At 38.8% G+C, this 144,179-nt stretch overlaps 1 protein-coding gene and 1 non-coding gene across 4 annotated transcripts; both read left to right on the top strand.

Moving 5' to 3' along the window:
- The first annotated feature begins 2,322 nt into the window (after positions 1 to 2,322).
- Positions 2,323 to 2,395, top strand: Trnat-ggu (transfer RNA threonine (anticodon GGU)). Its single transcript has one exon. It is a non-coding gene; the product is annotated as a tRNA-Thr (tRNA).
- Positions 2,396 to 47,273: 44,878 nt separating this feature from the next.
- On the top strand, positions 47,274 to 142,979 carry LOC139740467 (cyclin-dependent kinase 17-like). Of its 3 annotated transcripts, XM_071651059.1 has the most exons (15): positions 47,274 to 47,433; positions 75,314 to 75,471; positions 101,766 to 102,258; positions 110,725 to 110,858; positions 113,477 to 113,596; positions 118,622 to 118,793; positions 121,466 to 121,560; positions 122,502 to 122,564; positions 125,972 to 126,095; positions 128,563 to 128,683; positions 129,208 to 129,454; positions 130,018 to 130,108; positions 131,004 to 131,081; positions 135,019 to 135,064; positions 141,563 to 142,979. In XM_071651059.1, the coding sequence occupies exons 3-15, from the start codon at positions 102,114 to 102,116 to the stop codon at positions 141,603 to 141,605; spliced, it is 1,479 nt and encodes a 492-aa protein (XP_071507160.1). In that variant the 5' UTR covers positions 47,274 to 47,433; positions 75,314 to 75,471; positions 101,766 to 102,113; the 3' UTR covers positions 141,606 to 142,979. The 3 variants fall into 3 exon arrangements, with proteins under 3 accessions (XP_071507160.1, XP_071507163.1, XP_071507162.1); XM_071651062.1 differs by lacking the exon at positions 135,019 to 135,064 and having other exon boundaries at positions 47,275 to 47,433; XM_071651061.1 differs by lacking the exons at positions 47,274 to 47,433; positions 75,314 to 75,471 and adding an exon at positions 101,320 to 101,436.
- Positions 142,980 to 144,179: the final 1,200 nt, after the last annotated feature.

Genomic DNA, 144,179 nt, shown 5'->3' with positions numbered 1-144,179 from the left:
ATTCAGTGATGTCATTCAGAGATTTTGTTACCCATTGTCTATGATGGATGTGCGGTGTTGATATTGTGAGTGTATCACGATCTTACTATGTTCTCAATGTAGAGTATATACATTGTATGTGAATCCTCACCACATTACCTTAATAAAGTTGCAGATACCTGAAGGACAATTGTGGGGTCACAGATATTTGATTTTAAAAAGACTACAGTTTACAAGCACAAAGAAAAATTTTATCAAAATCGGATTGAAAAAATAAGAAAGATATGAAATGTAAAAGACAAGTGTATTTTTGCTCAACAGTTATTTCAACAGTTGATATGAATGTGCAAATGAGTGTGCTAAATATGTCATCACCTTGCTATTTTCCATTGATAAAATAAAAAAAAAAACCCCAAAAAACTGATGGCTGAATACCTCTTTAAGATAATGAGCAGCCAGATATCTTCACTTATTATTTATATTTGAACAAAAACAACCCCCTCAAAAAAAAAAAAAAAAAAAAAAAAAGAGATTTTTGTGTATAGATTTTATGGCAAGTTGTGAGGCAATGACATCACCAACTCATTTGCATATTCACATCATATTGAATGTTAAAAATTTGTTTTCTGAAAGTTGGTGACATTTTACAATTTCGTAACGTTTTTCATATATAAAATTTTGATTTTTTTTTTTCTCTGTTGTGCTTACACAACTTTCTTTTAAGACTAATCTTAACTGATCTTGAAGTGTCCTTTATGCTGGAAATACAGGAAGATATAGTGAATTCCCCCCCCCCCTTCCCCCCCCCCCCCCAAAAAAAAAAAAAAAAACACAAAAAACACAACAACAACTATTTGTTAAAAATCTAATATTTATTCAATCAAAGTACATATTGTCTTAACTTAAATACATTTGACATGACAAAACTTTTTTTTTTTTTTGCTTAATTAAAATTCTCATTTATTCAAGTCCATAATATGTGGCAACAATGAAGGATCATTTCAACTTTTCCGAAGTGTGGTTTAGGGTCTTTCTTTCTGTTGGCTATTGTACAGCATGCAATGTGATGTTTTGAATCAATCTGTTCTAAATCCATAATCTCTGTACATCTGAAGTTCAAAAGCTAAGTTTTCTAAAAACTTAATTTATCTGATTGGATTGGCTTCCTTACCCTGTATTTTGTAGGTTTGGGAGATAAGGTGGTGTAAATCATATATTGCCAGAAAAATTTGAATCTCGAGAATTCTAAAAAGCACCCTAATTCAGTCTTTCATTGTGACTGGTCACATGTAAATATACCATGTACAACTTTGAAGAATGTTACTGATAATAGGAGTACAGTCAACCTTGCCTAAGTCAAATCCATTTGGACTACAGATATAGTTTTGGCTTAGAGAAAATTATACGTATAAGGGATTAAAATCAGTAGAAATGAAAGAGAACTTGAAAAGACCTTTGACTTTATTCTAAGCCATTATTTGACTTGTGTGATGGTGACTTTAGCAAGATTGACTGTTTTTGACATTATGTACACTCATTGATATGATACTATTTGGTGACACAACTTTAGCTCCCGCGACAATTGCTTCGGTCTTATTTTCTCCAAGGACTTAGGGTTAGGGTTAGAGTTGTGCTGTTTTAGGTTTAGTTTGATGTGAGGATTACTATTAGGGTTAGGGTTATGTTTGGGGGTAGAATTTATGTTTGGCTTAGCGTGCAGATATTTCATGGGAGCAATTGTCACAGGAGCAAATGTCATGGAACCCATTATCTAAATGATAATGTGAGAACTTCCATGTATTTTGTGTACATGTATTAACACATGTACCAAGTATTTGCCTGGAGATATATAACATGCCTTGTCTTGCTCTTACTCCTATTAAACACAACTACAAAATTTGTCTTCCTAACAAGCATAGTGCATTCTTGTCTGTAGATTCCACTTGCTACAGTATTCTAAAGAAACAAAACAGGTTTTTAGTGTATCAAAACATGAGAAAAATTGATCTCACTTAGAGGGGGAAAAGTACTGTCCAAATTTAGCCCATCTCTGCTCAACACAATTGGTTTTTTTTTTCAAAAACTTTATTGCACTTGTCATCTTTATCATGGATTACCCAAATTATTGCAACTGATTGACAAATTGCCCTACATCAACATAAATAAGCACTGAATTGATCAGTGTTTTAGTATTAGCCATGATAAAAAATCATGGTCATACATACTTGAGCAGGATTCGAACCTACAACCTCCTGATCACCGGACAGGTGTCATTTCCACTAGACCACCGAGCTTTCGCCCGACAGCAAGTGTTGGTTCTAATCCTTCTTGCTGTCGGGCACAAGCTCGGTAGTCTAGTGGAAATGACGCCTGTCTGGTGATCAGGAGGTCGTAGGTTCGAATCCTGCTCGAGTATGTACGCCCATGATTTTTTATCATGGCTAACACTAAAACACTGATCAATTCAGTGCTTATTCACGTTGATGTAGGGTAATTTGTCAATCAGTTGCAATGAAAACATCTCGACGGAAGAATTTCATGAATTTGAATACCCAAATTATGTATACATGTAATAAGAAAGCTTTCTGGCTGGATAATTGAAACATTATGCTGCTGTCAGTAAATTAATACTGGCTAGTTCATCAAGCATCTGCAGTACTGAGTGACAGTTATATCAGCTTAGTGAAGCTGCTTTCATCAATTTCTCCTTATTAAGATGGTTCTTGCCCATAGTTTCCGATGCTGAATACCTGACTCACATTGCACTAACACTTATGTACAAATTGATACTATGTACATATTGTAAGTACTTCCATATCTGTTGTAATGATGTATCAGTGTTTGCCTTAAATATCTGTGGATGTTAGCTGTATTTCTTGTTGAAAGTTTTCTTGAACGGCTTTTATCTCATAAAAGGCCTTAGTGTATGTGCAATTTATTTTGAATATATATCTAGTTTTCAATGCTGTATTTGGTTCGTACTTATGTTGGATATCAAATGATGTATTCTATTTTGCAGAATAAGCCAAAGTTACTACCATTGTTAATGTATTATTCATTTACGAACATTGTTTACCATGAGCCTTGATGAAGACTGCAGTTTCCATAATCATCCAAAATCTGTGTGTTTATGGAAGAAAATGCATCAAGATGTGTACAGAGCCTAGCTAGTCAATACCTGATTATACATAAGATATACATAACAAATTTCAATGACTACTGGAATTGTATGTACATTGGAGGTATGAAGGACTTAATTTACCAAAGAAATCACCTTATCACCAACATGGCTGTACGGCCAATAATATCTATGACTAAAAGTACAGAAATACAGGTAAAGTACTGAAAATAGGAATGATACTACTCGAATCATTGACAGAGCAATTTTCTTGTAACTAACACATATTGAGTAATTCTAAAAGAAATAAATATGATTTAGTACTGTATTTTGTTTGTCTATGGAAATCATTTACATGTACATTGTATGTGATGTTTCAACTTTACAACTGGAACAATGCTGGGAATTAAAAATGATACACACATAAATAACATTTTCTTTTGTATTGTCATTTATTATTCATTTTTTCACCCTTTTCAACAAACAACACGGGATATGAGTGGCAAAAACATTCATTTACGATTACAACTGTACTCCATAAATACACACAGAAGTATGCATATAAAAATATTTGCTGTTTTTATTTTCACACATTTCACGACTCAACTCATATTCATGAAATTGACAACTTGCAAAAATATTGCCTCCTGCTACAAAAGAAAAAAAATATCTTCACCAAGTTGAGAATTAGTAACTTTTCTCCTAAAAAGAGAAAATACTTAATTTGCCATTCTTTCACTATAGTTTATTGCAAATTCAGCCACTCATGATATTTTCTTACACGTCCCAATTAGCAAAGTATACTTAGGGTATAAAAGGTGAACAATAGTACTAACTGTACCTTAATTAACATTCGCACATGAAAATGAAGTTACTACATTGTAATTGGGAGGAGTGTCAGTGCCATAATTTTAAACAGCTGCGAAAACAAGCTAATACATGTATAACTCCAAATAAGAATTGTCAAGGAATTGAAGTACCAGTAAATTTATGTCATTTTGTCACACTGGTAAAAAGTATACATGAATAAAACATTTATTATTTCAGACTACATGTATGTCTAATCTAGATAGATTTTGTGATAGCCTTTTACTTTCTTGGCACATTTCTAAACATCTTTATGTTGCCTGCTGTTTAAAAAAAGAAGAAGAAGAAGATAGACCCTTCCATACCATAGTTGGCAAAACTGACAATGATATTCAATAAATATCGTGCATTTTGCATTGTAGTGATGATTAATTTCTGGTGCATGTACTGAACACTCAGAAAGTGCATAAGATGCATCATTCTATGTCTGACTAAGGTTTTACAAATGTAGGTGCAGAAAGGCAACTACACAAACTTCAAGATTGATTTGCAGATCAACAGGTAAACAGTTATTTCAGGGCCCTGTTTTATGAAGAGTTAAGATTGATTATAAAGTTGATTTTTGTCATAAGTCTATGGCGGCCTGTGTGTTAAGGAAATTTAAAATTGATTATATCTTTTGATAAAACAGGGTACAGGGGGGTGTTTCATAAAGCTGTTCGTAAAGTCACGATCGACTTACGAGCGACTGGTGATCAGTTCTTGTGCTGCATTATGGAAATTCTGATAAGTATAGCACATCAGAACTGATCACCAGTGGCTTGTAAGTTGTTTGTAACTTTACGAACAGCTTTATGAAACACCCCCCTGGAGTGGTAAAGTCATTTGTGTAATGGTCTTACAATTCAGAGTGAACAATGCAAGAACCTCTTCCCACATTCTGTGCTCAATATTTACAAATCAAATAAACCCAAATACAGCTTCCCACCTTTATGCCATCTCACTTTAAGGTTGGAAGAGATGACTAAGATTGTTTCCCTTTGTCGACTCTTGGGATCGAATTTTATTATTGGAAGTCTGAAGAACAATGTCTTCATGCACCAATACCACTTCCCTGTATTAACAAGGAACAGATGAACCAACCATTGTGGGTTGTGGTTTTTTTGTCTTTGTTTTTATAAGACTTGAACACCACACAACACTTCAAACAGATCTGACACAATAGTGAAACATTCCCCGACTGGAGACACTAGGCATGCTTCATTCATTATGGTCACTCTCAAACTACAGCAGTAAAGGAAGTCATGTAACAATTCCTTTCCTCCTTTTAACAATGACACTGTTTTCACAGTCAGCAAAGTACGCATGCATCAATAGCGGGGTTGGTTGTCCATGCCCTGCTTGTGGCTTGATGACCTTACAGCCACAAATCTACAAAATGATAGCTTATAATATCTTCATACATGTTCATGTGTTATACCGGGTGTCCCAAAAAAAGCGGAACGGTGGATTTTGAGTACCTTGCGTTCTAAAAGTGATATATTTTTTGACATCATTAGAAAGAGCATCTTCCGCAGAAGACAATGATACCAAAATCATTAAATTTGGTTCAGTATTTTTCATTCTACGCCAATTTCTGTATATGCAGTCATTTTCAATTTTTGGCGACTTATGAGATAATAATTTGAGCGCGAAACGCGTTCCATATGGTGAATTGTGTGAGGTCGTTGATCCATGTCAACAAAAGATAACGCTTTGATATTGGGCGCGCACACACACACACACACACACACACTTGTTTTTTTCCTGGCCCGTGCCCAGTGTGAAAGCTGTATCTTTTGTTGACATGGATCACCGAGCTTACACAATGTTCACCGTATGGATCGCGAGTCGCACTCAAATTATTATCTCATAAGTCGCAAAAATCCGGCGAAATTTGACAATTACTGCATTTTCAGAAATTGGCGTAGAATAAAAAGTACTGAACCAAATTTAATGATTTTGATATCATTGTCTTCTGCGGAAGATGTTCTTCCTAATGATGTCAAAAAATATATCACTTTTAGAACACAAAGTACTGAAAATCCACCGTTCCGCTTTTTTTGGGACACCCGGTATAACTACCTGAGTGTTCAGACGTGAAAAATTTATACCAAAACGGTAAAGCTATATGATGAATTAATACATCTGAATGCTGACTAACGAAACATCGTTTAATGAAATGACATATAATGGAACGAAGATCAGAGATCATTTTGAACTAGAACTCGATAACGAATCACCACTCCATGTGAATATTTACGTCTACACGGTGACCATAGAATGGTGTAACTGGGCAGGGTTTAATGTGAGCGCATGCCAAAGGGGTCCCTACCTCTCACTTCCATTTCAGTTCCTTAAACCTGCCAACTGTTTAAAATCTATGAATAAGTTCTCAATGCACATGCATTGCTTTCAACATTGTAATAATTTGTGGTGACAGTATACATAATACTGTAAAAGTGGAAATTTCGCGCATTTTGCACAATCAGAAACTAGCGCAAAAATAAAAGCACGCGAATATTTTTGCTTGACATATGTTCCAGTGGTTGATATCATGATACCGCGGAATTAAAAACACGCAAAACTCTTCTTATCCAGCTGAGCACAAAAAAAATTAGTCACGCGAAAATATCCACTTTTACAGTAGTGAGGACAAGGTGTAAATAACTGTGACTTGTGTGCAACCGGTACCAGTCTGATCACCAAAAATGTCCAACTCTTCATCGTATTCAAAAGAGCGAGGCAATACTTGGAGCAAATAAGCACTTTAGAAATAAACTGCTTGTTGGACGTGTGAGGGAGCGACCGCGTCCGATGCGTGTTCGCGGGAACCCACCGCAACAAAGAAGTCTACGAGAGGGTAAGCAGCAATCTCAGCGAACTTGGATTTGAGCAAAGATCAAGGGAGAAAGTTTGGGATAAAGTCCACAGGTTGAGGATGGAGTAGAGAAAAAATCAAAGATAGACTGAGTAAGTCTGGTGAGGGCAGGACTGGGGTCCCTTTTCTAAAATGGTTGAAAACTATGGATACAGTGCTGAAGCAAACAAAACAGCAAAAATTAGAGCTGCAACTGATGGATGAGAATAACAAGGACCGACAACTGCATTGCTTCCATTGTCACAAAGAAAGAAGATAACTTACACAGATAAAAACTGACAATAAAATGAACTAGATGAAACTGAAACCGTGGCTGGAAGGAACAACTAATATTAGCTTAGTATAATTAACTGATTTTGACCCAAGTCTGTGATTTCAGGCAAAGTCAATATGACACAGAATAAATGGCAGATTTGTTTGAAATACACTGCACCATTAAAATAATTTCCAGACAATTTCTATGAAAAATGACGAAAGTCAGCAAACTAGATCTGGCACGCTTCCCTCATTGGGAATTGAATGCAAAAATATATTAAACATTATTCCACTGCTCATTACAAATAAACAACAGGTGCCAGTTTCTTTCATTTTTTATGATTAATGAAATTTGTGATTGAAAAACTTTTATTTTAGAACAGTGAATATCAATTATTAGTTCTGAAGTCTTCTAATGTAACCTTACTTACAGTGGAATCATCCACTTGTGTTGGCAGACACAATACAACATATGCACAAACATAACACATTGCACGAGCAGATGGCCGGTTTACGACTGTATCACTGTATGTGTTACTGTGAAAATATCTATATCTTTAATGTCTAGATGTAAATTGCATAATTCAAATCATGCTGTGTCTAGATCTAATTGATATTAAGTGTCTAGATGCCCAGGCAAGTCATATTATGTAACTGCATACAGCCACATGCTATTGGCTTGTTCCATATATGTCATTATGCAAATAACTTCAGCATGTGTCTCAGCATGCATCCCAACATTACCACCTATTGACAATGTTGGTCATAAGTATTGGTACATGACTGGAGACATTGAGTCTGCAATGAACACTGGAGTCTGCCACATTTCTTCTGTTCCTTATTTGAAGTCACTAGTTATGTTCTTGTTACCCATGATGCAAGATAATTTCTCGCGACGAGGCCTGAAGCTGTTTCACTTTTATGACTGTTGAATTTCGTTCCTGACTTAAGTCCAGTTCCAAACAAAATGTCAATGCCCCCACCCTCATTTTTCGTACAACATCCTGGTCAACCACCAACTACATGGCCAATATGGAAGCATCAGTTTGAAAACTTCTTATTGGCATCAGGGAACGAAAGGCGTTTCTGTTACATTGCTTAGGAGCAGAAGGACAGAGAATCTTCAACTCCTTGAACACTGGTACAGTAGCTGCATCAGAGTCATGCCCTAGCTACTGGGAATGTGAATCAGACGGCATTATCAGTAATTAAAGCTTACTTTGTTCCTCGCATTAATGTGGTTGCTGAGAGATACAGGTTCAGATGATGCAGGCAGAGGGCTGATGAGACTGTTGCATAATATGTTTCCACCTTACAGGAATTAGTTAAACATTGCGCTTTTGGGGACCTGAAAGATGAAACGATTCATGACCAGGTTGTTGATGAAGCATGTCTTACCCCTGTATACGTGAGAGATTATTGCCTGAACCTGATATGACACTTCAGAAAGTGCTCAACTGCAGCAGACGCATCGAAGACGCACAGTGAGACTACAAAGCCATGACTCAAGGACAGCAGGAAAGTCAAAGTCAAAATATTCACAAGCTATTCAAGCATAAATCGAAGATAAAACAGAGCAGGAACTAAAAGGAACAGAAAACATCGGTGATTGCAGAAACTGTGGAAGTAAGGACCATGCGACATATGACTGCATGGGTAGAACAAACGGTGCCAGACGTCTCAAGTGTCACAAAACGAAGGTACAACACATGTATCAGTACATATACAAAGAGTTCTGTACTTTGTTTGCTGAAAACAAAAGTGTAGGGGACAGTTGAGTATTACCTCTCCTACAGTGCAGGTCTATGCCTGACATGTGCTATCATCTTTGCATATTGTGAAATTCTTTCTTTCTACATGTATTATTGAAGTATAAGTGGCAAGTTTATGATTGTATCACTGTACGTGCTCTTACGAAGATATCTACAAATTCATGTATCAGTACATGTACGAAGAGTTCTGTACTTTGTTTACTGAAAACAATAGTGTAGGGACAGTCGAGTATCACCTCTTCTATAGTGCAGGTATATGCCTAGCATGTGCTATCATATTTGCCCATTTTGAAATTCTTCCCTTCTACATGAGTAAAATTTTAATGCTGAACATGAGAAAAAAGGAGAAAGTAGGTACGTTGCTATCCACGAGGAAGACAACTATGACAGATTGATGCATTGTTAACAAAACATACATCTGTAAATTAGAAGAATGGAGAGATGATGTCCTTCAAAAATGGACACAGTATGGGAAGATGATGTCAAGCAGGAGTTTTGTACACATAATGACCTTTCCTGTGGAAGACATCCTATTTGAACCTCCCAAGACTATTTTGAATCTCCTAAGACTATTCTGCTTACAAATGCACTTCAAACATGGGAGGAAATTCAGGCAAATGATAATAAGCTGGGGTGGAATAGAAAAGTGTTACTGAACAAGAGCAAAACAGAATCAGCATCACCCTTAGCTGTGAGGTCATTCTGCAACCTGCTGGGGCCGAATTGCAATGAACAGTCTGGTATGGTTCAGGAATTCAATTCGATTGTATCAAAGTCTTTTCTTGTGGCAAACCTGGGAAATTGCTTCAATGGTCCTTTCTCTAACTCCGCAGCTGTATTCCAATACATGCAATATTTCCATTACACTATGTGGATAGTTGGATAAGCGACCAGAAGAAAATATATTACATAAATATACACATTATATCTACCACTTTTATACATTCATGGTCAACCCATTGCTGTTACTGCACAATGTGAAACAATGTTACTTTTGCAGCTGTAGCTATGTCAACCGGTCCCTTTTTTCTTTCAGGTAATATGCTTCAAAGCTGGCTAGAAGCACCTCATCAGTGGCCAGCTGAAACAAATGTATGTTTCAAAAGGGGGTAGCACTTTCTCTTTAGAAGGTTATCCAGATGATGATTTGGAGATTGTGCTGGTGAAGGTGACTTCTGTGTTCTTCCCATCAGGGAAAAATGGGGACCTGCACTTAGATCTTAAATGCTCACTAGGGAATTATGTCTAGGGATCGTATAGCTAACGACCTTGTAGACAGTAATTGGAAGAATGCACCCTTCTCCTTCGAGGCGTAAGCAAAGTTAACCATTTGACAGAAGGTGCGCCTCTACCTGATAACAGAACCATTAACAAGGAGCAAGAGGAAGAAACTTGGGCTGTACACGAGTACAGCGGTAAGTTTATTGGGCATTCCTATGGTGAACCTGGAGGGACATTGTAAATCATTAATATCTTCTCTAATATTCATGTTTCACTGCACTATCATGTTGTTCATGACTTATTTACAAATGAAGACAGTGCTGGTGAAATTTCAGACACTTCCAAGCCATTTAGTCAGCATTACATCAGATAAAATTAAGCAAATGACATCATATGTAAAAGCTGCATAGGTAGAGAGTCACGAAACTTCTGGCATCTGCCAGGTGTTTCCGCCGGCGACAGGCAGTTTTGACCAAGATATGGCTATGGTTCTGTAGTAGGAACACCCCTGTGGGGAATAGCGGGGCGTTCCATGCACCCACTATAGCTTCCAATAGACCCCATCCCATATATAAGGGGGCACGTTTCCCGACGCCATCAGTTGGTGCTTGGGTTTTCAGGAAAGTCAGTTGATACAGTTACATTGCTACGGATTAATTCCAGTGCCAACTCAACCAGATATTGAACATTGAAGGACAATTCATCACGGAAGTATGGTGAGTTTCTATTTACATTGTGGATGTGCTCCGGGACATCACGTCCACAACAGTTCTTGGGGAAATCGGCGCATGTAGTAGATGTGCTGCCAGATCGCTACTTCGCTTGAAGCCAGTATGATTACATTTTTATCAATTTTCTCATCCCAATGCAGAACTACTTGTAGTGGGGAGTGACTTCGGACTGACTCGGACTTACTCGGACCGACTCGATGACCGACGGACTGCCCTCTTTGGGCCGTGGGCGATTACATTTCTACCCAAGCTTGGAGTTGTCAATGCTCCTGTTCAGGTAAGTAATATTCCCGGAGGTTTTCTCCACCATTTGAGTGAGTTGGCCACCACTACAAATGACGTAGTTGGCAATTTTTTCATTTTTCCCGACTTTAGTTTTCCCGCGTTGGGGACCCACATTTTTTTCCTTCGCTTCCCTGCATTGCGTGCGTTGCATGCGTGGACACACTGAGCGAGCTGCCATGACTGCCGCTGCACGTTGCACACAGGGAAGCGGAGAATTGACCGTATAACGAATAGTGTTAGTTTAGCGTACTGTAAGTTACTGCTGCATCGGTGACACTTACAGTTTGTTTAAGTTAGGGTCGTTTGTTAGAGTAGTTAGGTACCAATCATTATTTTGTGATTCTTTTGTGTTTGGTGCATCGCGGACTGATTGTCCGATTGCTTCGGCGTACTGCTCGAATCATTTGTGAATGAATAAAGCGATCTTCGGATCGTGTAATTTGTGTCTTAATTTCCGTCATCCCGGTGCTTTCAATCCGACAGGCGTGGTGACGTGCAGCCAAGTGTTCTGCCCACTGCGGAGCTGAGGTTGAGCTGCCCCGGGGTAAATTGCATGGCAGAAATCATTGGGTTTTCGAATCATTTATCGAATCGGGTGATTTCTCTGCAGTTGTTTTTTCTGTAGTTTATTCCCTCCACATTTATTTTTGGCGGTTTCTTGCTAGGTTTGCCTTGTCATATTTTACTTTTACGATCTTTTCTCAGGTGATTTTTTTTCCAATTTCTTTCCACCGCACTCAGCTGTGTGCTTGTTACTGCTCACTCAGCTGCGGCGTCTAAATAAACTTTTAGTAAGTTAGTGTAGTATTAGTTAGTGTTAGGGTTAGGTTATAACTAAAATCACATTTTATATTTCATTGGTCCCGATATCATTCCTTTTTCTTATTACATTTCTGTGTTTTCGGTCAGTTGCATTGACATCCTAGCACCGATTGCAGTGTAAACTGTAACACATATGTTAGGCACCTTTCGCTGTCCGCGTGTTCCGTGTGTGAGTTGGTCGTGAGTTGCGTTACATTGTAAATGCAAAAAAAAAAAAAAATCAAGTTAGTGAAAAATGCTTTCACTATATTTTGGGAAATAAGTAAAGTTTTCTATGAATGTGAAAATTTTCTTGCAAGAGTAATTGAATTCAAAGATGTTTATCCTTAATGTAAATGTGGATGAATAAAGACAGTATTTAACAATGATAACTTTCAATATTCTCGTCCTTTTCATTGGCAGGGAGAATGAAGGCCTCTACATCATCCACAGCATGCTGCGGCGATGATCCTGGACCATTCTCAAAGTCGGAGGGATTGTCCTTCGTCCACTTCACCAACCTAAAGTTAGCCAAGGGCAAGATTCGTTGTTTCAAGACAGGACTGGTTCTAGAGTTGTATGATTTTTTTCAATAATGATAAAGATGTAAGTGATGTAATGTTCATTATAGCTCATGCAGACAATGCCATACACTTCTCAAAGCCAGATAGTGTGCGACTGAAAGTGGGGAATGTGGTGAAGAAAAGGGAGATGCTTCGGAAGAATAAGAAATCTGCGTTGCCTGCATTTCTTGCATCTGATTTTGTCCCACCTTTACCAGCGACAAGGCCGCCTAATTTGGATGCTCCAGCAAGTATGGAAACTCCAACTGAAGCAAAGAGGAGCTTTGATGATGTAGAGAAAGAAAACTCTGCAATCAAGGAGGAAATAGGAAATTTGGAGACAAAACTGAAAAGTGAAACAAAGAAGGCAGCTCAGTTGGGAATCGAGTTGAAGAGGCTTGTGAAACAGCAGTTACAAAGTATTGCCACCCATGCCAAAGACATGAACAGTCTTCAACAAGACATGACTCTTGTGTCTAAAGAGTATGACAGTCGAAGGAACTTGACAAAGTGAATGGTGTGATTCAACAACTGAAACACAAACTGACCCAGAAATCTGCAGCTGTGAAAAATCTTTCAAAGCGACTTCGAAGGAGCACTGAAAAGAGAAAGCAGGAAGAACAGGAGATGGAGGAACTTAAAAAAGCAAAGAAACGGTTAGAATTGGAAACTGAAGAAATGTCAAAGAGTCTGGATGACACAACAGAACTTTTTCATTCTGCAAAGAAAGAGAAGAAAACTGCACTGAAAACACCCAGTCAAGTCAAACGAAGAGGAGAGAGGAGGAAAACTGACACAGTCTTGCACAACGAGGATGAAATCAAAAAACTGAAAGAAACAGTTACAAAGAGCAATATTCGGATAGCAGAGCTAGAGCACTCGAACACAATCTTGGAAGTGGAGGTAATTCACACGTTTGAAGGAAGTAGATTCGTCAATGAACTCAGACAAACCATCATGTTATTACTCACCGAGTGTAATTTTAGCAGGAGCAAAGTGAAGCGTGTCATCAACACTGTCTGCAAGAACCTCATTGGAAAATTACCGGAACGATAACCTTCCCTTGGTACACTAGACAGGATTCTCTCTGAGGTCAAGTTCGTAGCCCAATCACAAATTTACAAGTGCATGGAAGAAAGGGGGGGGGGGGGGACCCAACTGAACTTACTGGGAACACAGTACACAATGATGCGACGACAAAATTTCACCACCATTACCAAGGATTTCAGGTCACTCTCCCAATGGTAAACAGATTACAATAGGACTTAGGGAAGTCAGGGCAGCTGACACAGAGACACTTCTAGATGCATTTAAGTCTACGGTAGATAAAATAGCTTCAACGGTATCCAGTAATGCAGAAGACAAGCAAGAAAAAATAGCAACGTTAATAACTTCACTGAAAAACACAATGGGAGACCAAGGACCCACGAACCCACAATTCAATGCCCAACTACAGTTATTCCGGGAAACGCTCCTTCCTAAAGTCATCGAAAACTGGGAAACTCTGGACGAAGAAAGCAAAAAGGAAATCACAGACATGGGAAACTTTTTCTGCAAAATGCACCTCTTGGTAAATTTTGCCACGGAAGCTGACAAAGTCCTAAAAATCAACGAAGCAGACATTGTTGCAGAGGGAAAAAACCCATATTCCTTTGGAACTGATAGTGGTGGTGCCAGACTTGTCCGGACAGCTGCAAAAGCCTTCACTTCCCATGGAAGTGACAAGTCTGGAATGGCAGCAGACTGGGGACACTACTTAGAGGACTTGGAAAGAAAAATCATCTCATCACATTCAGAGGGAATCCTTTCAACATTTTGTTTTATGATGCAGGAGCCACATACTTTCACCGCAATGACATTCTTATATAACTTCATTTCCACAATACCTGATCCCAACAATCTAATTAAGGCAGTCAATTTTGACATTCAACAGAAGATATACCTCGCTCAGCTCCGTGCACTGGGTCTCGTAGACAAATTGATAACGGGACCATTCTGGCGCCTCGTGGAACAGACAGGCTTAATCCTTGAGCTGAATGACCCTCTAAATAAAATGCTCGAGAAAATGAAGGGGTGGTCTGAAGATGCTTCACCACTCTTCGCAGGAGATACCCCATTTGAAGGGGCAACCATCCACGATGACGACATATTTGAAGAGCTCATTCAGGAAACAGAGGATGCAGATTTCACTACTTATACCCAGGCAGCCCTAGAAATGGTCCTGACAGCGATGGTTCTCATACTAGAAAGACAGGCCAAAGACCAACTGGAAGGGGAGAAATTCTTTGCACCATCGGATCAACTCAAGAAATCAACCCAAAATGTGCCAACAACAAACACAGTGTCGGAGCGAGACTTTGCCATCCTCGACATTCTCACAAGAATCAAACCAGCAGCAACAAGCCATGCATATGAGACATACATGTATGTCATGTGGCTCAACAACAAGCCCAGTGAGTGGTTGGAAACACTTGACCTCGAAGAGAGAGAAAACCTCTTGAACATGGCCCGACACAGGTACCCGGAAATTCGCCAGCAGTACACACAATGAAAAGACCAGCTCAAAGCACAGCGCTTAAAGTCACTGAGGGCCGGAGTCCGCAGGAGCAAAAAGGAAAGAAAAGCAACCTGCCCCACAGTTTTACGACCTAGCGCGGCAGATGAAGGAAAGGTTTGACGGGCAACTGCAACCTGAATTCGCACGTGTGGAGTTCACTGGTGCACGTCAAGGCTCAACCGAGTCATTGTTGGAGTGGGCTGACCGCCTTACCCAGCTAGCTTCTGACGCATTTCTGGGTATCCCCACAGAGCAACTGGAGCGACAGATCATCACTCGCTTCTGTCAAGGCTGCTCTGATCGGAAGGTGGGTAAACAAGTATTGAACCAACGGTTTGCTACCATAAAGGATGCCACCCTCCATGCTCAATGGTTACAGCAGACCACCCGCGCATTCGGAAAGCACCGAAAAGAAGTGCGCTTTGTAGCCCCAGTGAACGAGCCAACTCATCTAGTACAGGGAGTAGAGGTACGTCCCTCAGACTACAGGTCTCCTGAGACACAGGTCGATCGGTTATCCCGCGTTGAACAGGATTTAGCCACAATCAAGACAAGGTTAGATCAGTCTCAGGCAGACTTGCGACGAGAGGTCCAGTTGCAGATTGCTCCATTGACCAATCAGGTAGAGCAGCTTACGACCATGGTGAAGCAGCTATGCCAACAGGCACGGCCTCCTTTGCGTGCTGTATCTCCTGGACCATCTCATACTCCACCACGTTCCCCTCCCATTCCTCCTCGTGCTGCTCCACATACAAGTACCCCTTCACAGCGTGCAACTACACCAAGTGCAAATTTTAATTATGGGGGTCAAGGGCATTTCCAGATGTTGCTTTTAATTTTGGAAATGAATAATGGAAATATTCGACTCGGTATGATACTATACTGAATGTTTGATGTTTGCTTCTACTTTTGAAAATGAATAACGGTAAGATTCAGCTACGTACGGTGCTAAAATTAATGTCAGGTATTTGATTATGACAACAACAAACAATTGCGCATGCGCATTAACAAAAATACACAGAAATAAGCAGTAGTAAAGGGGGCATACGTGCTGAAATATTTTGTATCATCAAATATATATATATATATATCTCCTTCCCCTGCCTGTATGCTGTTTGTGTTGTGTATGTTTAAATTAATGTATACATGCATTTACACCGAACACACACACACACACATACACACTGCAAACACTGGCTGGAAACCACTAACCCTGGCCTGGATGACCATACTAACCATTAGTTAGCACAGTCATGGCTGCCAAGTAGCAAAACAGTGAGATCAATTACCTCCTACAGCAAATCAGTGACCATCGGGTTGCTGTTTGCAACAAAGAGTCGATCAACCAGAGGGCAAACGACGCAAAGAAAAAAGCATGGGAGAAAATCCACGACAAATTTGCAAGGAAATTCGGGACAATTACGCAAATGAAAGACCTCTGGAAGAGGCAACGCATTACAGCAAAAAAGGAGTTTGCTGATTTTCGCATGAAGTCGAGAACAACAGGAGGTCCTCCACCGTCCCCGCTCAAGGCAACCACCCTGCTAATACAGGAAATGCTGCCGGGGGATTTCGCCCAACTAAGAAATCCCTTCGATGATGATGCTGACATAAGTTCAGAGAATACAATCTCCATTATAGAATTTCTGGCTGGCACTTACAAAGCCCTCTGATCGGGAGGTGGGTAAACAAGTGTTGAACCAACGGTTTGCTACCATAAAGGATGCCACCCTCCATGCTCAACGTTTACAGCAGACCATGCGCACATTCGGAAAGCACCGAAAAGAAGTGCGCTTTGTAGCCTCAGTGAACGAGCCAATACAGTACAGGAAATGCTGCCGGGGGATTTCGCCCAACTAAGAAATCCCTTCGATGATGATGCTGACATAAGTTCAGAGAATACAATCTCCATCATAGAATTTCTAAAGCCCTCTGATCGGCAAAGCCCTCCAATTTGCAAGGAAATTCGGGAATAAATGGACAATTACACAAATGAAAGACCTCTGGAAGAGGCAACGCATAACAGCAAAAAAGGAGTTTGCTGATTTTCGCATGAAGTCGAGAACAACAGGAGGAGGTCCTCCACCGTCCCCGCTCAAGGCAACCACCCTGCTAATACAGGAAATGCTGCCGGGGATTTCGCCCAACTAAGAAATCCCTTCGATGATGATGCTGACATAAGTTCAGAGAATACAATCTCCATCATAGAATTTCTGGCTGGCACTTACAAAGCCCTCTGATCGGCAAAGCCCTCCAATTCGCAAGGAAATTCGGGAATGAATGGACAATTACGCAAATGAAAGACCTCTGGAAGAGGCAACGCATAACAGCAAAAAAGGAGTTTGCTGATTTTCGCATGAAGTCGAGAACAACAGGAGGAGGTCCTCCACCGTCCCCGCTCAAGGCAACCACCCTGCTAATACAGGAAATGCTGCCGGGGGATTTCGCCCAACTAAGAAATCCCTTCGATGACGATGCTGACATAAGTTCAGAGAATACAATCTCCATCATAGAATTTCTGGCTGGCACTTACAAAGCCCTCGAAAAGTAAGTTTCTGATGTCAAAAATTGAAAATCATGCATAATTTCCATATAACTTTAATCGTAGAACTACTAGAAGACCTAACTAAATATTCCGTACTCTACACATACACTTCATGTTTTAATCCCCTCGTTCATGAGAAATGATGACAAACTACCGACAAATAATCCTAAAATATAATGTCTACTTCCAACTCGAATTTGGCATATTTTATTATTTGATATCATGATTTCGCGGAATCCGATATCGGCATCGTCTGCGCGATCGCCGCAGCACAGACACTTACTATGGTCCCACATGTATGAAAAAGTGCAGTGCCAACATAGCAAACACTGTGTAAGCATTGTTATGTGGGACAGGGTAACCGAACAGGTCAAACAGTTAAAAATAAACCTAGATGCTGAAATGTCTATTGCGTCCACGGCCTATTTATAGAGAATCTAGTACATTTCACTTACCAAAAATAATCCTATCCCTTCATTGTTAACACTCGATATTCCGTCAAATCATACGAGATGCAACGAAATGCTACGTGAAATAAAGCCGGTCGCGGTCAACAAGTATGTGCGAGACCGACTCTCATGAGCTCCTATGGCCCAATCAGCTGTTTTCTGCACATGCTCATTAAAGACATGACAGCTTTGAGTTAAGAGATGGCACTGTTTGTACACATTATTGTCATCAAAGTCAAAAAATCAAACAAACATTTCCTCTATTCTTTTCCACCCTACAGGCCTACGTTTGACTTATCTTTTTCATGCAGGTCATGTGGGAAATAATTCTCAATTTTACTCTTCTTTCTCTAATATTTTACGAGAGTTATTTCCCATAAAATCTAACCTAGCAGACTTGGAGATTATTCACAAAATACCTTTTAAAATTTTGTACTGTTTTGTACTGAATTCTGGAATTCCTATAGACTTTAATACACAGACCACCAGGTTCCCTTACGGAAGGGGTTAATAAGAAATATTTGAAACTTGTTGGAAGGTCAAGTACTCAATTTTTACCACTGCAAATTTTATCATGGCAAAATCAGCGTGATATAAAGAGAAAAGAAAAGGAGGGGGAAGGGGAGGGTTGAATCAAGACAACATGAGAGAGGGAGATGTAGTTGTGTAATCAACAGAAAGAGAATATTTTTTTCATAATACTTTCATCAATTGAAAGAGACAGTCATTATTCCAATGATTTTTTTTTCTTTCTTGTTGCTTGATTTGTTGTTGTGTGCACTAATATCAATTATTGCAGGTGGAATGTGAAATTTTCACTCAATATTTCAAAAAGAAGTGATTACCGGTACACATAGCTCACATTTTTATGGGTGGGGGGAGGTGGTGGAGGGGAGACATCAGCGGGTTAATAAAAAAAGGGGGGTGGGAAACGGTAATTAAGCAAAACCAAACACTTGCTTCTCCTAATTAAAGCTGAAATTCAGAGTGTTTTTTCATATTCACTGATTTTTTAAACCTAATCTCACACTTTTCTTAAAATTTGTTAAAGAACTGTATCAAATCAAGTTCTCCTTCTTTTTTCAAATGAAAGGAATATTGGAATCAATGTCTACATTAGGTTCCTTAATATATTTCGTAGACAAAACAGCAAAAATTAATCTATTTCATCAAATCACAATCATTAATGACGTCACATTTTTATTTATGTGATGGAATATTATTCTAACCAACTATCTTTACGTGATTTATTTTGCAACAGACCAGGTTCAACTGACATTGATTTTGGGGCAAGGCCAGTACAAGGAGCTGGTGACATCCAAGACACAGGGTGAATACATGTGTTTTTAACATTGTATCACATACAATTTCACAACAATCTAAAGAGATGAAGGGTTTGTTTGCAAAAGCCGATGAGTCCATTTTTAAAGATTTTGAAGTATGATCTCTGTCATACAGTAAAAAATAATACCTTTTGAATGATATATTGGTCACGACATTAAATGTAAATTTTTTAAGTTTTGGTCAAAAGAAGCAAAATTTTACTTATTAATATATTAATTTTTCTTGACCTTTAATCGCAAATATCTCCATTTGGCAAATATGGACTTAATGGTTTTTGCAAACAAAATCTTTAGATGCTGATTCATCCTTATTATTATTATTATTACTATTATTATAATCATCATTATGAATATTATCATCATTATATTTATTATTACTAATGTCATTATCACTACCAATAGAAGTACCAGTAGTAGTTACTATTACCGTAATAACGCTTTATATCATGTTCATTTGTTGTAATATAGAGTAATTGAACTGAGGGATAAATTCAAGAATGTCTACGTATGACAACTTTTAAACTCCAGAAAGTGAAAAATTGAGATATAGTTTGGCACAATCTCGCTTTCAAACAAGGAACACATGTATGCAGTCATTATTTAAATTATTTTGTAATATGTAATTAAATTTGAATATGTACTCTTTTTTGTTCACTATTTTTACAGGAAATTTTACATCAATCAATGTTAACATTATACTTTATTTTGCCATAGAACGAGGTCAGATGCCATTGATGTGGTGGAGCCACACCCAGTGCAAGACGTCCCAGGCACAAGGTAATTAATATGACATTATAGTTCATACACAATTAAAAATTACACTTCCACTTAGATGACTACACTTTTTCAACCACATTTAGGCCACATCTTATCATTTTGTTGTGGATAATTATAAATTCTCATGGTGTCAGAATTTATGTAGCTAAACGTGTTTGTATTGTTCAGAAACAACCCACATATTAACAATTCTGGAGGAAATCCCTTCATATTTGATATAAATACAATGTACGAGAAAAGTCTGCGGGACACACTTGCAGCCCACAACACAGAGCATTGGACATTGCAAGGAACATGGTCACTGAATTACATTTGTACAGTTGTTTCATGTTCTGATATTTGTATTGTGGGTTTATGCCATGCTGAAAAAAATGTTGATATTGAAATAAGTATTAATAACTTGTAAATACGAAGATGTAAAATGTGCAACTTATTATACCTACAAAACCGTGATAGTGTTGTTTTTTTGATTAAAAGTACTGAATAGTGTTACATTAGTATGTATAATTATAGAAAACAAAACAAAACTGGATCGTACAGTGTATGGGTTTGAATTTGTTCCAAATGGGATTGAAACGCATGCACACACACTCACACCCACACACACACACATACCCTTCCAACACTTATCACCGTCTCCAATACCATAGCAGAACATGCATTAAAAGTTCATTCCTTTCTTCATCTGGACCTGGTAAAATCTTGGCACAGTCAATTGACACACAATTTAAATGTTACTGAATATCAAATGACTATTAGAGATGAAGGTCGTGCACAATTTCAATATATTCACTTGTAATATTCATGTTTTGTATCAAAGAATTGTGAAGTACATGTTCACATTTAATGATTTAGTCTTACTATTTCAATCTACAGCGATCAGTCTACAGCCATCGCAAGACCGTTAGAATCAGCTACTTCTGTTTCACGGTAATTATTGCCTTCATATTGCAGTCATTTCTTTTATACATGTATGTACAAATTCTCTGTCAAGATCATGTAAGATTTTACTTGTATTAATGAATAAGACATACTTTCAACCAAAAAAAAAATTAAAAAAAGGTCTCACACAAAAACTTCATGAAGGTGGGCCAGGGAATAATAAAGACATATCAATATGCTTTAAGGTGATTTGAGAGCGGATATTGTATTGTACACAATTACAAGTAATTTCTTAAATGCATTTGCTTAACTTACTATAAACAATGTCATTACTGAGAAGTGTTCACTAGAGTATTGACAGATGATTAGTCAATAACAAACAACCAAAGCATATGTCATATGTCCCTCCCCCCTCCCCCCCCCCCAAAAAAAAAAAAAAAAAATACAACAGGCCCTGCAGCACTGATAGCTTTAAATGTATTTGTTCTTATCTTAATTACCATTAATATCATATTTGTGTTTGTATATACTTTGATGTATTTGATTACTGCCATTTTGCTGACTCTTGTGGTAGGTTATTAAGGGCTCACTGTTTGCTAAGCCCCCCTTCCCCTTGCTTTTCCTTTTTTACTATCTTCCTTTCTTTATCCCTCTGGTGTTGCTTCTCTTCTTTGATGTTGCCTCCCTATTCATCCTTTTCCTTCAATGGTTGCCCAAATGATCCTAATGATCATCTCTGACATCTGCCTTTTGTCTGTACCCCCTCCTCTGCCTTTTGTCCGTCCCCCCTCCTCTGCCTTCTGTCCGTCCACCCTCCTGCTCTAATCCCCCTCCCTTTACCTGTTGGGCTCCTTACCCATGACCTCCCACCCTCTCCTTTGTTTTGTGTGTACCCAGCCTGTCCCTGTCTGTTCTTGTGTGAAGTCCTTGTATGTGATTGATTTCCCTGCTTGTTTTGTAATTTTGCCTCTGACGAAGATTCTGCTAAGATCGAAAGCTCAGGCCCCTTTTGACTCCAGCTTTAAATATAGTGTATCAATCCAAACAAAATTTCAGGGTATGAAACTGTAACTCAACGCCCACATCTTAGAGAAAACCCCATTCGTTTTGCTTTGGTGGTCAAAGACAAAGGATGAATTTTGTAGAGCATGTCAGGAGTCTCTTCCCTCCAAGTTCTATCTATTGTGTCCACACACAAGAGCATCCAAGCGCTAAACTTGGAAGAATCAGACTCATGACATCTTTTACAATCCACATTTCTACATGTATGTGACTGCAAAACCAAATTGAATGGGGTTTCTGCAAAATAGAGCTATGATGTTATTTTTTAAGACCCTGAAGTAGCATTTAGTCAGTTTAATCATATTGAGTGTTATTGATGCAAAAATCAGATTGCATTATCATTATCATTATCATTTTTTTTTATTTATTTATTTTTTTATTTTTTTATTTATTTATTTATTTATTTTTATTTTTATTTATTTATTTATTTATTTATTTATTTTATTTTTTTTTGGGGGGGGGGACATACTATATATGATATGCAATGGAATCAGTGGCAATTAATCTCAGCTTTTCTTTTCAAATCATTTTCTACAGAAATGCAACACCTGCCAAGAGATGTTCTGAAAACCGGAACAGCAACGGAAACAGCCAGGGAAAGAAGGGGCAGATGACATCCTCTGAAGAACTTGTCACTGATCTGGCAAAGGAAGAGCACTCATTGCGAATGCAGTTCCTCAGAGAAGAACATGAGCTAAAGATCCGAATCATGAAGGAGGAATATGATCTGAAAATGCAAATTCTCACAGTTGAAAAACAAACAGCGGAAACAAAGCACCAAGAGGCTCTGCGAAATTCAGAGGACTAAAGGCAGTGCACAGTGTTTGTCAAGTTACTGCTCTATCTTCATTATTCATTAGCCAATCTTTACAAGTATTTCCTTTGAAACCCAGTTACCATGTTACCTCTAAATATTTTTCTTTACATTAATCATTACAATCAGGCGAGTGGCCCTTTTCTTTGACATTGATGGCGCTGTGTGCAACGAAGAACGATAATCCACAGTATGTCTGTTCTGTGACTGATTTGATTGCTTCAGTGGCAATTATCCTCTTCCTATGTTTCTAATGAAGTACATTCCAAAAATCCATGTCACCTCCAAATATTTTCTTTACATTAATCAATACAATCAGGCGAGTGGCCCTTTTCTTTGACATTGATGGCGCTGTGTGCAACGAAGAACGATAATCCACAGTATGTCTGTTCTGTGACTGATTTGATTGCTTCAGTGGCAATTATCCTCTTCCTATGTTTCTAATGAAGTACATTCCAAAAATCCATTAACATTGCAAACACTATGCAATGCCTTATGTAATTACAAATAAAGATACATCAGACATGGTCTCACAAAATGTGCACAGAGTATGTACTGTAAAACAGTTTAGTCATAGATGACGTTTTTAATCACCGGCCATCCAATGGCCTGACAGTGTACTTTACAAGTTTGCGAGTATGTACATGTATGACTCATTTGACAGTAACAGTGTATACCCTTGTATTCATTCATTTCCATTTGCTGAAATGATAGAAACAATGCTACTATTAGGATCATTTTACAGGTACTTATGAATGTACATGAAGTTATCAAACTACAGGAAATATTGTGCAGCTGATGGATTATGATGAGCATTACAAAAAGGTTCCATAATGTTGCAGGAACATTGACATACCTTTCACGCTTAACAATCATCCACATGTAAACTCTGTCTAGAAATAACAAAGTTGTCTGACACAGAAGTACTGCATGTACATGCCTTTATTTATCGCTATACATGTGAGATGTTATTCCCTGAGTCTACTTGAGATGTTGGAAGTTAACTAACTTGTCTCAGCTCCAGCAGCCTGGTTTTGTTCAACCTTCCTGTTAACATCATTATCATATTCTGCCCATCCTCCTCTTGGCCCCCAAAACCAGACATATCAATTACCCCCTTTTCCCTAAAAACATGAGTGAGCCAATAAAATCCTTCAGTATTGGACACATGACATTTTGATACACACGCAGACTGTTCAAAAGTGCCCAACCACCTGTCCTAATGTATAGCCCTGAATAAGGCTACCAACAGTTTATCTGGAGTAGCCATAATTAAGATAGTAAGATTACCACTGTTATAATGTTCCCCTTGTTTAGTGCTCAGTCCAGATGAGCAGGGGGTAACTGTGGGAAAACAGTTTTTCAGCATTATCAAATGACCACAGCTTGCCTTTTTACGCAACCTCCTGTCAAAAATATTTTCTTCTGCCATGTAGGTCTGGACATTTCAAATTAACTTATTTTATCTGAAGTCTCCTATATTGTCCAGACCTGAATAAATATATTGTTCACTACAAATGTCTAACTGTTGGGTTTTTACCTTCTGAGCAGTCACATGTGTACATTGTATTATATGATCTCATAATAATTTACTTTGTCATAATGACATTACAATGTACAGTACGTTAGCCATGTTTGGTAGTTTTATCCCCTACTAGACTAGTAAATTCTTAAATATTTTCAACTAGAAATGTAAGACAGAGAGATAGACAATACATGAGCATGCAAATAGATATCTGCCAACATTTCCTGAACTACACTTGTACTTCAGAAGAAATCCTGGTAAAAAGACATTATTATATATAGAGAGAGACGACTATCAGTGTCCCCGGATTTTATCGACTGCAGCCATCTGAGATATGTCTTATGCCTATGAAAGATGGAGTGACTTTTTGGCTTCTTCAAGTCTGGGAGACACTTTCTGGTATACACTTAAGCATTCTCTTACCGAGGTGGCTTTTGATGAATTGTTTGATTTTAACAATTCACAAAGTCGTATGCTTCTTACATACTATGTATACAGGATTGCTGTCATTTTTCAACATGTCTTGGCAACTGGTCTGGATAGTCAATGAGAGTAAACTTCAGTTTCATCTAACCAATCACCTTCAGCCTGTCCATGGCATTGCAATGTTCCTGTCTATTCATAGTTTACTGTCTGTGACAATTTCACAAAGACTGTGATAAACATAACTGATGTACACCATACAATGTAAGATTCTTTAACTTAGCATTAATCAAGTGGGCTCTATAACCACTGTATATTTTGTATATGTGTCTACATTCATAAATATGTATATTATATATACTTATGGGGGTAAAGTAAACCAGGTGAATAGAAAAGGGTTACTTTCTTTCAGGATAAAACAACATATTTCATTGTTATAAGCCATGATTACATTTCTCGTGATATTTATAATTGTTAAGTGAGACAGAGGACTAACAAAATATTTTTGCTGCCATTTCATACAATAGCGTAGTATCTTACAATGGTCGTAATTGCAAAGAGATTCGGATGATGAGATTCATGACTTTCAATAATTTGCGATTATTGTAATGCAATGGCTTAAAATGAGATGTTATTTTTCTTTACATTTGCATATATCTATTTAATCACATTTACATTCTATAAAACAATGAATGTTAGACATTTTACTATTGATATATGAATTGCTATTCACCAAAAAATGATGAGAAAAAAAAGAGAAGTATATGAGTGTAAGGGAACATAATGTGTAAACGATTGTAACAGAAACGCCGAGAGAGGGCGGAAGAAACAACGAAAGATGGCGACTGTCCACGGAGGACTTACGTTGACGTTTCGGTACCGAAGACCGAATTAAAGTGTTCGAAAGGCAATTCCCTGTCTGGTTCTAGTGTCATTCCCTGTTGTGCAAAGTTGTCCCCTTTCAGTCTGGCAGCTCAGCCAAACACTGAATTCTGTCCTGTTTTGTTCTCACTTCATTAGTGTCAATGTGATTTAACTCACACAAATGCAGTATGTGATCTGCTGTGAATCGATTCAAATATCCAGCTCTGTTTGAAGCATCTGCCATGATTACAGCTGTATAATGCTAACTTTAACTTCAAATCAAACTGTCTAACATCTATCACTAATTTTTACCTGTTATAGTTAGATGAAAATGAACAAGGGCCTTCCTCCCCAGCTCATCAGCACCCCCCCCCCCCCAATTGGATCTGTGGCCACCATTTGCACAATTTCAATTCCCTGACCCATGTAGATATGTAGATGGTAGCAACAACAAAGTTTTGGTGAAATCCAGCCATCCGTTTTGTAAGATGATGATGAAAATGTAAAAAGTTAATGATGGACAACGGACAACAGACAGTGAACGATCACTATAGCTCACTAGAGCCATTCGACTTGGGTGAGCTAAAAATTGAATTCAAATTTGCCAAAATTCTTATGAATTTAAGAATGTGAATAAAATGTATACCGGTAAACGACTGCATAAAACTCCGTTTGCTGGAAAAGTAACAAATACCTTGACAGCATCAGAATTCGCAGATATTCTCTGCAGGAAATGAAAGAACAGCAGATGCCTGAGCAGGATGCTCCGAGTGGCTACTTGAGCTAGTGGGAGAAATGATCCTCAATGATTTGCTCTCTCCTGAGCCTACCTGCAACAGTGTCACGGAGACCAGGAGGAATGTGGTCCAGTGGCATCTCATTAACTGGGTCCGGTCCTGGAATATCTGCCTCGCGCCGGTCACGGGAGATATTCCAAAGGACCGAACAAGCCACGATAACTAAAAATGTATTGTCCACCTTCAAGCGCAGATCATTGAGGCAAGGGAACCTCCTCTTCCAATGTCCAAAGGTACGCTCAATAACACAACACCCCCTTTTATGGGCATTATTGTAGCGCACCTGTGGGCCGATTCCTGATTACCGATTCCCGAACTTGTAAGTGACCAACACAGGTTTTATCACCAATTTTAACATAAATGGGTTTTTTTAAGTATGCCTAAAAAGTCACTTTTGTATGCACCAAATGGCCCCATTTTAAGATATGACATTAAAAAAACTCCCTACCGTGGGGGAGGGGGACACCCCCTCCCACACCCTCCACCCGCTTGGTCGCTCCGCTCCCTCGGGCTCGGTCGCTTCGCTCCCTCGCAAAGATAGAGGTCCAAAAATTGTGATTACGACCCCCCCAGAAAAAATCCTGGATACATCCCTGCTGTACTCTGTGTAAAAGTGAAAAGATTATTGATGAATTTCATGTCCTTTTTGAATGCAGTTCATTAGAAAATACCAGGTCAGAATTATGTCCAAGTTATTATTATACTAAGCCAAATACTTATACAAATGGAAAAGCTGTTTAATGTTGCAGATAGAAAGATTTTGATCATACTTGCCAAGTTTGCCCATGCTATTATGGTGGAATTCAAGTCCTCTAAGCCACCATTTTAGCTCCTCCCCACCCCATCTCTCCCCTTCCCCTCCCCGTAGAATACATTTTTTTCCCTCCTAATTCCATGACTCTTAATATCATTGTTTTACTTAGAAACTATAATGTCTTATGCACCATTACTATTTATCCGGTTCCGACTTAAAGGGATGGTTCAATAGTGGAACAAGATCGAAGCTTTCAACTGTCTTTAAAAACCCTTTATTATTGTATACTCCGATTAAAATGTAACTTTGTTACTTTAGAACCTATTTGCATTTTTGTCTTAGTCTTTAGAGAACTTACAATTCAAAAGTGATGACAAATTTGTTAATCGATTAATTTATAATCGATCCATTTACCTCAAATATATTCATAAAACACCCAGACATTTGAAAATGCAGCAGTGTTTTCATGTGGCCTCTTACATGTCTGAGACACCATACCTGCATGTCAGGCATCCTGGAAAAGATACTGCCTTTATAATATGTATCTAACAGTTATTTTTTGAATTTGAACAAAATGCAGCGGCCACATACAAAATTTTAAGTTTCACATTTTGGTTATTTATGTTGTATCAGAATTAATTCTATGCAAACAATTGTTGAAAACAACCAAAATTTAATACAAAGTATTAAAAATTGATAATTGTCTTTGTTTGATATCATAAATCATTTTTTTTTAAATTTTAGACCTCCCTCTACCCCACTGCTGAACCTTCCCTTTAAGTAATTAAGTAACTAATTTTGCTTACTGCCAAGTAGACCTTGATTCACAGATTGAGTGACGGCTGACAACTGTATATACACATATATTTTGTATACTATTTGTAAATATGTTCTATATCGTTATAGTATCATATTATGTTTATGTTATGTACGTTTAAGCCTTTATATGCCCCCATGGGGCCAAAGGTGTTATTCTCAATAAAGTTCATAAAGTTCATAAAGTAAAATAAATGGAAGGGACACCATTGCCCTCTGGGACACAGGGGCCCCAAGTCTCAATTCTACCCCATACGTGGTTAAAGCAGTACACAGACCCAAATGCACCCAATAACAAAACTCTTCTCAGATGGCACCCTGCAACTCACAGCCGCTAAGAACACGACAATACCCTACCTGGGATACGCCGAACTGCCTGTTTGGATAAACCAGCCAAGAAAACAAGTGTCATCCTCGGCTACAATGTCGTTTGTGAAGCAGTGCGAGATCCCTCGGTGCAGGCTGATGCTGTTCAAGCAGCAATGCTGGCTGCTCTGCACAACCAATCACAAGAGAGTGTTGCTGCAGTTATCAGTGCAATACACAGTGAGGGAGAGTCATGTCCTCGGCCTGTCAAGTCTGGAAGGAAAACCCACTGCCTGAAGCCTGGTGTTAACAGAATCCATTGCACTGTTCATGCCGGAGCACCAAGAGGGTCAACCGTGCTGATAGAGCCAGCTGATGCTTCCTCCATCCCTGATGGCATTGAAATCCAACCGGCCTTGACCAGGCCACACTGGTCGGCACATCAATATCAGCCCCTCAAAAACCAAAGTCGTCAAGGCAGATGCACAGGGCTAATGCTGCCAGCTCTACATCGAAGGAATACTACATGTGCAATCTGGCAATCCCATTTTTTGTGATCATCTATCTGCTGACTTTTAGCGCAGATTCAACAGCGAGAACAAGAAGGGAGTACAGGTTCTTGCTCTACTCCCGCGTCTATAATAGACACTCAAAACATTCGAACAGTCTCTCACAATTTGCTGCTCTGGGAGGCCGACATGCCACATGTATATGTCTACGATCCGAGATGAAGGAGTGGCAGGGTTACTGGAGGGCAAAGGAATCAACGCAGCTGTCTTCATCACTCAATCTGGTGGACCGTCTTCAGCATGGAGATGAAGACATCTTCCCAAACATCTGGACTTTGCTAAGGATAGGGTGCACTGTTGGAAGTTGTAAAGCAAAGTTGTGAAGCAAAGAGGTCATTTTCATGCTTGTGTCGTGTCAAGACATACTTGCGCAACAACATGTGAGGATCGGCTCTCTGGTCTTGCCCTGATAAATATGAACAAAGCAGGTGAAGATTTCAATTCAAGGAACAAACGCAGAATGTTTGATACCTGCATAGTTTAGCAATTGATTTATTTCAAAATGAAAGTGAAGAAAAAAAGAAGGCTGCTATTAGCAGCCATTCTTTTCTTCAGCCATTTTGATTGCAACATAACAAATTAATTTCTCCCCACCCCCTCATTATTACCTTCTTCTTTTTTTCATGTTACCAGATTTTAGCCATCATTGACAACGATCAATTCCTTGCTCACCATGCCTTGCACTAGTGAACATGTGTCAAGAAAGTTGTGGTGGGATGACATGAAAGCAAAAGACCCAGCACAATATGAAAAGATGTTACCACACAGCAGCATTCATGTACCACTGATATTGCACAATGTGAAACAATGCTACTTTTGCTGCAGTAGATATAACCGGTCCCTTTTTTTCTTTCAGGTAATACGATTCAAAGCAACATGGAGACATCTGATTAGTGGCCAGCTAAAGCAAATATATGTATCAAAAGGGGGCAGCACCTTTTCTTTGGACGGTTATCCGGAGGATGATTTGAGATCATACTGGCGAAGGTGACTATTGTCTTCTTCCCATCAGGGAAAAAAGGGGACTTGCACTTAGATCAACTTCCATCAGAGCATATTGGTTTCATTGATAGGGATGTTTAGAATTTAGAATTTAGAATTTCATAATTTTTAAACCTTGGATGGATTCAGTGAATGCATTGTGAATTTGTGAGCGTTCTGAGCTGAGCTGTGACCGGAAGAACCGAGTGTGATGTGACACTGAGTGATACTGACAATAACATACGCGTCATGAACAAAACCGAAGCCTTCATTCACGACCAAGTGGGACCACCCGTCCAAGTGCTTGTGCCCAGGCCATGGCGGGGACAGAGATCATGGATATTGATATCCAGCATGTTGATGAGCCAGGCCCTGCCTCTAGGATGGCCAAGACGACACAGGGCAATGTGCCAATGTCAGGTAAACGATGTGTGATGTATGGATGCTCTAACACTATTTACACAGGGTTTAGCATACATACCATGATAAAGAAGAGTGGATATGTTCAGCGAGGATGGATCAGATTCATCAAGAACTTCATTGCAAACTTCAAGGCAAGTGAGAGAAAATAGGTTACAGTACTAGTATGCAGTGGATATTTTTGACCAATCCCAATATGACTCATCCCAATTAGAAATGTACAGACTAGAATTTAGGTCATACCCATCCTGCCTTCTGTCAACTGCTGTGCCGCATAAAGCATGTTGCCGAGTTGTGCTATCGACATGAAAAATCGATTCACTGTTGTTTTCTCACACAAGCCCATTGTTGTGAGTACGAAAGTATAGACAAGACAAGTGTAAGAGATGCAGTCAAGTTGAGTCGTCTTGTACACAATCGTACTGGAGATGACACAAAGATTCTTCAACCATGCATGATCGTGACATAACCAGAGGGCTACAGTAAAGCAAAGGCCATGCTTTAGGAGAAGTATAGTAATCCTATCATCACTGCAGATGCCTGGTTGGGAAAGATAACAGAAGGCAAAAGAATTGGTGCAAAGGACAGACGTGGTCTGGGAGAAATAGCCAATGAAATAATTGTATGGGTACAGACATTGGAAGCTATAGGCCAGAGTCAAGAGTTGACCTCCCAACATGTGCTACTACAGATAGCTGAATTGTTGCCTTACCACCTCAGGGCAAGATGGTTAAGAGTCGTTGGAAAGGTTCGAAAGGAAAGTACATAGGCTTCCTTCAATCACAGACTTGGTCAAATTCCTGCAAGAGGTTTCTGAGGAGGAAAATGATCCTGTCTTTGGCAAGCCAATGGAAAAGGATCACACCAGTAAGATCTCATTTTCAACTAAGAAGCAAGTGGTAAGACATACAAGGGGACCTTTAATACTACTAAGAGCACCAACATGGGGAGGAAGAAGAGGATGTGTGTTAAGTGCAATAGTGCTCACTCCTTATTTGGCTATGAGCGATTCAAGCAGCTGTATGTAGAAGAGCGACTGAAGTTGGCACGACAGGACAGATAATGTTTCAATTGTTTATCGAAGGGCCATGTGACAAGTACATGCAAGTTCAACCATGTGTGCTGGAAAGGGATTGAAATATTGCTTTCTTTCACATACACCAATTGATTTCAGTGATGCCCACTGCACGGGACTTTGATTTGGCATTATCTGACCTCATATCACTTTCAGAATCCATCATAAACACACAAATTATCTCAAAACTTCCCAAATTTTTGTGCTCCTACTTCTTTGTATCACCCTTTCTCATCCACCTAAAAATTGTAAAGAAAGATGAATGAAGTTTCCAAAAAATGGTCATATCATTTATCTCATTTTTAAACATTTTTACATACAAACTATGAAAATGTAAACAAAATGCCCTTCACTTGCTCAGTACACAATTTCAGGCTGGTGATTGGCCAATGGCTGTATCATGACGTCATCCACTCAAAGCTAGCTTCTCGAGGACTTTAAAAATGGGGGCTGTCAAGCAGAGCAGTCAGCAAAGAAATTGCATGGGTGTTGATAGATTTCAAGAACTTCGCTGAGATTCCGGAGCTCAGCAAACTAGTGAATGATTACATCACGGCCCATATATGAATGGAAGATGAGAGCTCAAGAGATAGTGAGGAAGCTGATAACAAAATTGGTGAAAAATGAGTGAACCTCACTCTGAGAGTGAGACAGCTGCAGTTGTACTCTGCGTGGGAACCAGCTGGTCTCTTGACTGAGGAAGGACGGCCCTTATTGTGCAGGACACTGGCACTGACACAGCGTTAACAGAGCAACTGAAGAACCCATGCCCACGGAAATTGACGATGATGACAATGACTTCACGCTTGAAAATCATTATGACGAATCTGACACTGACACTGAAGATAGTAATTTGTTGAAGAAAGAGCAACAAATTATTGCTAAATTCAGCTGAAAATGTACACTTTGCCAGGGAGAGAGCATTGCATGAAGCAATTCAGTGAGTCAGAGACTTTAGTAAACTGCCTAGATGTGCTTTCGTTTTCAGGTGGTAGGGAGCATACATTTGTTGTTGGGGTTTTTTTTTATCACAGATTTTTTTTTTTAAATTCATAACTCCCTTTTATCCCATGTTGATTAAAGCAATTAAAGGCCCACTCATATTCTGCTCAAGATATTGCTAGCACTAAAGAATATGCATTTTTGAAATAACATCATGCATCTTGGGTCCATCAAGGAGCAATTAAATCTTCTCCATGTTGTATGCAGTGCATACCATTAAGATTACTTTCACAATCTAAATTGACAACCTGTATCTAATTTATATGCCACTTTACAAACTGCAGCATTATTTTTTTTTTCAAACAGCTAAGATTTCACATTCACAGGATCTACAGTCTATTATATGGTTTGAAAATGATACAACATACATCTGAGCTTCCACAAGACTGGAAAATACAAAAATAGAAATAACATGATATATATGTATGTCTAGTCTCAACAAAAATATTGAATATTCTGTTCTCTATCTTCCACTTCTGCAGGTATTTCTAGGCTGCTGTTTACCTTTTTCTATAGTGACATAGGTATCCTGCTCCCTCTTCCCTTTGATTGGTTGAAAGTGGTGTTACATCAGCTGTCCACCAAGACTCCACGAAAGATCCGTCAGCACAGAATGCTCTGGAAAAAAAAAAAAATGTGAAGGTGGTGCATGTGAAGTTTAGGCAAGTGAACTTGTGGCAAGTTATCATGGATAATTACTAGAAAGAGTTCTGCTAAGTACCTTACTGAAAATGTATTGTAGCAGAAGAAGATGACATAACTTAAATAATATCCGTGATTCTTAGAGAATAAGAATGGAAGAAATGGAGTTTCAAAAATTACTACAAAATTTCTACTGTTTCAAAAATTACTACAGAAACAACTGAAATATGTAATGAAGAATTGAAACTAGATGAAAGATTTGTACATTTGCCATAGCACTCAATTGTTTTATGGTACATTATGTGATAGATCATATGAATTGGTAACAATGCATGTGCTACAAGATTACAATAAAAAAAAAAAGATTGCATGCCATAGTGCACTCTCTACCTGAAAGGCATGCTCACTGTGAAATACATCGTGGTTATGTGGTGTATCAGTAAAGAGCTTGAATATTGGCTTTCAACTTGTCTGGTCAGGTGCGGTGAATATCTGTCTCTGTCTGTCCCTCTGTCTGTCTGTCTGTCTGTCTGTCTCTCTCTCTCTCTCTTGGAGTGTGATTCCTTTGTGAAGCTGGAACGCATGTTTATGCAATAACAAGTTTGTCCAGTTTACACAACCTTCCGAATCACTGCTCTCCAGCATAATCATGTATTGAATGCTAATTCAGATGGTCACTAATGAAAGCAAGGATGGGTCTATATCCAACATGAACATCAGTATTAGACCATCATCATTTCACTAATGATGACTGCTTTTAAGGCAGACAACAATTACAATCTGTTTCACAAACAAAAGGAAATCAAAGGCTCACTATTGTTTTTTTAATTCATTGCCATACAGGAACTTTTCTGATGAAAAATACAATGAAGCTAACTAGGTGCAAACAAATTGGCCTGGAAACTTGTGTTATGAATGAAAAAAAAAGGGTTATTTACTCTCTGGTGAAGTATGTTTGTGCAAATGCCTCCTCCTTAATTCTCACCTTGATTTAATGAGGTGCACTGTCACCCTGAATAAACCATTGGCTCTCAGATGGACTTTCTATATCATGTTGCCATATGCTATAGGATAAAACAAGGAAAGAACAAACCATTGCACATTGCCATGGCTACAGACCAGCAATTACGACACAAACAAATCAATCTTCATTCGGCATCTGTTTAAGCAAATTTCATCCCTCGCCACAGTGACAAATGCTGCACAGCGATTTTAATTTATATTTTCATTGTCCTGGTGGCATTGAAGCTCATCATTTAATGTTCATTGAAATTCTGTGTTGTTGGAAATCATCTTCATTGAAATCATCATTAAACATGTTTGGGATAACAGATAGGCACATGCTAATACACAATGACCTTCAGCACTGTTTTGGGTTGTTTTTTTTTTCTTTTGCACGTTTGTGACGAATAATGTTCTTTGGCATTGTGGGGTGTTTTGCTATGTTATCTGTGCTTTACTGATTGAATCTTTGTGATCAAATTCCAAATATGTCTGCAAAATTCATCAAAATCTATGTTTGTCAACAAGCATCTCTACTTTCTATGGCAACAATAAATTATGGCTCATTGAAGGGTGAAATAGTTAAGTAAACACATAAAACCCTTTGTCCAGGCTTTCATTACCAGAATTTTGTAAAGGGTATGCAGTAAGGTTTTTTTTTGGAGTGGAACATTCATGAACAATACTATGAGTCATCCCCTACTTGTTTTTGGAATACCAATACAGGAAATATCTACAGTCTGGTGCCAGAGTCCATGAGACCAAATTTCATAAGAACAAGCAGGAGGAAATGACTATCATTACCAAATCTTTTAATGTAGTTTCATTGGTACACTTTCAGTGCAAACATAGACCCCTTATTCATATTTCAGAAACTTTGATCTACCAACCACTTCTGCTTTCTAGTCTTTTTTTTCATATAAACTACCGGTAACTACTGCTGTTCAGTCAGTGCTGCTAACTAGAAGTACAGTGTAGATTGTAATGAGCCCAAGTGCGTGTAGCTGTGATCAATGATGTGCAGATATGAACATGAACGATGCGAAACATGAAATGAAACAGGAGCAAAATGACCTCATTCACGTAATACGGAATATATTGTGTGGCTGATTGACCAATCAGACTACAGAATTCCCCATCACTAAAAGATAATTAATGTGAAATACTTTGATGCCTTTGTGTTTCACCATGTATCACACACGAAAGAGGTTTAAATAGCCAGAGTCTACAATAATGACAATAACTGCAGCCGTTAATTAAAGGTCATTTCTCTTCCTTGTTTTCTTGCTGCTTTAATTCATAATTTCTATTGTATGGTATATCTGTGTTGCTATGTTAGCTGCTTCTGACATGAGAGGGCAGCATACATCACATGCATTAAACCGGACTTACTTCACATACCAGCAGTTATTCCAGGATAGTACAAACGTAAATATACAAGCACATTGTAACAAACATTTTTATGCATACATACTGCATGATGTTGTTCAGTATATCCCGAAGTGAGTGACGTATTGCTAGGATACCCACATCCATCACCGTGGAGACTGTATCACCACCATATTCTGCACTGGACGGTAGGAAAAAAAACAATTTGTGATTAATGATGATGATGAAAATGCTTTGAATGAGAGTTGGAAATCACACAGCCCCTATAAAATGAGGGGGGGGGGGGGAAATATGACATAGAAGAGTTAGAGTTAATCTGCAAAACCAACTTAGAAACAGTATACAGTGTTCTCCCCCATTCTAACAAAGTCCCAGGGAAGTTCGTTTCTCTTTTGTTTATCGAAGTTTTGTTATAACTGAACAGTGGGCCTAAAGTGTACAAAGATATATAGGTGATAGTTTTGGGACCTGAATTTTGATTTCGTCATGACAAGAATTTTCTTATAACCATGTTCGTTATTAACAGCAGTGCACTGTATTGTAAACAGTGCACCCTGATAGATAAATGCAAGAACACTCACCGCAAACACAGAGACTCCAACCCAAAGTACCTTCTGATCTGGAGATTCTCCCGCCTGAAACCCCTAGCAAACGGGAGACTCAAAGTTGATGTGTGCGAAGCGCGAAATTCCCAGGGTTCTAGATGCTCTCTGGTGCTATCTAAGGCTTATTTTTCAACATACCATAGAAATATGTAAGAAATCCTTTCCAACGGGAGACAAAGAGCCAGGGCGGGAGAAATTAAATCTCAAACGGGAGAACGGGAGATTTTGAAAAAATGGGTTTTCGGCGGGAGATCTCCCGTCGAAAACGGGAGAGTTGGAGTCTCTGCAAACATTGCAGCGGTGAAGTCTGTAGCAGCTGCCAACATCATGTTCCAAGTCTGTCACAAAAGAAAAGAAACAACAAAATGGTTTTCATAACTCACTATGAACTAGAAATGTAGCTATGACGACTGGTATGCCTCCGCCAAAATGCATGGTTCTCCCAATAGGTCTATAGTATGTTTTGACAATGTGGGATGACAGTTTCACATAATTGGCAAAAACTTAAATGACATGTATGTCACAAATGTGGTGGGTGTTAACTTTCCTTGAACTAGGTTTCATTCGGATGGATGGCTAAAATGTCTAAAATGTTTAAGAGAGCAGGCATTTGGGAATTTGAGCATTTTCACTTGACCTTTGAACCTTAATTGCTCTTTGAACCCATGGCCCACAATTCTTCAAATAATCACTAACTGGTCAACATCCATTTTCAAGGCATTTTCAAAATGTAGAGCTATTTTCAAAATACAGGAATAATTCTGACATTTGAACATTTTCCCCTGAACTTTGACCCCATGGCTAAATCTTTCCCAACAGAATCATTGTGCAGTTATGCATACATGGTCTGTATATAGACCTACATTGTAGTTTGTTTGTTTTTTAACTTTATGCATTGAGCAATCTCCATGGTATGGAGAAAAAGGGAACAATGTAATTTCAGCATCAAGCATCAAAAATTTTAGCATTTCCATTCGAACTCTATGGCCCAAAACTTTCCCAGAGAATCTTCACATGGAAAGTCTGTATGTAGTTAAGTTTCAAGGAAATACAATTAAAGTGTACCTTCAAGCAATGCATGGTCATCTCAAATAGTGAAACCTTGAGAATCTAACCTTGACCTTCAACCCTATGACCCTAGAAGTCCAAAGAGAAACACTGACAGGCAGTACATGCATATACCTGTATAGACTATCTTTCATGGAGATTCCTCAAGCCATTTCCGAGATATGGAGAAAAAAGTGAAATTTTAGCATTTTCGCTTGACCTTTGTCCTTTGACCCCATGGCCCAAAAATTTTCCCTAGGAAATCTTTATTGGGTAACACATGTATACAAAGTCCACCAAGTTTAAAGAAATGCCTTCAGGCATTGCATAGATATAGGGGAAATAGTGAAATTTTGACAATTTGACCTTGACCTTTGACCTTGAGCATGTACACCCAAAAGTTGATAGTCTAGGCACAAATTCGTCCACTCATTAAATGCCCAGATTCGTTAGGATACCTCGAATGGTTTTTAAGTTACGCTGTCCACTTTTGTGTTATCAGTTTTCTGATTACAGACGGATGGACGGACGACCCCAAAATATAACGCCTCTTGTGATACTGTACTTCATGACAGAGGTATAGAAATGTGCTTGTCTCCTTGTGCTACATTTTCAACACTGGTCTAGAATTATTACCATGACTGAATGACTACAATTATGATTTAAACTTCAGTTGATGATCAAGTATGCAAAGTTTATGTTCACAGATGAGTTTAATATTCAAACCATGGACTGAATTAGGTTTTTATTCCATGAGTTGGTGCTGAATTATTACCACAGTTGAATACACAAGCAATGGAGTCGATAGTCAGTAATAGTGATATGCATGACTACTCAGGGTGCATGTCTACACAGTACCAAAATGTAGATCGTGTACATCTGATCAAACTATGGTGAATGAAAGCCCAAGTCCTCTTTTGCAGGTCATGCAAAATTTAGGTCTACTTTAAGAAGATGTTATCTGTTCAGCTGTGCATACTGATAGTATAAGAGTCAGAAAAAGAACAAAAATAACAGGGTTTCGCAGAGCTTTACAATAATTTGTGTGAAATTAAAATCTGCTTCACAGCACATTTCTGAAGGATAGATTTTACACAATGATTCTTTGTTTGGTTCTTTCGTTTGTTTGTTTGCTTGGCTGTTCTGTTACCTAAAGTTGTAATCATAATTACAAAAGTGCCTGGTAAATCATCTTCCTACCATTCTTAAAACCCTTCAGTGGCATGAACAGCACCGAAACCGTACGCCTGGTGACCGGGCCTAGTGATGGGTAGTACATGACAGCCTGCGCCTGATGGGAGATTCAGCCAATCCTGTGTCCGCATTTTCAGTGATATCAAAATGAGCAGCATCCTGAATTGCTCGCATCCCACACTGCACATGGTGAATGAATCCACAGGAAAGTAAATTATACATATTATCAGATCCTACTTCATGATTCTGTGTAATTATGTGATACAATATCAACTTTTGTCTTGCATGGTTGAAGGAAGTGGCTTTCAAGGCAGTAAGCTACATAGTTTAGTAGAGACATGGGGGTAGGTCCTATACCATTGACTCTAGCTTTTGACTCAACCGAAACCATATAATTTACGTGCTATCCTTTACCATCCAAGCACATGCACAGGTGCACATGTAGGCCTACCCTCCCCCTTTTTCGTTTTTCAATAATCTTTGATTTCCATGATTTAACACAGCAAAAACATTCACCTTAAAAGTATAAAAACAATCAAAAAAAAAAAATCCAATCAGTGCATGCATGATACAAAATAACTCCCTTGAACCTTGAACCTTGAAGTACAATCAATCCCTTTCAGCAGCTCCTTGGAACTATCCCGGGATAGCAGAAGTGTCATGTGTCAGTGAGAGGTGACATGATGAGCAGGATGATTTTATATGTCACTAATGTACAATAAAAGTGACTGTGCATACCCTTGGTAGTGCAAGTGAAAAACATGTCTCTTTGCTTAGAGCATGTGTGACCCAACAGGAGGCTGCATCACTCAGATGACTGGAAGAGCAGCCTCTCTGAATGTTAATGGGTTGGTAATCGCGACCACAGGTCCTGGCAGATGGTTCCAGGTTAGAACAGCTCAGGGAAAAAAGGAAAACTTGAACACAAGATCTATGGTCTCGGTTTGGATTACAAAATTGAGTTTATGGTTATGCCTTCCTATGTAGGTAGCTGGGAAAAATTACATGTGGTAAACGTAGATAAACTTGACAATAGCGGATCTTATAGAAGAGGGTGCACTGTGCCAGGAGGCACCATGTGTGGAGACTATCTCAACCAAGAGCTGAGACCAGCGCTGAGGAAGATGTTGAATTCCTGTAGTCTCCATGTACAAAGTGAGCAGCAGTTTTCTTCACTTGCTCAAGAGAGTTTACCAGTGCTGCTGTGCGTGGGTTCCAGGCCTCTGATGCATAGTCCAGTTGGGGCCGGACAAGTGCAGTACAAGCTCTGGCCTTTACTTCCTTGGTGCATGGTGATAATGTTCTACGAAGAATCCCTAATGTCTTGCTTGCTCTGTGCCTGATGTTCTGGCAATGCTTGTGCCAGCTCAAGTCATCAGTGATTGTCACTCCTATCTGTAGGTACATGTACTTGTATTCCTTTGCCTTGGGTATAGGGTCATTGGAGATGGTACTGGGTATAGGGTCATGGAGATGGTACTGAAAAACAGAGGGATTACGTTTCCGAGTGATAGACAGGACAGCACATTTCTTCAAATTGAAGCTCATAAGCCAAGTTGAAGACCAGATGGATAATTGCTAGAGGTCTTGTTGTAGTATGTGATGGTCTGAGATTGCATTTATTTCTCTGTAAATGACACAATCATCAGCAAAGAGGCGGATGTTTGACTGAATATTATCTTGTATGTCATTTATGAAGAGGAGAAAAAGAGTTGGTCCGAGCACTGAGACTTGGGGCACTCCAGACGTGACATTCTTCCATGTGGACTTAGATCAATCAACAACCACAGCTTGCTGTCTGTTGGTGAGAAATGACATAATCCAGTTTTGTGTGTCTCCTGTTATGCCATATAGCGAAGCTTGGTACACAGTCATTGATGGGTCACCCTATCAAAGGCCTTCTGGAAATCCAAGAAGACAGCGTCAACCTGGCCACGCTTCTGGATGGTGGAGGACCAGTCATGTAGTGTTGATGTGAGCCGAGTGGTGGTGGAGAGTCCTAGTTGGAAGCCATGCTGTGCATCTGAAAGGATGTTACAGGATGCAAGATGCTTTGAAACTTGGCTACGGACGATGTGCTCCATTACCTCTTGCAACAAATGCAGGTTATGCACTTGTCAATGTAATGACTCACCCCACTACCCCCGGACATGGGTGCGTCATTTCCTCGTTTGGTCCGTCAAATTTGTGACCCAGGTGTTCGTCATTTTACCAGCTTTGTCCGTTAAATTTTTGACCGAGGGGTGCGTCAAAATCCCATCATTGTCGGTCAAAATTTTGACCGAGGGGTGCGTCATGGTACGTCACTTGGCTATGGAAAATAACACGCATTATTTTAAACTGAGGGGTGCGTCCTGGTACGTCACTTGGCTATGGAAAACTGCACGCATTTTTGCACGCTACCAGTACCGGATACACGTACCGCGAGTGAAATTACAGTGAGCGCTGTCCCGCAGCAAGTGAAAATCAAATTCGGAAAGTGTTTTGGAATAAGAGGGAAAAATGCTTGCCAGAATCTGGCAAGCACATAATTTAAAAGCCACCCTTTCTCCTTACATTTTCCCTCCAACAAACCCATGAAATCTGTGGTGACAAAGGCGAATTCTTGACAGTAAAAGAAGCGGCAGCAGAAGAAACTGCCTGCAGCATGCCATTTTCTGCTCACGGGATAGCCCGACCAGACGCGCGACGCTGTTAGCTGTGCGAATCTCTACGTACAGCGACTAGGCTGCACCTCCCTGGCTGTATGTAGTTACTCGCGGGAATGCCGTGGCGTGGTGTGTACCTGCGCGGCAGCAGTATGCATCCACCGCACTAGCAATGGCCGCGCACACACAGCGCATCTACACACATGTGATTGTCATGTATGGATTGCATGCACAGAATACATACTACTGTACGGAGGAATATCTCAGCAGCGTGATGTACGGTGAATGACGGTACGGTGCTTACAGGGCCGTGGTAAGGGAAACTTGCCGAAACTTTTACAAATTATGTTTACAAACCAAAAGAAAATGAAAGTGTGTGAGTAAAACGTATGCAAAAATCGTTTCAGTATTTACGGGGGTGCGTCAAATGTACCGAGGATGTCCGTCAAAAAAGTGACCGAGGTGTGCGTCACTTTCAACGTGTTGTCCGTCAAAAAAGTGACTGTGGTGTTCGTCACTTGCAGCGTTTTGTCCGTCAAAAAAGTGACTGTGGTGTCCGTCAAAAACCCCGTGTGGTCAGTCAAAAAATGACCATGACGCACCCATGTCCGGGGGTAGTGGGGTGCGTCATTACATTGACAAAAGTGCATTAATGAAATAGGCCGGTAATTTGAGGTCTCGCTCTTGTCACCAGACTTCTTTACCAGAGCTACGAATCCTGTCTCCATTGTGATGGAACTGTACCATCGTTGTAGCTCTGTTGGTATAGGAATGAGAGAGCTGGGGCTATCTCATGTGCAATAAGCTGCAGGAGTCTGGGTGGGATCTCGTCTGGCCTGCTGGCCTCGGAGGGGTTTAGTTGCTTCAGTTGCTTTCCACTCCAGTCCTGTGAAAGTGCAGGTGACCTATCGATGCATAGTCAGAGTGGTCTTTAGATGAGATCTGTTGAGTATTTGCGCTTGAAAACATTTGATGGTAGTAGTCGTTTCAAGCCTCTGCTTTATCTAGAGTAGCTGTGGCACACAACGTGGATGCGGGACGAAGAGATGGTATTCCGATGTGTTCAGATTGGCAGCTTTTATCGTATGACCAAAAGGCTATCTAGGGTTGTCTGCAAGGCTGGTCCCGATTATGTCGTACATAATCACAGTGGGCCTTGTGAAAAATTTTTGCCACTTGATTTCTGAACTCTCGAAACTTCTCCCATGTGGCTGTTCTATTCTGACAAAGCGCTCTCTTGAAGAGATGGTCCCTCTTTCTCATCTGCCGTCTAATTGCTGGGGTGATCCATGGGATATGTCGCTTACCATTGGTCATCTTTGATGGTATGAGTTCTGTCAGGCATCTCGTCAGGAAGTTTGAGATGATCGTCCAGTTTGTTTCGATCACATCTCTCTTTTCAGGGTCAGACTGAAGGAAGTGAGTTGAAAATTCGGCAGCAGCTACTGTAAACGTGGAAATTTTCGCGGTACATTAATTTTCGCGGATTTCGCGCTACGTTCGGCTAGCGCGAATTTAAAAACGCGCGAATATATATTCACAATTTTCTATGCACATTTTGAACGGGATGAATTGTGTGCGCTTCATCGATGATACTGCTACGTAGTACAATGTACAGGCATGTTTACGCTACTAGTACTGTGCGAAGAGACGATAGACTGCTGTGTACTGTAGCATGCATGTGGTCACCGCACGCACCGATGCTACATTCCCCCGTGACTACGGTACTACAGTCAAAGCTGTACTACGTATTTGAGTGCTTGTACTCGCAGTCGAGCCGCTCGCTACGTCGCTTGTCGTACGCTGGCATAGCAAGCTATGTAGCAGAGGCTTTGGATGAAAGCAGTGAATGTGTACTACAGTAAAGTAACCTGCTGCGGAGCGCGAATTTAAGAACCCGCGAATACGTTTTCGAGCCGCTCAGCGCGAAAAATTAATCGCGCGAAAATATTGACGTTTACAGTAGCTTGAGCTCATCGAGGTCAACCTAGTTGAAAAGGTGGATTTTTCTTGGAGGTTTTGGTTGGTACTTTGGCCAAGTTGAGATGTTGAATGTCAGGATGTGATGGTCTGAGATGCCAGGGTGTACTTTAACATCATCAACAAGAGCAGGGTTAGATGTGACTATCAGATCGAGGATACCAAGGGCGAGTAACTTCTTTCACCATCTGAAACAAGGAACTGCTCAACAGTACATCCAATAATTTCTGATGCGTGGCAGCAGTAGCAGTAGCAGGATTGGTTGTAGACTGCGTTTCCCAGTTTATTGTCTGGATCATTACATTAGTGGATGGTTGAAATCCCCAGCTATGTATGGGTGATGACATTTGGGTGTTTACGACAACTGCTCATCAAAAAAGACAGGGACTCTGCAACTAGTGCAGTGCAAGGCCATCATTGATCAACATTTTCAAACACACACAACACACATACACACACGCACGCACCACACATAGGTCTAGACTCTAGAAATTCTAAACTTACGTTAACAGCAATAACATGGAGTAGCTCCATGTGTTTTAGTACATCGTACGCTAAAAACATTACCCTGGTAGTGGTACTAGTATTAGGCCTGCTGTTGCATTGTGTTACCAGCTAGAACGGAGGTCATGCATTCTCTCACCTCACACAGCCCTGTCGCGCTCGCTGTATATCAAAAGTCGTGCTTCGCATGGCGTCTGGTAGGGCTAACCTTGTCGTTGAACTGGCCCGACGGCACGCGGCCCGACTGGACTCGCTCGACTCAGTGGTCGGTGGCTGAGCTGAGCCGGTGCTGTGGCTGTGCCTGTGTTTTCTAGCATGCTCTTCGATTCCGTCTTAGCGATCATGCCGATTCTTCCCGTTTACACGTATCAGTTCACTAATTTCGACACTTACCGCACACTTATCAAAGGACACAGCAGACTTAAGAAATGACAAGGTCGTTGGTTAATGAATTGTCAATTGTTGACTTAGCAGCCCTCGAGCGTTCTGTGTGTTGAAAGGTGCCCCAAAACAGCCAGAGTGCACGTGCCGTCGAAATCCCATGCATGCATGCCACAGCTTAGCGGTGATAGTCTGAGTTCCAGACCAACGAGTACAGAAGCGCACGCAGTTGTTCCAGACCGTCTACTACAGACAAATACAGTACTAGGACTCGTACTAAATAATGAAATTTCCTTCCCAGATAAAACGACAAAAGGAGAAGCTGGTTCAGCTGGATGGTCCTGCCTTCGGCAAAGGGCAACTTCATCTTCGTCGCCGTGGAGGGCGCACTTGTAAAAGGGAATACAATTGGCAAAGGATCTGGAAACCAGACTACCTGACCAGCTGATCAGGCGTAAATACTCACTCCTACACACACGGTACACACAAAACCCAAACAACAACAGGATCAGGTGGATACTACATGTACTATAGGGGACGGGGGAGGGTTCGAACAAAAATCCCTCCTCCCGATGGCTTATGGCGATCGGCGAGCAGGGTCAAAGATGATAATCATAGCATTGTACCCTTCCCTACAGCGCGAGCGGCAGCTGGAGATGAAGGGGGAGGGGGAAGCAGTTACCCCAGAACATCACACCCCTTTTCTGTAGACCCGACTCATACTAGATTTTCAAGCAATAATTATTGATCTGTAAGTGAGAAAAAAAATACTGTGTTATGTTTTGGGATAGGCCCGACGGACCCCCTGCTCTGGATGTCGCTACCCTCCCTCTCCTGCGTGCCCCTCCCCATCGATGCATATTGACGCCCCCCCCCCCCCCCCCCCCCCCGCGGCCCGGAAAAAAAAGTCAAGGCCAACTCAGGGTCAAGGTAAATAATGATGGTGCACGCATTTCGATATAATTTTCATGCAAAAATCAAACTTCAGTCTTTTCCTTGCATGCAAAAAATACTGTTTTGCGACACTGAGACTCACGATGCGGTACGGCGACTGTCCATTTTTAAGTGTACTTAAAAAAATCATCCCAATTGATGTATAGGAGTTGATTTAGTGTGAACTTACAAAGAACTTGGTACCGTAAGCAAACGATCTTTATAACAGAAAGTTATTCAACTTCCCCATCATGTTTTCACAAAAGGGTTATGACTCGCCTCACGACTAAACATACAAGTCTAGCTCCCATTGGTTTATACAGGGAGGTTTCCTCTCACCTCCCTGGTTTATATAAATCACCAGATAGAGCCTATTCCTATTTTTTGTGGGGACTTTTTTGTGGGGGGGGGGGGGTCGATAAATCAACGAATAGGGCCGAAATATCTGCTTTTTTTCTTGAAATTATTTGCTTGTACGAAAAGGAAAGAAATTTAGTAAAATTCATTTGTCAACAAGTCAGTAAAGGAGACTGGTGGGTGAAAACCATCGTGTCACCATTATCTCACTTGTATATGGCACACTGCTTCCAGAATGACTGTTAACTTTGTACAAGAGCATGTGAAACTTAACAGTGGGTGGGGATGAACATTTTAGGGCCGATGCCATTTAAAAAAAAGAATGAGAGAAAAAAAAGATCATGACAAACTTCCCACAGAATGATTATAAAAAAGAACAACAACGACGACGACGACGACGAAAACAACAACAACAGCAACAACAACACCACCACCAACAATAAAAAACAACAACAACAACAACAACAACAACAACAACAGCAACACCGGAACGGTACACTCCTTGCGTGGCCCGTTTGTACGTTGTGGCTCATTTATACTCATTTGTGTGTTTTTTTTTGTCCCCTGATGGGTATGATAAAATTATGTTTAAACATCAAATTTCACACTCTCATGCAATCATGATTAAAGGGAAAGTCAATCCGACTCGTTTTAATACTTGTAGTAGTCCTTTTTATTATTGCTGTAAGTACTGTTTTTATTCGGGGAAAAAAACCACCAACATTTTAGCTGAGGATTAATATTGTTGTAGCTATTTTCTTTTTTTTTCTTTTTTTTTGGGGGGGGGGTTTCATTCTTATTGGTATAAGTATACATTATTATTTGGTCTTGCTGCATATTTTGTAAACGAGAGCGTCTTGAAGCCAGACTATACTGCATACTGACTTTGGGGTATCAGTCAGGCAGTGGCTCCTTTATTAATTCATATCCTGTTTGTATATTAACCTGGCCAAAGAATGCACAAAACATGTTTTAGAGGAAACATTATACAATGTATAACGGCAGAACCATATCGTTTTAGAAGCCTTAGAATGGAGTAAGTGGAATAAGATGATAAGATGGATGGAAAGAATGGTTAGGCAAAGTTTTTTCCGTAGGTTCTGATGCATGCATTTTCATAAAAGTATATATAGCATAGGCTGAGTATACACAGCAACCGCCAACAAGTTCTTTAGCCATGATATATGCATGCCTCTTATCTCAAGCTCCTTTTTTCCCTATTATTGACCCCCCCCCCAAAAAAAAAGAAAGAATCCTAAACCTTTCGTTGCAGTCGTTTCATTATCTATGTTGTGTCATTTTTATATGTGATCAGTTTAGCCTGAAATTGCGGAAATTCTTATCTCATATCTAAAATCTAACACGCTGCAGCAACGTCGAAGTAAATGCACGTGAACTTTGGGGTCTCAATGGAAATACTGTCGCTGTCTATCTGTAAATCAATCAATTTATCCATAAAAATATTCAACAATCTATCAGTCGAATATATAATCTGACAAATAGATATAGGTATTAAACTATAATCGGATATCTTTACTCTTCTATCTGTCTATCTCTCTCTCTGTAAAGTTCCTTTGATAATGCCGATCACGAGGCTTTTGCCACATTTATTATTTCATCATGTGGCTGAAATATGAACAGCCTGATGAAAAATGTTAGGTAGGTCATTTATATCCTTCACTACCCATGCCAATATCTATGTTTTTCCAACAAAGGTTTTCTATTCTACTTCAGCTTTTCCGGAATCTAGAAGAAAAATGATACTTTGAAGTGAAAGCCAACAATTTATTTTTCTTTTCTATTTTACCACTGCCAAGGAGCTCATGTTTGTACCGGCTTTTGCATGTTTGTTTGTTGGTACATGGTCTACTAGTTGATTACTGAAGAAGTAATGAACAGATTTTGATGACAGCTACGGTCCATTGGGAGAAAAATCGGCCTATTATACACGAATAAACAAAAATAAGAGTACAAACATTAGTAATAATAGCTGTTGAGAGACAACAACTACTAAAACACTGTTCAAGCATTGAGCTCAAGATGGCGCGCTCCTAAGACGCTAGCACCCCACCGTAGGCGACTCGGCCAGCCCAGCAGCCAGCGAGACAGACGTGTTGTTCGTGCTTGACAAACAACAAAAGACCCGTTGGCATTTCGGCATCGATTCATGGCAGCTAGCTCTGCTTGCGATACACGGTACGGATACCGAACTACACACACGCAACGGTACGATACCATTAACGTTAGAATTTTTTCAGTGTGTTATACGCCCGCCGCGACCGGTCGGGTGTTGTTGCGGAGATTGCACAATTGACGACAGGAATTCTAGAATAGTCAGGTAAGCACAAAACAACATTATATCCGCAAAATTAAGGATTGCAAACTTGAGAGTGTGACAGAGCTTCGAAGTTATTTTGAAATAATGTAGGGAAGAAGCGGGGTGGTGTAGGAGAGGTCTGTGCCAATCGTTTTTCGGTCATTTTGTCTGGTGGGCCTACCCCATTTTTTTGTCTGGGTTGTAACCCGTACGACCCATTCATTTCCATCTGGGTATGTCGGCAGCCAGCGGCTGGTGCATCGTGAACGAAGTCTGTAGTAGTAGACACTGCACTGTACCATAAAAATATGTTTAGCTACGACCTCATGTGACGATTTAAACGCGACTGTGGGCTTACTGTCTTATGTGCGAAATATTATCTCTAAAGTTAACAAGTTAGTGGTTCTAAATCTAATGTAGTAATGACATCTTGGGCGACTTCGACATGCTCGTACAGAGTCAGTTCTTAGTTAGAGAATAGTCTATTGATTGGAAGCTGTTAACTAGTCACTTAAGTGCATTCGTACTCATGGCAGTTTGTTTGTTTGCTTTTTTTTTTTTTGACAGTATTAAAATGTGCCTAATGAAGTATGCCTACTGATGACCTGATTATGGGCACACCTGAGCTGTAGTTAAGGTGTTTGACTGCAGTGTTTACAAAAGTTTTAGAAACTAGTAGACCTATTGGTTGTTGGACATGTTGGAAGAAATCTGAACTGAGTTAATAATTTCACTCACACTTACAGCCAGGGTGGTCCACGAGGGGTTTTAGCATGTCGCTGCAACATGCTAAAATTCTTGTGCAACATCCTAAAAAGCCAGCAACATGCTATGCAACATCCTTAAGAATTTGCAACAAGCTCAAAGTAAAAGTATTAAAAAATGTGCAAAACATGTGCATAACATAAGAAACATCAAACTACCAGGTACTTTAGATATTTGTGTGCAAAACACGAGAGAGAACATCGAATGTAAGCAGCACAAAGAGAGATAAGCAGCAAAATATTGCGTACTACGTACTCATCGTGTGCGCTCCGCGCATATTTAATTTCTGCAATATTCTCAGATTCTGAGCTTGCAACATGCTAAAATTTCAAGTTGTGGACCACCCTGTACAGCTTTATCTAGCAGTTACAGATATTTCTGTCAGTGGCATGGCAAGAGGACTGGGACTGAAACTAAACACTTTGAACATATGAGATACATAAACTCTAATAGACTCTAAATTTAACTAAAGGCACCCGCACCAAGGTTCGACTGCATGTATTTTGGACGTTGTTGTGGTCAAATTACGGCCGGCTTGCATTGAACTATCCAAATTTTAAGCCCAGAGCGCGAGGCAATATGGCATGACTCGTGAAATAGGCCCCACTGGGGCTGCTGCCTGTCTGTACTAAATAAATACTACGGCGGCTTTCCTGTTAAGCTTGTGAATTCAGCCCCACTCTGCTCTGTGGCGTTCAGTGGTACAGTACATCAGCACAGCACGGCGCACAGCAGTGGGGCTTTCTTCACAGTATAATGCTTGTGAATGTGGCCCCACCAAACGCTGTTTACGTGTGATTGATACAGTGGTGGGGCCGATTTCCACAGCATAGCATCTTTTGTCCTTCCTTCTTTCCTTTTTTCCTGTGTTCTTTCTTTTCTTTCTCCGTGTCATTCTTAATTAAAAGGACTTCCTAATTTCTCTTGACTAATTTAACCAGAAATTATGCAACCCTAACGCTAACCTACATGTACATGTACGTGTAACCCTAAACCTAACCTAACCTAGTTACTTGCTTGGCAGCTCACGGATGTGCGCGCACTGTGGTGGGGCCGATTTCACGATTTTGCCCAATTAAATTATGATATTCCAGTAAAATTTGTGTGTCCTGCATATTATTGTACATTTCCCTATTGCCTTGTAGTCGTACCTGCTGTGCACTGACACACAGAGCATTGGATAAAGGGTCTTATTTGTACCCATTTTGCATCCTGTGAGCATGTGATGTACATACGATGTACAAGTGTAGGTCGTCTATCTTATCCCACAAGTTAGTTGCAGGACTGGCCCGACCAGACGCTGTGCGAAGCACATTGCGGCTTCTGTACAGCAACAGGGCTGAGTATAGTTATGTAGTTCTTGTAGGACATGCATTATGGAGTTTTGCAGTTTTGCATTCATGTACTTTACATATATACACATGTATGTAGTGATGGAGTATTCTGTGGTTGTTCCAAATAGATTCTATTTTATTGTTTTGATAATGATAGAGAACCTGATATCTCTTCCATTGGTAAGCAAAGTATGACTTCCTTGTTTGGGGATAGTGTATTCTGCCTTCCAGGTATATTTTTCAGATATTGCTAAGGTAGCCTGTAAAGTTCTATGTATGTTTCTACAGGCTTGCACATCACTGTTCATTCGAGAGATTCTCACTGCTACAGGAAGTAGAGTGTTCTACATTTATACTTCAGGGTCTACACAATGATCGTGTAGTCATGTTGACACAAGGTTGATTTACTTTGTGGTTTACTCCTCCAAGCTGACAGAGCAGGCTTGCATTGTCATGTAGTGGTAAATCCAGTTGATGGAGGCCTTAAATCTTATGTGATTTCATGAAGAAAATTAGGTGTTACAGTAGGTCCATGGTTGGAGTCATATTGACGTTTGAAATGGCAAGTTTGCTGTACATGTACATGCCTAGTAATCTCTGCCCTGGGCACACACCTGGATGTTATCCGAGTGTTCCTTTCTCCATATCAAAACACAGAGGAAACTAGGTAGATCTGGTCCAGTTCCTGTGTATTATCCACTCATAAGTTCATGGTGACTGCAAAGAGGAAAGCATTTTGAGTGTCTTGTTTTCTGAATTTGCATTCCTATCAAACATGGCAGAAAATACTTGCAACTTTGTAGATTTAATACAGTCTGTACATTGTACACAACTGTATGTTGACTCTCAACAGTTCCCTGCCAAGGTTGCTCTCATTTTTGTCGACATCTTGTAAGTTACAGTATGTACTATGTGTACATCACTCACTTTGTTCTCATACATGCAGTACGGTAGTTATGTACAGCTATTGCTAGTTTTTATGGGTGTTTTTGTGTGAATTGTGAATTTATTATACTTATATGTAGATGAAAGAGGTAAGTATTCTATTACATTGTTGCAACTAATTCTCGCTATTGCATTTAGCATGTAACGTCTGTAAAAATTCAAATAGCAGCGTCGCTATTTGATTGCCATAACAATGAGTCAACAATACAACTTTTAGCTAAGTTGCTGGTGAGCAGCGCGAGCTCTATTTGATCATACATGAAGAACGCAGAGCACTATCTGTATTTTTAAACTACAACAGTTTTATAAATTTTCTTAGCAACTGTAAAGCTTTGAAAATGCATCTTCATTGTGCACTTTATGAGTGAGCCGCGAAAGTGTGACCATGCTTGACCTCCCCTTGTTGTGTGCAGGTGTGTAAGATTGCCTCATTCATTTGCATGAAGCGTACGATTAGCATATGGACCTGGCCACTAGTGACTGAATGTATGTTATCCATCAAATTAGGCTGTTTTATGATTATGTTTCTTGATCATACTAGAGATTTAAATGACTTTCCCATATCAAATTTAAAGTGGTTGGCAAACAGACATATACTGTAAGTGAATCTCATTTAACCCTTTGTGTGCCACATGTGCTTTATACTGGCAAAGAAAACCCCTTAGCATTGTACATACTGTCCAGAGTCGCTGGTGCAAAAAGGGCTAAATTTTGTGCTGTATAGTTTGTTTTATTTCAGTGGGGACTGTAGTACAAGATACACTTTGTTGTCATAATGTAGAATTTTTTCCTGTTTTATCATGCTTTGTTAGATTCTTTCATCCTGGTCTAAATTTGATAGCCTCATCCACTGGCTGGAAGTATCTAGATGTACAATTCAAAATACCAAGGAATATTCTGATTCTAAAAGGGACTGCTTAGCATAATGAGATCATTTAGTCTCGGGGACACAGCAGAAACATGATCTATCACAATTCCTGGTTGTATGTTAACTGTATACACCTGTCTAGTCTGGAGTATAACATGTACATTGTATAAAAATGTACAAAATTGTAGAATCAGACTGTATTGCAGTCAGGTTCTGTGGTAACTGTGACCAGCCCCAACACGCAGTGTTGGGGCTGCGCATTGTAGCAGACATGATCATGACAGGCGAAGTATAGCACCTAAATACTGTATCAATATGAAATCGCAAAAATTCTGTAATATGAAGACTTACAGGTGAAGATATAATGTTGAAGACTGACTGCGTTCAACTTTTGGTTCTGCTAATATTCCATTTCTGCTCGAATTGATGAGTTAAATACGACTCGGTCGAAAGGAACTTGGGAGAACGACATCTTATTCAGTCAATGGATTTGAAATTTGTGCGCATGCGCTGGCCGTCAATTCATCTGTACAGCTGTAGCTTTATGGCAAGGCCGTATCATACTGTTGTGGCAAACCCTCTCGCCGTATATTGCGTTGCTTTCTGGGTGGGTGCGCGCGCGCAGGCCTTGTCAGAAGGCTAAAAGCATTGCGACTCCGCCAGCACATGAATATTTACGTGCGCAGTGTACTGCATACTGATTTCGAAAATGGTGAATGGGATGGGGAGCTAGGAGATGGACCTGTAAAAAAAAAGTTTTTTTCAAGATCATTGGACCAGTGTGAACAAGAACAAGGTGAACGTATGGTAGGAATTAGATAACAATCTTATGTATACTATAAAAGTAAGTTTTTTTCTAGTGAAATTCGAAACTTACGGAGGCGCGAAAATCTGTGACAGACCGTGTATGTTTTTCAAGCTTACCGATAGCACTCTATTGACTCAGGATGCTCCCACAGTATAACTGTGTACACGGAGCGTCCGGGGTTAGTTCTGTGGTAGCATACAGTAGATAATACACATAATTTACACATGCTGAACCTGCGTTACCTCTACGGTTCAATGTAAAGACACTAACAGTATGGTTGGGGAGTGAAGAACTTGGAACATGGTATACCCACAGTAGGAGGGAAACAGTTGCATACATGTAGTAACTTGTACAAATGATTCTAGCGCATTGATATCAAGTGCCTTGTGCAGTCTGTACATGAAGAGGGTGGGAATATGAAAACTTTACAGAGCCTATTGTCCTGTACTACAAGTACTACACCATCCCTTTAACACAACAATCTAATTTCAAGATGTCATGGTGGCTATGGGTATAACATCATGTAGATGTCATGTACAGTACAGCTGTACATTTAGCTGTCGGTGGTGAGTGAATCTGTTGAATCCAGCCTCAGACTGTGCATATTTAATCTAATGCAAGGTTCAGCTTTGCATTATAAAGCAGAATCAACCCTCCCCCTTTTTTCAACATTGTGCAATAATCATTTATATTAAATGGGTTTGTCAAATACCGGTTAGTGATTGGCTAAACACAGTCACGTGATGGAGGTACAGTACATTCGTTATGTTCGCCCATGGGCGAACATTCTTCGTAATGTTCTCCCATGGGAAAACATTTTCACGTAACAAAATAATGTCAGAAGGCGCTAGGACCGTGCGTGCACAGTGAATTTGGCTCTGCGCGAGCGAGCGATCAAGTGCGTTGTGCTGGTGGTTGACGTTGACGTATTTGACTAACCCATATAATATAACATGATGACTTTTGTTGTCGGGAACATGTACCAAACGTTCCACCCTCAGGGTTTGAAATGCTATTTCGGGAGGCTACATATAAGTCCCTCGACTTCGTCTCGGGACTTATAACCTCCCTCGATAGCATTTCAAACCCTTCGGGTGGAACATTCGGTATGTTCCCTTCCCCGCCAGTCATCATCTATATAATATGTCATGACTATGTGTGGGCATGTGAATAACACACCCTAGGACACTGTCAACAGAGGGCTCCATTTGATATAGATGTTGAAGGAATGTAGATGTACATTTCAAGAATTGCAGCATAAAAAAGGATTATGAGAGATGCTACTTATGTACACAATGTCACATTGAAAATGCTGTCGTGAAATGCTTCACAACCAACCCACACAATCATAGCAACCAGATTTCTTGACAGGCATCAGCCTTTCGGCATCTGCTATGATGGAATTAAAAAAAAAATACATTACTTATTCACTAGAGGGAGATTGTTAGTTTTAAGATTACAGTTTTGGTTTATACTTTTAGATGCATCGTCAATTCAATTTATCCTTTCAGTTTCACGCTTTTCTTTCTAGCGTTAAGTTTCCAAACCGCAAGGAGGCTTTCTTAAACACACATCCATTATGTATGTACAGTGTATCAATCGTTATGCTCAATAACAATGTAACTTTATACCTTTACCCAGATGAATCCAGCATTCTAATGTTGCTAATCCTTGAGTGAATTAAAATGAGCTTATACGTGTAAATGTCTAAAAAGTTGTTCAGATCATTCAAATGCATATGTACTACTGTAATTATCTGTCTCTGAAATGCTTTCATACTGTGTGTTTTGTGTTGTGTGCATTGTATGTTACAGTGTATCAAGATAATTAAATCCTTTCATAAGGTATTCTGGTGTTCAAACTTTGCAACTATCCCAAGATACAGGAACCAGAAGAATAAATGATTTAGCTACCCTCATAAAAAGATAATTTATTTACTCTATATTGTCACATTTCAACGCACAAGCATTATTATCAAGAGAAAAACAAAACTGAAACTATTGCTTTTCTAGTTAAGATGTCAGCTGCATCATTTCAAATCAATCACAGAGCTATGAAACAAATTCTTGTTAATCTCATTTCTTCAGTGATTTTTACAAATGATGAAAACTCTCTTCATATTCTGTGGGAGAATTGCTGATCCTTGAAACCACCAGTGATTGCATTTTGTTGGTACTTCAATGAAATTGACCATATCTGTTGTCTTGGTTATATAGATGGTGTGATTCAAGTGTGTGGGCTCATTGTGAGTGCATAGGAGCCGTGTCACTGGGTATTGATGATTCACCCAGCCAAGCTTTGCACAGTGGTGGCAGGTTGACACCAATGCAAACAGACTCTGAATATTATGTGCTGTAGAATCCTGTGGGCTGAGTTCAGAGGCCCAGAGACCAGGGAACATGTGCTGTGTTCATCTGCATTGTCTTTTGTCATTGCCAGTTCCGTCGTAAATAATCATAAACCATCATCTCACATGATGGCGACGATGTAGTGAGAGTTACAGGCAGCCTTTATGGTTTGTTTATGATCATCATATGGATGACATACATTGTAGCTACTGTCTCAGAATCATAAACATTTACAATGTAATGCTACTGTAGTTTGTGCTGAATATTGTAGAACAGACAGTATTCCCTACAACATCTTGCAATGTGTGTACATTATGTATACATGTAGTCTCCCTAGTAGTAACAACAAGAAATGTTAACAAACTTAATTTACAAATTAATTGCACTTCTTACTGTCCAATCAATGCACTCTACATATATGTAGAGTACAATATATTGTAATCACACATAAACACTCTGACGAATGTTTACAACTTGTAAATGCATTCCAGCTTTGCTGATGGACGCACACACACAAAAAATGTGAGCAAAATGTCACATTAACATGTTATTGTGGAATGTGCTAATGTAGAATTATTAGTGATAGTGTACACGAACATTGTACTTCTAATTGATTTTGGATTTCTGTGTGTGTGTGTGTGTGTGTGTGTGTGTGTCATGGATAATATCATGCAGTTTCAAAAGGATGGGGATGGGGTAGGTATGAAGTACTTTCTGACCTTTGTATTGGTATTCATGACTTAGGTGAACTACATGTACACAGGAAGTGGTGGAGGCAATTGGAACAGCTTGAAGCCCTGGCGCGGCCCCGTGCATGGGATGTGTGTGATGTTCCTCAATTATCAAGCTTTGTTTTCTTAGGACATTTGTTTTGATCAAGTTGAGTGCCATGCTGCACTTTGTAAACATGCCTTCACCATGGCCCTGGTAATTTATTTTCATCTCCCTCCAGGTTTGGCCTCAAGTGTGCAGGCTGTAAGCGCTTTGCGGGGAGAGCTTTGCACTCGACTGTTTACTGTGGGTGCTTGGGACCATCATGTTTTCTGTGCCCAGTGTTTATTCCTGGAGTGAAATGCATTAATCCACCTCTAGACAGGATGTTTTCAGCCTGTTTGGTTGAAATTAAATCAGGCAAGGGTTGGAATCAAGCATATAGCAGTACATATACAGTACAAACTACATGTATGTACAATACAATAGCAATGTGACTTTCTCTCGGAATACTTTTAAAAGAATTGACAAAAGTGTACTTTTCTTTGAAAAGAAATGAAGTATTTCAAAAAGGTTCTTTTTTTTTTAATGAAAAATCATCCAAAACCAAATAAGACACAAGCTAGTGAATTGATGACATTTATTACATACTGAGAAATGCAATGTACAGTACGTGCCGTGAAGTGATTTAGCACAAACACATGGGTTGTACAACCGTGTATCAACATTCATGTTTAGTTTTTGAGTTGGAACACTACGTTTCCGACACAACTTTTATCTATTGCAGAAACATGTTTGAATCTGAATTATTATTATTCTTTGATGAAGGACAGGTACTTACTGTAATGACACTGAAACTATCAGTTCTGTTTTATTTTGTATTAAGTACATATTTTAGAGAGATAGAGAGAAAAAAAAATGAGCTTGCCACACATTGAGTCGATATCAGTACAGTTTCATTCACTGAATAGAAAAAAGTTGCCTTTGGTCAGGTACAGTAGATTGTTTGGAGAGCTCTGTTTCCTTTAGTTTCCACTCTTTGTATGTAACCTCCTGTCTCGAGATTTTTGGCCGTGTGACGTTCCTCAAAGTGCAGACTTACAGTAATTGTGTGACCATTTTCTACGACCCCATTCCACTGACCATCGGAGGCTCATCTGGTCCCAAAAATGTGAAAATTTGGGTGTTCTGATGAGCTCCAATGACAATTGAGCAGATAAGCTAGAGCTAGAGACTCATTCCAAGACTCACCAAGGGTGATACCAATACCCGAAGAGAGTCCTGGAACTTTGTCTGAAGTTAACCTTGCCGATGACTGTTTAATCATCAGAAACTCAACAGACTGTCACATAGGACGTCAGCTGGACACGCCTGACTGGACATTTATCCAACACTGAGTGGACTTGCGACTGGAAATCGTATCCGATGGCAAACTAAGCTCAAGCTTTTAGTTCCTTCATCGAATCACACCTGGCATGTCAGACACTGACCTGATAGTTGCCCAACACTGACCTGATAGTTGCCCAACACAAGTCAGATTCATCAGAGTGTGATCTGATACACTTTGGTGAATAGGCGGAGGCAAAAAAATTTGCTTTGGACAGTGAGTGACCAACGAAAAAAAAAAAAATTCTGTGGAACGAGGGTATTATTGCTTTCCTGTGCATCCTTCCTGCTTCATTTCACAGATATTTTAAGCCTATTGCAATTGGGTGATCCTTACCCAGTACAGATAGAACCACCTTATACACACCGACCCGTTACAACTAGATTGTACATTTAGACGGAGAACCACATCTTGTGATGTGTTCACACTGGAGAAGCTGTTAGCAAACCACTTCTCCTGCCTGAGAAATGTCACTCCATCATTGAATTGACCTGAGTAAAAAAGAGTAAAAATCAAGCAAATTTAACACGACAGATTTTGATGTTCTACATATTTTCACAAACATGAGTATTGGTAGCGAAATTTTGTTTTCCAATGTTTTTGTATGGCAGTATTGATATGGACCCTCAAACTATCATATTCTTGTATCATAGATACAGTTGCCATTTTCTTTTCCTCTCTTTATTTTTATTTTTATTATTTTTTTGTGGGGGGGGGGATGAGTATGATGTGACTGTTGTAGAAATGATTTTCATTTATGCTGACTAGATGGTTTTATTTTGATACTGTGTATCACTTGGAAATGTGTCTGTCATAGGTTGAAAGAGGGAAAAAATAACTATAAGCGAAGACTAGAACCATGCATCCATGATGAGAAAGTCTATTCTTCAGTCGCTCTTTTTATGTCTGATACAAGTCTGCCCATAGTTGTGCTTTTAACCTCCTTTCAAGAGTTTTTAATAAACTTCAGGCAGTCCAGTTTCTGAGAGGGCACATAAATTTCTGCTTTTCAAAAGTGAAAACAATTATAGCAATTACAAGTGTCTGAACTGGAAGGAAAGCTTTGTTGATGACTTTAAAAAGTCAGTAATAAAATAGGAAACCCATGTCAGGGCTTCCTTCAGGCCAATTTTCACCTCCATTTTGTGTCCTCATTTGATTAGGGCAAAGCATGTGTTTGCCCCGTGCTATATGATTGAATTACATGGCTCCATTGTAGATTCTTCACATGTTTGATTGCCCCTCCAGTCACTGATGCCTCAACAATTTGATCCTTGCTCCTCCCTTTAACCATCTCTGCCCCTCAAAAGAAGTCCTTTGTAACACACCTTTTGACATCCTGGGAATGTGATTTCAGCCCATCTCTAAGAGAGTATTCACTGATAAAAAAAGAAGAAGAATAGTACCTTTAAGAAAATGACCTATTAACCAAAATGTAAGCTAAATGAGTAAAACCTTGAGAGCAAGGAAATTCTCTGTGTATTTGACAAAGTAAAGTATGTGTACAGGACGACAAGGTGCACATAAACAGTATAATAAGTTTTAACAAGTCACTTGTTTGTGGGTCCTGTAATAACACTTGTCATGGGCTTTAAAAGTATTGTATATCTTGTTGTCACATCAGTGGGATGTCATTTTTGTGTAGTACTCATATTCTTTGCACAGAAAGGACCAAACCATTTTTTCCCCCTCACCATTTGGAAGAAATATTGACTAGTCACATAATAGTTAGTAGAACTTAATAATTGCCAAAGATACAGACTTTAGAAGAGTTATGTGAGAAAGTGGTCATCTTTCAAGTACAAGCTTAAAGAACAATGTAGCATTTTGTGTGAAACAAAGGAGTTTTATACCCTCATTTTGACCTACGTTTTCACCTACTTTTATTACCATCCATCTCTTTGAATGATACTGTGATAATTCCAACATGTTAGAGTTCCTGACAAATGATAATTTTAAATATCAATTCTTTTTCCTGACTTCTCTCGAGTTGTCATTGTGCATTGCTTCTTCTGCACCTTCTTATCAGCCTTTACTTTCTTTTAAAAAGGAAGCTATCTGTGCTTGTAGATAAAATATTGTTTTACTACCCTCATTATTATGAGCCCAAAAACTATTTAGCCTTGAATATGGATGTTTGTAAACCCATTCATATTCAGAGAACATTTTTGTTAAATAGCATACAGTGTGTCAAATCCTGTCTCTGAAGTATTGTAGTATGGTTGTTGTGTAACTGCTCACAAACATACGTAAATCCCTGTGAAATGGATTTGACTGCTCTTGCCAGTGCAGTGCAATATGCTGGACATTTTCAGAATATGTAAACATAATGGATACAAACCATGTCATCCATGCAGCATCACGGTAATAGACAGTAACCGATGGCGACAGAGCATGTACGTACATGCACACGATGTGTTACTTGTAATAATGCAAAGCCTACAACCATTTGAATGTGTCGTGCACATTGAGGTATAGCATGGACAAGCCTATAGATGCATACATAGACTTGAACCATTAGTGATTGACTACTCTGCCCTGCTTTCATGCGAGTCATATTCATGTATTGTACATGGAGATTGACACTCTAAGAACAAGTTTTGATAGAGTCCACAGAAAATATCCCACTGCTTCTGGCAGACCTTTCCCTGGGCACAGCACATCCAGCACAGGGTCTCATTCCATCTGTCTATCTGTCTGTCTCTCTCTCTCTCATTACAACATTGCAACAAAATCAGTTACAACCACAACAAAAAGAATGTTATTATATAAGTGTATTAAATGTATAGTGTCGAAAATTTCATTTTCCGATAAACACCTTGGAATAAGAGGGAAATATATAGGATCATCATAATGAATACTTTAGCACTTGGGACTTATTGATTCATACTTTCCTGGCAAGAATTTTTTTTAATGTCAATTTGTGTTTTATACCCCAAATATCTCTGCATTGGCTTATCTTGTAAGAAGCTACATTGTACATTTTATACAATGCAGGGCTGGACACTAACCCATTTTTTTTTTCTACTGGTCCGACCTGTTTGTCAGACCAGTACAATTGTAGGTACCCAGTTTTTGCACTTATAGCCCATTCCTGAAAAAGTTACTGGTCCGATGGTGATTTTTACTGGTCAGAGACAGTCAGACCAGTGTCATTGTGCAGTGTTGTACATGTACAATGTAATACCATACATTATGCAGTGAACAGATAGATCATGTTATCAATCATCAAATTTGTAATCATGATTATTCCCATATTCATCAAAGTTATGCTGGAATCGCCGCTACATTGTATTAATTCATAACTCTACATGTAGTTGTCAGGAAAAATGAGTGTAGAATGCTGGTGATTTGTGGCATGGAAAAACACATTTTACATATTGTATGATGAAGGATGCTGCATCTTGTTCTGCTAGGCTACCGCTTGTATGACGGCACTCAAATTTACTATAAAAGCAGTTGAAGTCTATTAGGGTAGTAACATGACTTGCATGTTATGAAGGCAAGTATTTTGATATTAAACATAGAATATTTCTTAAGCGACAGGAGAGATTATATATGATTTTCCATTAGTTTACACTGCAGTTGTATACACCCGAATAATTGCTGCATTTATTCATTTCAGACATCAACTTGAGTTATTGGCTTTATAATACAGTTGAACCTCTCTTATCCGGCCTCCCTTTATCCGGATCTCTCTATTTACGGACGCAATCTCGCCGTGATTTTTTTAAAAATAATTATGGGAGGAAAGGGGGATTCCCAACTCCTTGATAACTCCTACACAAACACACATGAATAACATATTACTTCCAACATGATTAACATACATTAAATCAAATTTCCTTCCAAATTGCTTACCTTCTGACATTTTAACATCCCCAAACATCCCCAAATGTAACAATGAAAAGGTTGCAGTATACACATAACTTCATGTGGTACTACAATGGGCTACATCAGTACATGTTTGTGTATGTATATGTACATATATAAAGTATTGAGTCTCCCGAATCCCTTATCCGGATGAGCCCCGGTCCCGACTTGCCCGGATACGAGAGGTTCAACTGTATTGTGCTGTCAAAGAAAGGTGCCAGGGTGAGATGTGACTAGCAGTGAACATACACTGTAGTGAAAGTCAATATACAGTACAAACGATCTCCAAGCTTCCTTTTTTTTTAAAAACAGTAAAAGTGTTCCATTATATACTGGAAACAATATCTTTTTGGTTTGACTTTTTTGTTTGTTTTTTTTTCTCTTACATGCTAAACACTACCAGTAGGCCTTTTCAAGCATGGTCTTGAACACACTCCTGCATAGGCAGCACATACTGGTATTGGCTGTGCTTTGTGTTACAAAATATGATAAATTATTGATGATAGCATTGTCACGCAATACATGGATAAGCCGAGATAAGCAGCTTGAATTCACTTTTACTCGCAGCTGAACAAACACCAAATACTGGCCTGTGCAGTATTGCCCGCAGCAGTTTAATTTAGCTTTTTTGTTTTGCCATCAATACTGAGTATTGCTAGGCAGCAGTGGCTTTCACAGTGATTGAAGTGGATTACAGCAGTACCAAAATAATATTCTGCAGGATATGCTATTTTCCAACTGAGTACTCCTGAAAAGTTATGCATAAATATCCATTCACAGTTGTCGATGATTTTACTTCAGTAAAAGCATGCATTAATTCCCTGTGATGAAGGAGAAAAAGCTTGGATTTCTAGGTGCAATTGAATGACCTTTTCGTCACTTGCATTCACAGAGTGGACTGTATACGTTTGGAATGTGGACTGCTGCCTTGTGTAACATTTTCAATACTTGGGCAATTGATGATTCTTTCTTTGGGGATGTGCTGTGCATAGATTACAAGCATGCTTTGATTCGTGGAATACACGATGACAAAACATACCAAGTACATTGTATACCAGAATGCCTGCCAACAGTGTGGCATTGAAATGCAAAATGCTTTGCATTTAATTGCATTATTTTCTGTATTGAGCACAGAGAGAAGTATTTTAGTGGTATCTTAAAAACCTGGGGAAACTGTTGAAAGTAGTGCTAATATTGTAGATGTTGAGGAAATCCACGATGAATAAGATGAATGGGAAGAGGATTCACAGTCATTCACATATTGTTATTTTTTAACTCTAAAATGTTTAATGTGTAAAAATGAAAAAAAATGAAAGCCATGAAATATATTCCATGTATGTAAAATATGAATATTCATTTATAAGGCTTTTGTCTTCCCCATTAAGAAGAGTTTTGTAGAAAAGCACTTTTAAGCATAACACTTTACAATGTGTCTATTTTGCATGATTCCCCTTGTTGCATGTGAACAACTTTGCTATAAGGGAACATATCCTTTTGACAATTGAATTAGACATACAAAATATTAAAAGACATATAACTGTAACTTCAAAGTATACTTAAAGTCTGTCATACCCAGACTTACAATAGCTTCTATGGATTTGAACAGGGTAGTCATAGGAAATTTGCATTGTCAAGAATTATTTCTGTTATTAAGTACCTATCAGACTTACAGTGACTAAGCAAATTAAACAAATGACTGATAACAGACGTACTTTGCTTTTATTGTTCATACCTTCAAGACAAAGGATTTTGCTTGTTGTCAACGAAATGAATATTTTCTGTGGTCTTTCATCAGATCTTTCCTCCTTCATTATGACTCAAGTTCTGCTGTGGAATCCAAAAACTCTTTCAGGCACAGGGCAATTGTGTGGCTGATTTAATAGTGTATTTGATTGATAGAATAGTTACTAAGGTGTAAGACCTACAATGTACATGTATGTGATTTTGAAATGAAGTGGTGCTCACATAAAATTTTGTTATATAGTATGCATACAGTTGCATATCAATAGTCTGCTATTTGTTCCTACAAATCTGTTTTTTTTTTTAAAATGTTAACATGGCATACAATATGTGTACAAAAACTATATGCCTATTTGATGCTCCATGTGCGATGGCGGTTGCACTAAAAAGTTGAAAGCTTACCCAATGAATTTGATTTTGCTAAAACAAAGTCCATTTAAAGTGACATTGATGCATGTTTTAGTTGACATTACAAAAACCTTACCATTAAGTGTTTATTGAAAATTCCATTCACTGTGATGATATAAGCATATTTTGTGTATGTCTTGATTAACAACCAGGGAAAAGGGGAAAAATACCTCTTTTCATGACATTTGAATATCTTATGAAATGTATTTGCCTTATTAAAGGCGAAGTTACCACTTATCCATCCAGTATTGTCCGGAATGAAAACATTCCTGTAGAAATGAAGAATATAAACATACTATTTGAAAACAAAGCATTTTTTTTTTAAATTCTGAGGTGATACAGCCCTAGTGCAAAATAACATTGTAGTTGGAAGGAATGTTCCTTGCTGTATATGCCCTCCCCCTACCCTTGATATGATCCCTTTCCTTATATGGATAGCTGTGGAGACTCCACATCCAATTTCTCATAATGGACATGGTGCCAGCTGAATACATGCATGACCTGACCTATACAGACTGTCCCCAAGAAATGCTGCTGATGAGGCACTGTGTTGCTATGACATTCAGCCCTAAATGATTCGGACTGATTCGGGTCCTAATGAGGTCAACAGTAGTGCAGTGTGATGTGCACACTCACTGGTTGGATATGTCATTGTTCTGCTTCTATAGCATGGTAGAGAGCCTTAGGGCAAGCCATTTCTGTATGTCATTAGACTCATGGGTAGCACATGAACTCCATTACAGCTGGTATATTTGGTGTGACAAAAGAGACGTACTGACTGCTTATCTCTTGAAATCAGACATGATATCCCATTGCATTACAAATCTTGACTTGAAAGACGCACTTCTTTATAGGAGTAGTGCACATCGATATTTAGATCATTTTGCCTGCGTGTCTACAATGTAGGCCTACAACATACATACACCGCACATCATTAACGGCATGTTTTTGCAGGCGTAGGATATTTAGAACTTATGTAGTGGTGCTATGATGACGTAATGCCAGAAGTGAAGTCAAAAGTCAGTTTAACACTGCTTACATGTTGATACATAATGTGTATGTTCACAAAGATTACTCTTGTGAAAAATCACAATCACTCAGGTATTTAAACCTAGAGTAGAGTGGATTTTAGTTAGCATCATGCTAACTCTGGATGGTTAAAAAATGTTTAAAATGCACTGTACAATTGTACCAGACCTTCACAGCTTTGTATTAGACATGTAAATTGAGAGGGAAGTTGACCTTGTAATATTTTCGACTTGATATTTTCTCATGCTTTTTATTGCTATATTCTGCGGTTACTGATTAACGCTGTAATCAGTGTTGTGTGTCGGGTATTGAATGTTGGGGAAAAGGACTGAAAGCCCCTCAATTTGATAGTGAAACTCATTTATGGCATGGCATTAACATCCAGTTGGTCTTTCTGTTTCATGTTGAAAGAAGATGTTTCCTATTAATGGCCTGCCACAAGATTGCAGTACAATTTTAGCCACAAATCCCACAAGGAAAGAGACATCCCTGTTGTGGCCAAGATTCCCCTCCTGTGTGGTGTGACTGATCACCCTCTCTCTGTATAGTTAGTACCCTGTCTTTTGTTCTCTGCACCAGCAGGCTGCCCCTCTTTTGTTTGGCTGGGCTTTCTAGAATCTTTTGTCCAAACAGGCTTCCTTTCAGTGTGTGTCTGCCTGTTGTATATGAGGAAAAACCCACTTGTCTGGTTCCCAAGTTTGGAAGAGAACTTTATTTGCTGACAATTTTTTATACAAATGGGGAAGTGATACTCAGATTTGCACGAGTCAGCCAGGAACCCATGATATCTTTATATCAAAATGTTAACTATTGTTTGCTCTAGAATGACACTTCCATTGTATGTTACACTGGTATAACATGCAGAATCATTCGTTATGAACAATAAAAGCACACTACGTTTTCTGTAGAGGATAGTATTGCATATGAAACCAATCTTATAAAATCGTGTCAGTCTAAAATTAGAAGCTCTTCGATTAACTTGTAACTTTAGGTTTGATTTGCAGCTTTCAAGTATAAGGAGAGGAAAGGTAAAAAGTAGATTATTTCACTTGGTGAAAAGGGGGCTTGAAAGGAATATTGGATACGCTGTTATTTTCGCGTACAGATATTTTCGCGAATGACGAAGCCATAGACATTTTCGCGAGATGTAGTTTTCGCGAATCGATGCCGACGCTTACATTAATGCACTATTAACAGGGCGCATGGAGACATTTTCGCGTGTTGTTAAATTCGCGATCCAACTGTGATTCGCGAAATTCGCGAAAATTAAACCCTCGCGAAAATAACAGCTTATACAGTAGTTAGCCTGTGAAGAGGAAAATCCGTAAGAATTTTCTGGTTTCTTGTTATTTTGTTGTAATCAGATTTTGGGGTCATGTTTGCATTTTGCTGATGTCATATTATTATTATTATTTTTGGGATAAAATGGCAGAGGAAGTGGTGATTGTGGTTCCTCCATTTCCCTGTACGGACAATATCAGCTTGGCTTTGGCTGGATATGAAATACCGGGAGTTCATAGAATATAGTGGAATGAACGCACAAAAAGGCATGCACAGACACACACAAACACATGCAAATGCACCATATTCTTGCCGACTTTTTTGTGCTCATATTCTAGATTTATGGTGTGTGTGGATTGATGGAGTGGCTAGAAATGATTGTGTGATAGGGCTCCCTCCCGGATGATTTGTAGACACACTTTATGGACGTGGACTCCACGCAGACCTCACACAATGAGTCATCCCAAACCCTCCATGCTCTGAAAGGGACAAGGCTGACACACAGATTTGGGCTTGCCTGTACTCTAGATACAGACATGGTAGGTGCACTATGTGGTTCATGATGTGCTGTGCTATACACCCGCACTGAATGAGTTCACCTGTGCATTGACTCTTGGTGTATTGTGTGACCATGAGCAACAAGACAATGCAACATTAATACATATTATGACGTGGTTACTGGGTATTCAAGTCTCCCACTTGGGGGAATCTCTCTTTCTGACAAAGCAGATTTCCCACATATAATCTTGTGTGTTTCATAGGGTAAGGAATACACATACATCTTTGCATTATATTCAACAACCCACTGCCGAGATGAAAATTTATGTTGAGTTTATATAGGGTGTATGTTTGATATACACTTTGTGTGAAGAATTGCTCAATGCAGTGTAGCAAGTGCAGTAGACATGTTGTGCATTCTTTCTCATCAGCTACCATACTACTAAAATGATTCAAAATTTTGTCAGTCTGCACCAATACAAGTACTATGTACAAGTACAACTGCAGCTATGTGTACTACAGTGTACTACTACGACTACTGCTGCTACAGTAAGTACTGCTACTACTATTAGTGCTACATGTACTACTACAAGTGTAAGGAGTACTACCACTACTTATTGGGCACATATCCAAAATGGAATCCTGCACCATTTATCTGTGACCGACATCAGTATTTACAGTTGTATATCCGATATATATCTGATATGCCTTGTAACTGAAGTAACTCTTTTCATGTTTTGTTTTGTCTTTTATTTGAAGATGTTGAAGTACTTTTTTTCATGTATTGTTACTATGGTGTATATGTGTGGTTCTTACATTCTTTATGCTGTATGCTTCAAGTTTTACCAGGTAAGGAAGCCTATACACATGTAGCGTGAAGTGAATAAAATGAAAATGAACAAAGTATTTATACGTTTAATGCAGGCTACATGTATGTAGATGAGTGGTTTTCATCCTCCGGTTGTACTGTAGAAAGCAGTCTGAAAGAAATCGCATTCAGGTTTGATCTGCCCTTTGTCAAGAGAAAAATGACCAGCTAGTGTGCTCCCATTATATGAAATTCAATCTTCTTTTTTTTTTCCATTTTTCTACAAAACCACACAAAGCCATAACATGGTAAACAGTACCAGATACTGAGGCTCATCAAGTCTTACTTTTGAAAGCTTCATTATAGCTGTCACATATTAAGCAGAGTGAATATCTGTCAATAATTTGACAGAATCAGTTTTCAATATCTAGACGTTATGAAAGGGGAATTCCAGACGATTTTCATAATTTCATATCATGTAGTACATTAATCGACAGGTAAATGTATAGGTTTGTGGAATTTATTGCGGTCTTTGAGCAGAGAAACCAATACTCAGAAAAACCACAAACAAATTACGCTGAACAAGGATAACAACATAGGAGCCTCACATACTGCAGGAATGTAGCAATGTAATTCTGTTACAATACCACCTGCTTATTAAGTTCACCTATGTAGAATTTATGCATGCTTTTTTTTTTTTTTTTGTTCTGCTTCCTTGAGCCCCACTCATGTATTTGTATGGTGAGGCTACTAATGTACACGTATGTCATCATCCCTGTCTGTTGTGATTTGTTATGAATTTTGAAAACATTCTTATTCCTCATCCAAATCATTATAAAGTCTTAAACTCTGTACCCAGTATGACTAATTTATAGTTGTTCAAATGTAAAAATCTGAAAACCATCCATAACTCTTCGCAACTTCACCCCAGGCATGGTGCCACGAGTTACATCATGGGATTAGGAATATACATTGTATGTGTGTTTGTTACAATTTGTATATGGGTATCGCTTGTCGTTCACACACACACTGCACAGAACAAATTATCGTTAGCATTTTGAAAAAAAACCCATAAATATCAAGATGGACAATAGTATTTTTTCATTGCAATGCAGATCACGGTAGTGTAGTGATTGCTGTTGATGTTTTCATGTCCACACGCGAGATTTATCAGTTTTTGCATCATATTGCAAAAATTGATGTTTCAATATTTTTTTTAAAATATAGGATATATGTGAATGGGCCTTGTGAGCCTCCTGTGTGAGTAGATAAGGACAAGTCTCTCCTTATGCTCCAGAATGGGAGATTGTTCAGGCAATCATGGATTACACATTTTTGAACTCACATCTTTTTTTTTCCCCTATTACTTTGCATTCTTCAGTCCCAGATATTTCTGTATGATTCAGATCAGGGAAATTCTGACAAAATTATGCTACATGTGGATATAACATGGTGCAATTTTGTCAGGCCCAGTTGCCCATGTATATGTATTTCTGCAATAGAGATTCTTGCAGTTATGGAGCACAATGTTATGTACAGTTGTGTGTTTTATATTGTTTTGAAAGCAATATGTTTTAGGCTATGTGAGCAAAGTTTAGGGAATTAATGAGCTAATGCATGTTTTTGCTGGCCTAATGGAACTGTGTTCACAAGTTTCTACATCTTGTTTGCAAAATTTTACGCAAATCAGAAGAACAGAGATGTTATTTGAGAATGAGGCAAAGTACATGTTTGTATAGTAAGACATTACTGGTCATTACATTAAAGATTTTATAAAGAAAGTGAACAATGAAATGAAACAATAATGACAAAGTAATCAGTGTTGATACAGCTTGACTTTTTAAGCTCTTTAAAAAAAAGAAAAATCAAGAATGAACCAAATAAATATTAAAGTACAGTATGCTTGTCATACGAGGACTGAACAGTACCTTTTTAAAGAAAGCATGCAGACAAAACACAAGGAAGTCATTCATTGTGTTGTGAATGCACAGTGTACATACATTGCTTGCCATGTGCTGAACATTCAAGTTGAGATTTTGTGCAGGCCCATCTAAAAGCATGGCTACTCTCGCTTCGCTCCACCGAGCTGCATTAATGTTAACTGCATATTGCAGCAGATTACAGGAAGACATCAGAGGCACTGCAGGGATGTGATGATGTACAGTGAAGGAGGCATATCTGGAATGTTTGCTAGATGATGTGAGAGAGTGTTGCACAAAAAGCTGCTGATCCAAGAGGATGGCATTACAAATTGCAGACTGAATTTCTATTACTAAATACAGATTACATGTACATAGAACTTGAGATTTTATGATGTAGGCCTGTATGTAAAAACATAGAGTTGACCTGTGTAGTGGGAGTAACACCTTGTAGTATATATGCAGACATATCTAAGTGGATGAATGGGGGAAAAAAAAAACGAGCAAAAAGGTATACAGTTCCTAGGTTGTAGGTATAAAAATCATAATAAAGAAACCATGATGTAACCCTTTTCGGTAATTCTGTCAATCTGATGGGAACATGCTGTTGTTCAAGGAATTTATAGAATACTAAATGTTAGTGCACACTCTCACAACTGCAATGGCTTGTGTAGTTGGAGCAAGAAAAGTAGTTAGATAGATCTGTTTCGCCATCAAGGGTAGATGTAAACATTTTCCCTAGTTGTAGCCATGTAGTGTAGTTGGCGGCAATGATTTGCTTGCCAGAAGTAGGCCTAATCTAGACCAATCAAAGTACTGTATTTCAAAGCCTTCTTGCTGACGTACAGGCCCTGTAGATGAAGCTGCTTTTAATACAGGACAATGCACTTTCATATGCTTCTGATCCATTTGCAAAGTGTGTAAAGAATAAGAGGAAAGCCAAAGAAAAGTTGAACATCCTCCAGGATGTAATAAAGTGAAATTACACCCTGGAGGAATTTGTTGAAATAATCTAGCGTCCTCAAGGTAACCGTCCCATCAAAGTTGCATTAGAGCTAACTTAGAAAGGGAGCGGGAGTGGAGCTAGCTTCTGTATCAGGTTGGCCTTTCAGGTCCACCCCTTGCAGCGGCCTCCAGCCCCAGCCGTGTTTCAACACAGCCATTCATGTGTGGAGCAGGGCAGGAATTCAGCGAAGGCTACAGTGTAAGTGATCCCATGGAGCCAAGAATTCATGGATGTCTCTCGTGCTGGTCTCCCCTTTAGGATGACTGTGGCAATGTCCTCGTTTACTCAGTGCGCTATGGAGGCCCGTTTAAAGCATGTTAAAGCAGGATTACCTGGGTCTATAGGCATCCTGTCTCCTAACATTGTTTTGTAGTTTCAAACAATGGTGCATGTTATACAACACATGTTGTGTGTTGCTGGTACCAGTCAAATAAATCACCTGCCTATCCATTCAAGCTTAGTTACAATGTTTTCTTGTATTGACAACTTTTAGTTGTTTGAGGGCCATATAAATCCTTTTACCTTCTCCCTCTGAAACATACACACACAACATGTACACAACAAACAAACAAACAAACAAACAAACAAACAAGTCATACAACTTGTACCTTGATACTGCTAGCAGCAAAGGTCCCTAGTGTATGTTTCTCCAGATGTAGTGCCTTCTGTGACACACACCAATGCACCAAGAATTACAGCTATTACCTACCATGGGATTTGTGCGAATGATGCCGACTGGGGGAAGAACTTTTCAATTCTCCTTATACTGAGAGTTGCTAGTCTCGACCTGGAATTCCAGCAATTTTCTGTGTCCGCTTATATCCGCAGCTGTCAAAATTATCCTCTAGGGTCAATTGTGTGTGCAATGCACATGAAACTGTGCAATGAAATTATGTGCTAGGGCCTATTCAAAAGTCTTTTTGGCTGTACTAAAGAATCATTTGCCTGGTTCAAGTTTAGTCTGAAGAATAATGCTGTTTTGGAATTTTGGTGAAAATTTACTGTGACACACTGATACATGATAGCATGTAAAGGTGTGGCAAATCAGAGCAACTGACTACACTTGTGTACACAGGAGGACATTTTATGGTTTTACTGAATGGCACATCCAAGCCCTTTTTAAAGTGTGAAGAAAGCTGCACATCAATAGCGGCAATTAAATGCGGTGATGGCTGCCACCACTTCGATTTAGAATGGGAGGTCTACTAAACTGCTGAGGAGCACAAACTTTACTTCTTCTGATGATAGCAACAAAGAATGTGAACTGAGGCTCGCGTGTCGGTACTGCATGGTACAAGTGGAAAATCCTTGCTTCCCTGTGGTTGATTATTAACTAACCATGCCAATTGTGTTCAATATATCATGCCTGTTGTACTGTATGTGACGTGCAGTTGGCGGTAGCAAGCATGGATGGGAGGAATACTTTCCACATTATTGCCCAATAATCTGGAATTGGTTTGTCCCTGCGGAGACATAACCTCCACACCCCATCAGTCATTTTAATCAGATTTGCCTCACCATGTTTCGTAGATGGAGAATTGCCTATCATTTGAGATAGGACTTATTTGGTCTATTTTCCAGATGGAAAATATTTTCATTCTTCATTAACTAGACATACGTTTACAAATCAAATGTGGCAGTTTGAAGCCTAAAAACATTATTTTTTTTTTTGGGGGGGGGGATGAGGGGGTGTTGTTCTTTAAGAGATTTGTAAACATGTTGGCACTAATGACGTCTTTTTTGATCAGTAACTCTTGAAGCTTGATACTTTTATTATTTTTTTTATAGTCATTAAATGCATTCCTAGGGAAGTTTTGACAGGCTTGCATGGTCATAAAGAAAGTATTGGTAGTACACAGTAACATCATGCCTCTGTTGAAGCTTATTTTTTTGTTTGTTTGTTTTTTTTTTACTATAAAATCTTTTGAGCTCCTCTTTGATGAAATTAGAACTAGGTTTGAAATTATTAATGTAGAATTAAAATAATACATTAAAAAACAAATGTAGACTTTACCTCTGTGAAGAGCTCTTCTTTTTCCCTGTAAGAAAACATCTTTTTTTTTTTTGTTAGTGGGTTCATTGTTGGATATTTGGTGCAGCTGTTGAAGCAAATAATTTAGGTAAGGTTTAGGGGTCTATAATTCTTGTGTGTGTGTGAGAGTGTGAGTAAAATGTATGGATCAGTGTGTTAAATGTACCTGCATTACACTTCATCTCTTGCACGATCAGGTGGTATTTCTTTTCATTCATAAAAAGTGCATTTGAAGAAATGTTAAGCGCCTACAAATGTGCCCAGCTTCTACAATTTGGTGATATGTATCAGAAATGATATAAAAGCTTTTGACTCTACCAACTGTGCATAATTTTCCAGTGTAACAAAAAACAAACAAATGTACTGAAATGTGTCCTCTTGGTGACTACATGATGTATGATGTCCTTTGGTGGTGATGTTTTGACACTCACGGGAGGCAAACAGTGCTCTTTCCCACCCATGAAAGCTTGCTGGTTTCAGAATCAGGAAGAGTTGATGACTATCTTTGACAATGTTAGCTCAAAAAAAAAAATGATACAGGTACCAGGAATAAGAACACACACCATTCTAGCTGGTGTCTAGTTGGTACTTTTGAGCCTAGTTAATTCCCTTGGTCAAAGATTTTCACCTGTTAAAGTATTCGTCATATAGATTTAACCTGATTTATTATTATTATTATTTTTAATAGCTTTATTTAGACAATATCAGAGAGTCATGTACAATCTTACTGTCCGTGTAGTACCATGCATGCAAGTCAAATGTTTTAGACTGGCCGCATTGTTGAAAAGTGCCTGACATGGAGTTTACATTGTACTTCCCCTATTCAGTTTTCCCCCATTCCTCATTTCTTTTGCAACCATGCTAGAAGTGACACAGTCAACCCCTCCAGAAAGTCCAGAATGTCTCCTAGCTCATCCCACTTCACCAATCAATACAATTGATGTGTAAAACATCATCTAACATCATAATTGTTAGAGACATCCCCCCGCCCCGCCACCCTTTCCTGCAGCAGAGATATATTTTTAGCTCAAGTGGATTGTTTTTTACCGCTACTCTCTCTCCATCTGAAATTCCCGGACACGTCCCCAAATTGATATGGGACATTATCATCCATCAATAAGGACGTCATCCTGTAGTGTCGCTAAATTGATTTGTGCATGTCATTATATGATGCAGGGTTTTTGGAACCCTCGAGTACCAAGTAGAAATTCGCCATTTTGTTGAGCTATTTTTTTTTTCTAGTGCTGTACATTGAGTTACTAAAAAACAAGTGAAAGCAATATTGTTATTGCTTTGTGCAAGATTTTGTAGCACCGTTGTACAAAAATCTCTGTGTTGTTTGAGAATATGAATGTACAAAAATCTCTGTGAAGTCATCTTTAATGAAGGATCTAGGGTCTCCCAATGTAAAATTGGATATATTTGATTCTGTCTTTTATCAAAAATAGAATTGTCATTGTTGATTTCTTTCATTTGATACAGCATTAATCAAAAATAGAATTCTCATCGTTGATTTCTTTCATTTCATACAGTAATGCTGTACTTAAAGTGTGTATACTCTCTTTGCATTCCCTCAAAAGCCTGCAGCTTTTGCAAGCTTTTATATTTCCACTGTAATCAATGATATTGTTGGAAGAGGTGAGAAATTACCCTACATGTACTTCTTGCACAGCTCAAATGAGCTGGTCATGTTTTCAGAATGCTGAACCTGTTATTCCCTCTGTGATTAAAAATTATCATTGTAATTGTACGTTACACACAACATAGCAGTGCTAAATTGGCATTGGAATACTCACTGCCGATTGCTAAAATTTGACTGCCATAATAGCAACGCATAACTGTACATCTCATGAACACAAGATGGTGCTTCACAATGGCGTAACCCAGGGTATGATGGCACCCTTGGGTATGACGTGCCGGTCGCATTGTATGTATGTGTGAGTAGACACCAGAGAGTACTTACATTTTGTACTCCAGCAAAGTTGACTTCTGGGGACTAGCTTGGCCTGGCTCCATTACTTTTGTCTGCATGTCTGTAATTGGCACCGCCTACAGTGCATTGTTAATGGTACTCCAAAAAAAGAAGAAAAAAAAAAGAGAAAGAAATGATTTGAGATTGAGCTGCTCCGATGATGAATATTTTTTACATGGCTCAGTTAATTTCAAAAATTGAGCTTGTGATGAGATAATGAAATCAATAGAGATTAATGACTAAAATATAAACATGACAATTAAAAGAGTGTGAGCATTGAAAATACAATATTCAAATTGCACAGCCCAAGTGAATGACAGGATTCCGAACATGGCGTTACATAGTTCTTAAAGGGACGCAGTCCTCACGAAATTTAAAAAAATTTGTTGTTGTTAGTACCTCCAATGAACTACTTTCATCAAAAACAAACTTTCAAATCACCAAATAAGCTCGTACATTTCGGTTAAAAAAGTGTGACTCTCCAAATGAGCAAGTCTTGGCGGAGAGTCATACGTCATCGATGCACAACTCTTTCCAGCGGTGTTCTGCTCGTCATCCCTAGTTATTTATAGATACATGTTTACTATTTATTTTTATATTAATTGTATATATAAATAAGCTTGAAATATTTTGTTTGAAATAATAAAACCACATATTGTCACATTTTATGAAAAAATCAGATATGATCATTTTGAACACTTATATTGGTTTTCTGAGCCACGGCTGTCAACTTGAGAGTAGGGCATCAATGATGTTGCATCTTTTGGCAGGCTCTTACACGATCGCTTGCAGGAATTATTTTTTAAAAATCGCGTACGAAGACAATTTTTGATGTCCACGCGTATAAATTGGTGAAAAGATATATTTTTTACTCTTCTTAATTATCAGTACAGTGAAAATCTCAGGACTGCTTCCCTTTAACCAAACATCACAACTAAGTGTCTATATTCAAAAACTAAAAGATGACAGAGGAAGTGAGTGCTTTGAAATGACTGGTACAGTGCTATCAAGGCACATCACACTTCTGAATAGCTATTGAAGCAGCAATTGTTAAGTTCATTTCAGTTATGTTTTTCTGTTTTCAGAAAGGTTTACATACATGATATCCCATATTCTCATGGGAAAATAAACAAAATTGTACATTTGCGGTAAAGAGTTTATGTGCGCAGATTGATATGCAGGCAAAGCAAAATAATCTACAGTGTAGATCTTTCCTAGTATGCCCAGTTCTAGATAGTCTGGATCTTGTACCATGGACTGCTTTTTTTAGTGAGTTAACTCCATTTTGCACCAATTGCAGTGGCACTATTGCTCCATTGCAGAGAGATTAGGGTAGAGCCTACCTGCTAATACTCACTGAACTGAAGTATAATGTGCATTTAATTAATTAGGAACTTATTGAGCGCCTCGCTGGGTTATCTCTATTAGATTGAATGAGGTGAAAGAGAAGCTAGAAGGAAGAGAGGAGAGGTGAGGGGCGAGAGAGGGGGGTTCTCAAATTCTGAGTAAGGGTGTACAGAGAGCATGTCTCTAGGCAAACAAATATCAAGGACCTCAAAAGTGTGGAATTGAGAGTCTATTCTTTTTACGAGTAAGATGAAAGCATTCTAGATGAGGTGCAGCTTCCGCTAGTTTGAATCAGCATTCTTTTGATAATTTCCAAACACCAGTGTGCAAATGATGTCAAATATCGTGGAGCTACAAACACTACAAACATGTAACAGAGTTGTGTTCAGTGGTAAACTTGGGAAGCATTACAGTGTGTATAGGAGTATGATCAAATGACTTAAAATGCTGATTACTCAAAATGCAATATGTCCAAACGTGTAGAATGTGATACATCATTAAATCCTTCTGAAACCACTGCAGCTGTATCTCATTATACTTAATATACCATTGACAGTGCGCGCAACAGGTTAAGAATGATAATAATGGGGCTGCGGGAGTTTCATCATTATTCCCTCAGTCACATCAAGTTGGTACTGTTCTTTCATGCCAGGAAATCTTCTGCTCACTCCCATCTTTTTTGTAAAAAAGAAATACATGTATTCAAAGCGTGCAAATTTGAATAGAAAAGGTTGCAGTGTTTCCGCATTGTCAATACTGTGATGAGATGAGAGTTGAGTTCAATTTGCAATTTGCTCTTTTTTTTTAAAAATCTTTCCACAGAAAGCTGTATTGAGCCAAGGATGTGTGCTCAACCTTCAACATAGTGGTGACAACTCTTCCCCCCCAAAAGTCTCCATGGTCTAACCATCTCATGTCTCGGAGATGTGAAAAGTGCCCACAGAGCTACCGTCAAGTTCATGAATTGCAAATTACATCAGGTAAGTATTTGCCTGATTTCCCAGCAGCCCTACCTTCATATTGGGCTATCGCCATGAGAGCATGGTCCTCCCTGGAGATTTGAATGAAAGAGAGGGAGAGGGAGAGATGGGGGAGAGAGAAAAAGCGAGAGATAAAGACTGACAAGAATATATGTGAGAGAGGAGGAGAATGAGACTGATGCAGGGATGAGAATTATTGTAGAGAAAGTTACACAGCAAAATGAGAGCTGGAGAAAGAGAAGGAAGTAAACATAGAGAATGAAATGAAAGAGTGTATGGGCTGGGGGTTAAGATTGGATTTTGGAGGAGCCAGAATAACTAAACATGAAAGGAGCGACAGACTTGAGTGTACACTACAGTGTACTAGTTTACCCAGCTGAGATGTATTCTCCTTTTCAGCTGTTCATAGTCATTGACTAGAGATAATGCAATAGGAATAAAGCGTTTTTGCTTTCACAATGAGCTACAGGTAAGACTAATCCATCGCACCCATCTTCTTTTTCTTTTTCCCCACAACGTCTGATGTGCTTAATGCTAACAGTTGTGCTCCTACATGTATGAATGAGTATGGTTGGCTTCGTAGCTTGTGTAGCCCTCTATGACTGTCTGAAAATCTGAAACTGTCCACACAAATTAGCCATTCAATGTGCCTGTTTGCAGTGTAGGTGGACGTGCTGAGAATTGCTGGTCTGTTTTTAACTGACAGAGGGTCTCCAGAGCAAATTATGTAGTGCCTTTTTTTTCTTTTTGCTGGGTGATACCGTGGCTCAGTTTGGGCTGGGCTCAGGCTCTAGGCTGTGTTTTATAAAAAAAGATGTGATCAAACAGAAGTCATTAAATCAAATGTATTAAAGTCAGGTATCAGCCAATCCAATTCAGTGATCTACATTGTATGTTTGATTTTCTGACCTATGTTTGGTCTCAACTGTAATGCAAAAGAGCCCTGGACATGTTTACAATATGATGATGTTGAAGAGAACACAAGACAAAGTAACATGTTTAATGTGTTACTCTAGATATTAAGGCAGTGATGGTGACTCCAGTATTTTTAATCATATTCTAGATTCCCATAGCAGCTACAATACTCACCTCAGGAGTGAATTTGCTTCAAAATTTACAATCAATTTGATGAAATCTGACTTTCTTCCCTTAACCTCGAAAATTTACTTTGCATCAAATGCAGTTCCCCCAAAGTGAAAGATCTACTGTATACGCCAAATATTTCATGAGGTTTTTATTTTCGCAAATTTCGCGAGTCAGATGCTATTCATGAATTTAAAGACACACAAAAATATTGACCCTGATCCCGATAATGTGACGCGCACATATATACAATTTTCTGTTCAGCACTAGTACTCCACAATCGCGGATTTAACCACTCGCGAAATCTTCGGGAAGTCCTGATTCGCGAAAATTTAGACTTGCTAAATATATGGCATATTGACTACCATTAATTGCATACTATCGTAAAAGATTATCCTGCTGAGGATGATCTACTTGTATACTGATTGATATGGGCATGTAATATTGAACTCTTACAAGATTATCTAAAATTATAGTTGTAAAGGGACATTTATTGAAACATACTCTTAGATTAACATTTTGTGACCTACAATCATTTTTGCTTTTTGTTGTTGTTGTTGAGTGGCACCAGTGAGAAAATGAAGCTTATACTGTTTTTACATAGAAATGTGTTTGATTTGGCATTATCAAAAAAGCTAAACAGCCGGCCATGCATTTCAACAGATTGTAGCATAAAAACTTGGCAGGAATCATTCAGAATGGTAGATTATCCTGGAAGAAAGACTGAGGTTATCCAGGTGAAATACTTTGCTTAAATGGCAGTGCCCCTCAGGTGAACTTGCCATGCACCAGTGAGCACAAGACCCACTTGGTCTCCTGTTACAGTATACAGAGGTTTTGATTTCAGACCCAGTGAGGTGTGTGTGACATCAAATACCGTATTACCTTCCTAAAATTTACAAACAGTAGGAGCTTTACTATCACCGAGATTCTTGTGAGGTAGTGGTAGAGGGCAGCTAAGGGTCACACTGTCATGCGGTAGAAAACGTCAGAAGAGTTTTGCAAAGAATGCCAAAGATTCTTCAGCTCTATATCAACTATGTGTCTTCTCATCTAGCCTCTTGAAAATGTCTACTGACATGAATGAATGATAATTCTTTTCCCAAACCAAGAAATGATGCTATATATAGTTTGGCATGTGCGGAAGGAACTGCCAACATGCAGGAAAATGCAATATTGTGCATACTAATGAATGTCATCTTGAAGTTCCCACATTTTGAAATTTGAGTGGGTTCATTCATGTGTAGTGTTAGGCTTTTTTTCTTGATTTTGTTATACCGCAAGGAGATAAAAGTAGCATTTAATCGGATTTGAGTAGCTCAGGAGGGGATGAGTGCCAAAAATAAAGTACTAACGCTATAAAGTCCCTTCCTGCGTTCCCCCATCAGTCATGTCTCTCAGTAAACCTTACTTTGCAGAAGGCGAGAGCAAATCGCAAAAATCCTGTCATCGTGAATGCCCATTATTATGTACAGGCAAGTCAGAGACATTCATACAATAGTACATGCAAGTGTATTTCCATCTATGCTGTTGTTCCTGTAGAGCAGAGTCAAAGTTTGCATGATCAGGTCGGACTGGTTGCTACCAGTGTTACATTGTAAGTGGAAATGTCAATGGGATATGTGGGTGGTAAATATCTGCAAGTAACAAAAGTACAGACACAATAAATGGCATGGGAGAAGCTGATATTGTCAGGGAGAGAGACATGCTGCCTTTTGGCGTACATGGTCCATCGTCTCGCTTAGTGTGTGATGCAGATAATTGGCAGCGCAGAATGTCACTTTATTAAACATGATAATGGAACACCACTTCCCGTTCTTTCATGTGCGACCACTCAGGAATTTCCCCACGTCTATGTGGAACAAAGAAGATGGTTATACCTGAATGAAATAACTGAATGTAATAGCTAGACACAGTATAAACACAAGGCAGAAATGCGCTCTTGTTGGTGGTGAACTTTCAGGCACCTGTACAACATGAATGATTCCAACATGTAGAAGGCTTACTATTCATCTTTCCATGTGTTGATACAGACATATCTCAAGTTACGGTTTCAGATATGATCTGTATGAGTATTGGATGTAAACGTTCATGTAATTACAATGATACATCCAATGGCATTCATATCAATGCACACAGCTTCAGACATAACAATTTACACCGTGTTTCATATACGATGTAGAGTTCACTTTTCCTCAGCACTGCACTATCAGAGTATACTGTATGTGTGGAACATATTGCAGTGAATCTTGAAGTTAAACATTATGGCCCGAATTCACAAAGGTGGTACAATCCATACAAATTGTCCATGGTTTAAACCATGGTTTCATTTGTACCACCTTTGGGGCCTACGGGTCATGTTTTGGTGGTGGTTAATGTTGATTTCACCAAAATGATAAGACCTATACCAGGGCTCGACACTAACGGTGGCCCGGTGGCCCGGTGGCCCGGGGCCACCAAAAATGAAAGTTGGGCCACCAAATTTCAAAAAAGGGCAAATTTGGTGGCCCGCCTCGGGCCACCAAAATTTTTTGAAAAGTATGTCAATAAATTTGTAACTTTTTGCCCCTGGAAATTAGCAGTTAAATTTGTTCAAAGGATGGATGAAAAGGACTGAATGAATGCCTGAGAGTGAGTGTTGCAAGTTTGTTGAAGTTTATTTATGAGTAGATATGTCCAACTTCTAATTCTTACTATCATAAATCTTAAATATTTGACTCATTTAAAAAAAAGGACTTTTAATGTTTTTCATTGGGTTTTTTTCGGGACACCAAATTTTTCTCTTGGGCCACCCAAAAATTTGAAATTTAGGATTTTGGTGGCCCCGTCGGGTCACCAAACAAAAAAGTTAGTGTCGAGCCATGCCTATACACAACACTCAAATTTGACAGGTCTGGTAGTGCAGTTTTGCTGCATTTTGCCAGTTTTTCTTATGCAGTGTCCATTTTGTAATGTGATTATGTGATTATTGTGATTATTTATAAATGCACTGCCCAGAACTTCTTAAAGATGGTTTCAAAGATTAAATTCTCTATTAGCTATGCTGTAATCATTCAATCACCCATGAAGTTTAACATAGGATGAAATGTAGCAAATTGTGGAAAATTTTCAGCTATTACGTGGGAAAGGAAGTGGTGTCGATTTCCCAATTTAGGAAGCAGTTGTGATCTAGTTAGAATCCTTCTAATGCTGCGTAATCTAAACATGTCACAATGGATTAATGAATGAGAGTGGGGTTGATATAGACTAGTTGGCAAGCATGTTTCCCACTGTTTATGTAACTGAGGAAAGAGCTGATGGGAATAGTAATTCAGAGTAGCCTGGAAAGCAGCATTTATCATTGGTGAAACTGCCATGTTGCTTTGTTACAACTTGACCAAAAGAGTGAAGGGACAAGTCCACCTTACTAAACATGTGGATTGAGTGAATGCAGCAGTATAATGGAACACATCAGTGAAAGATTTAGGAAAAATCGGACAATCTGTTTTAAATGAATGAAATTTTGAACTTTCTGTGCAGTCACAGCTGAATGAAAAGTCCAGCACAGTTTGTGATGTCACATGTGTAGAGCGATATAAGGAAAATATAAAGAGAATTCCACAAAATTTCTCCTTTTTTTGGGGGGGGAGGAGTACACATTCCCTTGACTTGTTACTGATAGCATGTGATATCATTTCCCTTGCCTTCTGAAAGAGAAAGTCAAGTGCTCTTTTATTATGTGAGAAAAGTGAAAATATGTTGAATTTTCTTTATATTTCCTTCACATCCGTTCTACGCATGTGACATCACAAAGTATAGTAGTTTTCTAATCCAGTGATGGCAGCGCTGAAACTGCAAAAATTCATAACTTTTGAATGAATTGTCTGATGTTCCTCAAACTTTTACTGATGTTTTCTACATTAATATTGCTGCATTCTCTCAATCCACATGAATATAAAGGTGAATTTTCCTTTAAGAAAGTGCTATAGCCAAATTCCAAAAAGTTGTCAGCATCATCTGAAATTAATGCCATGCACTGCTTGAGCATGCCACATGTATCACATAGACATATCACACTCAGCTTGCAGGGAAGTAGAATGGACATCGATCACTATCACTCCTCCGAAGTGGGGTAGAAATTCCATATTCCTCATTACATGTGTTTTCATTTATTCATGTTTCCCAAGGGATTTGAGTCTCTGGCAGACAGATATGTAAATCAATAATAAATAAAGAAGACCTGTACTCTAGGGCAAGATAGACTGGAGTTTCGGGCTCTTTGGCTTAAAGGGATGGTATAGTTTTGGTTGAGATAGGGCTTCAGATGTCCAACTTTTTTGTGAGATAATGGAAACCTCCTATCAAATGTTAAAGAGCATACAATTCTAAGAAGAATTCAAAGTGTATTTGATGAAAATCAGTTTTGAAATGGCTGAGATATTAAAAAACAAAGAGGTCTTAATAAAAATTGGGGCCCGCCTTTTATGAGGATCACTTTGCTTTACTTTGCTTTGGGATACCTTGGCAATTTTAAAACAAATAAACTTAAAAGTCCTCTTAGAATTTTATGCCCTTTGATATTTCATAAAGGGGTTTCCTCATTATCTTGCAAAAAGTTGTGTAGACTATTTTATGGTATCATGCGTTCTAAGAACTGATTATTTTTATTATCAAAGTTAAAATTTGAATTCCCCTCTCAACCAAAACAATGTCATCCCTTTAAATGTGGGACAGAATTTTAAGAGTATGGATCACATGTAGCGAGGTACAATATTTAGACTCTGTCATCTGAGCTGATTCTACAATGTATTTCTTGGCAATTTTCGTGGCACAGAGTTTGGTGCAACAGTACACTTGGCAGATATGTATCGTACAACATTTGACTAAACTGATTATTAAATGTGTATGGATAGATAAAACTGTTGAGAAGGTATGGTAGAGTGAATTCATTTTACAAACATGTAAGCCTTCAGCTGTTGGTACAAATTATAATCATAATATTGATAGATGCAGTTGTCAGTATGTACTGTATTTGATACATCATAGGTATCATCTTTGATAAATAATGTAGAAAATCAACCCCACCCCCCCCCCCCCGAAATATTCATGCGCATCACTGTCATGCTTTCATGATATGAACTTACTGACCTGACTTACAATGTATGTCTGATGCAATCATCTGACGCAAAATTAAAGGTATTATGGCCATGTCACGGCTGATCCTATCAACGCAGTGAAATTTCAAGTTAGCTAAACCTGAAACTAGAATGAATGAGAGTGATAGAGAGTGACAGGTCACATTCAACACACACACATAAACACACAGTACTGGTGAAGGTGTATGAAGTGTACATTGTTGCGTACTGTGAGTATGATAGAGTGATACCATATCATCCTGGGTATAGGTCACCCAACAGATAAGCCTTCATTGTAATTTTAGCCCAAAATATGCATGGTGAACTTTGGTGCACTCTGAGCTACATGCTGTGCAGGTACAGGGTGTACAACCATGCCGTGTTTAATTTTGTTCTCTTTTTAATTTTTTTTAATACTAAACACATAAAGTCCTGCACCTTTGCAGTATGCTGAAAAATGTTGTAAAAATTGTATTGTCTCTCTTGAATAAGCCAGTTTGTTATTAGTTCATGTAAAGATTGGTACAAATGACCTTTCTTTTTTCTGAGTTTCAAAGTGACATAATGCATAAGCTTGCCCGACGTAACAATTTATGGAATGCATATTCAAACAAAGATTGAAGTTGCATTTTCCAGGTGACCCGAATGGCCAATTGACATTTCAGGAGGCATCCATTTCATTGTTTTGCATTGAATGCATGAACAACATTTTTTTTTTGATATTGCCAAATACCATGCAGGCTTGCTGTTAGTTGGATGTGATGGTAAGCACCATCTAGTTTATATCAATATAAGGATATACAATGTATGAATAATCATTACATCACAGATACTTATCTCAGTGAATTAACAAACCAAAATGCTTGTTAAGTCACAAATGGCCTTTTTCTGCTCATGCGCAAAGTGGAACTACGAACTGGTCTATTACAATGTATGTGATGTCACACTTGCAGCACTGACATACATAGCACACTACAAGCTGGAAGGAAAGGATACCCATGTGGGATGAGAAACTCAGATGATTACATCATGAGTTATAATACAAAGCAAAAATTTGGGCGTGAGGCACTGAAGACAACCCAACTATTCTCAAGCATATGGGTTGATATGTGCTCTAGATCAACTGGCACAACAATAATGTCAGACATCTGCCTTGGAGCCAATCAGACCATCTACATGTATGTTAAAGTAGCCAAGATGGCTGAAAAATTTGTTCAGTGATCAACCCCGTAGACAATGCTCCACCTCCCGCCCCTCATGCAGTACAAATCAGTCGGCGATTTACACCGGCAGCCACCATATTTTCGCCCAGACAAAGGAGTTAAACTGAGGAATACTGCTGAGCAATATCGCCGCTGATTAATTGCTGTCATGTGGCATGGCTCAATCTGTTGAAGCAATTTCACTTTCGATCATCGCCAGCCGAGGCAGCGTGCAATGGCTGGATGTTTGTGGTGTCAGTGATGCATGTAGACGTCTGTTTGTGTGATGAGCGGTGCCCTAACTTGAGAGAAATTAACAATTTCCTTACAGCTCTGCTAACAGTTGTAGGTTTGAATTGAAAAGGAGGGAGAGGAGGGACAGGAGAGGGAGAGAGCGATGGGGGAGGGAGCAGATATTTGAGGTGAAGGACTCTTATGACAAATCTAGTACTTCTTTTATCAGCAACGTTTTCGGATGACTGCACTGTATTGACTCTTGGAAGAATTTTGTGCAAACTCAGGAAGTTGCATTATTAGACGAATATGAATTTTTAAATTTCCAGTTTATTGACCTATCTCTTTCAAGTGAGTTTCTAATTCAATCCTAGCTAAAGATGTTTTACCTTTTGTAGAATAGGCTTCTTTTTGCTATGTGCTCTCCTCACACTCTTTATCATTCACTCTTTGCGTAGAGTAAAATTGTATTTTCTTACTCGGCTGTTTCACAAAAAAATTCAAGAAACGTGTGTCACTTGTAGATCATTTTAAATCTGAGAGGAAAAAGGCCAGCCAAACATGCCATATACTGATATCAAATAAAATCATACATAATAGTATAGGGCCTACACTTTTATTCAAAGCATGGGTGTCATTTTGATAATGAAAGTGCATTTCAAGAACAATTGCTAAATCTTGCACTATATGGTTGTTGTTCATTGATATTCCTTCTCATTGTTTGACCTTCAAATACTGTCCAATATATCACAAAATTTTCCTGTGTAAGAAAACTCACCATATGCAGGAAATAATTACTTCATTCTAAAAGCTAGCAGCAAAAAAATGGATTTTGAACAACTTTGTGCAAGAGAAGATTTAAAAAAAAAAAAGAAAGAAATTTACTGTCACTTTGTTATGAAAGTTGTTTTGCACCCCAACTTGACCTTTTGGAAATATCTCCTTTCATAAGATTGTGAAAATGAAAGAACATCTGGTGCACAATTTGTTGTTTGACAAAGGGGGGGGGGGGGCAAGCTTTAAAGTCACAATACACTAATATACTCTGCTCAATCAGCGATCTCTATATAGCCAGGAGATTTAGGGAAAGTCACAAGTAAGTCTCAGAAGAAGACCACATCTCCTTGATTATGTACTTTGAAAGTTGCAACTGTAAAATGCAGATGAGATATGTGGGATATTTATGTTGTGAGTAAGAGAGATTTTAAGGGTCCTGTTTACCTTTGGGAGCAGTGATTTAGAAAATGTTCTCCTAAGATATCACTTTTGATGCATATATGTAGGTCAGTTGTATCACAAAACATCCTACTGTATATTTTTTTTTTGCAATAGAGCCTAAAATATAAGGAGATATCACTATTTTTCTCATTAATCTATAACTGTAGACGGTTTAGTCTAGAAGCATTTTTATTTTAACTACTGTTCACATTTTGTATACCGGTATTTAACAATACTTAACATTGATTACACTGGTTCAAATTTTTACATTGGTTGTTTCCATCCCTAACTCACATTTTAGAACTATTTTGAAGCACTGATGCTGGGTTTTTGTTTCATCTGCAAATGGTAAATCATGCCTTTAAGTCTCAAGACATGATGCATGTTTGTGATTTGATCACTGTCATTTTGCTTTTAAAGCAACAATGCATACAGACAATCTGCTGCTTTGTTTGAGGTCGACAGGAAACAGACACCAAACTTCGGCAGCATTTTATGATGACACTCTGGCTTTTAGTGGAAGTGGAAAGGATTTATAAATGACAACCAGTATTAGACCACAGACCAGGGGGGATGCCTTGATGTCGGCTGAACTTACAGGAGACAAGGGAAGGAATTGTTGACAAACAGCAAGAAATGATATGCCGGAGTCAATGTTACTATCACAGGCATTCTCAGATCAGAAGGAGATGGGATGTTATCACATTTTCTTTTCTCACTGTCATCCCTCATATGTATACATTGTAGGAAGAAACATTCCTGCTATTCAGGTAGTAAAAAATACAATAAAATGGTTGGTTGCATGGTCCATGAGCACTACCATGTAGGGCAGGGTGCCACATAACTTAAAAAAAAAAAAAAAAAACCAATTGCCCAGTTGAGCAGGCAGATTTTCATTTTGTTGCAAAACACTTGCCCGAATATGAATTTTACTTGTCCCCCAAAAGAAGTAAAAAATATAAGAAAATGATATGGAAGAAAAATCACTTCTAAGTCGGAAGCGTTGAAATAACATAATCATTTGAATAAACAGCACATGTTGATTCGCAGGAGAAATGTATCGGAATAACAGACTTGGTTTGATTGAGTATTGGCATTGCATTGCCTTCCCTTGAGAGTTTCTTCACATAAATGTTGGAAAGTTGCTGAAATGAAATTAAAGCGCGTTGCATCACTGGACAGTTGCATCATGAGGCTTCTGTATGGTTGATATTATGGGTTTGTGGGGGGGGGGATGTGAAAGAAAGGTGGCTTCAAAACTCTTTGCTTGCCCAATTTGGGCAAGCATTTTTTCCTTAATGTTCCAAAACACTTGCCCGACTTTGATTTTCACTTGCCCTGGGCAATCGGGCAAGTGCTTATGTTACACTGTGTATAAGGGTCTGTTTTTCCCAGTTATGAGACTAATAAGCTGCAAAGGAGAAAGAAGAGAAAAGGGAGGGAAAGTACCTAATTACGCCAAAGAGAAAAACATGGGTTTCATTGACGTTTGCTCCATAGAATATGACCCCACTGCTGCTGGGTGAATGCTGGGCGTAAATATCAACGAAAAAGTGTAAACAGTGCATCATGCATCCATTGTGTCATCACAATGCAGTAGTCGGTGCAGTGCAGATGAATCAGCATGTCCAGACGAATGATGGGTCCTTAGTACTGGGCTAGTGTTACCTCTTGATTTTAAATGACAGAGAGTGAGCGATTGGCTCGAGAAATTTTATATGCGTTGTCTTTTCCAAAATAAGCATGCTGATGGTAAACATAGTGGACTGTGTTGTCAACTAGACTAGCATTGAGTCCTGAAATTTTATTGAGATATTTACAACGTGCTTGATCTGGTCGATGAAGTTTCGTTTGCATTGGCAAAGAGTAAACTATCATATGATCAGGTTAATTTCCTGAATCAGGACATGGCACGTCATCTAGAAACTGGGGATGGTTTAGACACCTGAAACATAAAAACTACATCACTAATAGAGAGTGTCAGTCTTGACATGTTATATATATCACAGGTATCACTTTTATGATGTTGTTAATCACTTCATACAATGCAACAGGTGATCAGTAGGACGGTGTTAACTCATATGTGTTGAGCTTTTTATTTTCTCATTATTTCATTCCTTTGTTCCTCTCAACTTTTTTTTGACACTAACCTTTTTATCAGCATCAGGTTGAGATTATGTTTTGAAGAACCATGGTGCTTTAAAAAAAAAGAAAGGCAAAGCTTGTATTTTCCATCATTTGCCTGTCATTGAAATGTGGCAAGTTATTTCTGAGAATCGATCTACAAATGTAACAGAAAGTAGATACGACGAATATTTCATTGTCACGGCATGACATTACATTTATCATGATTGTGATCATCATGATCATCGAACGATCCATAGCTGACATGGAGAAGAGGTCTGACTGAAGATGCCTGCTCCATCCCTGCATGAGTCTTGTATACACACACTTGTATTAAATATTGAAACAGCATTTCATATGCTTTGTACACAGCACAATGTTCATACATGTATGAAGAGCTGCTTGTGTTGGATGACATTTCAGTGAGAGTACACATTGGGGAGCAAAGCTGTACATACATGGTGCACTGGGCCCTAATACATTGTGTACATTGTATGTCATTCAAGGCAGCCCTGTAAAAATCAAAGAAAGTACACGCATAAAAACTGTCCACGTCATAGCGTGATGCAACTGCCATTCATGTGGTAATCCATGTGTAGTACACATTTGTGTCAAGTAAACATGAATTCAACATGAATACTTCCTGAATTCTGTTAGAAGTTTCTCATGGCTGATATACATGTAGGTCAATGGATTTTGTTTTATTACTTTATTCTAGCGTAAGATCAACTCAGAATTCATTCATCTGCAATTTTTTTTACTTTCTTGGTGATAAATGAGAAATTCTAAACATTCTAATTAAAATGCTTATGACTGACTTTCACTTAAATTTGCAATGATATTGTGCAAGTTCTGTCCTGTGTGAATAGATAATGTAGAAGGATGGCAACCAAAGTGCAGTTTAAAGGTATTGTTTGAAAGGATTGCTTTATCTTCCTATTCTAATCAAATAACCCTATTATTCACAACCTGATTCGCACAGTCTTTTCACAGGCTATTTCATGCCCATCAATCAATAGCTCCCTCTTTTGTCCAAATATTGACTTCCGCCATGTGTGCTGACTCCCGACTGGAAACAACCATCCGCCATTTCAGGCAATCAATATGTATGTCACACACTGCTAATCATCAAAGACATTGATTGGTAGAAGACCTAAAGGACCACATCCTTCGTCTTGGCTCTGATACGATGCTGATTAGGACTGTAAATAGTCCACTGGCCTTGTAGCATCATCCCGCAGAGACAGCGTCCAGTTCGTCTGATGATTCTTTTAATGATCGTCATCCTCCAGCTGAGAATCAGGGGATGCAATGGCGTAGACATTGGTCAGTCTTAACCGTGATTTCGGTCGCCTTTGCAGGCTTGAGGCTTCCTCGAATTCTAATTTGTTATTTGTGCTTTCCTTCTCTCCCTTGAATCCATGCCTATATGATAGACTTGTACATGATGTAATGGTGTGCATGTTTATCAGGACAGTAAGTTCAATGTTCTGTAGTATAGACTGCAGAAGTATATCAGGCAAGATGTACAGTGTAGCATTACAGCACTTTGCATAACCTTGAAAGCGAGAGTGTTCTTTGCAATGCGGTCTTCTTGGTTGAACACAATATAAGTATCTCGCGCCATGTCGAAGACAATGAAAAACCTGTTTATAATGATCTACTTTCTATTTGAAGTAGATAAAATAATTCTTGCCTCATTAGCCACTGCCCTGGGTATGCTTCCTGTCATGGTGTGTGCAAGTACATACAAATCTGCTCTAATTAAGCATCTTTTTTTCCTTTTTTAAAATAAATATGAGAATACCTTCTATACCTTTTATCAAATAGTGCCAGAATTATAACAATATCTGACTGTGTAAAGGGTGGGTGTTAGAATTGTTGAATTACAGACACAAAGAATGTGTTACGATATATTTTATATACTCATTCCGATGGGAAAATTGCAAGGTACAATTTAGTGAAATCGTTGCCCTGTCTATTTTACTTGGATGTGATTGAGATAAATATCACTGTTTCACAACAAGACACATCAAAATTCCAAAATCTATTTCATGTTTGATAGTACTGGAATTTGTACTTTTCTGATCATCTGATTTTGTTTGTATGAAGAATCGAGTTGAATTTTGACTGAAATTTTCTTTCGTGATTGCTGAGCGTAAAATGTAGCAGCCATGTCATGGTATTGGGAATTCTGTGAATGCGTAAATGTGACATTGTCAGTAGTATGAGCAAAGGAAGAGTGTTGAAAGGAGATTTGTGATATTTTGTAATGATCAAATTGAACTTTTTGTGTACATACTATTTTAAAGGTCATCAAATTCTTTCAGAGTTTTTTTTTTGTATTTTTTTTTTTTTTTAGGGGGGGGAGGGGGAGTTAAAGGACAAGTTCACCTTCATAAACATAAGGATTGAGAGAATGTAGCAATATTAGTAGAACACATCATTGAAAGTTTGAGGAAAATCAGACAATCCGTTCAAAAGTTATGAATTTTTGAAGTTTTTGTGCAGTACCCGCTGGATGAGAAGACTACTGCAGTGTATGAATAACTTTGATGTCACATGCGTACAACAATATAAGGAAAATATAAAGAGAATTTCACAAAATTCCATCTTTTGAAAAAAGTACACATTCCCCTGACTCGTTACCGACAAATGTTATGGGTAATATTATTCCCCCTGCCTTTAGAGAGAGGCAAGTCAAGTGCACTTTTATTATGCCAAAAAAGTGAAAATATGTTGAATTTTCTTTTACATTTTCTCTATACTGTTGTACGCATATGACTCACAAGCTGTAGTAGTCTCCTCATCCAGCGGTTCCAACACAAAAATTTAAAAAATTCATAACTTTTGCATCGATTGTGCAATTTTCCTCAAACTTTCACTGATGTGTTCTACTAATATTGTTGCATTTTCTCAATCCTTATGTTAATGAAGGTGAACTTGTCCTTTAATAGAGATTGTGCTTGCAATATATTGTAGTCTCACTCTTCAGCAATTTTTTTTTTGATAAGGATCGGTATTTACATTCTAGATTTTCAGTCTTTATTTATTTCCCATGGATGCAGAATGCGACCCCTTCTTCTTCCCTTAAAAAAAACAAAACAAAACCCAAAAACAAAAACAAAAAACCCCACCCCAAATCAACCCCCCCCCCAAAAAAAAAAAAGAGAAGCAAATACAGAAACTCAAAATAAAACAGGAATAGGACAGGGAAACACAACATGTAAAAATAATAAGGTTTGTCAGGCTCTGTGTGGTGTTTATGACAGATTTAATTTTGTGTTTGTGTAGTCTTAAAATCCATCTGACGACAGAGCTAGAGTACGGTATCATAGTTTATACATGTATGCAGCGCAATGATTAGGTGGGAAAGGAGGCTGGTCCAATATCTGTTCCACTTTCAATTCATTATCCGTGAATGCCTGAAGGCAGATCTATGCATCCAGAGTCACATTGTGTCATTGCTGTACTTGGGTTGCTGAGAAATTGATATTTTTAACAGTTGGGAGTTATGCTTCTGTGAGGACTGTGATATCAGGAAAGCTTTTAGTGCAAGGCTCAGAAGTTGCATTTTTGTGGGTTGATTCTGTATTATCTATTTTGATTTGTACTATTCATTGCTAGCATTTTACAAGGTACATTAAAAGATCTTATTCTAACCCTTTGTTGTTCACACCGAGTGCGACATAAGTGCTGGCTTGGTGCCACTACAAATTGATGTCGGGCCACCAGATTTCAAAATATTATCCTTTGGTTTCCCAATCAGGCGGTTAAAAAATTTAAGTTTGAATTTTAGATTTCCTATTATTTCCGGGTAATTGATTTCATTTTTAGGCCATCAAAATTTCAAAGTAAAAAAAAATGTGGTCTGATTGCCACTGGGCCACCAGACAAAAAAGAAAAAGAAAAAGAAAAAAGTTAGTCTTGAGCTCTGTCACATTTATTTGTTTTGATCGCAGAATTTCAATAATCTTTTTGCTTCATATGATACTATATTGTATCTCTGATTGGTACAACATTCTAGACGGTAAAACTTCCTGCTTCTCTCCCAAATTGACAAATGTTTGCAACATTTCTTTCTATTTTTGTGCAAATTTAATGAATATTTTTTTATATACTCTTTCTGCAGTATGAGATACAGCTGTGCATGCAGTGAAATTCAGAGATGCCATTTTAATGATGACAGCTAGGATAGTTATGTCTGCAGCAAATTTTCTCAAGAGGTTGATGGGTTAATGTGAGTTTGAAGTCAACCGTGTGTGGAGGCTGCAGTGTGAGGAGGTGCAGTGTGATGACTGTGCTGTGGAGGTGTGAGGTGGGGATTACGAAAGACCCACGTCTGAAAATAGTCCTTTGTGAACATCAGCTGGACAGAGCAGAATCATCACCTCCACGCTCACTGTACAATGAAGGTGAAACTAGTGATACATCTGCCCCTATGAGCATCAAGATCCAGGCACTTAATGGCTTATGAAGATGATACAAAGATAGTTTGGCTATTTGTGTCTTCAGAAAGCAAGCTTGAAGGTTGAAGAGTAATCACAAATATAGATGCTGTTATTTTCTTATAAAAGCTCATGAACAGCTGCGAGACTGCTCAAAATGTGAAAAATTGTAGCAGTATGGATGCCTTGAGTTCAATCTTTGTTACTGATAACTTCCTGTATTTGCTGAGGTTTTTGAAATGAATTTTCTCTTTTTCTTTTTTGCAATTATGTCATAATTAGCGGAATGATTAGCAAGGGTAGATCTTTAAATGAGACCCTGAGTCTAATCTTTTTCAAGAGAGGGAAAGGAGTGATTGAGGTGTACATGTAGATGAATAGACAGATATGTTCACTTAGATATCAATACAACATCTTTCAGGTAAATTGCATCATGCCTGTTAAAGTGTCTTCAGTGACTACTGTATACGCCGAATATTTTGCGAGGTTTTTATTTTCGCAAATTTCGCGAGTCAGGTGCTATTCGCGAAATTAAAGACGCGCGAAAATATTGACTCTGATCCTGATGTGAATGTGACGTACGCATGTACACTTCTCCTTTCAGTACAGGCCTCCATGATCGCGAATTTAACCACTCGCGAAATCGTCGGGAATTCTGGATTCGCGAAAATTTAGACTCGCGAAATATATGGCGTATACGGTATATAAATGTGTGTGTGTGTGTGTCTGTCTGTCTGTCTGTTTAACTATTGTGTGTTAAGTTATTTGTGTGATAATGCAAGGAGATACTGCATTAGGGCAAGTGTGTGGGATGCTTGTTTATCAGATGGCATAATGTCCTAAAGTTCTGTGTATAGCACATGCCGCTGGTTGCCGGAGAAGTGGAATCACCTTCCCATAGTGGACTGGGAAGTTAAATGTCAAAAGCATCATTTTTTTTTCCTTTCAGCCGTTCAATAGGATATGCCCAGTATCTAATCAAGAAATGTACTTTCTGATTGCTTGGGAAAACATGTTGTAGAAATTGGAAGGACTCTCTCTCTCGAGCCTATAATGGAGAACTATATGATTGCTTTGGAGGTCTCAAAAACTTTGATTCCTGTTTTCTCTGAAAATGTTTACTCTTATAATTGGTAGAAAAGAAGGAATACTACCAGTGATAACAGGGCATATTTAGGTTATAAGATATTTGCTTAACAATCCATTATTGGCGCAACCAACATTTATACTTTTCAGAGATATGTGGTATTAAACTATCCAGTAGGTATATGCAGCAGACTGGAAAGTGGAATTCACAAATCAGTGAAAAACTGTGTCAAGTTGCCATTCTCTAGCTCAATTTGTACTGCACTCTGTGCTACGTGAAGAGCTAGTTAATTCAATTCTCCAGCAATTTGCATCCCTTTTGGACTGCGGCAGTGGAATGAGCAAAGCTATTGGAGTTAGCACTTAACGCAGCGAATCTACCGCTAATCTAGGCAAGCGATGTTATTAGATTGGACAGACCTGCTGTTTCTTCAAATGAACTGTGTTTAGATCTGCACAATTTGTAGCATTTCTGTTCACTTTACGCACAATCAAAAGGAAATGTGCCAATATATGTGGGATAAATTTACAGTTAATGTGTTTCAGGCAGTGGTTCCCTCCTTTCTTTTTCTTTCTTTTTTCTCTTTTTTTTTGCATTTAAAGCCTTGCATCATTCCATGGAAGCACATGATTATGTGTGCGTAACCACTGTAACTAGAGTCTTCAAACAAATACTTTAAAAGTTGAGAACTTTTCAGTGTGGAAATGTGTGCACATTTCGTGCAAAAATATAAGCGTGTGAATTTGTAATGCCAAGCAGTTACCTTTTACTGCAGTAAGTGCTCCCAAAGCCCTGGCTTAACAGCCATGACAGCAATGAGCTGTTTGAAGGGTTCACTCTATTGTAGTGACCATCCATGAAATTCATCATACCCGGCCAAGTTCAAAAAAGTGATTGCGCAAAAATTCCTGCTTGAACCATAATACTATTGTAAAAAGTTCATGATTGCACATGGTTCTTTCACCATTTGGACCCAAAAATATGAGATAATACTAATGATAATAGTTGATATTTTTAGAGCACCTTTTCCACTGGATACAAAGTGCTATGAGATGCCATCCCTGGTTGCCATGGGAGATAAAATTACCAGGCAGTGACAGTACAAGTCCAGTGCACATAGGGATACCAAAATAAGAATGGTACAAAACGTAGGTCTTCTATCTATTCTTTCCATTAAAGCAGTGGTAAGCATACATGTGGTGTATGCATCATTCGCTTGTTAGTAGATAGTCAATGAAATATATGTACTACAAAAAGTGCACAATGGATAATTTGCCCTAAGGGTTCCCTGTCATTAAAGCTTTCTGTTGAGATACCGAGATTAGATTACTTGTACATGTTACTGTTGAACATACACCTTTTTCATCCGGCAAGTCATAGTCAATTAGATGCAGTGATCATTTCTTATTTGAAATGCTCAGCAATGTTTTTTCTTTTCTTGCCACTGAAAATCATGCCAATTTTAGAGGTACCAGCAGCAGATATTGCCAAGAAATCTGTAGTTTATATTAACCGTTTCTTATAAGTAGGATGGATCCAAATGAAGATGTGATGTAGCAGCTTTGTTGTTCGTAGGAGAGGGAGTGTTCCCATTGTCCTATTGTCCTATTGTCTGGCAGAAGCACAATCTAGAGATGGAATTATGTTCCTAATCGGCGTGAGCCACTCCTACCCAGTCGTGTGAACACAGCCTGTGTGTCATGTGAGTGGGGAGCTTGCTGAATGGTTGACCCCATTGCATAGCGTATGGACCCAGATGATTTGGCGAGATTGTGAATTGGTAGTGGTGGGGGATGGGTGGGTGGGTGGGATCATGGTTCGGCAGCCAGTGACGTGGGCAGCCGTGAAGGGTAGGTGGGCAACAAGCCAGATGCCAAGATGGCACCATGAGGGCGTATACCATCCTGGCTGTGCTTAGCTGTGTGAAAATAGCCCATCCATCATTCTTGCCTCTGACATGCCAACAGTGTGAAAGCTGGGCTTGTTTTGTTCCATGTATCAAGAACAATGACAAAGATAGTACCCCTGTATATCTTGATTAGATGTTAAAGTCATAGCTCATCCGACAGAAAGCTTTGTGGAAAGCTCTTTGCTTTCAAGTACAATGTAGATAGTCAATTAATAAGGAAGTTCAATCAAAATTTATAGGTTTATATTTAGTGCCTCTGAATATTCACAGAAAGTGAGCATAATATTAGGTAAGTGCATGTTGGTAATATAAACAAGTGTATAATCACCTTGAATTTGTACCAACTACATGTATGCTCTAAATTTAAGTGATAATGATCAGCAAAATAAGCAAAAAACAAAAACAAAACAACCTTAGAATACACAACTGCTGTAAATACAAACAGAGGCAAATTTATGTTTTGAAAAGAGATAAATCACAACACTACATTACATGTGAGATATTAAAACCAGTTAAATCCAATGAGAAATGAAGAAAGGATTGTTAAAAAAAAACATTTAAGAGGACACTTCACCCAAATACCTGAAATAGCTAGATATCTGATGAGATACTACATGCCTATACTTACACTTTCACATTGAAATTGGCTTGTGGGTTTTTAGACAAAAGCAATGGTAATCATGCAGTTGTACAAGTGCCTATGTTTGTTTGGCTCCAAAGAACAGCCATTTTGACTGTGTGTATGTTTTTTGGTTATGCATAATTTATAATGGTCTTCTGAAATATCATACTTATGTTTATATTTGAGAAGTGCAGAGAAAGTTGAAAATATGTGACTGTAGTTTCGCATCCTCACTTTCTGCTGTTGTATTGCATGCAGACCCGATCAAAGTCTTGACGTATATGAAGTGGTAGATTGTAATTTGTATATTGTATGTTGATACTCGTGCAAGAACATGTGTATGTTTCCTTCTTTGAAAATACGAGGTAGAATTTCATTTGACCTGTTTCTAGTAAGATAGGTTGTGATAACGTGACTCTTGAGATATCCAGCCATTTATTTGTGTAATGGGGACAAAATTTCAACTCTGGCTTTGTATTCACATTTCTCAGACAATGTGCCCCATCTGCCATGAACACTTTCACCTGTTAGTAAATATGATTATTTCATATCGTGGACCGTGGTAGATATCAAAGATCAGCAAGCATTTTACAGACCCGTTCAGATGACGCCAATGACACCAAGCACATGTGTCAGTCTTTTATGTGTGTGTGTGTGTGTGTGTGTGGCTGCTAAATTTGAGCCCATCACAGGCCATGAGCGGTACCCAGGGTCGGGGGAGGTGGGATGAGGGATTGCTATGACGTCATGCTGTGACTAAAGTGATGATCACTCCCGGCTTACTTCGTGCCCGTACCTCTCCAAAATAGCAGCCTTTTGCTGCGGCTTGATGATGGTTGAGAGGGTGGTCAACTCTTCAAGTCGAAATGAAATTCGGCTGACTTAGAAGTGCTCCATCGCTGGCCTCTGCACAGTCCCATCTTTATCTTCTGTAGAACAAATCACAAATAGGGATGTCTCTAATAAGATACTGCCTCAAGGCACATGAACATTTTAAAGGAAGACCCAAAAGCAGAACTTGTGTATTTGCATCTCATTGCTTGTGTTAAACCCATCAAGGCCTGAGGTAATTTTACTGCAGAATTTGTCATCCTATCCTCTTTAAAGTGCCAACTCCAAATTCGTCTGATTAGTATCCTGTATGAGAGGAAGATTAGATAGAGCCGGTAGAATTCATGTAAATCTGCATAAAGTTAGAAAAAAAGCAAAAACTTACCAATTTCAGGAAGAAATGTGGACATTAAGCTTCTAAAAATGTTTTGGCAATTTCGGAATTACATTTGAATTGAGTTGGAGTCTGTTATTACTTGCCCAACCTATCAAAGTTAGCAATTGTATATCATGACTGAAATAGAGCTCAAATGAAGAAAGCATTGATTACTGTAAAACATGATATTTTTGCGGCATGAAATTTTCGCGAATTGGAGCCGATGGCCTTTTTTGCTGTATGAAGTTTTCGCAAGTTGCCTCTAACATTCAGTGCATATAGTGTAGACAAGAACTTTCGCGTGCAGTCTAATCTGGCGAATTTTGGCTCTCGCGAAATTTGCAAAATTAAAATGCACACGAACATTCCTTGTTTTACAGTAGTATACAAATAATGCACAGGTTAGAAGGCGTTAGTGTAGTTGGAGTGCACTCAAGGGTATTTACAATGGTGTAACGTGCACGAGGCGCAGCTACAGTATACATTACACTGTATGTCTTATGTGAATCCAAGGGTATACAACCTATCTCACCATGCAATATAGCTGTTCTGAGAAATAATGCCCAGTATTTTGCTCCAGTGCAGCCTACAGGAATAGTACAGCACACTCATACTTGACCTGTGGTATGTAGGGGGCGCATCTATATGGCAATGGAACAAAACAACGTTGTGGTGATGGCGTTAATTCAGCTGGTATTTATGATGGTGCATGCTGTGCACATCCCACTGTCCCTCCCCATGGTCGGAGCTCACTGGCTGTGGGGCTGTGACGTGTTTCCATACTTTTGATTCACGTAGAAAGTGAGTCACCTCTGTAAGATCACGTGCAATGTGTACCCATTTATAGCGAGTCTTTTCTGGGAAAATGAATTATGACTGTGAAGCAGATCATACACTACTTACTCCTTACGACCGATGAATTCAATTGTCTTTTATTTTTCCTTCAGAGATAAACAACTAAAAATGCATTCAAAATCAGTTGACTGAAAAATTGCTATTTGTGTGGATTTGAGCTAAAGTTGAATGCAAAAAAACCCTTGACACTGTTCTTGTCAGGAATATGTAGAATTTGTTTTGATTGAAACCTAATGTGCTTTGTATTGACTGTGCAGTTTGACTTCATAGAATATTGGTAAGGGAATTGTTGACCAGCTATGAGTAATATAATAGTCTCTTTCTATTTTTTGTCTCCACTGTATCAATCTCTGTCACAATGTGGCGACATGAATGTTGCATCAGTGGCATGGTTTAGTGTTCCCGTGCCCAGGTGATGGTGCTAATGGTTCTTTGTGTTTTTTGGTGCCTGCGGCCTCCCATCTTCCTCTTCAAAGCTCAAACAATGTTTGCGTACTTGCTGTAGTGCTGTCTCGAACTGCATCCCAGCGTCATCGCCATGGCAACGGGCAAATGATGTTGGCACAGATTATCGAGTGGGGCTGGCTGGCCAATCTGCAAAGGATGGAGGGATGATTAAAAAAAGCATCCAACTGCAGTGTCTTCGCATTGTCTGTGATTGTCTGTATTTATGTTTGGGGGGGGGGGCGAGGAGGGACTATTTATAAGCATTGCTCCTTCTTTTTGGTTCTGTATGATGTTGTGCTCTCCAGTGAGACATATTGAACACGGAAGGTAAACTGAATGAGAAAAGCAGTTTACTTGAATGCTCTTTCCATACCCAAACTTATCTTTGCGGTGCATAAAGCTAACTGCTGTGCTTTCTATCAATATGACGTGGTCGTTTTTCGAGGCCATGCTCAAGTGGAAAAGGTCAATTGAGATTTGTTTGTGTGTCCATGGTGGCTGAATCACTTCTCTTTGGGCTTGAGGCATTCAGGTCTATGCTAGACTGGAACACAGTTTGTCTGTATATATTGGTTAAACATGCAGAGTTTGGATCTCCCCCTCCCCCCTCCCCCCTCCCCCCTCCCCCACACACACCAACAATTCTATTTTTGTGGGTTCTGTGCGACAGTGATTCTCTAAGCGTGTGCCATATTGGCGTGTTCACCTGTGCAAATATGGGAAGAATAAATATCTCATCCTTACGTTTCCCTGAATAAGCCTGCATCATGTTTGTGATAGAATTCAATGTGTGTCGTACATTGTAGCTCCTAAATGTTGCCAGAATGCTGTGGGGCATTATCTATCCGTGGAAGTTGTTGGAAAACTGCCCAATATCTTCGATTCAAATTGGAAAAAAAAAAAACAATGTTTGTTGAGTAATATGAAAATGGAGAGAGAGTCTAAGAGATGAATAAATGAAGGGAAGAAATTTAAAGTTAGAGAGATGAAGACTTAAAGAGACAAAAAGACTGAAAAAGGAGCGAAAATATATTATTGCATCATAGTGGTAGAGAACATGTGTGCATAGATATGCAAATGATATAGCATTGATGTCATTATTAGAGTGAAATAATGTATAGTTGTTGTGGTCCCTACAGATGTAAATGCTGGTGAGTGTACTAGTGAAGAATCATCCAATTTCAGTTCTACCAAGTAAATACTTTTATGAGATATCATCTCCACACTCCATGCTTTACTTTTACAGCAAAATCTCCCTTTCTACCCCCCCCCCCCCCCCCCAAAAAAAGAAAAAAAGATGAAGAAATGTATTGATGTGATTCAACCGGAGATGCAGACATGCCAGGAAGTTTACATGTAGCACAAGTGTAATGATTGTACGGGATATGATTTCTAGTAAGGTACCTACTGCTTTTTTTTTCTAGAACCTTTCTATCATAAGATAGGCACAAATGAATTGTTATTGGGCACAATATGAAAAAAAATTTCCATCAGTGACATCATAATCACTATTGAGGATTTCGATTATTGACTGCCAAGACACCCTTTTCAGGCAGGAGAATTTCCTCATTTTACCAGCTGCTAATGGGGGGGGGGGGGGGGGGGGGAGATGTACAATAGTTCTGCAATAAAGTAGACCCTCCTCAACAATATAAGTAGCACATTACCTGTGAAGACAAACAACTCTACCTGACCTTGTGTCCTAGGCACGGGATCATCTTTCATAGTACGTGATGGCCAAGAATGAAGGATATCATGTTTTCTTAGCTACAATTAACTCTGACCTGAATAAGGGATATCATTGATGCAGGTAATTAAAAAAGATAGCTTTGACACTCTTACCAAGGCTGCTGTGTTTGTTCAGTTTGTGTATCTGTTTACGTTTAAATGCCTGTCGTTGATACCCCATATCAAATTAGGGGAACCTCCCCTCCCCCCCCCCCCCCCCAAGAAAACAAAACAAAACATTACAACAGTAAACAACAACAACAATAAAACTCTGGCGTCTTGCACTCTACATCTGACTGAGCATCAAAGTAATATGTGCACGATCATTTTGATTCAACATATCTTGAATAGTCCGTCCCCCCTTCCTTTGCAGCTTGCGTGGTCTGCATGAATATCACATTTGACATCTTATTTCATTTTCATTTCACATTGTCAAACAACAGTCATCACATTTTCAAGTCATGATGTTGAACACAGCTATAATTTGGGACCAATAAAATCCTGTTAGGCTTGCCTTGATTTGAAAAGTATGTACATGCTGTAACAAGGGTTAAAGGAGGAATTTTTCTGTGCTGTATGTGAAATAGTCACCAGAGGAGATCATGCATTGAAGTGTGACATATTTCTAGAGTTTACGTGAAGTTTACAAGATACACATTGCACTGATTTGCAGACTTTTGTTCTAAATACCTGTGGATTGTCTGACCAGTAAACCTTGACTGAAATGTATCCATCTCAATTTACTTCCTTTTCCATGCTAATATTTCCTGCTGAATGGTGATAAAACACCCATGTAGTCATAGGCACTCAGAACAGCTGATATCCATGTCATAATAGTCATGGGAGCTGTGACTGAGGAATGATATCACTGCCAAACTCTACTTTTCAGCCGAAACACTCTACTACCCTTCATGCAGCCTCTTTGAGCTCTGCCTCAAGTATCAAGGTATTGATGCGCAGCTGAATACCTGATCCTGTCCTGAGCTTTTGATACAGATTCGCCCTTTCTCAGAGCCCTTTTGTGGCTGTGTCTAAATGCAGAGCTGTTAATCCTTGTGTTGTTTTCTGAATACAGGGTTCTTCCCATCAGAAGCCATTTACTCACTTTCTCGACAAAACTTCCTCCAAAAGTGTGATTTGATCAAGATTAGAATCTCTGTCTGTTTATTCTTCCTAAGGTGCCTCTATCTAAACAACAACAACAACCAAACAAACAAACAAAAATAGAAAAAAATACACCTGTGAACTTTTCAAGAAGCCTTTTTTTCTTCTTCTTCTTCATCTTCTTTGAGGATTGGTCTATCTCACAGACCCCTTGAATTTTAAATCAATTGGCACACATCTCACCGGCTCAAATACCATCCTTTGCAAGTTCAGTACAACCTTTGCCCCTCATGCATTCATGACTCGTAGAGACTTTTCGGATTGGAAACGTGTATCATGCTTCCTCCTATATACCTGTGCTAGACCACAGTGACAGAATTAGATCACCTCTGTCTATTTTCAGACAAATTATATCCCAGAGGGTCGGGCCAGAGATGGCAAGAAATCACATCAAAGGGGCTTCCTTGAGCTTACTGCGTGCATTTGTGTACTACGTGCTAGGACTACAGTTTTCCCCCTTTTGATCCATCAAATGTCTGTCTATTCAGAGTCTGCTCTACAAAGAGGAAATTTAATGGGTTTTCCTATTGTGTTTGCTTACTGCACTATCATCCAGGTATTTCAAGTCAACAGAGGATAGCAATACTCGACCGATCTCAAGCCTATTCAGATCATGTGCCTCCCCCCCCCCCCCCCCCCCCCCATTGCAGTCTAATCTGTGTTGGTAAACAAAGATTTATACCATTTGAACTTCTTGAAGTGTGGATATATCAAACAAATGGAAGGAGATTGTGTTAAGGAGTGAATGCAAAGTCCATAGTGAGTAAGAGGGGTAAGACTGGACTTTAAATTACAGAAAAGAAGATAAAAGAGCAAACACAATGATTAGTTGAGATGGTACCGGCATTTTATAATTCAAATGTTTGAACTCACGATAGCTGTTTGTACGTCATTAGACAAAGTACAATGAAGTATTGTTCTGCATGATGTACACATGATGAATGCAATTTATGTATTTAAATCTGTCATGACTAGGGGAAAAAAAAAAAAAACCTGCCTGCCTGGCTGATGTGTTGACTGAGGTCTGTGCAGTGTGATGTTTGTTTAACGTCCACAGACTTTTATCGGTGGAAGAACTCTGGCCACACGGTGAAGCCATGTGCATGTACGCGTGCATGCGTGTAATGATGTGCCCCGAATGTATGTATACGTATTGCCTCAGCTGAGTCATGGTGTTTAATCACGGACCCGTATGCAGACGAGGCAGCCAGTGAAAGACTTTGCTTTGGAGACGTGCGCTGGATACCACCCGTCCCTCTCCCCCTGCTTGTTAGCGCTCATTTCCAACTAACGAGAGAGCGAGCTGCCGTGACGACAGATCCCTGGTCTTCAGGTGGGGCGAAAGGGACATGCAGTATTGCCTACACAGGGGAGGGCTGAAAGCTGTTGCGTGCAGCTTGCCTTTGAGAAGGGAACTCCTTTTCTCCAATTTTTTCCATCCCCTCCAGGAGATGCCCTTTAACATTTGAATGTAGCGTGGTGTATATCTCCTGGAGCAATATGTATTCTTGTCCATTTGCTCAGTAAGAACATTTCTTCTGTGATCGTTAGGTTTCACAATTTAATTGCTGGCTCAATGTGTGACGATCTGTATATGTACTATATATGTATGCATGTATGTCCTCACATATCATTATGCATGTATCTTATTACAGGTTAGGAAAAGAGGAATGAAGTGCGTTTCTGTGATTAAATGTGTTTATCTCACATTTGCGAAATTAGAAACCCCCCAAAAATATTAAAAGCTGGATCAAGAATATGTATTTTGTATTTTTCAGTGATGCATCTGAAAGGAGATGACATTTACAATCATTTTTCTTTTTGTCTCATTTTCTTTGCACTTTCTTTATAGGTTGACACTTGAGGGGCCCTGTGAAGAAGTGCCGGATCAACTCGCATGTTTCCTTCAGAGTGAGTGAAGAGAGTGCATCTATGCAACCTTGAGCACAGGATGCATCAGCAGCTTTTCTGGAATCCAGCGTAAAAAGAAGAAGAAAACTTCTTTGATAACCCGCAGCAACTAAATGCATGACTCCGTACCGTAATTCTCAGAGTGCAGACTTCTAGCTGAGACGCTTGCCCAAAACGTGTCGGAATACTTCAGGAAATATATACTACATACGTACATACAACGTTGAAGCCGGAGGGGGCCATTTCCGGAGGGCTCGTCAATGTTTTCGTGAGCAGCTATTGACTTGGGATGAGTAGAATGAAGCGACTAAAGAGGAGACTGTCGCAATCATTCCGGAGTAACTCTGTGATCGAGGACTCGCTCTCTGAGCTGACGGAGAGTATGAGCATTGAGGAGAACGGTACCAATGGCACCAAGGAAGGTGGTAAGATAGGTACGTCATCGCACTTCATGGTTTCTGCACGCTGTAGTGTGTTCTAGGTTTATGTCAATTTCCTAGTACAATGAAACCCATTTTATCATTGCACTATCAATTCATTTTCGGCATTATCAATGTAGAATGTGCCAACGCATCCAACCCTTCCATACCCTCCTATACCCATTGCTTAGCACTTTGCAGTCTCTTATACCCTTACTTTCTACTTAAAAATAAAGAGTTCTCATGTTTTATGGTATGCAGGAATATTCACACTCTCAGTCATAATTCCCAATCCATATTTTATTTTATTCTTTCATGGAGATACAGAAAGGTGTATCATATACGTATACATTTTACATATTTTCACGAAAGTCAAATACACACACACACTTATCATAAGAATGTCATCTTTGTTATGAGTATTAATGTATTTAGAAAGATAAAATTATTTTAATTTGTGTTCAAATATTGACTTCCTCTAGCCTGTTAGATGTAGAGGATACAAATTTTTAAAAAGTATTGTGCATCCACTGTAATTCAGTGAGATTTGAAGCACAGCATATAATGTGATGAGTGATGAAGCTGGAGTCATGCCTACAAGGGGTGTGTTGCTACGCATACTGGACACCATTTGAATATTCTAAATCACCTCATTGACAGTCAAACGAATGTAAACTTTTCTCTTGATATTTGTCCCATATTGCTCAAAAGTGCTGTGGGTGCTAACTTCAATTTCACTTCTTACGTTCAAAACAATTCTCGTTCAGGGATGACTTTTTATTTATAAGTCAAGTTAAAAATTCATGATTAATTGTGTTTCAGAATGTCTTTCCTATTAGAAATTTTTCTTGAGGTGTATCATCAGTGGCGGATCTACAGGGGGGGTTTAGGGGGTTTAAACCCCCCTCTTGGGCTGCCAAGTAAAAAAAAAAATAAGAACATACAAACAAACAACAACTAATTAGTCAATTATTTGAAGACCAAAATCAACAATAAAGGCACTGTTCTTGCGTAAAAGCTGTCAATTTTAAAACTGAATATGCAAAATTTTCGCCCCTAATGGGGCGAAAATTATAATACACTATCAATATACATTATCATATCTTTATACACTAATATTTACTTTATGAGTAAATTTAGTGTATAGATGGTAGCCTCGCGTCCTCGAGTGTGCCCCGTGGAACATACCTTTAGTAAAGCCTACTTTTTTTCTTTTCTTCTATGCTTTCTTGTAATACAAGAATAATTTTTATTGCTCAAACAATGCGATTACGTTTTAGCTTTTAATGAATACATTTCAGACGAATGGCAAAGTGAGAGTGGCTCGCTCGCTCTGTCCATACTTATAATAGAATGAATAGTTTGCATAATTTATGATCATAGTCCTTCGCGGGGATTTTTTTTAACTGTGTTTAGTTCCCTAGGAATTTGATTTAAATGCCCTAGAAACGCGACTTTTATACTCTGTTTTTACAAAAAGTCCCTATGCGTGGGACATGGGAAGAGGTATATCCCCCTCCCACACCCTCCCCCGCTCTGTCGCTTCGCTCTCGCCGCAGATCTCACACCGTCTCATGAAATAATGTTATACCCCCGTATAATCATAGTCATTTGCAAATGATTCTATCCACTTTTTAATTTCCTAGAAATTTGCTTTTAAATGCTCTATAAACGCGACTTTTGTACTCCCCCTACCCCCGCTCGGTCGCTTCGCTCCCTCGCCGAGGATCTCAAACCATCACATCAATGAGCCCATCCCCGTCGAAATTTTGCCCCCCCCCCCCCCAAACCAGACATGTTCCACCGCGCTTGGGGCGCGGGTGGGGCTGCACCAACCCCCCCCCCCAAAAAAAAAAAAACAATATATATATATATAATATATACATTGTATATATGTTTGGCAAAAAAAGAGAGAGAGAGAAAATAGAGCATGCGAAGTAATTAATATGCTTAAAATTGCAAGCTGGCAATCCTAAAAATTGAAAATCTCCCTACTGTGGGAGGGGGGATACCCCCCTCCCACACCCTCCCCCCCCCCCCACTCGCTTTGCTCTCACTCACTTTGCAATACCCAGCTCAACCCTTAAACCCCCTCCTTGGAAAAAAGCTAGATCCGCCCCTGATCATATGGTGCAGCCGTTGCATACCATGATTGGAATGGAAGTATTTTAAACGAGAAATTATATTCCTTGGGATTGTACACCTTGTACAGTACACCATCTGGGTAGATTTGTGGTAACATTACCATTGCGAGTGGGAGTGCTGATGTTAAGCAGGACACGGACTCTCAGATGTTACAAATACCCAGATTTAGTAACTTACTCTCTGAACCCTTCAGCCACTAATGGCTTCTAGATTGATTCACCACGCCACACGCTCTCCCCCGAATTGTGTCTTGCTACATTGGATAGTGTGTTGTCACACAGAAGCAGTTTCCCAGGTGCGGGGATACTCTGAACTAAAGCGGAGAAACATTTGCCCGGCACATGTTCAGAGAATTTCAGGGTGGGCAGATTTCATGAAGAGCATGGTTTACACATGTATAGTTGCATGAAACCATTTTCTGGCTGTAATTGAAATGTTGGCAGGGTGAGTGGGGTGATATTTTGTGTTGATAACGTGCCAAGGAGTGATGAATTTGTACAGGAATCATTTTTGTTGTTGTGTCCTCACAATCTGTTTCTTCAAAGATGATGCAGACCTGGCAGAGCCATATATTTTCCTTTATGAAACTGAAACTGATTTTGTACATTGCATCGGTATCAAGAAAAGATGGCAGTGCTGCTATCGTCTCAAAGAAGTATGGGTACAGTGTAGGTGTCATACGCCCCTCCCCCTGTAATACCTCTTTCATAAAATGGATAAAACATGCACAAAGTCTGTGTATGCAATTATTTAATGACTGCATTCATTTCACTATCTTATTGATGTACACTATCAATAGACACCTCAACTGGATGAAAAGAATGATCTAATTATCCACTAATGAAGTGCTGGAGATGTTGACTGTCATTAGCAAGACTTTTTTCTTTTAAGATAGAGCTGTCTTTTCGGAGGCAAACATACAACTAGCGGGAAATCTCTCTGTGAGGGGGAGGGCTGGTGCCGGACATCAGATGAATGCGACCACCATCAATGTCTCTTGTTCTGTAAATGTCACAGACATGGCTGTGTTTGAAGAGTAATTTGCCGAGTTTGCCTGACGATTGAGAACACTGGGGTAGGCATGGTGATCCTTCATGTGTGTGTGTGTTTTGTTTTTGTTTTTTTTTTTTGGTTGTTGTTTTGTACCATCACCGAGCTTGACAGCCCACCATGCTCGGCGGAAAATTGTGCTCTCGTTTTATGGGACCTGGGGAATAATTACAGGTTGGCCACTCGTTATCCATGGGAAATGTACACTTGTTAATGGTAAATTCTTCATTAGTCGCCTCATTACTGTATAATCATTTACATAATATGTCAGTATTCAACCCAAAGCCAACACAAACAGCAGGCTGTTTTGATGCCCTCGTTTAGCATATAAATATATGTGCAGATGATCGTTATTTGGCCAAAGATATACATGTTGGATAATTTTGTGCACGTTGGATAATCATGAAAACATGATGTATTACATGTGTAGTTCACAATGAACCCCCCCCCCCCCCTTCCCCCATGGCTGTTACACCACTCATTAATGATGTTATTTGCTGAGCTGAAGTTAATTATGACTTTCATAACCATGCTGCACTGCAACTTTTTTTTTTAAGGTCCTTACATTGGTGGAAAAACAAATTACTGTGTGATTGAACCATTGGCTTTATCACACACAGTATAATGAGAAGATTTTCACAAAGTGGAAGGGGCCATCACATTTTCCTGACATATCATGTCTTAGTACCATGCATGCAGAAAAGTTAGAGGGAAAATTGGAAAGACTTTCAAAAGTTGCAGATTTTAAAGTCATAGTAGCACTGATGTGTCATTGTCACTGGATACAAATTATGCTGTGCACAAATATGAACAAAACGTTTGAGTAATGAAAATATCAAATATAAAAACAGAGCATGATAGAGAAAGTTCTAAATCAGGAATATCAATTTAGTTATGCATGGTGTTCGATACTAATATCAAAGAGTAGCCTATTAGAAAATGATACAATTACAATGTATTCCAATTGATTTTTAACCATGTTTAAAACAGTGCAAGTCCAAAACACAAAGCACAAAATTGCTTGTTTCATGGACAAACATATGTAGATGCTGTGAAAGGAAACATTTTCATGTTAGCTCATTTATGACAAAGCATGGTGTTTCTTTTATTTTGACTTAAAGATGCACATATATATAGTATCCATTTAAATCAAGTACATACATTGTACTACAGTCAGACACTGAAGGTTGAAACACTGGAAGCAGTCATGTTTTACATGGAGCAGGCAGTAGCAACCTTTTAAAGTGCAAAGTGCACGTGCCTTGACCAAGTGTACTATTGATTGAGAAACCCAATTAGCACTTTTGGCACTCTAACCATCTCACCTCTTTGTACGTGATCAATGATTTATCAGTCAGTCAGTCTTGTTCTTCAAAGATACACTGCACCATGATGTGTTATTGGGATCAAGGTTATTCATTCCCACTCATGAGTGACATTACACACTGCACCAGTTTAGCTCTTGCAGAAGTAGTTAAAATTTGTATTAGATATAATATATCAAATTATATATCAAATTTCTTGTTTGTAAATGAAATTATAATGATAGTGATCTATATACCAAGTAACCTGCTTCATTTTGTAGATACTATCTGTATGCACAGTAGAGAACTTGTATGATATTTGTATTCTAAAGCAGGCTATGCTGCGACAAAGTTTTGGATTGTTCTTGAAATATTTTATGAGACTTTTGTTGTGGTGTCGTGCCTGGTATACAATGTGCTCTCTTGCTTCACTGTAAATTTTACAGCTTGAAAAGTCTATTCAGATAATGGTTCTCTGCTCTGTAACTGAGATCCTAGTTGTGGCACAGCGAATGAATTTTCCCATAAATGTCAGTCCACACCTGACGCTGGAGTTGAGTCACAATGATCCAGTTTGCAGTCATGTTCTTGACTACAATCCCATATTCACTGCAGTCTTACCCGCACTGATTGCATTTGATGTGCGTCAGCAGCCAAATCTTCTCTCTGATGCCTGCTTGTCTCCTCTCCACCAAACCCTCCTCCTGCCTGAGCATGGACTGTGGGCCAGGACAGCTCCAGCCCAGAGTATAATGAGTAAACAATCTCCAAGCGCGTGTCAGATTCCATTACCATTACCAATGAGGCAGGCTTGTGGAAGAAAAGGTATTTTGGCTGCTTCGTCAGAAATAGCTCTGGAATGGAAAACTGGTCATGACATTTGCTTGATCTCTTTTGTTGATACATGATTGTGCCTTCATGAGAAACCTTTGCCTGGCTATCTTTGAGATCATACACAGGAGAATTCAAAACAAGGATGCCGTGAGATGAGTGGATGTCAAAGGAGGAATAGATTGTTCTCTGTGATGATAGCTAATACGGAACATAAAGAAACATTCCATGGCACTGGGGGCACACAGCATGACCTTCCCTTCTCTGCTTGATCTCTAGCCTCTACCAGGCTGCTGGTACCATGAAATTAGGCCTCTCATGGCATTGAACTGCAGGAATTCTACCCAGTGGTCAAGTCTTGTATAATATATACATATTGTACATACCTTGTGCAACAAACTTGTAATTGCATTCCAGCGACAGCATTCCTGTGGGCCTGTTAAAGGCTAAAGTAGGCAGCCCCGACCAGAGTCAGACATGAACAGGTCTGAGAAGGGTACAGGAACTATTGACTGCCTTCTTTAGGCAAAGGGTTGGGATGGGAAGGAAGAAGGAAAACTAAAATTCAGTCCTTCCTCCAATTGTATAAGATGGATAAGATAGAAATTGGGGCAGTGTGTTATAGTGCATAGGACTTTTGGCTTTTTTAACACTGGTCCTGATTCGAGTCCTGCCATGTGATTACAAATGTTCATGGACATGATCTTTTTTTCTTTTTGTTAAACCCATGGGCCCGAATTCACGAAAGTGGTACAATTGAAACTATAGTTTAAACCATGGACAAAGACTGTAGTTTTGTATGGCCTATTTTGTTACGAAATCAGTCATTTCTTCGACAGTCATTTCTTCAACGAAATGATCATTTCATCGACGTAATGTTAACATTTCGTTGATGAAATCGCTGAAATGACTGATTTCGTAATGAAATAGGCGATGTGACATGTGGCGCCCCATACAAAACTACAGTCTTTGTCCATGGTTTAAACCATGGTTTCAATTGTACCACCTTTGTGAATTCGGGCCATGATGTTCCTCTTGATCTGGGCATAAAAATGGATCCCTGACTCTGCTAGGTTAGTAATGGTAACTAATGGTAGAGCCTCTGGAAGAACCGTGATTACACTGAAGATTCACAGGGGCTGTGTTTTTCTTGTTACATCACATACAACGTCAAGTTGCCAAATCAACTACTGTGAAGGAAATAAAGCCAAGTTTTCTTCAATATTATTTAATTGCCAAACGTTCAATAGGGGCTTTAATTTCACCACACATACAGCCCAATTAGGATCAATTTACTGCTCACACGTTCTGCAGCAACACCACCCAGGCTTAAGAATGCTTTGTTAACTCTTTAGTGAGGCTCTGTATCAAGCGGGGGAAAGAAGGAAATATTGCCAGTGTGAGTTACCTGCACAAGTCAGTGTAGTGAAGAGATTCCCCACAGCAGAGGCCGGCTGATGTTTGGAGAACAAACTTCCTCCAAATCATATCCATTGTGTGCTTTACAAGAGCTGGATCATATTAGACGCTTGTACCAAGTGTTGTGTGGGCCGGAAAACTGGTGGGAATGCTTTTTCTCACAGGTATGACATTGATGAATTCTTGAAAATGTATGGATTCCTAGGATAACGGCTGCGTCTTTTGATTTCTGGATTTGATGAATTCTGAAACCCACCATCAAGACTTGTGAAGGGGGGTGATAGTACTTTATATCACTCGTGGATAAAAAGTTGTAGTTGACATTACAATTCGTATGTAGGACACACTGTATTGTATGAATTGTATTGTATGTAACTGCTCATATTCCCCATTTGTTCTACACAGGGAACATCAATATCTTCAGCATTTTTTTTTTTTCATTGGGGGAGGGGATGGGTTAAAAGTGCGTGTTGTAAAGTCTTCTCTACTTCCAGAAATAACCTTTAAGGATTTTAAAATTGACAAATCATTTGTGTAAAAATTGTTTGAAAATGCAAGTTGCCAATTTCCTATTTTTGACAGTCCTTATGTTCTCATGATTAACAATATCAGTGCTGGGGTGACAAGACCTTGTGTCTAAAATTTTGGCGAAAAAATGACTTTTTTAGAATAATGGTCAGATGATCAGTTTAGTGATGTCCTGTCCAAATCTTAGCTGCCTTACCACATTTGATGTTTTGTAGATCATGCAAGATGTTGTCACCCCAGTGACGATTATATATGTTTGAACAATACTTATAGCAGTCCTTTTGCTGTCTATAGGATATAAATAGCTAAAATTTTAGGGCTTCAGATGATTGCAAAGGATTTAGTGAAAAGCATTGGTGTCTAACAAGATGCATCCAATGACACTGGCTTAGAGGAAGCCATTGTTTCTAGTGAAGAATGGCTTCGGATTCCAATAATAGAGCACAAGTCTCATGGTACAATTGTAGATTCCAGTTACTTGTAGTGTTTTATCAGTGAACAGGAGAGGTGTTGATGCAAGTACAAAATGTATGTCATTATGCATGTGGTGTATTAGATGGGAAGAAATGTTGCTACACATTTTGATTATTTCCTTATGTACCAGTATTAAGATCCATCTTCAGATTAGTACTGAGTGCTACTGTGATTCAGTGAGATTATTTGATGTATTTTGTTTGTGTAATGCAGTCTTTCTAAACCCTCTATTATATTTTTCTCCCACCATCTTGACATACTATTCAGAAATGAGACTGTCAATGCGCAGCAAGGAGAAGCAGAAAATGACATGATGTTTCAAAAATATTGTGGAATTAATCCCTCCCTTCTTTTCCCAACTCAAATACTGTGATGGAAAAAAGAGAGAGATATATATCTTTGCATAGTGAGTCAAAATTTGTGTTTAGACTAGGACAGAAAATTGATGAAGCCTCACTATCCATCATCTGCAGCTTGTGTCGATTTGGGCTTGTTGTATCTCTCCCTGTGATTTCTGTGACATACAGAACTGACCCTGTGTGATACGCCCCTAATTGTTATGTCAGAGAAGACGAGCTGTGAGTTTGCTGTCATATTCCTGCAGCTTAATTATTGGTGGCAAGGAGAAATGATAGAGGCAAACATTCGTTCGTGCAACATCCGGCTTTCATGTTTTTCTCTCCTCCTCTTTCTTCATCCACGTCTCCCTCTTTTCATTTCGCCGTGACAGAAATTGTAACGCAGAATCGATGGCGCAGCTCGGACGGGGAGAGCGACCAGACGTCGGGAGCATCTGATGAGAGTCATACGCCAGTCAGGAGGAGGCACAAACATCCGAGCAGACTCCAGAGGAGGTTTAGTGAGGTGAGTGCTACCGGTCTCATCCGTTCATAACCAGGGCACGGCCGTCTTCTTGAGTTGAATGAGCTTCATGGGCACTGTGCCAACCCACATCTCACAGTTGCCAGATGATTTTTGATAATATGTTTGTTGCCAAGTGTTAGCCTATGTACTATATATAAGAATACTCAGTATGCTTAATGCTGTCGTACTTCTTTTGGTGAGAGACTTCTGTTGGGTGTGAAGTTCTTATACAAAGTGACTATTTTCGTTTCAAATTCTATGAAATAGCCATTGTCTGTATAGCTCTTGTGGAGATCTTGATCGGCGTAGACTTGCTCAATGACATAAGCTTTATAGACACTTGGCCCTAATGTGACGTGCACGAGTACTACAGACTTTCAAGTGTCAAAAGTTGTAACTCCTATAAAGATAGTAATATCCTTGTGTTATAAGGAAATTTGTGAGGTTTATTGTGTGTGGGCGTATGATATGATAAGCACATTAACATAAAATCAGAACTGTCAGTGTGCACTGATTGTATGCACTGATTTGACAACACTTTAATTTAGTTATGTATGACATACATGTTGTAGTTGGTGTGATGAAATCCATATCCTTGTATTCAAATCTGATAATATTGTCTTTCATTATTTTGTTTGCACTGATATTGCATCTACAATAGCTATGTGCGTGCTGTGTTCAGAGTATATTTGTCTAGATTACATTAGCCAACAAAGAGCATTGACGTCATGGAAACTGAACTCAATGCGAAGAAGGAAAATGGAAAATATCTCCCTTTGGGAGGAACCTGCCCTTGATATAATGTGTAATGTATTTAAAGCAGAATGCCATCGTCTTGTGATGAACTGGTTTCTCTCTTTTATAGCGCAGTCAGTCTGTCTGTCATTCTGTCTGTCTGTCTGTCTGTCTGTCTCTCCCTCTTCTCCTTACCTTTGTTGCAGTCTCTCCCCCTGCCTTTTTCACACTGATCTGAATTAGTGTCAGGGTCGCATTTCCTGGCACACTTACAACAGTTGCAGCCACTAAAGTGCTTACAGTTTCCATGGCAGTAGCTGAGCAACAATTGAGCAGCTGCGAGCACTCTTAGCTGCTGGTGTGAAATCTGCTGTCATCGTGCCTAAATAATCGCCAAATGTGTTTTTTATGAAGGAAGGCTCCTAGATATCAGCATTGTTAAATCAAACACAAAGATTAATGAAAAGAAGAATTGGACTCACATGCACCTTAGAAAATGATTGTGGCAACTGACATAAGCCAAGCTCTAGAAAGCTTCCACCTACAGCAAAAGAATGTTGTGAAAATGTGATTGTTTACAAAATTTGCAGTTGCTCTCCACAAGTGTCAGATGACTTGTGCACTTCTAGGTGCTTTCATAAATGATAGTTCTTGTCTGAAATAAGGAAGCAAAAGCAACATTTACCATTCCTAGTTGACAAAAGTATCTCTCCTTTGACTTCTTGATAAAATGAGGCATGGGTAATGAAACTTTATAGCAAGTGATGTGGCTCTGTCTTTGAGCCACTGGTCAGAGTTGGTTCGTTAAGATTGTAGGTGTTTGGACAACATTGTATACCTAATTGCTTTTTTGGGGTTACATTTTTTAGGGTGTGGGGGTGGGGGGTGGGTGGGGGGAGTAAGAAAGTTCACAAGCTGCCCTTTAAAACCTCCTCCTAGATACCTCAACTGTTGGATTTTTTTCTTTCCTATTCTGGGTAGAGCCGCAGAATTGGCACTTTTAGGTTATTTGTATAATTTTGTTTTTGTCATTGTGTGATAACATGGAAAGAGGTAACACAGCTGTCGGAATTTATCCTGCATCACTTGCAGTTGTGGTTTATAAGCCTGTCTTAAAGGTTTAGTTCAGATGACAGGTCGTTAATGCCAAGATTCTCAAAAACTGACAACTCCATGTCTGAGTAAATATGGGAGATCAGTGAGAATAATAAGGTTGCGTGAAGAGAATTTGTTTTTGTTTTTTTGAGAGAGAGTAGTTAAAGACATTCCGTTTAAAAATTCTGGTAATACAGGTTGAGCATGCAATCTTTCTTACAGAGAATAAAAAGAATCAGCTATCATTGTGGGAGGAATGTCAATGCATATTTAGGGGGCATATGTTTCCTTGTGCAACATAGATTTAGCAGTGGATGAACAATCCCTAGGTTACTTCTACAATATCAGTCTACACTGTTGCTGGTTTGGAGGAAATTGCTTTGAAAAAAACCAAAAAAAAAAAAAAACCAACCAAACAAACAAAAATCTGCCAAGTGCTTGCTAGCTTGCATGCTGATAGCTACTTAATAGACATGATAAGGTTTGCTGAATTTGTCAATATGCTGTCTACTCTTTCCAATGCTGGCTGCTATACTGTACATCAGGGTTGCTAATGACAATTTGTTTTCATGCAAAACCCCTAGGAAGACTGTGCTGTGTAATCAAAGATTGTTTCATGGAACTGAAGATCAATTAAAATAGATAAACCATCTATTTTGTGTGCTAGGTATCATGCCGACTTTGTGCTGATTCTAATATTGGAGGGATACTCCCATGCTTTGCCTGAAGATATAATTCACCAGTATGAATATGTGTGTTTATTACACATTTCCCCTTTTTTTTTCCAGGATATATCCAAGAGGTTATCCCTGCCCGCTGACATGCAACTTCCGGACCAGTTTATAGAGAAGTACAGCCTTAGTCCTCCCTTTGAGAAGATGAGCAGGAGATCTCGGAGAGCATCACTGGTGAGTGAGGGGGAGACCACAAAGGCCCCGCCCACATTTGTTTGCAAATAGTTGCAGGGAGAGCACATGCTTAAAGATAATAAAAAGTTTTGGTACCTCAAAAGTTTCCTTGAATTTCCTTGTCTTAGTTTGTGTTTCAGGTTAAAGTACCTTTCATATAACTAACACTGTGAGACTTAAGCCAGGCTGACACTTGCACGATTCTGTGGCACGCATTGGCACGACTCGAGTCGTGCCAGTGCGCAAACTAGTCGTAAACTGGCGTGAACTGTGCGTAGACCCGTCGTGACCTGCGTGCCATGTCCGGACGAGAATTTTGAATTGTTCACAATTTTGGTCACGACTTGCCACGACAAAATCGTGGCCAAAAGTCGTGCAAGTGTCAGCCTGGCTTTACTCGCCCCAAAGTGCTCTCATGTCTTAGTAATCATGCAATTAACTGCGACAAGCAGCCCCATACGCATAGCGACCAGCAGTCCCATACGCATAGCGTAATCGGGCTTCACATTGTAGCATTCAGGATCATGACAGATTTAGTATCGCAGAATAAATGTCAACTTAAAATCCCAAAAATTCTTCAATTTGAAGACTTACCAATTAAGGTGAAGTATTGAAAACAGGCTTCAGGCAACGTTTGGTTCTGCCTATAGTCCCTTTCTGTTCGAATTGATGACTGAATGTGACTCGGTCGAGAGGACCTTGGGAGAGCTACCATACACTGAATACTACAGCCAGTGCATGCGAACACATCACATGCGCACAAATTTCAAATCCATCAACGGATAAGATGTTTGTGTGCGCATGCGCTGGCCGTAGTAGTCAGTGTATGTAGCTCTCCCAAGGTCCTCTCGAGCGAGTCACATTCAGTCATCAATTTGAAAAGAAAGGGACTATTGGCAGAACCAAATGTTGTTTGAAGCCTGTTTTCAATACTTCAACTTATTTGGTAAGTCTTCAAATCGAAGAAATTTTTGGATTTTAAGTTGACATTTACCCGCGATACTAATTCTGTCATGATCCTGAATGCTACAATGCGAAGCCCCATTACGCTATGCGTATGGGGCTGCTGGTCGCAGTTAGCTATGCGTACAATGGGCTGCTCGCTGCTGGTCGCAGTCAGTGGTTTCGTACAATATTTATCAACGCCGTACGATGACGGCTCTGGTACGAAACCATTATTGCATGATTACTAAGACATGAGAGCACTTTGGGGTGAGTAATTCTCACAGACAACGTACTTTAACGTGAAACACAAACCAAGACAAGGAAATTCAGGGAAACTTTTGAGGTACCAAAACTTTTTATTATCTTTAAAGGCATAATTTACTATTTGCAGATTGAACAAAATCCCAGCATTAGTGCCATAAAATAGTTCTAAAATGTGAGTTAGGGATAGAAACAATCAGTGTAAAAATTTGATTCAGTAGAATCGATGTTAAGTATCGTTAAATATATACAAAATGTGAACAATAGTTATAATAAAAAAAAATGTTTCCAGACTACACCGTAGACAGTTAAGGTTTATTAAGAAAAATACTGATATCTCCTTATATTTTAGGCTTTATTGCAAAAATTTTATATGGTAGGATGTTTTGTGGTACAACAGACCTACTCATATGCATCAAATGTGATATCTTGAACATTTTTAAATCACTGCTCCCAAAGGTGAACTGGACCTTTAATGGGGTTTAAAAATGGAAGCTTGCCCAATGGGACAAGCTAGCCCAACAGGAAAAGCTACATTTGTAGCCCAACCGGGAGAGTACATGTACACAATTTGTACCAGGTGGTTGATGGGTTTTAAAAGGGAAAGCTAGCTCAATGGGATATCACCGAAAATTCTCAGTGGTAAGTTATGAGTGCCTATGAAGAATGATATTCGAATGTGTGTAAAAATGCCTTGAGGGCATCCTAGTTCACCTGAAAATGTTGACTTTTATGTAACTCTAGCATCGCAGCATTTAGTTCATTTGTTTGAACTCTGAAAGGACTCACCCCCCCCAAAAAAAAGATACTGTAAAACATGATATATTCGCGGCATGAAATTTTCGCGAATTGGAGCTGACAGCCTTTTTCATGGCGTGAAATTTTCGTGAAGTGCCACTGGCGTTCAATGCATATAGTGTAAACAAGGACTTTTGCGTGCATTTTAATTTCGCGAATCTTGGCACTCGCGAAATTCGCGAAATTAAAGTGCTCGCGAAAATTCCTCGTTTTACAGTACTTTAATTTGCAGGATATGTGTAGACTGGTAATCATCATTACAATTAATATTAGCAGAATCGAGAAGAAAGGAATTGTTTTTGAATACTGGTAATTAAAAGAAACAATGTTATGCACGTACAGAAAGAATGAGATTGTGTTGTTTTGTTGCCTCACTATTACATGATAGAGGTTGCCATCATTAAACTCCTGTAGAATATCGTGACAGGTATTTTTAACATTGTTGATGCTGCTCTCGAACAAAAATACATTTTGTAGGCTCATTGGAAGAGAAAATTGTGACTCACAAAAGATACGAAGATCTTGTTCATAGTTGTGATGTGACATTTAGACAGGTATTCAGGCCTCTTACGAGATGACGACAACTACCAGAAATCAGGGAAGTTAAAGCCAGTGTAATTTTATACTTAAATCCAATTATGGTACCGCTGTAAAGATGGCAGCTCTTAATGCAAGTGATTGCTGTTTGGATTTTTTTTCCTTGCAGTAAAAAAAAGATGAAATTTGTGTGGTTGTAATTTTGCTTACTGCAAACATTTTACTAAAGATGTTACATGTTCACATTTTCAAAAGAAAGAAATTCAAAATGACAGGTGATTGATTGAAGTCATGAGTGATGCATAATGACAACTTGATTAGGAATTTTCCGGTCTATGTACATGGTTGTAAGTGAGGTATATGCTACCTTAACGGCGCAGCACTATGATGGGCCTTGAATGGGAGAGAAGCCAAGTCATAATATTGGTAATATGTATGCGGCTGTTGTGGACAAACACAGCCCTTTATGAACCTATCACTTTACCTGCCAGCAGATTGTGAGCATGGGTCACGTATGTTTCATCAAGGGGTGTGTACACGTATGCTACATCGCCTCTCTTGCTTCATGAAAGAGAAAAGCAAGGACTGATTTCTAGTCATTCTAGGTGTTTAGAATCCATAGTTTTCTATCATTTCTTTATCATTTAAATATTTGAATACATGTGTATGTTTGTATACATGGCCTGGATGCAAGATGATGAGTTTTCTTTCATTTACTGTTATTGAAGGAGACATTTAAAAGATAAATAAAGATAAGAAAAGAAAAAGTGTGGAAAGTCACAATACTCTGTACAGCAAGTAGATCCATGTAGAAAATGTCTTTCATTAACTACTGATATATCAACAACAAAAAAAGAAGAAAGAATTGCTGATCATGCATTATACTGTAAAAGTGGATATTTTTGCGTGATTAATTTTTTTGTGCTTGGCTTGGTACGATGAATTTCATGTGTTTATATTTCGCGGAATCAGGACATGAAATATTGGAACATATGGCATGCAAAAATATTCTCGCTAGCTTCTAGTTATGAGCAATGCACACAGATTTCCACTATTACAGTATATTGACCTGTATGCATACAGCACTGTCGGATCATAGTGCTACATTAGTGCTACATGAGTGCTTGATACAAATTAAACTCTCCATATTTTATTTACACTGTATGTACTTTATTGTTTTAGTATGTGTGTATTTGTATTGCCTTCACAGTCTATGATTCAGGACCAAATATAGCTGTTGTATTTGCATAGCATTTTCATTACCAAATATTTGCAGGTTACCTTGATATGCACATATGGTTTATAGTATTTAATGTTTATTGCGCAAGGTCGGGAGTGAGAACCTTTGTTGCCACTGCAGTAATGTGTTCAGTGAGCACTGCCATTTATGTGTTAAAAGAATCGATTCTGATAACTCATTCATAAAAGCGTATATTGCAGCTTGTCATAACGTTGGTTGATACATGACGCTGCTCCTGAGACCAATCAGTCACATACAGTAGATCACATGTATGGCAGAAAAGTTCAAGGATGTTGTTATGATGTAAAGTGCTCTGCGCCTAATGGAGCTCTGTGCCTAATGGGAGGGCGCAGTAAATGCCAAGTATATTCATGTACATGGTGATAATTACAACATCAGTCTTAGTAATGCATAACACTGCGGTTGTTTACACTGTGCAGCATCGGTGGAAACATGAGAACAAATGAAATCAGGGTAGATAGCAGGAAAAACCAACAATGTGTACAGTGGTACTTGCTATTCAGTATTAAAGTGCAGTGTAGTCCCAGAAGGTTTTCATAAGTATTTTGACATTATCAGAATTCACATGTTTCCAATGAGGAGGGATGGAATTCCACCAGAATGGATCTCTGAGGGAAAAAGCTGCCCCCCCAAAAAAAACAACAACAAACAAACAAACAAACAGTGCACAACACACAGGCTTTTAGTAGAGATAGCTTTGTTACTTTTGTGACAGTAGTACTGTTATGAGATACTGTATGATTGCTGTTGTGCAGTATTTCTTTGTGTGTGAAAGTACTTGGATCTTACATATTGTGGATAACATAATATCTACTGTCAGTTATACTGCATCTCACATATCTAATGCTGTACCTCTTCAGCTCTGTGAATTAAAGCTGTACATCATTGCATTTGTGGATAATGTGAATAGTTCATCAGAGATGTGAACTGTTACTTTTTTGCAGTATTTTATACTTTTTTTTCTGCAATTTTCATGGAAAGTAACATTTTTTTTTTTCTGAAATTGCATTACTGCACATGTCCATTGCAGAAAAGGAAAAATTACTCTTTTCCACCAGACACATGCATTGTACCTTTTCGTCCCATAGAACACTGTATAATGCTGCTGACTAGTTTTGGCATCCTTGGTTCAATATTTAACATAATAAGACATTTAGAAAGGAAAAAGCCAGTAGTAGTAATGCTCACCACGCTTCTGACTGTCTTCTATTTCCCTACTGCAGTCAGAGATAGGCTTCGGCAAGATGGAGACCTACACCAAACTGGACAAGCTTGGGGAGGGGACGTATGCCACAGTATTCAAGGGGCGGAGCAGGCTGACGGACAACCTAGTGGCCCTCAAGGAGATCCGGCTGGAACACGAGGAAGGTGCTCCCTGCACGGCAATAAGAGAAGGTAGGTCCTTGAAGGGAGACTACAAGATAAAAACAGTCTGGCATCAGTATTGAAGGTGAATTACAAAATCATTCAATTTATCAACACCAACATACATGTACCATGATAGCCAGTGGTTGTTACCAAGGGTTGTGATCACCAATCACCTTGTGTGCAGAGTGGCAAAGACATTTTGCTATGAAAAGAGAATTGGCAAATATTATGTAAACCAGTGGTGTTTTGTCTTCACCATTGCTCGCACAATGTAGGAGTTTTGGTGCATAACTGTGATATTTCAATTTCTTTCTATCTGTTAACCTTTGATACATGTACCTTAGGTAGGCGGTACATTACAAAATTGTATGTATGTTTCTTAGACTCGTGGCTGAAGACTTGATGTTGTGTTACTTTTTGTCTTTATGTTTTGGATTTTCATCACCATCTCCATGATACTAGTAACTCTCGTCAATTTTATGTCAAGCTTTGGAAGGTTATGATGAATGTTGATGGTAATGGTGGCAATACAAATGTTACAGTGACTTATTAGTAGTTTTATAGCTGCAAAAGTTTCCACCTTTTCAGGTTGCATGTCTTTATCTACAAACTGTATAAAAATATACATTTTTGTTTCACTTTAAGAGTGTAACTCTCAGCAATATTGTCTTTTTTTATTGGGGGGGGGGGGGGAGGGGCGGGGGGAGCGTGTCTGATTGTATCATTATACAGCAACACCACAACTTGGCACCAGACCATAATGTCCCCCTTTAATGGTTTGACCTAAGAGGAGATTAGTGGATGCTGTTTAGCTGTGAGAAGGCGGGCCCAGCGAAATCCAATCACAGGCTTCCTCCGTGCTTGCTGCCTTGTCTAAGTGGATCTCCTGCCTAGCAACGGTGATCAAGTTTTAGATGCTTCTTGATTCAAGGATAAAATTTCAAATGTTAGGCGTTCAAAGATGTAAACATGACTGTTGGACGAAACCCACTTTCCCTGTCACGCCACTCCCAGTGACAGGGACAAGTACAGATATTTGCATAGATAACTGGAGCTTGGTAGAAACGTGGTGTACAGTCCGAGCATGGTTTTCTGGAAGCTAACATGAAAGTGACAGAAAACAAAAATTATGTTTTTCATCGACTGTTATTAGACGGCAGACATTAGAAGACGCGTACACAGATAAGGTTCAGAGAAAACTATCAAGTTTATAGTTTTAAAAAGAATGGAAAATAAAGATGAGAGTGGAAACACAGGAAATTTTTCATGAAAACTGAAGGGAGAATGATGGTAGATCCACTTTCCCTTTTCGTTGAGGATAAACATTTGCACAGATGTCATTGAGCAACCTGATTTTATACTTTACTTTTAGTATTCCAGCTACTGTAAAAGTGGAAATTTTCACGGTGTTGAAATTTTTACGCATTTCGCGCAACCTGATACTAGCGTGAAAATAAAAGCATGCGAATATTTTTTGCTTGCCACATGTTCCAGCAGTTAATGTCTTGATTCCGTGGAATTAAAGACACCCGAAACTCTTCTTGCCCGGTCAAGGGCAAAAAATTAGTCGCGTGAAAATATCAACTTTTACAGTATTTTGGGGTGAAGTAAACTTACTCACATAACAATTAAAGTTGTTCTTTAAATGAGCATGTGTCATAAGCAGAGATCTATAACATTCTTCTTCTTCTTTTTTTTTTTGTTGTTGAAGAAAAAGATCAACAGGATACACTTTATTTTCAAGTCTCCTAACTACTTTATGAGTTGTAGCTGCAGGTTTTATAGCAAAAGTTTCATTAAGATAGATGTTTCACATTGACAAGTTGGTAGTGCCTATAGATCTTGTTTCTGATGTGGATGTGACCTCTTGACCTTTGATACTGAGTGAGTGGGAGAGTGAGTATGAATCAATGACTTTGCCAGGAGTCTATGGAGGTAATTAGATAAGGGCCTAATGAATTGTCCAGGATTGGACAGTTGTACTCAGGCCTCAGAAGCACATGTTCTGATCTGCAGATGGAACCTGTCATGACACATATTCGATATCATTTTTATCAACGCCCGATAGAGGGGAACGTGTTGTAATCCCTCAGATTTGGCTTGGACATAGTCATATCTCCTGAACCCATTAGTAACCTGGATGTTTCATTTCAGGGTTAACCTATATATTTGGTTTTCCTGCTGCTCAGCAAAACTGAAAGTGTTCGGAAGCCGCCAGGAAATCATAGTAAAGGTTGCCTGTGTCAACCATGAGAGGCGTGTATTACAATGTTTGTAATTTCATGTGTATACCAAAATACGTAGCCTGACTTAAATTCATCGATGAAAGAGAAAGTTGTCAAATTCTGACAATTTCAAGCAATTCCAGGCAAAAGGGACTTAACTGGTACTAATTTAGATGACTCGATTTCACTACAGCTGTAGCAACAGTTAGGAAAGTGCTATATGTGATATTGTATCAGAAGATGTTAAAATTGCAGTGCTAAGGTATCATCCAGTGCTTGCGTAGTATTGCATCTCGATCTGTTCTCATTTAACAGCGTTAAGTTTTTTTCCTCTCTTTTCAGTATAATCTTTCTTCATGTTCATGCTGTCATTCGTTCATTCCGTCGTTCTCCCTCTCCTTCCATCTGCATCTCCTCCCTATCTCATGTGCAGTCCACATTTAAACGTTCTGTCATTCCGTCTCTCTCTTCCAGTGTCTCTCCTCAAGGGCCTGAAGCACAACAACATTGTGACTCTCCATGACATAGTGCACACCGAGAAGTCTCTCACGTTAGTCTTTGAATACCTGGTAAGAAAGTCACCGCTCTTCCAGTCTTCCTGGCCGTATCATGTCCCTGTTTGCCCCATTTCAACCGTAATCCATAGATCATCATCAGCCAGCCGAAACACAACAAACAAACCCCCAAAATAAGCAACTTGATATGTTTTGATCAAAACTGAGACTAACAAATATTGTTGTGCAATTCTAGCCAGGAAACATGCAGCAAGTTTGCATACAGTAGTTTTCCTCAAGAGTGAATTTTGAATGAAATTGCTGAAATCATAAACGGTAAATCAGTAAACCTCACAGCAAATTCGTACAAGTAATAAGTCGGATTACCAATGTTCTCTGGTTGTGGATTTGATGAATTATCCAGATTTCTCCTTGGCCTAGTACCTCCCTTTAACTCGCACACCGGGTCTATTTTGTAGACAGTACACTGAAAATGAAGTGGAGGTAAATTTCCATAGATTATCCCAGCTTGTACATCGTGGGATTTCTGATACATGCTTTACCACTTCTGTGTGTATTGGGTGGTCATTGATATATTACTTTCACTTCTTTGTTTAGCTTCATAAGTGCCATGCTGACAGTGTAAATGTTGGTGGACTCTACCAGATTCAGTCATTTATGCTCTTGGAATGTTGTCCACTATTGCACAAAATGTGAATGGTCCAGTCATATTGGGGAAATTGTTATGGTTTGGGGGTTCTTGTTGTTGTTGTTGTTTTTTTTTTGTATGATTTGAATTATGGTGACAAATCATCAGTGTCAATCTGAATTTCACAGATGTAATTGGAGTTGTTAAGGCTTATTGGTTTCTTACTGAACCTGCACCTCTCTTTCTGTTTTTTTCGGGGGGGGGGGGGGGGGGGGGGATATATCTTTGTCTCTTTAGTTTGCTGCATTCCTGTCGTTTGCTGTGTACTTATCTCACTTTATGTACATGTCTATTGTGTTGCTTGCAGGAAAAGGACTTGAAACAGTACATGGATGATTGTGGAAATATAATGAACATGAACAATGTTAAGGTGAGTTACATTGAGTTACTCGCGTTACATTGTGGAGCGGTAATGCTAGCCTTTGATCTATCCTTTCTTGTGCCATTTTGTTTTTCTCGATGTGATAATGCCTTCACAAAGGGAAGAGCAATTCACATTCCTTCAGATGTGTTCAAGTAAAGAATGCAACAATGAAAAAAGCAGCACCAAACAGCACCAAAAGAAATATTTATTTTTATTTTTATTTTTTTTTTGAGACTACCAGGATGTCAGAGACCTCGTGTTTACAAGCTCATGAAATAAACCACTGATGTGCACCGGCTTCTTGTTGGCAACTGCATTGCATTATGGTGTAAGGAATGCCAGTGTTTATTGTTGTTAAACTTCAATACACACCCGGACAGGAAGTAGTGTATGCTATTTTTTGTTTGTTTGTTTTTTGTTTGTTTATTTTGATTGTGTTTTTTTTTTTTGTGTGTGTTCGTTTTGTTGGGTGGGCGTGGTTTGCTAAAAATTTCAATATAATGTATAATATTACAAAATCTCATGATGTCTTTGATTATTAACAGATAGGAAAACAAATGAAGAAGATGAGATTACATTTATATTTGTGACTGGCATATCTTATGCTCCTAGAATACATCATTAATATTGATTGATTTTTTCCTAGTCATTCTTTCCAATTAGATCATGTGAACGAGAGTGTGTGAAATCACAAGTATGATAATTTCAAAAATATTCAGTTGGATCTGAAAATACACTGTATACCTACTACTGTTGATCTTTTATGGTTATATGGCTTTCAACAGCCTGACTAATTTTTACCAAGGTAGGCAAAAATATTTTCAAAACTCTAAAGATGAAAATTAGGACAGAACATTTTCATTTCTGAGAAATTTTGACATTATTGCAAGATTGTGAATGGAATGTTGTCAACAAAACAGTTGATACTTTCCCTGTACTGTTATTATTAACTTTACACTGCTAACTGTACGTGGCATGACTTTCCAATAGTCCCATTCACATATGAATTAATACACATTTTCTATTTGCCACTGTTCACACATCGCTCTCCAAAAAATCATTGAGATGCAGGCAAAGTGCTTTCAAGCTGTGAAATTGTGCATGATTTAACTATGACCGGAGCACAACCTCTGGCACCCTAGTGTGGAAACCTAGTGTAGCGGGATGCATTGTGGGATTAAAAATTGTGTGAAGCAAATTATTGCAAGATTTTCAAGAAAAATCGAAATGAACCAATTTTCATGTAGCTATGTGTATTGCAAAATTTAACAATCTTTTTTTTTTTGTGCCTACACACAAGAATTTGCAGTTTTGCATCACATTGCAAAAGTTTAATCTATATCTAAAACTGTTTATTTTGGGTTAGTATGAACAGGACTAATGCCTGTAATTAGCTGGGTTTGGTGTGATGGTATTTTTCCTCCATAACAGCATCAGTTACGGGAGTAATTAGTTGCCTTCCAGACCTTGTATTCAATGGTGTGTGCAGAGTGCAATTAAAGGAGCTGAGGCCCAAGCTTGATTCCATGAATAGTCAAATGATTAATTAGATCCAAACCTTCTAACAATTAAGCTCAGAGTCCTATCGCTGGGCTGTGGTGTCGCTGACAGTCCATGATTAGTTTTGATACAATGAGCAGGAAAATAGACGTACAATGTGAGTGTAGGTGCTTCAGTTAGCATCACACTTTCTCCCTGTGTACACTGTATTTATACAATCTGTGTCTACATCCAACTAGTCAGCATATACGGACAGCTAGTTCTCAAACCTATGTATGTATTGAAATGAAATTGAATGACAGTTATTTGATGAGGCTCAATTTACATACTGGAGTGAGCCCTCTTTGAACACAAGGACTGTGAATTTAAGTCTACCAATGCATTATTTTTCTCTGTTTGGGCACTTTTGGTACTTTCAAGTGCTTATATAGTCAGCACTCTCTACATTATTGGTACTACTTTGCAACAAGATCGTAAAGACCATAGATTTTCCAAACAAAGATTTGATTGACTTGATTTGAGTATTCTCATATGAAGTTTTGACTGTCAAATATCAATTATCAAGATTGTGAGGAAGATTATAAGTTCTGGAAAACAAGCAACTTCTTCTGTTTGAAAGAAAAAGAATGCATCTGCAGTGCTGTTTTCAGGGCATCTGTGATTACATTCAGTTTTTTGTTTTGTGTTGGTGTTGTTTTTTTTTTCAGTTTCATCGCTTCCGTGTAATCCTTTTGTGGGAATCCGTACTTATGCTTAAGAATCATCCATTAACGCTTTATCCTTTCAAAGAAAAAGGGATCCAACTCTTTGTGTTGTTAACAAAATGATGAATATCTCCTGCAATTTCATGCATACTTGATGTCCAAAGTATAGCATATGCGATGCATTGTCCTAGGCCGTGGATTTGCAGTATGAAATCTCCTTCACTCAACTGTGTATGTTGATTTGCATCTCTGTATGCTGTGCTGCTGCAGCGGAGCAGTGAGGCAGGGTTTTTTTGTTTTATGTACACTTTGAGCCTGGAAATTCATCTGTCTTTGCTACACTTGTCATGATATGTTTGTGAGATTCTGTGTTTCTGAGATCCTGTGACTTCAAAGTGAAAGGATTTTGATTTGCATCAAATGTCTGGATGGGAAAGGGAAAGTATTTGGACCAAGAATGAAGTATTTTGTATTCTAGGTGGAGTGGGAGGGGAAGGGGAAGGGATTGGTGAAGAGAGGCCTGGAAGGGAGGGGAGGGGAGGGTGGGGGGCATTGGACAACATTGCTACAGTGTACATTTTATCTTTAAGAATGGCATTAGAGGAGCATGCTGTAGACAGTATATGGTCTGGAGTGGCACAGCAGATGCTGTATACTAAAGGAATACTGTGCAAGGTTTACAATTACATACCAAGATGTAGCGTAGACCCTTTCTGATGTACAACAACCCACCAAGGCTGTTCATCGTTATGTCATCAGTTTATTAGAACTAGAAGGGCACTATCATGTTCTACGATTTGAGCATAAATAAAAACAAAACAGTCAATATTCATGAAATAAAAAGCTTAGTTAATCGAAAGTGGGTAGATTTACAATGTATAAGCATTGTCGCAAATATCGGGTAAAATAACACCCTTGTGGTTTTGATTTTTAACATTTTACTAAAAATAGAAATTATTTCAAATTGACACCGTAATGTAGGGGAGATCAAGCTGCATAATGAAGGGGAGATCAAGCTGTATAACGCGATACCAATATTGATACTAGAAAAAAAATTGTGATAATGCCCTTGTAATTCTCAGCCGACAATATATGAAATGTGTGTAATTTTCATGATCTCTATTTAGAGAATATAGGGTTTTCCTGAGAAACTTGTGTAATGTTGATTGACCCACACCTTCTATCTCTTTTTCTTTTTCCCCCCACCAGCTTTTCTTATTTCAATTACTTCGAGGCCTGGCCTACTGCCACAAGCGCCAGGTCCTACACCGAGACCTCAAACCTCAGAACCTCTTGATCAATGAGAAAGGGGAACTCAAGCTGGCAGACTTTGGTAAGTAAGGAAGCTAGTGCTCCACCAGACAAGTTTCCCTTCACACATGAAACATCTCCAGCGCCTTCCAAGCTGACAGTGCCACTGGTACAAACTTTATGAACTATAAATTGGCTTGGCTGATTTTATTTGATGTGTCAACACACCGACAATGTGACTATTTATACATTCCTTCATTCATTGGTTGTTATGCATTGTAAGAGTTGGAATTGGCCTACTTTTTTAACTACTCATGTGGTGTTTTTTTTCCCCCATGTGGATAAGAATGTAGAAATTTTGATGGTAAGTTGATGTGTTTCAAAACATCTTATCCGGAAACTGAATCATAGAAAGAGCAAGCTGGTCCATATACTTGTTCATGATGATAATCAAAGTTTGAGATCTCAGTGGAATAACATTTACACATTTGCATGCAGTCTGTGAATAAATGATGCTAGCTTCTGTGTCAGGATTTTTAAAATGTGTACTTTTGTTGCAGTTTTTTTTTCTTCTTCTTTTCCTTTTTTTTTGGGGGGGGGGGGGTTCAAGTTGCTGTTATAGAATGATAACAGGTGATACATACTATAAAGGCTTGTGGTGTTCTAGTGTACTCAAAATTCAATAAGTTGGGAGTATCACTGCTGCTATTAGCCCTTTTGGTGCCACAGACTGTCAACAGTGTGTACAACACTATGGGGTTTTCTATTCCAATTGGCACTAAAAACACATGAAGGGTAAAAAAGCCCTTTCTAAGATACACATGTAGTGACATCCTTGCCAGCGATGGCAGTAGAGGATACATAAAATGAGTACTAAGGGTGATGATGAAAATAAAAGGAGTAATGTACTTGCACCATGCAGGCAAAGTGTGAATGAACAACTTTTTTCTGTGTGTGACCTGAATTCCATTTGACCCTAATGCTATGATAGCTGCTGATCAAACTTGTCAAATGGTTTCGAGAGGCACTGGCTAGGAATGTGAAGATTGTAGAAATTAAGATTCCATTTGAATTGTAAGGAGGATACCAGTAGCGATCAAATGTGTGTGACAGAAAGAATGATTTTTTTTGAGAAAAAAAAAAACGACAGATACTAGTAGAAAGAAAAGGATAAAAAAAGTCTTGAAAGAAGGCATGCTGTTAAAGAGAGATAGATACTAGTAAAGAGAGAGAGAGAGATGGGGGGGGGGGGAGAGATTATACATTGACCAAGAGAAAAGTGGAAGGTCAAAAACATACTTGTCCCTGACAGACCATAATGAAGGAGAAAGGGGATGGAGATTAACGTTGGTGGTAAAACGCAGAAAGCAGTCATTTTGATGAAAAAAAAAAGTGAACTGGATGTGCAAAGAGGGTTGAACTGTGACTAGCGCTGAGATTGTAAACAGTCTAAATGTCAACGCATGCAAATTTCTGTTAAAACCACTTGCGGCGGGCGGGCGGTGAGAAAGAGAATGGGACAAAGTGTAAACATGATCGCGTGTCTGATATCAGACCTTCAGGTAAAAACCAAGCAGGGATCCTGCATTAGTTGTGTTTGTTTGCCCATGCAGTCATAGAAATCGAGTCAGACAAACAGATTGGAGGTGGAGAGATGAATGGACCGTCCCTTGAAAAGCCTGCAGGCTTCTTTTTTTTTACCTTTAAAGAAACAAACAAACAAAACAGAGACTGTTTCCTGCAAGTATTCATGAAGTATTTTCAACGTAATCAACAGCAGCTGGTTTATTCTGTGGAGACATTGTCATGGATGATTGGGTTTGAATGGCATTGTCTGTTTTGAGGGCGGGATTATGAGCAATGCTTTGATATTATCAAGCTACCCGTCATATTGCCTCCAGGAAAGTCCTTCATGGAAATGAGGAAGCCTTTTAACCTCTTCTTTCATATCCAAAATCCATTTATTAGATGACTATATCTTTAAGAGTGTAAACACGTGGTCTTATTCTTGTTACGACCTTGTTGTAACTCAAGAAGTCCAGGGATTTACATGTGAATCATCTATATAACTTGTGCCACTTCAGTTAAATTAGGTGAGAGAAAATGTTAGATGAGGAATGAAGAAAATTGCTATCATGTAGATTGCTATAATGGACATATATGTCACAAGCAAACTCGTGTTGTGCAAAGTTACTCTCTTTTTGGCAGGTTGAAGAAGGGCTAAGCTGCCCCTCTTAGTAGTATGTAAACATTGATTTGGTTCTTCTGTAAATCTTACAGGGGAGTGAATATACCTCAGATGTGCTTTGTAGGAATTTTTTTATGGGATGGACTTGTGGTACAGCTTATGTGAAGTTCATATAAGTCCCCATAGTATCTCAGTGTGTCTGTGCATTGCTGCGCTGTTATAAGTAATGATTTTAATTCATCATGAACATGTAGATTAATCTCTTTGGCTGCAGTACAGCCTCCATCAAAGATTTTGATGCCCTTAAATTCTGGAATATCATGTATAACCCTGACTCTCCAATCTCTTGCAACTCAAACAGGTCTGGCCAGAGCAAAATCAGTACCTAGTAAGACCTTTTCCAACGAAGTAGTAACTCTCTGGTATCGACCGCCAGATGTTCTCCTGGGCAGCACAGAGTACTCTACGTCCATTGATATGTGGTAAGTACAACGACCTCATCATCAGCGCTATATTAGTAATATATGACTTTGGTCTTTCTTTGACCTTTACCAGGTCAGGCCAGCTTCCCGAGAGATGTTCCAAGCCCCTACCTGACCTCCCAAAAGCTACTAGAATAAATGATTAATCTTCTTCCCAAATCCAGATGAAGTATGATGCATTTTTGTCATGATGGAAATCCTCATTGTAAGCCATTTCTATTGTTAGATTTGACATATAAAGATTTCATGCAGCATCTTAATAGCAATTGTTACATGAGTGTTTGGAAGGGACATCTAACTCTTTGATTTAATCAAGCAGCATCATTTGTGCTGCCTTAATGAAAGAAATATTAAGTGCTTAAATGACAGTAAATTGCTCATTCACTATCATTTTTTTTTTTTTGAAGACCTCTCCTGATTTTTCAATAAATATTTTTGACAAAATGGGTGACATATGTATATGTTTGCACTGGAGAAGATGCCATAAAGCAATGGTATGTTGTGATGGTGTGTGTCTGTGGCAGGGGTGTTGGTTGTATATTCTACGAGATGGCGGCTGGCCGACCCCTCTTCCCCGGCTCCACTGTGGAGGACGAACTCCACCTCATCTTCAAGTTCCTGGGCACGCCCACCGAGGCAACGTGGCCGGGTATCACTAGCAACGAGGACTTCATCTCCTACGGCTTCCCCAACTACCCCAAGGAGCCGGTGGTCAACCATGCCCCTCGGCTGGATCTCCAGGGACAGGACCTCCTCGAGGACCTCCTCAAGGTATGAGATGGTGCACATTGCACCATGCAACCCATGAGATTTATATGGCGCCCTTTGTCAAAAGATTGAGCAATGTCAATTAGTGTAAGGAACAATGACACCTGAAAAAAAAATGAATGTATCCTCTATTTAGCTTACTTTTAGTTAGATTTAAATGCAAAAGTTATAATTGTGTGGGAAAAGATGCCAGCTATAAATAAACGAGGCAAACTTTACCACTGGCTTCAGGACTTGAGGTATACCAGAGTGAGGATTAGTATCGAATCATACTGATGAGTCTTCATCTCTTGAGGACATATGTGACAAATTGTATCAACATTGCTTAATATGACTAAAGCAAAAGGTCATAAATTTTGAGTTCCATTTCCCTGAATCAGTTTTAAAAGGTTAATTGCAAAGTACAAACTACAAATATTAGAGGATATTTTTGTTCCATCACAAGTTGGGATAACAAATTTTTTCCCTTGTTGGTTGGATTTTATTTATATATTCACCATAAACCATGCATCAAATGCTTCTGGACAGTGGCATTTCTTCTCTCTTCCGATTCTGTTGTTTCATAGTTTGAAGGCAAGAACCGTCTGTCAGCGGCCAAAGCCATGAGACATCCCTGCTTTAATTGCTTCGGTCCCAGGATACACACGCTAAGAGATGGTGAGGCTACTTACTGCTTCTCAATTTTATCTGCCTACCCAGGAGCATTTCTGAAGCAAGGGAGAGAGATAGAGCGAGAGAGAGAGAGAGAGAGAGAGAGAGAGAGGGTGAAAAATAGAACGAGAGATTATGGGAAAAATATATGTAGATAGGTAAATTGATAGATGTAGATAAATGGAGAAAATGGAAAGAGAGTGACATATTTAGGTAAAGGGAGTGAGAGATGAAGAGAGTGATGGTGAGAGATAACGAGATATTACGGGAAAATACAAAGAAATAGATTGATAGATTTAGATGAGTAGATAAAGACAAGAGAAAGAGAAGGACAAATATATTATATAACAGGGCTTGACACTAAAAAATTTTTCCTGGTGGCCCAAATGGGCCAATTAAATCTGAATCTGAAATTTTGGCGACCTGAAAAAGACTTATAGTAGCCCAAAATAAAAGGAAAATGTCTTTTCGAATTGCAGGTGCCCACTTTGGCCACCAAAAGATAACTTTTTTGGAAATTTGGTGGTCCGACATCGATTGTTACTGGCCCTGGGCCACTGGGTCACCACTTTTTTGGAAATTTGGTGGTCTGACATCAATTGTTTCTGGCCCTGGGCCACGGGGTTACCACTAATTTTGAGCCCTATATGTAATTATATATTTATGTGAACAAATAGAGGGAGATAATAGATAGATAGATATATACATTGTATATAGATAGATAGATAGATAAATATATAGATAAATATATAGGTGGATAGGTAGATTGATAGGTAAATAGATAGATATTTATATAGATAGATAGATAGACAGATAGAAAGGTAGATGGATAGATAGGGATAGACAGACAGATAAAGTGAGAGAATTAAAATCATTGTCTGTCCTATTGTCTGTCTTCCAGTTCAATCTCTGATGGATCTGCCTGAATGCGAGTTGTCCCGCGATCCAGGCATCCGCTCATCCACAGTGCCTAGCACAGGTAAGAACATCGCCTGCCACGCCTACCTTCCCCAATTAACATCCAACATCCTTTGAGCAAATTGAATGTATTGATATGAAATCATGATGTACCTTTGTATTTATGGATGTTTTAGCTAAGCTTCAGTGTAAGGAATAATGTTATATACTGTTAATCTGCAAATGCTCTTAAACTGATCATACATTTGCATTTGAGAGCACAGTATATCAAGGTTAGAATTAGATTTGTTTTATTTGATAAACATGTAAGTCTCTGTAACATCTTTTTGTAGTAAATGTTTGGTTTATTATGTTTCTTTCAAATGTCACTAGCACTCGTCATCAGTATACACCATTAAGGAAACATTGACTTTTCAGACCAGCCACTAGCAGCTGCAAAATACACAGTTGATTTGCTATATTAGTACACAAATGAAAACAAACATTCTTAAACCAAGATGCTTTATTTCACATTATTCATGGTGATTTCTCATTGAATTTCTTTACAGTATGGAGGAAGAAAATTTCATAATACAGCCTATTCTGAATGGGTTAACCTTGAAGAAATAGAAGCAAGTGGAGAGAAAAAAACCACAATATCACTTACTTTTGCAGCAGTTTTTATTGGTGGTAATAATTTGAAGACCAATTCTTGCAAACAGATTAATTTGTAAATTCAAACAAGAGTTTGTGGTAGGGGGAATGATGGATTTGTGAAGTGTTTGAAAGTACTTTTAATGAATTAGAGGTCACTTTCTCACATATTGTTATTATTGTAAGTTTCATGGTTTCTACTTGCCATTTTAACTATGTCGATTCTCGGTGTCGATCGGTTGCTACCCAGTTCTTGCCACCATAGCTGAAGTTATTATGAGTTGCAATTTAATTATTGTGCAGATTTGTTGAAGGTCGTTGGAAGCTATGTTGCCTTTTTACGTGATGTGCAACATTCTAGGCAAGCAGCCTTTATCTATTTCCATGCTCCAAAGTGTTCAAATGGATTCATTGTTGCTACTGGACTGACAAGAGCATGAGTTGCAACGGATTGACAAATTGCCCCACATCGGCGTATATAAGCACTGAATTAATCACTTTTTAGTAGGAGCAATTATCAAAAAAATCATGGGCATACATGCTTAGGCTGGACTTGAACCAACGACCTCCTGATCACATCCACTGGACCACCAATGTGGGGCAATTTGTCAGTCAGATGCAATAAAAACAGCTTCATGTAAGAATTTCTTTAATTTGTAGAGCTTAAGAGTGGAAAGTATCAAAGGTATTACGCAGAGTGTTCAATAATATAATTCCAAGGCTTAATGTCATTGTGTGTGATGCCCGAGTGCTGGAACTTTGTTGTGCTACATATATGGAAAGAGTAGTTCCCAAACTTGATATCTATTTTTGATCAGGGATATGTACTAACCCCTTATACCTGTCATGCTGTGGAGCATCATAGTTTGAGTGTGGGTGTTCATATTCCAGATATAGCCCATTTAATAGCACATACATGTATGTGTGTTTTTCCCTTTCGGTCTAAAGTTTATTCCTGGCGTGCGTACGTATTCAGTGAAAGCCTTATATAAAGCCTCTGTGATGTGAACAAGACTCTGGTGAAGCTATATCTTGTTGTGTTCTGAGGTAGAGTGTATTTTATCATCTTGGATTCAGTTATATTTACATGTCCTTCAGCATATGTGATTAACCTGTCAGTGCCTTAGTTCCAGGGGGGCATTTCATGAAGCATTTTGTCCAACAAATTGTCGAACAAATTTGCTCTAAGCCAATCAGATGCAACAATTTCAGGAGCTTATAACAATTTGTCAGAAAAAGAAAAATCTGACAAAATGCTTTGTGAAATGCCCCCAGGAGAGCATTTATTTGTTCGTTTTTGAAAGCCTAGTTTTATGATTGAGAAATAACGAAGCAAATGTATCAATAGTCACAGGGGATCTCATTAACATGTTACATCATTATGAGCTATTTTAGGCAAAAGCTGCTTTATTCCATGAGGAAGCAATTAAATGTGATAGAATTTATGGCGCAGGCAAATTGGAACACAATGCCTGAAGTACAGCTTGTGGCTTCATTTTGTTTATGTTCATTTGCAGTGTGCATATTTAGCTTTGTTTACAGCAATGCTTGAAAGAAAGACAAAAATGCTGTTGTTGTTTGTGTAGGCACTAGTGCTCTTGAATGGAATGCTGCATGTTGTTCACTAGTATTTTAAACCAGAGTGGGTAAATGCAGTCATAAGTTCGACAGAGTGCCACTGTTAAACCTGTAGCTTGATATCAGGCTAGTTTGTCTTAAGCAGATGAACTTCATTCTTGATGCTTTCTTGTCAGGCTGTAGATAAACAACAATGCTGGCATTCATAATATCATGTATAAATATACCCTTTTGATATCTGGTCATATATTCTCAAAATTGTTGGAATATTCCTGATATCTTTTGTACAAAATCAGCCCTCTGCCCCAAATCAGCCCTCTGCCCCTATAGAAAATAAAAAAGAATAGCCTCAAGTTGATTTTGAGGTACTATGAAACTGCCAGTGTGCACTTTGTGTGCTTTTATTGTAGGACTGCTACAACAATAAATTCATTTTCTTCTACATTACTTCAATATTTAATAAAGAATGTCAACCATGTTGAGGTTCTGTCTTGTAAAATTGATAAGTTACATGGTACAGTAAAAGACAAGATAGTGAAAGCTTCATTTACAGCACACATGAGTTCAACTCGGTCAATTTTCTCTCATGAGTCAAATTGAACTTTGGTTCACCTCATGTGCCAATCTGTCATTTGATTGGCATAGAAGCAGAATTGAGATCTGAAAAATGGGGCTTCATCATATTACTAGAAATGTTGGTAGATGGACAGTTTACTTCTTTGCATAGTTTGGTTGCTGTGACATTAACATGGATATTAAGAGAGATGGGGATTTATTGAGAGATGAAATATATAATTGATCAGAGCATAGATGAAATTGTACATTGTTTCTGTTGTGATAGGCATGAGAGGAATATGTTTGCCAAAGCAGATTGCAGTAAAAAGCATCTTTTGGTTTATTAGTGTATGACTCACTCATATATATAGTATATACACATATTTGAAGTGAAAGTAATTCTTTGAAGTTTTCTGTGTTTTGCTGCAAGTTTGTGCATGAGCCTTTATAGTTCCTGCATGTTACATGTTGCATCTTGGCAATGTACTTTGCATGTTTGTCTTTGGTATTCCGTTTGTACCAAGAGTCTCTCTGTGCTGCAGCATGGCAAGCCAAGTTCACATCTCTTTTGCATCTTTGTATTCTGTTCTGTGCTGTGACACTCTGATACACCATTGCATGATAATCAAATGATTCAAACGTCTACACCTTGGACTTAGACAATTCACCTCTAACTATGTAGGAGATTGAAACCAGTGGTGGTGTACACAAAATTTCTTTACTTGGGAACTCGAGAAGTGGCTGAAATGCATGGCTACCATGGATTCATTTTCTGTCTTTTACACTGTAGGTATAGGGATGGGATTGAATATATGTGTGATGTGATGAAAAGCAATATTCATTGGGTGTGTGTGGTAGAGGGATGAGTGCCTAGCAGCAAAATTGCAGGAACTGTCCAAATGAACTCTTGAGTGGTGTAGTAGCCACTGTATGGAACACTATGTTTCAAATATCTTTACAGCAGTATCATTCTTTGCAGGTGTATAAACTTACAGCCATAAGAACTACTTCCAATATGTATGGAAGGAAATTTGTCAAAATGCATGGTGTCTTTAACTGTGTGGTGTCCTCACCAGTATGCATTGTATGTGAAATCAAACTTTACTGTCTGACGTGCACATTATAACACGCAGACACTGCTTTCTATACCACACTATGCTTGTTGAATGTGTTTTACTGTGCCACTGTGAGTATCTCTTTTTTGTGTTATCTTTATCTCAATTTTCTGACAGAGGAAACGAGGGGGAGATCAAAACAGAATTCTTTTGTAAACCACAGGTACTGTGCCTCGTCCCATCTTTCATAGCAGCGAGAAATGACTCCTAACAAAGCGTACCTAGTGCCAGTCAAACCCCCTATCTGCATCTCGAGCCCTAGTCTCTGCTCCAGCCACCAGTATCATGGGCTTCTGGTTCCCTATTCCTGGCTCCTCCCATTTCATCCCCCTGTACTATTCTTCATCTTTCCCTTTCAGAAGAAATTGAAAGGCTGTCGCTATGATTTCTAGCACTGCATGTTCACTAGCTCCATTCACATATCATGCCCCAGTTTAATAGTACATGTAGCCACGTTTGCACAAACCTTGCAGTAATCCAAAATTTCAGTTCATTCCCAATATGGAAAAATGGTGACTTCCTCTTGACTTGAGATTGCTCCATCTATTTAAATAGTGCCTTTCTTTTCACACCCTGGCAAATGTTTGATTGTGTGATCAGATGATACAGTATATGCCCTTATGCTGCAAATGTGTACATATTCATATTCATACCAATTCGACTGAGACATTTTCTTGTCACAACTGTGACTAGCATTGATGCAGCAGCTAATCAGAATTACAACTCATTCCATAGTGCAATCATTCACTTTTGTTTATACCTCTTTCTCTCAAAGGCTTCTGGACAAGTCATACTTTTTCACCTAATGCAGTGTTTCTTTTAATGGTCTTCTAATATGCCATGCCTTCATTTCCAGTCAGTTTGCATGTAGTCAGTTTGAAGAGTTTTCATTACTTCCATTTGCAAGTGACCTTTTCTGTGTGTGTTTTTTTTTAATATTTCATATTTTATATTTTTATTTCAGGTTAGCATGTCATATGTAGTATATATTACCATTAATATATATTTATGCATTATTTTTTAATTTTTCATAGCATGATTCATCTTACTAATGCAGTTAATTTTTTCTTCCAAGAAATATTTCATGTAGAGTTAGACATAGAGAGATACATGGTAGTAGAATGTAGTGAACAGCTTTTAGGAGCAGTACTGCATGAGACAGTAGCAGTCAATTTTCATTCATACACTCAATTACACTTTTCCATTGCTTGGCCTTTTTCTGTATATGGGATTTAATTCATAAAAGGGATATTACAGTGTTTACATGAGCTCCCAAGCAAATCCCATTTTCTATTTCCGGACCTAGAGTAAAGCCCCTCCCCCATTTTTTTCCCCATATCTCTATAGTATCAAGGTCTATTGTTTATTTACTCAATTGTTGTTGTTGTTTTTTTCTTTAATGAGACTGAGAATGCTTTTCTCTAAGTCAATGTGGAAAATCAAAGCAAGAGAGCAGCAAAAGTTCACAGTAACTAAGTCAAATACTGTAAAAGTGGATATTTTCACGCGACTAATTTTTTGCGCTTGGCCGGGTAAGAAGAGTTTCGCGTGTTTTTAATTCCGTGGAATCAAGACACCAACGACAGGAACATATGGCACGCAAAAATATTCACGTGCTTTTATTTTCGCACTAGTTTCTGGTTGCGCGAAATGCGTGAAAATTTCAACACCGCAAAAATTTCCATTTTTACAGTACTACGGCGTACTTAAAAAGAAGTTTGAATATGGTAAGCAAGCCGTTTTTAATACTCTGGTTGGAGGACCTCCCACAGAGCTGCATGTGCTATAATCAGAGAAACAGTCACACCTTTTGCACACAACATGTGTAAGGTACACTTTCTGTTAATTTATGCAAAAAATAAAATCCTTTGACTTTGGAAGATCTGTAATATTTGAAATAAAATTCTACGGCTTGTACTAAATGTTGTGCTGCCCACTTTTACCGACTTGCAAAGGTCAGGATTTTCTTCTTGTGTTTGTCTGATTTAGCTTCAAGTTTGACTGATCTTTTGCTTTGGTTTTGCTGTCTTCACGAATGCAAAACATGTTTCCCAGCGGGGTGCATTTTTTTTTTTTTTTGTGCAGTAACTTCACCTCATGGAAGTTGCTTCTGTCATTGTGTGGCATTGTTAATTGACATTGATGAACTGATGATGTTTGTTGGTAGTTCTGTAGAATGTTGAACCAGGTACAGACAACTTGTGCAGTGTTCTCTAACATAAGTATCTTTCAAGCCATGTGCCAATGATCCGTTGAGTTTAAAGATTTATTCCAACCATGTGATCATGTGTCATTAAATTCAGTATTGTTCCTTTGTCTTACTTTAAAAAAAAGAAGAAAGAGCTTTTTTACAAATTGCCACAATTTTTTTTTAATTCTGTCAAGCTATCATGCATAATTCAGATACCATTTCCTGCTGAAAGATCTTTCGCAGCCCTCTTCTGATTCGCCCTCCTGTTGTAATGTCTTTATTTTGTAAATTTGTATTCAATGTCTTGTATTTTATATTGTTTATTTGTCCATTTTGATGGTGTGAGCTAATCTTACAGTAAATAGAATTGTGTACCATCTCATACATAGACAGAGACAGAAAATGTAAAAGTAAATGCCATCTACGTGGTAAATTTCACAAGAAACATGGATTTTAGCAAAATTATATTTGGAGTTAACACTTGGAAAGATTCATCTACTTGGAGTGATATGAATTGGCAGGTGTGAAGTTGAATTAAAGAAGTGATTTTCCTTTTTACTTTTAAAGTGACTGCATCTTCCAAAATGCAATGCCACTTTCACATGTTCTCAGATATGTGATGTTGCTATGTTGGATGGTCCTCTTCACAAAGGTCAGATAAAATATCTGAACATACTGCAACAAGCAAAACAAACAAAATAAGAATGTCCACTTCAGCTCAGCCATTCTTGTCCATACAGAAAGAGAAGCATGATCTAATGATTGAAACTTTCTCATCATCATGGCATATCAAGCGTGTTTTAATGCTGTTATTCATTACATATTTATACAGATGCTAAAGAAGGATTTTTAAATAAATACATGGAAGGATAGCACTTGAAAGGAGGAACTTTTTTTGCAAGCTGTCATCCCTATTCATTTCATAGACATTTGAGCAGATGAATACATTTGCAGTCTACTATTGGACATTGTATACCCACATAACATCACTCAGGGGAGGGGTTTGTGTTTGTTTTTGTACTTTTCCCAAGCATTGTAAATATCAAAGGAAGAGCATCATGCCATATCATGTAAATGAAGATACATTTATCACAATCTTAAAACCTTTAATAACATCTGTAAATTTCCTTTTTACCGGGTAAAGCTAGTGCTTCAGGGAAAATAAATGGTTTTGTATTTTACCCATAGCAACCTCTTTTGGTTTACTCCACCTATAGATTAAAATAGCAGCTTTAACACAGGATTTTCATTACATAATGAATGCTAATATCCAAGTTCCATAGTTGTGGTATTTAAATAGGATGTATGATATCAGTTAGAATATTGATTAGTGACTCAGCGTCTAGTATTTAAATTCTCTGGATGTGGTAATGTTACATTGTTAAGGGACTCAACAGCTTGCTGTTCTGGATGTACACTGTACGACTCACAGAATAAAGTCTTTGGCAACTGCTTATGAGCAGCTGCCCATTGCATCTTGCTGGACACCGTAAAGTAACACCAGAGGTGACACCGGAGGTGCAGCCGATGGTCTTGTCCGGTGTCGGTGCCCTCATCCCATATGTATGGTGTGGATGTTCTCGGTTTCACGCGAGCGCTTTAGCTGTCATCATCCATCCAGCTGCACCTGTGCCATGTCCCCTCTCATTGCATCGCACTAAACATCAGACTGGCAGGCAAAAATGACTCTGACGTCATACCATCAATTGGTTTGCCAGCCATGGACCAGGCTCTGCCAGTGCATCAGTGAAAGTGATTCCGATTTGGAAGAAAGTGGTGCTTTAGATTCCATCATTTGGAGCTTATCTTGGATGGAGGGAGATTTGTATGTGGCAGAAATAATAGATCCGAATCACTGTGGCCTGGTGTTTTTATTCAGCTGTTGAGAACCAGCATTGATTTTCAAAGTCTTTCAAGCAAACGGAAATAGAATTCTGATATGGAGTAAATATCCAGTGTCTAGCGTCCAGTATTCTGTTGCTTTGTCAAAATTCAAGAAAGAAGGTGATTTGAGCAATTCAGGACACATACTAGGAACTTCATTTTAAGTAAACTCTGCAGTTTACAAATTGTAGAGAATGTTCAGCGTGTATGAGTAGAACAATATGAGAGAGAGAGAGAGAGAGAAATAAGGATTACATGAATTGTTACAGCCAAGTGATTTTATCTTTCAAGGATAATTTGCTTGGCAATATGAAAATGATTGGATTGGTTCTGAGTGGAGTACGATGATTTATTTGTAGATGGGTGGGCATTGCAACAAGGCAGATTTTTTTTCCCTTTTATCAGACTGATTTTGTACATCTGACCTTCCATATGCATTATAGTGTCATTGCATATATCATCTGTGTGTATCCATTGGTATAGATTACAGTTATATGTATCCATGAGTAGCTATTGCAATCATGTGTTAATGCTGTATACTTCATCTGCATGCTCATTAGGTTATGATTCAGTTTTGACAGTACTATTTATGTGCATTCCCACAGAACAAGATAACATCCCATATTTCATCTCTGCCAAACATAATGCTCAGTTATAACATCCACTAACCTGTGGCCTAGCATTTACTTCTACTCATTCCAACCCCCTATCCAACCCCTTGTTTTTATTTGATGTCTGTGCAAATGATTTAATTCTGCATGTTACTCATACAAATGTGTAATTCAATAATCAAATACTACACTATATGATAAACTCTTCTATGAGAACATCTATTCACCAACCCATCAGCCAGGAGCTGTTGGTGTGGAGATTCATTTCAATGCAGTACTGCTGTATTTTTTGCTGAATACAGAAGTTAAATTCTGTAGGACATACCGTCATGGAAGATTTTTAAAGGGGAAATCCAGTCCAAATATAAGTAAATCTGATAAGAAAGAGTAAAACATTTGAGTTCAACAGTAAAATTTTGATCAAAATCGGGTGAAAAATAAGGAAATTATGACATTTTGAAGTTTCACTAATTTTTCAGGAAACAGTTTTGAACAGTCAATATGAATGTGCAAATGGCAAAATGAGCATGTCATCCCCTCACAACTTACCTTATAGTTTGTACATAAAATTGTGAAATTTCCAGTTTTTCATTCAAATGCAATTATTATGCCCGAGGCTCAAATTCTGGTGTATCGGAATGATCACTATTATGAAGTTGCTCAACCAGGAATAACATCATGTTTCAGACTTCAATGACAGAAACATTGAATTTTCATCTTTTTTTGTACTCGATCAATTGAAAATTGTGAGGTTATGACATGGTTAGCTCACTCATTGTCATATTCATATCCACTGTATAAGAATTGTTATGCAGAAATTAGCAAAACTTCAAAATGTCATAACTTCCTTATTTTTCATCTGATTTCAGTCAAATCTTTACCTTTAAGCTTGTAAGATTTTACTCTTTTTAATCAGACTAATTTATATTTGGACTGGAGTTCCTCTTTAATAGAAGCATATACATTTAACTATGGTATCTATCTTGTCTCTGGCTATTATCATCACATCATATGCCTAGTAACATTTTGACATTGCCTTAAAGGTACAGTCTAGAATACAAATAGGAAAAAAAGTATATTACAATTGGATTTAACATGTGCAACTGTTTTGCAATATCCTCGGTGATGGGAATGTTGTGATGTGATGATATGAGAAATATGTGTGGCATGTTAGAAATCATCAGTACCTTTCATACAAATGGGATTTTAAGAATTTATGATTAAATGCAATTATTCCATGCCACGATCAAGATGAATTTAATGAGTAGAGTAAAATCAGACTGAAAATATCAGCAGTTCTATCACAATTGGACAAATGATGGGAGGTGTGAAGTGTTTAAAGTTTCTGATTCGTATGAATTCACCAAGAAGTGATATTAGTGTATACCATGGATGCAAAACAACTCTCCTCTTGGTTTGTACACGCATTTCATGTTTAGTCAATAAATTAAACTATAACCCTTTCCCTCAAAGATACTTCTTTGTGAAGTTCTATTGAAATACAACAAAAATTTAATGTAGTAGATACAAGAAGGGTGCCAGAACCATAATGATTATGGGCTGTCTGTCCACCCCAGTTTTCTTTTTGTGTGATTTCATGTAAAGATAAGAAAATTAGGAAATTTAGCTTAAAATTGATTGAAAAAAAGAAGTATTTAAGTCAATGAGAAACTTGTGAATTCAGGACAACCTTGCCAACTCCAATTTGCGTATGTGGTTGCTACTAACTTTGCTGTAGTATCAAACAATGTAACATGAAAAATTCTGTAACTTTCATATTTTTATGGCAGAATGAAACATTTGAAAACAAATGAAACAGTTTGATTTTACTCGTTTGAATCCATTTTGAGCCTGGTGTATAAAACCATATTTAGGACATTTTGAAACGAAATCCTCAATTGATACCATGTTGTGCTCGTGGTATCCTACACCCCTTGACCTGACCCGTGTTTCCTTTCAACTTTTCCTTCTCCAGGCCCCTCTCGTGGGCGACGCCAGAGCATGCACTTCTGACCTGACACAGGAGAAGGGTTTGCTGTTCAGCTTCCTTGGTTGTCAAGGCAACAACCTTGATAGAACATCACCAGTATCTAAGTCCGAGAGAGCGTGTCAACCAGACGTCAGAGGAAATTTACTTGTTAATAATTTCCCGAACTAATTCTGGGCAGACGGGAGGACGGGGCAGTGCCCTGTCTTTAGTCTCTCGCAGCAAGGAGCGAAAAAAAAAAAAACTTGTGAAATTCCGTCTATTTGAAGTGCCACCCCAAATCACCTCATGTTGCATTGTGTTCACACTGGAAGTCCGATCACGCAAGCAATATGAATGAGACCTTCGCCTCTCATTTTCAGAGAACATGCACTTGTGCACGCATCTTCGTTGGAGGATCATTGGTACAGAGAGGAAGGGACCGTGATGGTGTTACTGAGTGGCATTGATCAATGCCCTTGCGACACAGTGGGGAAGATGCGTTCACCATGATTGGGTGTGACTATCCATTCACAGAGGCTCACTCTTCTCGTCATATTTGTTTTGAAGCATGGGTGAAAAAAAAAATGCAGAGCAGAGGAAACACATTTATTCCCATCCCACATCCACAGAGGTAGAACGAAACTTTGGAAATTTTGTCAGTACTTTGACTAATGCTGCTCTTACAGAGCACTGTAACCATGTATTGTTGCTTGGTAGCTGCAGAGGTGATTTTAAATTATGGTGTACGTTTACTGAGGACATTTTGCGTTTCATGCTTATTGCAAACAAAAGGTACAACAAACTGCAAACAATCATGTGTACAAAAAAAAAAGTGAATGGCTTGACTTGTAGACAAGTGTGAAATGCATGTAGAGGTAAAGAGGCATGTGTTGATGAGTGTTAACACGGTTGATATTCACAACGGTTTATGCAGGTAATTGATTCTTGCAGCCATCTTGCTTTTGAGCAACTAGTTTTGTCATGATTACTATTTGTAACAAACTGTAGAAGAGAAGAAGGACAATTGCATCGACATGCACCCTCACCTTGTAGAATGTCTCCTTCTCATTTGCATACTACTGTACAAACAGTGGCAGAAATGATACCTTTTTTTTTTTCCTGTGGAGCTATGTCAATGGCTTGGGGCAAGCACCATGTAAACTCTCAATCGATTCTTGTGTGTGTTTGTGATCCATGATGCTGAACTCTTCGAGCATTGAGGATCTTTATGTATGAATTCAAGGTTACGTCACTTTCTTAAATGTTCTTTTTTTTTCACTATCCCACCCAACTCCATCTGCCCCATGTTATCAGAAGAGGGATGGAAGTATTTCTGTAACATGAAAACCAAAGCTGATATCATATACATACATATTACTTTGTTTTCCTGCCATTTGAGTCCTACATAATAAGACTGATTCCTAAGAAGCGTACAGTAAACCCAAACACCAAATGGCTGTGGGTAGGGGTAGTCGTACCACCCTTCACAGTACAAAATAGTGAGATGTAAGTAATCAAATGCTAAGGATTTGACCAGCAGTTATGGAAAGTGAAGCTTCGTCTTGATGATATTAAGAGTTTGTATCTTTCCTGTTGTTCCCACCTGTCTGTATTTATGTAGTTTTTATGTTAAAGTGATTCTTCTATAATTAAAGGCAAGTATATTCTGTATATACCTGTTTTTATGTCTGGCTGACAGACCTACTGTTGTGAAATGTTTTTACAGCCTCCGGAGTAACCAAGTTATCCAATTGATAATGGGAGGAAGATGCTATGAATGAAACATATTTCACAGATAAGTCAGAATCCTAGCAGACGAGTGACCAAAGGTTAATAAATGACCTAGACACGTCCTCTCTCTCCTCCAACATCTCTTGGTCCTATCCTCTCTTGCACCTCCAGGGCTGTATATTGGCGCCAATCTATTCTTCACTCCCAGCAATATTGCAAAGTGCCTTCAAAATGGAAACTCCTTGTATCGCAGTCGAATGATGAGTGGGGAAAGGCAACTAGTGGGATGCAGTATGCCGTATGTTTATTTCAGTTTGATTTTGTGGGTTTGTCTTTAATAGTCTAATACACCAGCTTGGGGGAAAGAATAAGACATGTCAGGATGGTAATTGAAATGCTAACCAGCTGGCTCACTGGTACCTACTAACAAACTCAGATCTTCATAGGCGTACTGCTCATAAAAGCAGTACAATGAACTGAAAGTCATTAAATTTGATTTATGTGTCTCTGTGGTGCCTAACCTCTTGAAGATATGTAATTTGAACTTTTTTGGCACAAGTACACATACTTGTCATTGCTTATTTATAGGATGTTCACTTTATGAATTGGACACTACATAAAAGACAATGTGGTGTGTGGGTGCTTCTAGTTGTGATTGGGATATATGTCGCTTAAAGGACATTTGGAATTTCATTCTGTGTATGCACCAGTCTTGGATATCATACATATGGTGTGTGAACTATTGTATGTGAAGGGCCCAAGTATTTCTGCGAGATTTTCTTTTTTCATGATGTTGTGTCACCTAGCAACACACAAATGTCAGACAGCCAGCCATACTCTGAAGATATGCACCATGTAGAACAGAGAACAAGCTGAATTTCACCGTTGTGTA

Source organism: Diadema antillarum, unplaced genomic scaffold, assembly GCF_040938485.1.
Source record: "Diadema antillarum isolate AM-2024a unplaced genomic scaffold, OU_Dant_1.0 seq00000855_RagTag, whole genome shotgun sequence".
NCBI classification, from domain to species: Eukaryota; Metazoa; Echinodermata; class Echinoidea; order Diadematoida; family Diadematidae; genus Diadema; species Diadema antillarum.
The sequence above is the reverse complement of the archived record's forward strand: the minus strand, read 5'-3'. Positions and strand labels throughout refer to the sequence as shown.

Excerpts from the sequence above, each read along its gene's own strand:
- LOC139740467 (XM_071651059.1), top strand. The coding sequence starts at position 102,114 with ATGAGTAGAATGAAGCGACTAAAGAGGAGACTGTCGCAATCATTCCGG. Across the intron at positions 121,561-122,501 it reads CGTTAGTCTTTGAATACCTG|GAAAAGGACTTGAAACAGTA; the intron begins GTAAGAAAGTCA and ends TGTTGCTTGCAG. Across the intron at positions 131,082-135,018 it reads ATCCACAGTGCCTAGCACAG|AGGAAACGAGGGGGAGATCA; the intron begins GTAAGAACATCG and ends ATTTTCTGACAG.